At 38.9% G+C, this 115,124-nt stretch overlaps 9 protein-coding genes and 1 long non-coding RNA gene across 15 annotated transcripts; 5 read left to right on the forward strand and 5 right to left on the reverse strand.

The window, feature by feature from the left end:
* Positions 1-1,364: 1,364 nt before the first annotated feature.
* Positions 1,365-30,773, reverse strand: cemip2 (cell migration inducing hyaluronidase 2). Its single transcript, XM_014976358.2, has 24 exons — positions 30,424-30,773; positions 24,989-25,341; positions 24,752-24,892; positions 24,099-24,666; positions 20,085-20,254; positions 18,400-18,591; positions 17,418-17,587; positions 15,583-15,795; positions 13,866-14,071; positions 13,029-13,098; positions 11,985-12,113; positions 11,260-11,348; positions 9,409-9,540; positions 8,603-8,638; positions 8,262-8,417; positions 7,291-7,468; positions 5,927-6,142; positions 5,645-5,856; positions 4,711-4,893; positions 4,264-4,483; positions 4,077-4,178; positions 3,832-3,977; positions 3,628-3,734; positions 1,365-3,017 (listed from the first exon to the last, which is right to left on the reverse strand). Exons 2-24 carry the CDS (start codon positions 25,320-25,322, stop codon positions 2,818-2,820), a joined length of 4,170 nt encoding a protein of 1,389 aa, XP_014831844.1. The 5' UTR covers positions 25,323-25,341; positions 30,424-30,773; the 3' UTR covers positions 1,365-2,817.
* A 1,458-nt stretch (positions 30,774-32,231) lies between these two features.
* On the reverse strand, positions 32,232-48,141 carry abhd17b (abhydrolase domain containing 17B, depalmitoylase). Its single transcript, XM_015003803.2, has 4 exons — positions 47,358-48,141; positions 44,601-45,068; positions 34,981-35,160; positions 32,232-34,581 (listed from the first exon to the last, which is right to left on the reverse strand). Exons 2-4 carry the CDS (start codon positions 45,065-45,067, stop codon positions 34,362-34,364), a joined length of 867 nt encoding a protein of 288 aa, XP_014859289.1. The 5' UTR covers position 45,068; positions 47,358-48,141; the 3' UTR covers positions 32,232-34,361.
* Positions 48,142-49,498: 1,357 nt separating this feature from the next.
* On the forward strand, positions 49,499-52,307 carry cunh9orf85 (chromosome unknown C9orf85 homolog). Its single transcript, XM_015003777.2, has 4 exons — positions 49,499-49,810; positions 50,409-50,515; positions 51,055-51,168; positions 51,573-52,307. Exons 1-4 carry the CDS (start codon positions 49,709-49,711, stop codon positions 51,793-51,795), a joined length of 546 nt encoding a protein of 181 aa, XP_014859263.2. The 5' UTR covers positions 49,499-49,708; the 3' UTR covers positions 51,796-52,307.
* A 3,192-nt stretch (positions 52,308-55,499) lies between these two features.
* On the forward strand, positions 55,500-64,414 carry gda (guanine deaminase). Its single transcript, XM_015003810.2, has 14 exons — positions 55,500-55,705; positions 56,929-57,017; positions 57,214-57,385; positions 57,839-57,926; positions 60,384-60,489; positions 61,601-61,628; positions 61,722-61,829; positions 61,964-62,071; positions 62,165-62,262; positions 62,480-62,547; positions 62,727-62,873; positions 62,985-63,103; positions 63,202-63,229; positions 63,324-64,414. Exons 1-14 carry the CDS (start codon positions 55,577-55,579, stop codon positions 63,389-63,391), a joined length of 1,356 nt encoding a protein of 451 aa, XP_014859296.2. The 5' UTR covers positions 55,500-55,576; the 3' UTR covers positions 63,392-64,414.
* Positions 64,415-66,299: 1,885 nt separating this feature from the next.
* Positions 66,300-71,745, forward strand: LOC106927912 (uncharacterized). 2 transcript variants are annotated; one of them, XM_015003811.2, is made up of 5 exons: positions 66,300-66,512; positions 67,887-68,183; positions 68,633-68,799; positions 69,198-70,306; positions 70,983-71,745. In XM_015003811.2, exons 2-5 carry the CDS (start codon positions 67,934-67,936, stop codon positions 71,374-71,376), a joined length of 1,920 nt encoding a protein of 639 aa, XP_014859297.2. In that variant the 5' UTR covers positions 66,300-66,512; positions 67,887-67,933; the 3' UTR covers positions 71,377-71,745. The 2 variants fall into 2 exon arrangements, with proteins under 2 accessions (XP_014859297.2, XP_087865092.1); XM_088008966.1 differs by lacking the exon at positions 66,300-66,512 and adding an exon at positions 66,529-66,633.
* Positions 71,746-73,402: 1,657 nt separating this feature from the next.
* Positions 73,403-79,997, forward strand: entpd4 (ectonucleoside triphosphate diphosphohydrolase 4). 5 transcript variants are annotated; one of them, XM_015003806.2, is made up of 13 exons: positions 73,403-73,562; positions 74,163-74,273; positions 74,906-75,103; positions 75,191-75,396; positions 75,576-75,726; positions 75,838-75,941; positions 76,050-76,109; positions 76,208-76,362; positions 77,263-77,429; positions 77,542-77,866; positions 78,115-78,200; positions 78,286-78,447; positions 78,852-79,997. In XM_015003806.2, the coding sequence occupies exons 2-13, from the start codon at positions 74,266-74,268 to the stop codon at positions 79,084-79,086; spliced, it is 1,857 nt and encodes a 618-aa protein (XP_014859292.2). In that variant the 5' UTR covers positions 73,403-73,562; positions 74,163-74,265; the 3' UTR covers positions 79,087-79,997. The 5 variants fall into 5 exon arrangements, with proteins under 5 accessions (XP_014859292.2, XP_014859293.2, XP_014859291.2 ...); XM_015003807.2 differs by lacking the exon at positions 73,403-73,562 and adding an exon at positions 73,616-73,713; XM_015003805.2 differs by lacking the exon at positions 73,403-73,562 and adding an exon at positions 73,617-73,833.
* On the reverse strand, positions 75,775-82,640 carry LOC148157714 (uncharacterized). Its single transcript, XR_015764283.1, has 3 exons — positions 82,502-82,640; positions 78,818-79,224; positions 75,775-75,926 (listed from the first exon to the last, which is right to left on the reverse strand). It is a non-coding gene; the product is annotated as an uncharacterized LOC148157714 (long non-coding RNA).
* A 5-nt stretch (positions 82,641-82,645) lies between these two features.
* slc25a37 (solute carrier family 25 member 37) lies at positions 82,646-92,735 on the forward strand. The gene is made up of 4 exons (XM_015003809.2): positions 82,646-82,846; positions 87,653-87,881; positions 88,272-88,328; positions 89,144-92,735. Exons 1-4 carry the CDS (start codon positions 82,646-82,648, stop codon positions 89,671-89,673), a joined length of 1,017 nt encoding a protein of 338 aa, XP_014859295.1. The 3' UTR covers positions 89,674-92,735.
* An 8,881-nt stretch (positions 92,736-101,616) lies between these two features.
* Positions 101,617-102,731, reverse strand: nkx3-1 (NK3 homeobox 1). The gene is made up of 2 exons (XM_015011797.2): positions 102,445-102,731; positions 101,617-102,219 (listed from the first exon to the last, which is right to left on the reverse strand). Exons 1-2 carry the CDS (start codon positions 102,635-102,637, stop codon positions 101,822-101,824), a joined length of 591 nt encoding a protein of 196 aa, XP_014867283.1. The 5' UTR covers positions 102,638-102,731; the 3' UTR covers positions 101,617-101,821.
* A 6,854-nt stretch (positions 102,732-109,585) lies between these two features.
* Positions 109,586-112,387, reverse strand: nkx2.7 (NK2 transcription factor related 7). Its single transcript, XM_088008500.1, is given in 3 exon segments — positions 109,586-109,754; positions 109,756-110,228; positions 111,925-112,387. Coding segments are annotated over 3 exon segments (783 nt in total). The 5' UTR covers positions 112,187-112,387; the 3' UTR covers positions 109,586-109,706.
* Between the last annotated feature and the right edge of the window lie 2,737 nt (positions 112,388-115,124).

Genomic DNA, 115,124 nt, shown 5'->3' on the forward strand with positions numbered 1-115,124 from the left:
ATAAATCATTTAGCAACCATGTAAAGTATAAGATTCTCTTTGTAGTCAAGTATTTTGATGAATAATGAGATTGTGAGATTAGACAAATCTCATATTTGGATATTTTATTTTCTGGAGATGCCATCTTTTGTGCAAATACGATTGATCGTGGTTCAAATCTCTATTTGGGGTTGTCAGACTAAATAACTGAGCGACCCCTGAATTCAGTGCTGATGCTGTAGACAAATCTAAAGTAGAGTTAGATTGTATAAAGATATCTATGACACAGCTGCAAACCTACCAAGATATTTCTGTGTAGCTTGACAACAGCATGTAGCTGAAACATTTTTTTTTCCGCTCACATTAAAACCTCGACTTTTTTTTTTTTTTTTTTAGTGCTGGTGACTTAAATTTTCTGCAGTTCTTCAGAACCAGGCACCCATTCACTTTTTGCTCCCAATTTCTTTTGTTTTACATTGGAGTTGTGCACACTACTTCCCTCTTCTGCTACTCTTCTGACCCACATTAAACTATTTCACAAACATTTCAGTCTGCAGATGTACAAAATTAAGGTGCACCATCATAGGCTAACCCTTGCCTTAAGATATTTCTTGCATCTTGCACACAATACAGACAAAAACAAATGATTACACAATTCTTTTATTTTGTAAAATCTGACTAGCTTACAGAAATGCTAGCTCTGTTTGCATTGTTCTCTTCTGTGAGTGCAATGATTCTGATGGCTTGTTAGTTACTTCATGTTAATATGAAGGATTACCGGGTATCATGCGTTTGTTTTTACCATCAGGTGTTTTTCCAAGGCTGAATGTCCTCCAAAACTTTATAAAGACAGGCTGATTACGGGATGTTCCATTTGAAATCCGCTGCCTTGGGGTGTTAGTTTGCCACACCATTTTAAATAAATAGCAGAAGGCAATCCAAACAATTTAATTACGCCACAGTTGCAGCAATAGATTTGGATTAGATTGCTTGTAATTTTGCCATGGTGATTGAACTCCCGTTAATGGAGGTTTGTCTAGTCGGAGGAGCTTCCAGTGTAAAGTCTGGAAAAGAATCTCCTGCATCAAGGCTGTCCAAGTTTGAGCCTCAAGTGATTAAAACTCTACAGTCATGGGCCTGATTCCTTATTTTAGTTTGGATATAAATTCAGTTGAGTTTTTTTTTTTTTTTTTTTTTTAATTGCTGCTCTGATATTTGAGTTATGAAGCATTGAGCTCAACAGGGACGACTCAGTTTTGCAGGGCATCAAAACGCAGGAACATGACTTCTTTCGACTGTAAAAATACCAAAAGTATTACAGTGTGGAATGGCAGAGGAAAGTAACCAGCAACTCCCTTAGCAGATAATGGTAACCAAAACACACGTTACAAAAAATTGCAAATGTTTATTCAACTGAATGAATTTTATAACAAAAGCAGATGATTTTTTTTTTTATGTCAAAATATTTTTTTTAAACTTACAATAACTCATCCAGAGACAAAAAGCAAAAGGACAGCCAATACAACACTGACTATAAATTCTACAGTACAAGTACATAATCATATTTACAGTTTCTTTACTTAAGAAAGAATGAAAATATCTGGTTTGTGCACCTTAAAAGTATCAGCTGAACAAAAGCTGAGTAATAGAAATATCTCCCATTTTTCTGCTCTTTAACAGTACAGTGGTTAAAAGGCAACAAGGTTATTGTTGTACTACTCACAATCAGTCATGAACAAATACTTCTCGACGCTCAGTGGGGGAGCCCTGCTCACATCCATACACACGATAAAGAACACATCGTCCTAAAGTACAACTGTATATAACTCTCAGCAGGTACAAGATTTGTATGCATTTTCTGCTCACTACAACTGCACAGTATGGCGCACATTTTAATTAAATGTCACCATCCTGGTAATAATGCACAAAAAAAAGGTAATGAATGAGGCAGACAACAGGTAACACATTCAGTTATGTTCAGAAAACAATGAAGAAAAGTAATCTCTTTTTGTGCTGCAAATAAGGCAAAGTCCTTCAGAGATCATAATTGAGAAAAGATAAATAAAAAAATGAAAGACGCTCCAGTAAATCCACGTAGGAATCCAAACAAAGGTGCTCAAAATCTAAAGTCTTTCAGCTGCACAACGATCAGAAGAGGTTTTCCAGTTAAGGTTCAGGTAGAAACACAGCCTGATTCATTCTTGCTGCACATTATTGAGTTGCTTTGAACTAATAAATGCAAATAGAGTCGTTATTTTCCATGGTTTTCTTTATGCTAGGATCACTAACCCGCTGACTCTGATTTCCTACACTACAGGTTCTAACCTGGCCCAACATTGTAACTCTCAGACATTTAATTTCCGTTTTAATTAAAGTCAAATTTACGGTACAACCCAATTTATTTTTAGATTTTGCTTTCGGCCTGTGTACCTAATCCATTATGTTGTTTGTGTTCTGTTTTCATTTACTTCCTGCCAATATCGTTTTCATTAGCTTTCAATATAATTATTGGCAATAATTGACTCATTTCTGTTTACTGTGGTACAAGATAACCAAGAGAGTTACTTAATTAAAGCTTTGATAGATTTATAAAGCAAAAGTGCATTGACTTTTAAAAAGGCCCTAAGGGAGGCCAACACAAACACACATCCAAGTATACATCACTAAAAAAAATATTTACCCCATTCATATTATCACTCCTTTTTCCCACTCAATATAGGTAAACATACTTGCCACTGTTAATAAATTAAGAGTTCAGCAGTTCACATTCAGCAACTGGCTGTGTTTGTGTGCAAGAATTTTTCGTTTTGGCTTGGTAAGTTGTACGGTTCACATTGGTTATTGCTGCCCTGTGGCTTTTTTGAGAAGCTCCAGGTCTTTGCGTTTTTGAGTTGCAGGCGGCACACACCCATAAGTCTCCAAACCCAAGGGTAAGTAGCGCTCCAGAAGCCCCAACACGCTGCCGTCCTGCCCAGTTTGTAGTGAAATCCATGGAGGAGGCGAAGAAGCTCCCAGGAATCCCCACATTGCCAAACTTTCTGTTGCGAGAGGCAACAATAAAAGATTAGCTGGTGACCAGAATCAGACTGTATTCCCTCAACAGACGGTCGTAAGCTCAAAATCTCAACTTTAATGTCATGCTAAAAATAACATTCGTTGAAGTAGACACTGTATCAGTGTGTGTTTAAAATCAACACTCACTGATACTAATCAAGAACATGCTCATTTACATAGTATACACCTTCGCCTTCTCTCCAGTCTTAGTGCTATACAACCATTTTCTTTTCCTTACTCTTGGGAAACAGTGTGGGGAGAAATTTTGCTGTCTCACTTGATTTTTATTGTTTAAATATTTAAATATGTCAATTGTAACTGTCCTAGTTTCTTCATTTCCTTTTGTTCAATCTAATTTTACTTGATCTGTGAGCTAGAAATGTTCCAGATTTAGTTCACAAATCCGGTCACCTTACCCTGGTTGGCTTTAGGGTAAAACCCACCGAGACTGCTGTTTTGGTATTGCTCACTATGCTAACATCGCTAATTGCTAAAACAAGATGTCATGGATCATTTAAGACACCAACTCTGTGGCTTTAACGTTAGTAAAACCAGACATCACACATCTGCAGAAAGCACTGCTTGTACTTTTACCTTTACTATGCAGGTCAGCAGCTTTGGCAAAGCCAAAAGAGACCAGATGTGGAGCCAGGTCAACCAGACCTTCAGGCTGACCTCGTGTTGCCATCAGTACTATTGACCTGGAGACAAACAGGTATGTGCATTACGCAACATTCTGCACAGTTTTGAGGAGCAAATTGTCAACTCTTTTTTTTATTTTTTTTTACACAATCTCACCGCTTTGGGATTCCTGTCTTTAGATACTGTTTCATCTTGTTGTCCACCTTCATGAATGAGGCTTTCTTGGTAATTTTTCCAGAACAGCCATCCACCGAGACCAGGAAAAATCCAGACTGAGTAAAAGGTATGATGACCTCATTCACCTGAAGGGCAAAAGAAAACATTTACAACAGGCAAAACTTCAAATTTGTAATATATAGATAGAAAGGTTTTAATGTGCTTTAGTAGTGCTGGAAGCTCACAGTGACAAAGGTGGCGTTATCTCCCTTTTTTTCTTCTTCGCTGCTTAACGACTTCACTTGTGTGTGAAGGTAAGGCATCCACGGCTCACTGGAAAACACAATCTGAAACAACAACGCGACACATGATCAACAGTTCTCGCTCGAGCTTAATGTTAATGTCTTAATGTTGAAATAAAATGCAACAAACCTCCTTTGCGCCACAGTCTTTGCAAGGCGTCGTGCTTGGAGCGGGCAGAGGCACCACTGCCGATGGCGCCTTTGAGTACTTGGGGTAGGCTTTAGATGTACAGTTGCAGGTCTGTTTGGACGATGTAGTGGCTGTGATTTTTACTCTTTCACAGCCTTTTGTTGAACAGTAGCTGTGGCCGTCCCGTCCATGTCGGGCTTGGAGGTAGAGCCACAGCAAGCTGGGAATGATTGGACAAGCGCAGCAGGAAAGAAACAGTTCAATAAGCTTTTAGAAATGTGGACCATCAGAGACGGGTACAATGAAAACTGATGTGGCGGACTGTCAGAAAGTTGACCTTTATAGGTGAACATCTGTCAGTATTAACCAAATGTCAACAAATCTCCTGACCTCTTCATCAGTTTATAATATTGCAATATCATAAATGTCATATTTGGAGTTCCTCACCCAGCAGGTTGGTCAAAGAAGTACTTCCTGTCTGTTGGCTTCGCCTCCAGCTGGGCCAGCGAAGACACGGGGCCGTAATCAGTCATGTCTACAAATGTAAGTTTTTGTCTGTCGTTGATGTCGCTCATGATCTGAAACGTGGTGTCTGGTGGGTAACAGAGTCCAACCAGAATCCGGTCTTCTCTGAAAAAAACCCACAAAAAAAAAAAACAAAAAAAAAAAAAAACAGAGATAATGCACACTTTAAAACTAGATCATTTAATTTTACTGTTGTACTTTACCAATTGTACAATGTAGAAACGCATAATATGTCGTCACTAACATCAATACTGGCCAATATTAAAAACCAGTATTTATTTCCAATTTATCTGATTCCAGAGGTGGGGTGGAGGAGATGGGTCATTTGGTATTTGTTTGGTCATGTGACAGTGATTGAGATGCAGCACAGGATAACATGAATATGCTTGGATCTAAACATTTCCCCGGCTGTAAGTTTCTGTGTTGTCCCGGAAGGTGAAGCGTCATCCCACACTCAAATCTTTTGCAGCCTCCAGCAGGTTTTCCTCTAGTGTTGCCATGTGTTTGGCTCCATTATTGTGCCATTGATTCTTTGCTGCTTGTCTTGTGAATGTAGCTCAGGTGTAAGGCTATCACAAATGCAGGGCGGCGTTTTGGTCTTTTTTATTTTACAAATGTTTTTTTTTTTTTTTTTTTTAAACTATGTATTATTTTCCCTCCACTTCCTAGTTCTGTGCTTTTTGGTTTTGGTCTATTACAAACAAATCCTACCCAAAACTACAGTGACATTTTAGGTTGCAATGTGCCAAAATGTGAAAAAGTTCAAGAGTGTGAACACTTTTGCCATCCGCTGTATTTACATGTGACATTATAGATACGTAACAACTATCAAAATTAGCTAATTGCATCTACTCACTTATCAAAATTGATGAGTGAGAGGACAACCTCTCTGGGCGCAGGTCCGTTCCAGTGCAGAGTGTAGCTCTTGCCAATCATCAGGATCGGCTGATACTGCTGAGACGACGCCCCCTGGCTGTTAATCCCCCTCAGCACCAGAGGTGCGTCAGGGTATTCATCTCTGTTGATGGACAGACTCAAGCTAGAGGCTCCCGATGTTTGAATGTACACCTAAAGGAAGAAAAGGTTACAACCCGGAAGAAACAAAGGGAAGGACAGACCTACCCAGGCTCTGCACTACCTGAGAGTAGCGTCCGCTGCAGATCACTCCATTCCAACGGGATATTTTCACACAGTCGGGATGCTGGATTAGGTAATTATCTGCTCGGCCGACGTAGGCGTCTTTATAACCCGTGACTGACCCGTCCACGTCATGAAAGATTGAGTTTTTGTCCCCATCGTGGTCATTTTCCTCAAACCACTGTCCAGGACGGCCAAAGAACGCTCGAAGAGCTACCTGAGGGTATAATTAGTGAGGAGTGATGTGAATGCTATGCTACTGCACACATTTTCACTTCAAATCAGCTTTCCATCCTTATAAAGAATGTCCCAGAGTTTTATTCCTGATTTCGTTTCACATCAATTTTAAATAGATATAAATCTCGGTTTAATTGCTCTATTTCATACCATTTCTAATCACACTGAAAATATCTCACACACATGTCTTTGAGGATGAAATAATATCTAATTTGTATATTGGTAAAGTTTTCCAAGAGATAAAGTGAAATCCAACAAGGATACTCAAAGATTTCCTAATGCACTATACAATGCAGCCAGAAGAGGGCATCAATCTTTTACAAATGCTTTTTTTCCCCCTGAGACAAATTAGAGAACAGATAGACGAGGTAGATCCCAATCCATTTCTGCAATAACACAGATGTTTTCAAATTAGGATGCTTCAGGGGACTGGAGGGACGGGCAAGAACAACAAGGACAAATCTCATTCTGATCTATTATGAAGTGGAACAAACCTATTTATCTTAATATCTTCCTTCCTTTCGTGTTATTTTCATTTTGAGTAAAACAAAATGTACAAACAAACAAAAATAATAATAATACTATAAGGAAGAACTCAAAAGGAGTTCTTCCAGCAGAGTCACAAGAATCCATTCTCTCATAATTAAAGTCCTGAATAGCAGCACTACTGCATGATCCCAGTTACCTTTAACGTGCAGTCAGACCTGAATATTTTACATTTTTGAAGTTGAATAAAAATAGATGCATGATTTTTATAATGTCTTCCAAAAAACAGGGGTGAAAAGTATACCATGAATTCAAGCTTCTCTACTCTGACACCCCTAAATGAATTCCAGCATAGCACAAATTTCAGTCTTCAGACGAGCAAAGTATGTAAAGATGAGCCAATTTGTAAACCTCACAATTACGAACTTCTTTGTGTGGATCTTTCACACAAAAACCCAATGAAAATACCTGGTCTGTGGTTGCCACATGACAAAATTTGTCAATGTTTAGAGGAATTTTTGCAAAGCATCTTTTGGCAGTTCATGTCAGAAAATATAATAAAAGAACATGAACCATGTTCAGCTTGTAAACCAAGTTGAAAGATTGTCTCATACAAAACTAATTTAAAAGATATTTGCTCACAGTGGGGTGGAAGCTGAGCTGGGACAGGTTGTTTCGTGGGGTCAGTTGCCACGTGTTCTTCAAGTTAAAGCCCACCGCACTGGTGTAACGCTCCGGTGTGGGGATGAACGCTCGAAACGTGCTCTGTGTGAGACGCACTGGACCGTCGTAGATCTGGAAACCTCGGATTGGGAACGTCCTGAAATTGACATCAACATGGAAAAAAAAAAAACACAAACCAATGAAAAGAATAGAAGTAGTCTTACAGGGTTTCAGCAAGTTTCAGTAAGTCAAAATTAAGACTATTTTACTTAAATTGAAGTGCAGAATAAATGGCATACACTGACAATAGTTAATAATTCCTCTTCTTCTTAGTGACATCTCTCACACCGGAAAAAGATTTCCAGTGTATTCTGGATGCTTAGAAAACTGCTCCAGTTGTTTCCGCTGATTACAAACTAACGTTTTTGGAAAAAAAAAAAGTGATTTAATTCCATAGACCTTGTTTATGATGCTCCTTCTTTGTAAAGACGGCAAATAATAGAAACAGAAAACAATGACATTATGTTCTCAAAAGACAAAATAAGGCTCAAGGGTTTTCAAATACGTGTGCAACAGCAGGTTAAGTCTATAGACATTTCTGCAACGCAAAACAATCTGTGCTTATAAACAAACCGTGTTGCATAAACTCCACTGATCTGGAAAGCATCTCTGAATATGATTTGATCACCAACAAAATAATGCCTTTAAGATTCTGTATTACTGTTCCTAAGGTCTAAATGTCACCACCACATTTTTTCATAAACTGCCAAAAATACCATGAGGGAAAAGAGTCAAACAGAACTTTCTTTCACAGGTTCATCCACAGGGAAACGTGGCTGTGGCACCCTCGTGATCTTGAGTCAATCTCACCACCTCCTGCCTGCACACTGGCTATGAATGAGTTCTCTCCTCCTCCGTAATTCATTGAATCACCATTTTCTTGACCTTACTTGTTTCTTGGCAGTGTCCGCGACTCTCCGTCAATCCCTCCAATACCCCAGTATTTATTCTGCCCTCCATTGGTTCCTCTGTTCCGGCTCTCCCCAACAAACAGAGACTGTGTCACCTCCTGGCTGGAGCCTTCGTCCTTAGGGTAGCTGCCATCACTGCAGAGATTATGCATTATTATGTGATGCACCTAAAAATGCTTGATAATTCATGTTTTGAGCACAAGAAAACTTAAGAAAAAAGTGGTGTTTGGAAAGTTGATTTAACACCAGGAGAAACAGGATAAAAATGAGTGAAATGACGTGTACAGCTAAGAAAACAAGGAATGACGCACAGAACACACCTGGCAAAAGAGAGACCCACTCCGTTGTCTGCAAAGCTGTAAGACACAATGTCGAAAAATCATACAGTTATTTTAAAATCCTGAGGCAGTTTGATGATCTGACAATGTAAAATAAGTGAAAACAGCAAAATGAAGGGGAACTCTCATTTTTCATTGCAATGTTATTGGGCAGTAATAACATTGCAATGAAAAAAAAAAAAAAAAAAAAGGCCATTTATCCCCCAAAAAGCCTCCCAGCAGTTCAGTCACTGAAAAATCTGAGTTTTATTCCTCTTTACAGAACGGATCAAATTGAAAAATCACCACTTTTTCACTTTGAAAGGCTCAACAAACAGCATGTTGTTTGATGCAGCTTGTTTGGAGTTTAGAGAAAATCAGATAAAAGTTAGGGACAAATGCTTTGATGCATAACACTGATTCTTTCATTTTCCACTGGACTAAAAAAAAAAAGGAACCAGCAGCACATTTCTACATTTTATAGCGCGTGTTTATTTTTTCTGATATTTTAATAGTTGAACTGAAATAAAGTTTACAAAAAACGAGCTTGCACATGCTGATGTCATCGGCGGGTCAGATTTTAAAGGAAGCCGGAAAAAGGTGGACCTGTGCGTCTCCAACAGAAATTTGCACAAAATCCGATGTTAAGAACATGTGTAGTCTTAAAAATTATAACCAAATTAAATAATCTAAATAAACAAATATAATTCGACATGTAACACTATTCTTTTGCTCTTCGTAGGAAACCTCCGGCCCTTAGTTTATCTGATGGGCATGCTTGTCTGACAAAAACAATCAGATTGTCTCACCCAGAGTTCTGGATGATGATGTCTCCGCCTCGTATCCACGCTCCTAAGTCGTTGTTCTTGAAGGAAATGAGAGTATCGATGACCGCTGCCACACGAGGTTGACTGGGGTCAGCATTCTGGTGGGGTCGGAATCTGACGGAGAGAAAAGAAAAAATAAATAACTACCATTATTGCACCTCTTTTTTTCCCCCACCAATTACCTTTTCAAATCCAGGCAGACAGATTTTCATTATTCAACAATCAAAAAAACAAAAAAACAAAAAAAACATGTTTTTTGTTGAAAACTGATCTCAACATTCAACTGATTTCTGCATACTTCGGCTGTGTGGAGCAGCCAGCAGTCTCGGTGGACACATAAGATTTTTCTCCCGTCGAGCTGGGGGCCGTATTTGGATAGGTAGCAGAGTGGAAACTCAGTCTGTAAAGCCTTGTTTTCTCTGTCAACACAAACTTGACAGGCATCCCACTAAAATGTATCAACACACTATAAAGTCGAACACCATCTTTCTCAGTCAACGGCCGTCTGCAAGAACATCTCCGCCGGGCAACTATCAATAACTTTTTTCATAAGCATTAATTAGCTGTGGCGCAAAACAAATATATTAGTAAACCTCAAATTCCTTCATGTTTACACAGTGTTATTATACATCACGATGTATGTGATAACAAACCGCTGACCATTCAACAGTGTGAGGCCATGAGTTATGTTTATACATAGAATACTTTGAAAATGTGACTAATTAATCAAGAATTAAAAAAAAAATCAATGTTGCCATGTTGGTACTATGAGTATTAAGTATGCAAAACAAAAAAAGAAAAGTGGAGATGTAATGAAAACTGTCTTGGTGATCAGAATCTGAATTAGCTACTCCGGCCTCAATTGGTGAGAGGTCGGTCAGAAACTTAAAATTACCGCAATTTTCTCATCAGTGAACGCAACACCAAACCGCACCACCAACAATAGTCTTCACTTTCTGTGGTTGTTACTCATACCATTTTAGCATCAGTGTTTAAAAATGAGATCATAGGAAACAGGCATGCAAAGTCTTTTTTCTTTTTTAAAAAAGGGGCAATGTATTTTCGACATGTTGCAACACATTTGAGATTTATTCAGGGCTCAAATGGGAGTTAGACTTTCAACAAGTAACAGGAAGGCTGCACAGGGTACAACACTGAACTCCCCATGCGTCATGCTGAATGTGGATATGTTAGCCTTTCAGAAATCTCAAGGTTAAGGATGGATCTACCTTTTCCACATGGGATATACACAAACAGACCATTATCTTTGTAATGCTGGCCACAGTAACATGGCTAAGCATTAATATAAGACTGCAATATACACTGCTCAAAAAAATAAAGGGAACACTCAAATAACACATCCTAGATCTGAATGAATGAAATATTCTCATTGAATACTTTGTTCTGTACAAAGTTGAATGTGCTGACAACAAAATCACACAAAAATCATCAATGGAAATCAAATTTATTAACCAATGGAGGCCTGGATTTGGAGCCACACACAAAATTAAAGTGAAATGTTCCCTTTATTTTTTTGAGCAGTATATGTTTTCTGTTTAACATCAACATCTCAATACACACAGAGCGCAACATCACCTGTGCTCTTGATTTAAGCAAAATCTATTGCTGATAATTTATTTATTCTCTTATTGGAATTGCATACAACTGGTATCGGCAGGTCAAAGCTTCACCAAAACCAGAGATTTAAAATCTCACACATAATTCTTAATCTGTGCACATTTAAAAAAAATATCTTAATGAATGAATTCTAGATAACAAACGCAAAGACTACACAGCGTGTCATCAAAAATTATCTCGCCAACACATACGCACCTTGCGTTGTTGTCTAAACAGAGGTATTCCCGGGGATCAGCAATGCTGGCGTTGGTAGTCTTCACTCCTTTATCGATGAACAGTCCTGCCTAAGAAGATCATAGTATGATTTGTTTCCCCAAAAAAACTAAGGTTATATATGAAGAATTACCTTGAACAGTCTGCATATAGTGCATCAGTGAAAGAGGTGAAAATGGGGGAAAAAAGAACTAGACAGAATCTGACAGGAAATGAAAATGAAAGAAAATTTTCAAATTAAAATAATTCATTATCTCCATGAAAAGCATTTAGAAAGGTTTACATGTTTAAAATGTGATTTAAAAGGTAAATATGTCATGTATGGCAAATGTAGTATATCATTGGGTGTCTTGTGCATATGGAAACTTGTGCTGTGAGCTGAAATAAGTGAGGTTTGGTCTTTAACCGCAGGGCTCCTTCCTCTGTTGGAGGCTGCTGCAGTCAGACTGGATAAAGAGCTCACAGTTCACCTGCCCGACTTCTGTCATCACACAACAGAGCACCATTGTAGCACCCCTCACATGCCTGTCTGTGTCCATGTGTGTTTCCATGCATACATTTAGCCAAGAATCAAGTAGTCATGCAAGGAATTGTGTTTGTTCAATATAAAGATGGATTTCTTTTTTCTTTTCTCTATGAAACACAGAAGCAGAAACGAAAGGATCTGGAGACTTAAGAGTTAGTAGAATAAGGAATAGCAAGGATACCTTAAAGTTGGAGTGCACACGGTTGTTGTAAAAGATTCCAAGAGGAGTAAGCTCTGCCTTGGTCTCTGGTACCAGCCCATGAGAGTCTCCGGTGGAAGAGCTGTGGAACACAAACCATATTCCAGCATCCTGGGACAGGAAGGAAGAACAGAGAAATAGGTGATAGACACATTTACACTGCAACAGAGGAATTGTTCTATAGGAAAATATACAGACTGTATGAGATACTTGGAGCAGCACAGGACATGATACTCTAGTTTCTTGTTAGCCCCAGCAAGGAAAGATACATTTAAGGGTTAAAGTCCATCCATCCATTTTCTTCCGCTTCATCCGGGGTCGGGTCGCGGAGGTAGCAGCTTAAGAAGGGAGGTCCAGACTTCCCTCTCCCCAGCCACTTGTTCCATGTCCTCTGGGGGAATCCCGAGGCGTTCCCAGGCCAACCGAGAGACACAGTCCCTACAGCGTGTCCTGGGTCTTCCCCGGGGCCTCCTCCTGCCCGGAACACCTCACCAGGGAGGCGTCCAGGAGGTATTCTGACCAGATGCCTGAGCTACCTCAACTGGCTCCTCTCGACATGAAGGAGCAGCGGCTCTACTCTGAGTCCCTCCCGGATGACTAAGCTTTTCACCCTATCTCTAAGGGAGAGCCCAGACACCCCACGGAGAAAACCGATTTCGGCCGCTTGTATCCGTGATTAAAGGGTTAAAGTTTGCTGTCAACCAAATGCTGAAATGAAATTTATGATCCCCTTTTTATACTTTCACATATGAGATGTCTTACAAAGTTAATCCTTTCCTCTATAAGTATTAAGTCCTGTTTTATTGATGGATCACCCAGTTATGAGCAACAAAATCTTTCATTTTACGTCATATTAAAGTTCAGGAACAACAAAGCCAATGGACTGGCTTGTAATGAACATAATTTAATAGATCTTTAAAGGGGTTCACTTTTGGTGTCTCATGTTCTCCTTTTCCCGGAGCTTTTTATTTATTTCTGAGAGATTCGTTTAAAGCTTCCTTCTCAAGTTAAATCTCTTATTGCTACCTGAGAGCCAGCAGCTGCATTGCTGATGAGGTTGTTGTTGGGGTTGGCGATCCAGAATGTTGAGACTGCCCTGAAAAGCAAACAATGCACACACACACACACACACACACACACACACACAGCAGCACAGTTATACACACATGGCAATATTAAAAAGACAGCACAGACTCTAATCTCTGTACGTAAGCTTGTGAGTTACAAAGAATCCTGCAGTCTTCTCTAATTCTCTCAATAATCCAATATCAATCATGCATAGATCGACTCTGCCAAGACTCACAACACCCAGGCACAGATTCTTGGAGGCAGGCCTTTCTATTTCCACACAGAAGGACTTTTCAGGTTCCCGTTATGACATAAAACTTCCCACAAAGACAGGAGGTTATTGTTGCTTTCATAAAATCATCCCACTAGTATCCGTCTTTCCAAGCTAGCACTAAATATATCCCTGTCTACTTTCTCTCTAAAAGGACTACACCTCCCTGAAATTATAGTTCCTGGTTTTAATAACAAGCATGACTTGACTAAAACAACTACTTATAATAAAAATGCTTCGTAAAAGTATTCACGTCTCACTATACTGCCACAAACTTCGCTATGTTTTATAGGGAGCTTATGTAAGCCAACACAAAATAGTCAATTGTTGTGAAGTGGAGAAGAAAAAATCTCAATGCTAGTATAAATTTGGTTTTAACTCCAATAAGAGTCAGACTATTTGTGTTCAGAATTTACCCAGTTTGTGAATGAAATGCAACGAAACAACAAAGTAATCTGTGTTCAGAACCTCAATGTTTTAGTCTACATCTTTAAAGAGTAGCACACAAAATAACAATCTCTTACTTGCACTCTGTACTTGGTGAGGGAGTGTAGCCCTTGTAAACTCTGTCCCTGATGCTGGTGCACAGAGTGTCGTTGCGGTCTGTTGGCAGCAGAGTCCCAGGCTGAGTCAAGAGGCCAAGGTTGTGGTATAAAGTGTTTCGCTGTTCAATCCCATCCTCCAGGAAAAAACAATGGCCCAGCGTGTCATACCCTACGGTGTCCTTCACCTAGGCCAGACGACAAGAACAAAATCAATTAGTGGCCCAAAGATCACAAAACAACTGCAGCAGAGTGCTCATCAGAGAAAGGACATAAATAAAGGTCAAGGACTCAATTACAAAGCTGCTTTTCACTAAAACATGGAACCAAGCTTGATAAACAGAAAGGCAAGGGCAACATCTGTTCGTCTGCTGTTAACGCCCACATAAGAAGGTACAGCGAGGTGAACAAGTGCTAAGCTGTGCCTGTGGGCATAAATTCCCCAAATTTCTGAACAAACTGCTCCTGTAGTTGAAGCAAATTGGAAAGAAAATTGCTACACAGAAAGCTACTTAAAGATTTTCAAGGAAGGGAAACAGGGCAAAAAAAAGAGAAATAAAATCCAGCAAATTTGATCCAAGATTTAAAACTAATTTCTTCTACAAGTCAGAATGCTTCAATTGTGCCTCCTCAAGAAAACTAATCATGGAGCAAAATACAGAAAACAATACAAGCCAGCAGACAATAACAATTTTAAAATGCACAAATGTGCTGGTTTGAACATGAGTTGGCCTTTGAAACAACATTCTGTCTAGTATAAAATTACAGTGCTTTGCAAAGATGTTTACACCCCTTACACCCTGTTTTTACATTTTATTACAACCACAAACATCAATGTATTTAACTGGGATTATATGTTACGTGTTTTTCTCAGGATATTATACAAGTAAAGGCTGAAATATATGGCCTACGTTTTAATTCAGCCATTGATGCAGACACTTTTGGAGCCACTGTTTACTCTCATTCAAGTCTTCTGGGTGTGTTACTACCAGCTTTTCACATCTAGAAACCAATATTTTTGCCCTTTCTTCAGTGAAAAATGGCTCAGGCTCAGTCTTGCCAAAGATTCTCATTTAGGTTTGGACTTTGAGCCCTTCAAACATGTGGATAAGCTTTGACATAAACGATTACCTTATAGTTCTGCTGATATGCTAAGGTCGGATGTTCTGCTAGATGATGAGCCACAGTCTGCAACACCTTAAAAAGATTTTCGTCCAGGATTGACCTGAATTTAGACCCCACCATTTATCCATGAACTTTGACCAGCTTCCCTGTCACCCATGAAGAAAAGCAACACCACAGCATGATACTGCCATGAACATGCTTCATAGTCGGGATGCTCAAGACTAAATTACACATTGGCGAACCCTATTTACTTGTGAGGTGACTTATTGGGTGGTTGCAGTGAATTCTATGTGGTAATACCGGAGTAAAATGAGTACAAATGAATTAAATTGTTTAGCATTTTCCTTCTGCTTCACAATTTTGGGCTACTTTGTTTTGGTCCATCACATAAAAACCCCCCAAAAAATACACTGACCTTGTGGCCGTAAGGGGGTAATGTAGAAAGTTTCAACAGCTATCTCTTCAGTTACCAACAAGCCTTTAAATTATTAACTAATTACTTGTATTTCTGCATCTCATTTTGATGCATTCATACAACCATAAACATATTGCGCTAAACAATTATTTTACTAACCAGCAGCCCATTGGTACTATGGATGGTGAGGCAGCGGGAGAAGGAGTGGTGGATGGAAAGTCCATCCACGTATGTTGGATCCTTGTAGCCCCCCCTTTGGTCCACGTCCCCACACATGTGAAAGTGAAGCGGGTAGCTGCCCATTACTGCTTGCTGGCCCATGTTCTTTAACTCCACGTGGGACAGATGCACTGATGAGAAGTTACGGAGGATCTGGGTTGGTGGAAAAGGAAAGCACAAGACAGGCTGAAGAGAAGGTCAAGCAACAAAGACACAATTTTGAAATTTTGCATTGATTCGTCATCCTCAGCAGATATTTGTATTAGGCTCACTGGGAAATCTTTCATGGATATAGAAAAGAGTCTGGTTCTTATTAAGAAAGTATTGGGGCCTTCCTTCCTTCCTTCCTTATTTAAAGGAAGGACTGGCTCCAATACACACATCCCTTATTGACCAGCTGCATTGCCCGCTCTATTAGACTTACACAAACACACAACCATAAAAATGTAGCTTCAAGCCAGGGCAAGACCAATACATACAGCATACACAGACATGCAAGCATACAAGACCATAAAGAATACCGCAGAGATTAACTGTGCATCTGGGTGTTGCAACAATGGGGAATGTAAATCTCTTAAGAATAGATTAGGAACGCATAGATACATTTTGTAATTCAAGAAATTAAATACAAATTTGGACTTACATTTGTTTGGATTTCTTTAAATATAATGTGTGCTGCAGGACTGATAACATCTCTTGCAACACATGGCCATATTAAGCCACATCAGTTTATGCAACCAAGTTTTCTGAGAGCTTATCAAGTTTTGATGTTTGCTTAATTTGATTTACCCATTTTACTCTTGTTTTCAGCTGGGATTTTTGTGCTAATGATTGTGTGGGAACAGCTGTTTTGTTGCTGTAAACGCTGTATTTTATTCTACCGTACAACTGACCATTCAAACTGTGAAGGCTTGGAGATGCTTTCTGGTTATCATGACAATTCTTCGTTCATTTTCACAAAAGGAACCAGGTTTAGCATCAGATAGAATTTTCTAGACCGGTTCTCCTCCCATTCAGAAGCACCACCTCTCTGACTTTGAAGTTAACTCAGAATTGCAGCACTGACAGGATGTCTTTGAAGCAAATGAGGAACAGAGGTTTGTACATCATTTTTAACCTGGTTCCTTTAAAGCTGACTGGCTAATTTTATTGTTATTCTATGGTTGTAATGGAGAGGTCTTGTAATCAATCCCAGCCCACTGGTTTTGTTGTACTTAGCAATTTTGGCTAAAACACATCTATATTTAGATGTCTACTAAACATAATGCTCCATTTACAAGTCTCCTGAACTTTTACTTTTGGACTAACTGCACACCGATTTTGGCCTACTTATAGAGGAATAATTGTCATTGTTGAGAGGCATTTTCAAGTAAAAAGAAAAAAAAGCTCAATACAAAGTCTGAGAAATGCCATAATGTATTCATGAAAGGTTTCTTAACCTAAATTACACTGATGTCATATGCAAGTTAGTACCGGACTGTCTGCAGTGTTTAGATTTTAAATACTCTGTTTTCAGAAGGTGACATATGGCAGATCAGATATGTTATAAAATGTAGAATAAGATGAAAACTTGCACAAAGAATCTGATATGTACTAGCTAAACCAAAGATGTAAACATCTCTATTCATTTTGAAGATTTACAGTGGCAGAATCCAAACACCATTTAACGTCTCGGCATAAACAGACTCTTACAGAGGAGGCAAAGTTCTGTCACAACAATAAATGTTTACGACAATACAAACACAGGATTCTGCTATGAAATTACAAACACAGACCTTGATGTGGCCACCAAAGGTGTCACGGTTAAAGAACTGGCACAGGTTGTCCCCATAGCAAGAGTTTTCCATTTCCCCGTAGATGAGAATGTTTCTAGAGAGCAGAGCCACTTCGGCCCGCATGTCGACTCCATCGATGATCTCACCCACATGGTTGTACCGAGGCTTCCCTAAACAGCATAGAAAAGGGTCACAATTGTATTTGCAAATCACAATTTGGCACCTAGTGCTTGTCAAAATCCCCAAAAATGACGGGGTAATAAAAAGGCAACAGCTTCTACACCTCATTCTGTCAGTGACAGGAAGTTTGATTTGCTAATCTTACTACCCGCCCTCAAACCAAAATCCCTAAGTAATAAAATAGACATGAAACGACAGCTTTTTAAAAACCAGAACGTGTATATAACTTAAAAAAACAGCTGTAGATCATCATGCTTAGCAGGTGTAACACTTGCTCAGCCTGTCCTCCAAGGAACCATATAACCCTAGGCATATAATATACACCCTTCCTCTCCAGAAATGGCGTGGATGTTTATTGACCAGAGAGGAATGACATAAGGAGGCATGGCTGATAGAGGGCTTAGCTGTGATGAACAGCAGAGAATGTAGGAATGCATGAACTGAAAGGAAATGTGTCCAGATTTCCAAAATCCCTGCAGTCATCATGAGATAAAAGTTTCCAGTAAAACGTAAGCTGATAATCTCTTTTCAACTTCTAAAAACCTTACATCAACCCAACGGCTGGAAAAGAAATTAGATTCTATTGTACTTGGTGATTACCAGAGTGACATGTAATAATCTCATTTAAAGGAATTTACTGAAGAGCACGAGCTTCTCAGTGGCACCTATTTTGACTCTAAACCATTCCTGAGCTTTTTTTCTACCATTTTATCATAAAATATACATGTTTAGCACAAAAACGCTGAACTGTAAGTGAAGTTTCACTCATGTTTGCAGAAAATAGTGCTGGCTGTCGTCTCACCTTGTATCCTGACCTGCCTTCTGGTGCACTGGGGGCAGGGTAACAGGGTGAACTCTTCAGCCTGGTGCATGGAGTAGTCTGTACTGGCAACCACTATGTTGTCGCCTGGTTTCCAGGTTGGCTGGACTTCATCTTGGAGGTTTAAGACCACCTGGTCTGCAGAGTCTACCAGGAACCCCATAATAGGGTAGCCTGTTGGGTATGAGACAGAAAGCACAAGTCATTATTAGAGCTGCAAAAATATGCTAAATTGTAATAGTCGTATCAATGTGTAAAAAAATAGCAATTTGAAAGGGACTCTGAATGCAATACTTTGGAGGCAATTTTAGTTCAGTAACTAAGTATTCACACTTTGGATGGCATCAATGCATTTAGTTTGGTCGGCAGACTTGCGTTGGCCTGTAAAAACAAATTTTCTGATGTAGATTTTAGATGGTAAAATTCGCATAATAAGAAGCATAGGGGAAGTTATCACAAGTTTTAAAAATATCACTGTGGTTAAATATAAAAAAAACAGTCACTGTGTGGACTATAGGAGCCATTTCACATGAGAAAACACTAACTACTTAAACAATTTAATGTAAAAGTCTATTTAGACTTGAGACCAGATAAGAGATTTCATCCAATCTCACTGAGTTTAAGATATTTTGCCTAAAAAGAAAAGGTTAACAGCTTGGGGGAAAAAAGGATACATTCAATGTGTTTTCACTGTGATTAAGATTATAATAGTATACTATAAATGTAAAAATGTCCACTATAAAACAAAATGGCAGATGTGTTGAAGAGAAAGAACAGCACAATAATGGAAAGTCAAAAAGAAAACAGAAAACAGGACATGAACTGATTTGGCTATTGGATTTGTAAAATTGGAACCAATCAGACTCGTTCCTTGATGCTGAGTGGAGTTGCTCTGTGTTCAGTTAGTAAAGCATTAAGAAAGAAACCAAACCACAGTTTTAAGATGTTTTAGTCTCTTGAAAGTTGTGCTAGTGCTGCAAAAAAAAAAAAAAGAAAAAAAAAAAGAAAGTTAATGTTACACATTCACAGTCTAATTTTCCTCGATCTAGAGTTTGGCACACAAACTCTAGATCGAGACATATTCCAAATATATCTGGAATATATTTGGAAACATAATCCAAAATCTAGCACAGACAGCTGAGATAGTTTTAATGTTGCGAAAGGTATTTTTCAGTTGAGCCCAAAGGATCTTTGGTTCAAAGAGTATTAGTTCACATAGCAGTTTTCTCAGACAGAAACCCTGGGAGGTTGTTGGAAAATACATGAATCAAGGTTCTCATCAAATCATTTTCACTACTTTTTAAGTTTTTTTTACCTTCATAGCACAACAAGACTTTAGAACATATAGTAAAAAAAAATGTTTAAAAATCAAAGCTGAGAGGATCTGGACAATCTAAATATCCTCATCTGTATTAGGAATTTTTCTCTGACATACGATACAGTAAGAGGAAGCAAAAATAACGTCAGAGGGAGAAAAAAATCACATTCCAGAGACTAGAGTTTCCATAACAACTGCGGTTAAATTACCATTACTCAAATCTTGGCATCTGAATTATTCAGCATTCACTGAGATATTGTGGAGCAATCTATATAGAAATAGTTTCCACAATCGGATACATCTGCAGAAAGAGAGAAACTTGACAATAGGCCTATTATTATATTCTCACCATTCTTCCACTCGCTGTAGGCCGACACAGAGAAATCCACTCCTTCCACAGTGGTGAAATTGCGAGTTGCAAGAGCTCTTCCACCTGTGTTGAGGTTCTCGTGTTCCTTCACGTCCTCTGAGCATGACTCGTTGCCTCCTCCGACCACAGAAACCAAGGCCCACGCCTGCCTGAAAAAAGAAGACGTACCAGAGAATGACGGTGTTTCATATTTCCACTGAAAAACAATGATGATGATGCGGCACTTTGTTTAAATCCCCAAACTGAAAAACTACTGCATAAGCAAACCCAGCGAATACATAAAACAGGAGCAAAACCAGCAGGCGGACTGCCTCACTAAATCACCTCCTGTGGAAATTTCACACTTGACCTCGAGCAACATGGATGCTGCACCCCTTTACTTCAACAGACCTGATTTCAAAATAAAATCATGCTTTTATGTGTGCTTCATAGCCTTCCTGTGGCAATCTCTGTTGCTTGTGAGAATTTTTCTACCATATTTTTCTTTCCACTCAGTTTTTCTTTGATATGTTTGGATACAGCACTCTACACATGAATCTTCTTGAGCAAGGATGTGTAATGATCTCATGACTTATTGTCAAGCAAAAATCATGTGTTAATGATTGTCTGCTGGAGAGCTGTGGAGTCAACAGTCTACCCCTAGATTTTGTGAATAATGTATATTATATAATTGTGGGGAAATTATTCCAAGCCAAAATCATCAAATTTAATCAGAACATTAAACAAATATACAACTTGATGCAATGGTTAAAAAAAAAAAATTAACAGCTGAAGCATCGCTAAGAAGCACCAGAATGAGAAGACAGACTCAAATTCAGAGAAATTATTACGTGTCTGACTGTCGTGTCTGACTGTCATTTGCAAAAAGGAATCTGAATGATGATGATGAGTCACAGAATGATGTAAATTTCTTCCATTGAGACATAAAAATCCCGATACTTCAAAAAGATTAGTTTCACACTGCACAAATCAACGATAATTAGATGATTCTGCTCAAGTTAGATCACAACAATGGATCTTACAAGTTGAAAATGAAACTCAAAGCATTTGAGTGGATGAGATTTAGGCTGTGAATATTAACGAGTACTGGGTGTACTTCTGAAAGCATATGATCTAAATCAAACTTCAGCTGCCGATTAAAGACCATTATTATGAACATTTTAGAGCTTCATCATAACACACATTGACCAAACCCTACGTAAACATTGCATGCTAAGTCCATGTCATAAAACTTTTCTAATCATTCATTAGGACAAAAAGACAGTTGATATCAGCAGACTGGTTGCAGTGAACAATCTTACATCTTACAGTAGGCTCAACATTTCATTCTCCAAATGCAACCTGATGAACCCAAAATTCACCAGATACAAACTGTAGGTCAAATTAAAATGCTCTTTAAAAGGGAAAATATATATTCTTAAATGAATCAACATTTTTGTAAGAAATTGAGAGATTCACTACCAAATTAAGGACTTCCAGACACTAAATATATCCTCTGTATTTTTTTTTTTTCATCATCACACCCTTATTCCCAACACTAGCTTGATGTCAACAACTGCATTGTTTGCATGGATCATATAATGTGCAGAGACAGAGGTGAATTCACAACAGACCAACATAAACACCTCTTTATCCATGTGTGAGTGTGCTACTCCTAGACAAAGACTGAACAGAGGTCAACTGAGACAGGAAGGCCAGTCGACGCACATTAAACCAACCAGGGAGAATTCCAATGGATTTGGGAAAGGCGACTATGCTTTCGTCATGAACATGATGTCCAAGTCAAGAGTTTGGATACACCCTGCCCTTTCAAAATGAATGCGTTTGTGTGTACACAAATGTATGAGGTGATAAGGTGTTCAAGCTATGAAATGCTGTGGCACTAAAGAGTTTAAAGGTTTACAGAAAGCTCCACCTCATTTGGTTCTTCCAACAACAATATCTGCAGTTTTTTCAACAAACATAAACTGAACCTTTGATATGCAACTGAAAAAAAGGAACACACACACGCGCACACACACACACACACACACACACACACACACACACACACACACACACACACAATGTCTCAGTTTAAAATTAAAACAAGAAACTTCATAAAATAACCTGAAAAAACACAGGTGTACTGTTTACTATTGGCAAATCCAAAAGCAAGCTGTACTGGAAGAAAAGAAGAAAAAAAAAAACTACAGTGGCATGGAAAAGTATTTGCTTCTCTTACAGATGTCTTGTGCTTTTGTGTCACACTTAAATGTTTCAGATCAAACTAATGTTAAAATGTAAAAAATAGCTTAAACTGAACCCCCAAAAATTTATTTATTTATTAAGGGAAAGAGCTTGGATTAATATAATTTTTAAAAATCAAGTTCAATTTTCTTAGTCATAACCTGGCCTGATTACGGTCATATCTGTAGAATCAAGACATTTCTTTACTAGAACCTGTCTTTCAACATGAAGTAAGCTAAAAGATCTCACAATGCCGGTGAGCCAAAGAAATAAAAAGAAAAAGCTGCTTCGATCTGTCAGTCTTGAAAGTCTGACAAAACTTATCCTCAAGTAGAAATAACACAGACATGTAATGAATGTGTGAATTGTCTTACATCCTCCTTAAAACCAACAAAGCAATCAAGAAATGAAGGCTTTAAAGTGGCCTAGTCAAAGTGTGGAATTGAATCTCATTGAGATGCTGTGACACAACCTTAAATAGGTTGCTAATCATCAAAATGCCTCCATCGTATCTGAATTAAAGACAATTCCAGAATTGTCTTTAATTCAATTTTGGAGTCTCTCCAAGTAGAGAAACTCCAAAATTGCCATAATGGAGTTATTTTGATCAACCCTGAGAACAGAGGATTGAAATTCCTTCACTGTGATGAAAAAGACTCGGTATTATTACAATAGTTATCATAAACATTGTTACCATGGGTGATTCAACCAGTGATTAAGTTTAGGGAGTAATCGCTTATTTCACATAGGGCCAGGTTGGTATGGGTAGTTTTTTTTCCCACTTCATAAACAGCATTTTATATTTATTGATAGAACATGTTTGTTTCTAATGATCTTAAAAATGTAGATGTAGAAAAAAAAAAAAACTGAAGAAACGTGTTAGAGAGTATATACATTATCAGAGCTCTATATGGAAAAACTAAACTACTGCTAGTAAATAAGCACCTCTAAGAATAAACATGATTATGTGACTCATGTAAACTACTCTAAAGTGGGAGTGGGTTTAAGGGGAATATGGTCAGAAACCGCAATGCTCTGGCACTCACCTCCAAATGGGAAATGTGACACTGAAGGCATCTGAGGACCTCAGCGCGTCCAAAAGCAAATCACACAGTTATGGGAAACGGTGACCTTGTACATACTTGGACCTGAGTGATAGTAACAAGATATCTGCCACTGAAAGCTAATTTAAAACCCATCAACTCCTACTGACAGAACTACAGACAATGCACATTTCTCTTTCTGTTCTTCTGAGATAATAACCATATGGAACACAGAATCCCCTGAATTGCCAGATTTTGTGCAAATGCTCCAACCTCTGACCTGAACCCTCTTATCCTGTGTGCGCTTCCTTTTTCTGGCGCAGTGCGATACAGCGAGAAGGCACAGGAAACAGGAAGACAAGTAACTGGGAAAGATTCAAGTGAACACGTTAAATGCAATGGTACATGAAAGGGGGGCATCATTTTTTCCACTGAGGATATGCGTGGAACAAAATGTTGGTCCTCTACGTAGAGAGGGTTCAAAAGTGGAAGTGTTTACTTTAGCTGTCAAAAAAACAAAAAAAAACAATCACTTTCTTTATCAGGCCCAGGAGACTGAGAGTAAACAAGACACTCCTAAAGACGTTTCCCCTCCACACTCATTGGGGAAGCAGAGGTCTTTGTGAGACACTTGCCAAACATAATTTCAAAAAGCTTAAAAGCCAATATGGCTCCCACAGGAGGAATCCAGACATGAACCGTGCTGGTAATGTGTTGTTACCTGTATTTAAGATCGTCAGCAAATTGGCTGCCAAGCACCTCTTTAAAGGCTTTCTTGGTTTCTTCCAGCAACCCCTTGACCGCAGAGTCCCCGACAGCCAGCGCGACTATGCGACCCGCCGGCAGGGAGCGGAGCAGCTGAGTGAGTTTCCGACTGTCGTTCCGAGAGTTGTGGGTGTCAAAGCGCTCGGCGTAGATCAAAGCAGATGTGTCCTGGTCGAACACCCGGAAGTTGATCCCTCGGCTGAAGTTTTTCTGGAAGGCATAGCCTCCGGTGGAAAGCCCGGACGAGGGGATGCTTCGGGTCAGCAGAGACCAGGAAACACGTTCTGTGCCATGCAGCTCTAGAGTTCCGCCGCCCATGACACCGATGAACTTGCGGCCCATGACAGGGATTTCGGGAACAGCTTTGCTGTCCGAGCGACCCAAGAGGGCGATTGTGGCACGGGACCGGTAGCGGCATTTAGGTGAACCAATATGAAGGGCACCGCCATCTTCTATGAGGATGTAATGTGTTCTCAATGTTATGTTTCTGGTTCCATCTGCATTGTCAGCAAACACTACACGACCTGTGAGAAATCAAATGAAATGCGTCTTATAAATGAAATTGCTTGCTGAAGAATGCAAAACATTACGCAAACATCACAGTCTCACCTCCTGATTGGATGGTAAGCGAACGAAAGGTGGCGGAAGATTCCAGTCTATACAAATCCCCCCTACGGATAAGAATATCCTTGTTTGGTTGGTGACCTGGATTCCACTTGCTCAGGGATAAGTGGTGGTCTGGACAGTTTTCTATGAGTACAATCGATCACAAACATTAGAAACCCAAACAGTAGGAATTTGACAAATTTTGAGAAGACCCCAAAAAAGAAAACATGCAATACTAACCATCTAATTTGTCTCCACTCGCAAGACTGAGGGCAAGTATAAGTGTAAAAACGAAAGCCCCCAGCGAGAGTCCGCAAAAGATAAGAGTGTTTTTCCTTTGCCATACGTTCAGAGAAGGACCTCTGCGCTGACTTTCCACCGACAGGCTGGGCGTAGTTCGTTGCTCCAGTCGCAGGCCATGTGGCTTCAACGGCGGAGGTGGTGGAGCTTTGGCAGGTGGAGGCGAGCGGACTGGAGCCACCCGACCGGGAATGTAACCTGGACACCTTTGATGGTTGCTGTGAGATGGAGCCACAAATGTGGGGATGCGGCCTGGGCAATCACTCGTCGGCATGGTATTCCTATCCGCTTATCTGAGGACGGAAACAAAAAAAGAACAAGGAAGATGAATAGAGTGAGGAAAAATATATTTCCTGATTTCAGGTCTACTTATGACATTCAACTTTCAACTGATAGAAAAAGTATAAACAATTAAGTGGACTGAAATCTTTTGAAAGGAATTATTTTTGAAAAAACAAGTGTTAGTCATATAGACAATTCATAATTCTTACACTCAGGTTAGAGATAAAAAGTTGTTAAAAAAAATCAGACAATAAAATGGAGGAATAAACAGAGTTGAAAAAGAGAAGGTCAAAGTAGAGGTAAACACAAGAAGAACAGACATTAGAAGTGAGTAGGAAAACAGTAGGAGGTAAAGGACCCTGGGGGTGTGAGTTAAGGGCTAGGACAATCAGAGAATCCCCCACTAACCACCAAGTTTGAGGGCTAAAGGTTAATATCCTTGGACTTGATTTTTAAAACACAAGGTAATTTGTCACATCAGCGGCAAACTTCTTCTTGGATGATTTGTCTAGAGCGGGATGACACTGGCTGCTCTTGTCAGCATTAATGGATCACAACATAACAGAGCATTCCAAACACCAAAACACAGCCAAACAGATGGCACCAATTACTGCGGGGAAGAGGGAGAGCGCTTCAGCTGGAGCTCGACTGTTTAGCATAAATGGAGAACACAACGCCAAGAAACTGAGGCCACGGATAGGTACACATCTTTATCATCATCATCATCTTAAAATAATGTCCTAAGGAATTTAATTCCTCGGAAATAGTCTAACTCCCATTCCAAAACTTTGCGCAAATATTTTTTGAAGAGTGGGAGAGCCCCTCATTCGTTCCCAGGGACGAGGCGGGACAGCCTTATTAGTGTGCAAACGGACTTTTGCCAGATTATGAGACATGCAAACATAAAGAGGTCAAGTGGGCAGAAGCAAACACTTAGCATACTCTGGATATAAAAATATGTACACACACCCCAATTGAAATGTCAAGATCTTGCGGTTTGAAAACAAAAAAAAAAAAAGAAGATAAATATTTTGCTGAACTTTCTCCACCTTTAAGGTCATCTGTAAACCTCAAATGAAAAACAATCAGAGATCTTTCAAGAGGAAAAAGAAACAAAAAATCTAAAACATACTGGTCCCATAAGTGTGCATCTCAAGGAGATGTGGATGTGTTCAGAAATAATAATCACATTCAAACCCATGTTAAGCATATCAATACACATAGGCTCTCATTTAACGTGTGTCATTAATCTTGAATAAACTTTCAATGTTCTTCCAGGCTTATCCTGACATTTTCTTAGTCAAAAATTATGATCCCTCAGAGATTCTAAAAGATCTAAACATGCAAATGCATTTTAAAGGCATGAGATAGAAAAGATTTACAATCAGATAAAGAAAACTTAGCGCAATCATGACATTACAAAGAACTGGACAAGGTCCAGACAAAAAACTGGTCAGTGAGTGCACCAAGAGCCCTGCAAATCATAGTAACTGAGCTGCAAGAAATGTATGCAAGTAGCGTTCTTGTACTACATGTGATAAGAATCTCATGTTCTGGGAGTATCCGCTTGGGGTAAGGTAGCTAGAAGAAAGCCTATTACGAATAATAACGTACAAGGGTTACAAAATTTCATAAAAAGTCTTCCAAATACACATCTTATGATGATAAACGCAAAACTGAACATCTTTGGGACATTTCAAAAGGTAATATGTGGTCTAACTAAATAAAAAGCATATCTACTTCATGCTTTGTAAACTTGTTTACATACAGATGTAACTAGGTGCTTAGTCAGGACGCATGCAGAAATTGCCCAGTCGATGTTGCAACAGAACCTTCAGACTTCTGCTTCAAAGCTGAGGGTGAAATGCATCTTTCACAATGACCTAAAGGCCCAACACCAAATCAACAAAAGAGTGGTTTTGCAAGTAAAAGGTTATGGTTTCAGCCAGAAAAACCTAACCAGACTCCAAACCAGAATCAGATTGAAAAAAATCATTGGTGTGATCTGAAGAAGGCTGTGCAAAGAAGATGCCCTGGCAAAATCACAGTTCAAGTGGTTTTATTTTATTTTATTTTTTAAAGAAAAGTGGATGAAAGTTGTCAAGTTCCTTTTAGAATCTATGCTCTTAGCTCACTTTTATTCTTACATTTAAAAAATAATAGTTTAATATTGGTAAGATGTTACTTTTCCACTCTACTCGGAGTGCAAAAATATGCACTCTTTCACTAAACACTACAACCACTTTCCTTCTTTTCCTATATACACTTATACCGAGACTAGCAATCTAAAGCCCAGCCTAACTGTGAATAAACAAAGTCGTCTGTGCGTCAAGAAGCTTCTAATTAGTATGTGTTAAGTATACAACAGATTATATTTTCTCGGGAAGGAAAATCAGAAGTAATGTTATCAACTGTTCAGTCACTAGTTGCAGTTTACCCTTGAAAGAAGACAAAATATTTGTGTTTCTTCCTGTTTGACAACCTCTTTATCAAACCTGATACACACAAATACGTTGTAAAGAAATTTGTATCTTACAACTTGATGAGTAGGACAGTCAAAGATAAATGTAGATGTGAATATATGAGGGAGATTTGACTCATTACACATTCACAGGTGCAGACGCTCACACTAGAAAACAATAACCTTGTCCAAAATGCAAAAAGTCACAGAGTGATAGAAGCACAGATGAGCGAGAGAGAGGAAAGAAGAAAATGGGCATTTATCGCAACTGATACCACAATCACAATATTTATCAACACAGCATTGCAAGATTTTCTAATATCGGAGTCCTAAAAGGGAGCAGGAAAGTTCTCTCTACTGACAATCGAAAACTGCCTCAATGAAATCTAGAAAGGCTGCATCGCGCTGACCAATTAGCACACACAAACAAACAAACAACAACAACAAAAAAAAGCCATTGTCTTGATGAGTAAATTAGTCATTGTTTTGCTCAAGAGCAACAAACAAACCTCTTCAAGTCCTCAACAAAGCAGTTCACAATAAGGGGCAAGTAAGACAATAGCCCTGTGATTTATGCAAGCCACGAAATAAACCAGGCGCAACACTCTCTGGCTTATCTACGTCAACATTCCCCTTGCAACACGTATAAAACATTTATTGTACATATCAAGAACCATCCATCTTACGTACAGCGGGGCCGTCAGAGGCAGAAGTACAATGATGGCATTATGTTTTGGATGTACACTCTCTCCAGCCTGAGGATCCCATTATAATGTGTATTTTCTTCCCACTAACGAATTTACATGGACTGTAAAACACATCTGGGTAAGGAAATATGGATAATCACTGCAAGACTTAAAAAAAAAAAATAGAAATAAAAAAAATAAACAAATAAAAAATACAAACTTTCCTTTTAGGTACTTGGTAGGATGGCATCACATGAGGTACAAAAGTCAATTTGATCGTCTGGCATTGGTGAAAACTAGGGTTGCACAAAATCAAGAGGCCACGGCAGATGAAAGATAATATCCTACCAGATACTGGATCCATTCATTTGCAGTTGTGAAATTTGCTCACATTGGCATTGTGACTTGATTTGTTGTACAGCAGATTTCTACGTAGATTGCGAAACATTTGAGATTTTAAGGTTTTAAGCATTGTGTTTAACCCAGAGTTCAACTTCTAGAGTTACAATTGTCTTCAAAACTTTAATTGCTTCAAATACTATTGTTTGAATTTTTCCCCAATCTACCGGTAATTGGTGTTAATACATTTTGATTTCATTTAATCCTTTTCCACTTCCATTTACTACCCACAAACATGCCATTTAGTACCCATGTACTTTAACTATTGCAAATCATTTTAGTCAGGTTTGTAAGTCTACTAGTTTCATGACAGTGTCTTGTGAAAGTATTCACACCCTTGGCATTTATTTGTGTGTGTGTTTTGCTACCTCACAGCATGGAAGATACGTTATTTAAATTTAGGGGTTGAATCATTTCATTAACAGAACACGCCTACAACTTTTAAACATTTCATTTGTGAAGCAAACAACACACCCAGCATGCTTGGATAATCGTCCCGTTGGAAGGTGAACCTTCGTCCCAGTTTTAAAGCACTGACCAAATGAAACAGGTTTTGCTCACAAACATCCCTTTCAGACCAGTTCACCAGCCCTTGCTGCTGAAAAACATCACCATAGCATAATGCTGCCACCACCTTATGGGTATTGTGTTCTTGATTCAAGCTGTGCATCTTTAAAAAAAAAAACATTAAATTGTCAATTTTCAAAGCATTGGAGAGGGGTGAACTGAACATTTCTGAAATCTATGCACAGCTTTCACATGCACCTCGTTTTTGCTGAAACCAGAAGACAAGCAACAACATTAGATAATAATAATAATAATAATGTGAATAAATATGAAAATCAGCATAAAAATACCCTAGAAGTCGTGTTTAATGCATCAGATCAGCTGCCTCTTGTGATCTCGCCATAAACACATTAATCAGAGGTTTGCACAGCTCCGGGCGAAATCAGCTCACCGCTAATATTTATCTGATTTAAAAGCTACTGAATATCAAGATGTGAGGGTGGGGGTCACTGAGAGTAAAAGACGGACGGACAAAAGCATTCCTCAGCTGTAAAAGTCTCTCTCTGGATGTCTACTCGTGACATACCTAGAACCATGTGTTTCCTCACCGTAACTGGGTCTGCGCTGTCACCGCTCTTTAATATCTTCAGAGCGGCTCTGGTCCACGTTGAGACATGAGATGTGTTTTATTGATGGGGTCAGTTCCTTCTATGAATGGGGAGTCACAACTTATATGATTGTTTTTGGCTAACGTGACACTTCCCGCAATAAAATAGGCAGCTGGGCGATATAGGGGTAAAACCGAGAGCTTTGCTAACTGATGCATCACAAAAGAGGAACTGTTTTAAAAAAAATAAATAAAAAAAACCTATGAGGCAAAGGGGATTTTTATTGCCAAAAATTACTAGCAGCAACGAGTGTGGGACACGTAGCAACACGCCGTTTAGTTGTCACCTCTTGGTGAAGTTTGAGAGCTGTTAGGAAGTACCACTCCCCTGAGAAAAAAAATAACAAAAACAACCGTGAACTGAAAGGCTCACCTGGTGAATCCTCTTCCACCCCCAATGGTTGACGGACGGACACAGACACAATGTAGACGGCCGTGTGGACGGTTGAGGTCTACCGCTGGTGGTGAGGCTGTCCTGCTCCTTCACCGCTCTGTCCATTCGCTCTCAGGCGAACCGATGTAAGAAGCAAAACACCCCGTCCTGATAAGAAGAGTGAAAAACTTATCTGCCAAGGAAGTTTACTGGGTTTTACTTCCCTCTATATATGTGCTTTTTCCACATGTTTTTTTCTTCTTCTGCTGATAGGCTGTCTTTCGTCCGTCGGTCAGCCTCCAACACCACCAAGAGAGAGCAGGCGCGGCTTGGAGAGAAAGGAAGTTGTGGTGCGTTTAAGGGCTATCGGAAAAAACTACACACAATAGGAAGAACGTGGTTTATGGACTTAAGTGCTGTATTAAAACGTCAATTTTATGGTTACTCCTGTCAGATATTTTCAAACCTCTCTTTTTCCTCCATCCATTGTATTTTTTTATATATATATCTGCTTTAACTAAATGAACGGGTGGACTGGAGCATGCCGTGGATGAGAGGTCAGTGTGGATGTTTGGATGGTTTCCCATTCCATCACAGGACCAGCTCACACAGACACACAGAGTTAAGCATGCACTGCTGAACTCACAAAACTAAAGTGGCGATAGTTTTAAATAACAAAGACCCCTCATGAGTTACATACTGGGGGAGAACATGCAAACTGGCCTAGCTCAAGTTCAAACCTGAACCTTGTCTTATGTGGGCAGTCGACTGAAGGCAGCAGTAGCAGTGTGCATAAAAATACACAAAAGTCATTATTTCCCATAAAATAATTATAATATTACAATACTGTCATCTACAGTTTAAAACTGTTGCCCAAAAAATACTTGTATGCAAGTCAATGGGTCGATAAGGACAGAAAATCAGGGACCGTACAGATGCTTTCTATCCAATCTGACTGGAGTATTTTTGTAAGGAGAAGCAGGTACAATTTTAAGTCCTAGATGTTCAAACCTCACAGAAACGCCTCCCAAAATACTAACAGCCTTAATCTGAGTGAAAGGAAGTCCAGCAAAGTATTTCCTCAGGGTCTGAACAGAGATAAACTGCACACTTTTCTGATTTCTATCTGGAAATGATTTTCTAAACCATCTTTCATTTTCCTTCTACTTCACAGTCAAAGCACTACCTGTTATTTCATACATAAAATCACCACAAAAATACACATTCACTGTGATTTGTTCTGCATTACAGTTATAAGTTGGTGATCTGCAAAACAGTGAATGCCCTTCACTTGAGTCAATGTCAACAAAAACACTATTTTTAGCCAGAGGGGATCAGGAACCTACTTTGTTCCAAAGCAAAAAATATATATATATATTTACACAATAAAGCTTTTGATAATGTTATCTTGTGCAGAGATTTCTTTCCTGCTTCCTACCTGAAGAATGTTGATTTCCCTTTTCCTTGACTTCCAAAGAAAACATGGGTTTCCAAGGAGTTATTTAAAGAATTTGTGTCCAGTGAGTGAGATTAGTGCAACATCGCCACCTGCTGGTCCTCAGGAGGGACAAAAGGTACTTCACAACCTAAAACAGTCATACTGTAGAGTACCTTTGAAAACTTTCACACATCAAATTAACATTTTGAAATATTTTAGTTCCTAGAGGAACTGGGTCGAAACCAAACTCACTTCATACCAAATGAACAGCGTTTGATTTGTGGCCCTTTATAATTAAGGAAAAAAAAAAAAAAAAAAAAAAAAAAGTAAACAGATTCTGATATAATAAAATAAGTCACAAATAAGATCATTATTCCACATACAATTTTATTTGCTCTATCCATTATCAGAATTACTATATTAATGTTAATACATAGTTTCTTTGCATTGAAATATCCTATACAAACTAAATCAAATCAGATTACACCCATCAGAGTGGCGAGTACAAAAGGCTGCCCGAGTGACGGCCTTGGCATATCGAGGGTTTTAAAAGAAAGACAAAGTCCAACCAAACAATTTTGTGGAAAAAAAAAAAAGAAAAACTGTAAATATACGTTCTGAGCATATTACAGTGAACAAAAATAAGCAAAAAAATTGTTTATAGATCAAAATAAAAATACAATAGAAAAAACACATGAGCATGTAAAAAAAGGAGGTCCCCAATCCTGGCGTGGATCTTGGTCAATCTGACAAACAGCTAGTTGTTTCTGCTCTTTTAGCAGGCAGCCGGTCAGACCTGAAGGTTTTACAGTAGCACCGATTGGCTTATTGTTAACTGCAAAAAAAAAAAAAATAATTAAAGTGTCCAAAGACTTAAAATAACCAGAAGGAAAAATAAATTTCTTTTGCAATTGAATGCTTGCATGCCAAAAAAGACAAAAAAAAAAAAAGGTAAACGCTGTCCATGGCACGCAGCAGCACTTTGACATTTTCATTTTAAGAGTTTGATGGCAAGACGGGAGCTCTATTTTGGCTCTCGCAGAAGAGCAAAAACAAAAACAAAAAAAAAACGATTTCAGAAATATTATGGTGAAGAAAGATAAAATTGACACAAACATTTTGGCCATGACCGAGTCCCTGGATGCAGAGCTAATCACTTTGAAATAGCTTATTGTCTCAGTACGGTGGAGACTCGAGAACCATGCGTGGAGTAAAAATTGTCCAGTGTAAATATGCTGGAGGAAGAAGATAATACTTCGACCCCAAATAACCCATTGTAGTATTTTTAGCCACTTCCTGAAACTGAAAAACATACAAAGACTAGCAGTGATCATAATTCATCCTGAACAGCAATAGTGGTCGACTAGAAATGACAGCAGCTGTCACAGTAGTTTTCGTTTCTGTGTGTATTAGGAAAAAAAAAAAGGTACAATAATCTAACCCAGTTACATAAAGTAGACATATCATTATTATTTGCCGTTTTCGACACATTAAAACCCAGAGGCAGAACTTGCACACAACTGGGATTCATAGTCGTTTTTTTCTATATACTGGTGAATCATTATTACCAAAAGTTCAGATTTTTGTCCACAGATGTGCCCAGCATGATCTGAAAACTATGATGTCCAGCAGTGTGAGGATGGGTGTCTTAAATCAACAATACTTCAAATCAAACTCCTTTCAAGTGGCTGGAAAGAACCCACTCTCAGGCCCTCTCACTGCTGATCACCGTCTTTACTTAAAGGATTTATAATCAAGCTGTACCATTTACATTTGACAGAGACACGGAGATGACGGCAAGTTGCACTCTTCGTTATTTACACAGGGTTCTGAAACGTCTTAAAACATTTGGCAAAACTGGCACAGATGGGTGAAGTGTTAGTTTGTCTAGTTCAACTCTTAAGTGACAATATGTGCAAATCCGACATGTTCTGTAAAGATAAAAGTAAAAAATAAAACACAAAAGGGAGTCCTCAGAGGAGATGGAACCAATATTCAGACGCAGTGACTAGGATAATATGGAGTTCAGTCGATTTAGACTAATTAGTCTGTAGAAAGGCCATTTCCTGGAATGCAAGTCTCCATTAAGAACCACAAACCTTCTCTTGTAAGGCAGGAACAGAATATGACACTTAATTACTTTGTAATTACTGTATTAACTCCAATATTGTCCTTCCACATGTCTTCTTCGCCCTCCTATCACAGTCGCAAACTGCAGTGTCCAACATAAGCAGATCTAAAAGCAAAAAAAAAAAAAAAAGAAAAAAAAAAAGGATTTTTGTGGAGGTGAGGTTTCTAGTGGGGGGGGGGATCAGGGTAATCCTGTGGAAAGCCAAATGAGGGGAGCGAGGGGGGAGAGCGTCTCGACTAAGTGAAGAGAGTCGCCACCGAGTCAGTTGAAGACAGACACCGATTCTCCGTTTAATAATTCAGAAACGATAAAGTCAGGCCGTCTGTAAAACTGCAGCTTCCTTTCCTGCTTCTCTTACTTCAAGCGGCTCTATAAGTTGACCAGCTCGTGTGCAACAAACTGTTTGAGCCTCTCCAGGTACTGTCCGTAGAGCTCTATGTCATTGTGTCCGGCGCCCTCCACCCAGAGGGGCTCCACTGGGTGCTGGCAGCGTTCGTACAGCGCCAGCCCGTGGGAGAAGTCGATGACCTCGTCCTCGGTACCGTGGATCAAGAGGACTGGCGACGTCACCTTGGAAATCTTGTCGATGCTGCGAGACAAAAACCCCAAAGAGAAACAAGTGACAACAAATTGGAGAAGATAATTAAAAATTGCTTCACAATGAAACAGAAAAAGAGGACAATGTCAGTACTGCAGATTTCAGCGCATTTTATTGGGACTTTATGTAATGCAATCCTAAAGTTTGTGATTGCAATTCGAAAAGGGATACAAATATGTTTGCACTGCATTTCACCAACTACCCAGCAGGTGGCGCAGTTGACAATATTTTCTACCCACTCTTGAGCTAATCAGATGAAAATTATTTCAGTCCATTGTCTTTATAGGCATTTTTATCTGTTAAAAGGACAGATGGCATGCGTCAACGGTAAAAATGCCACAGTCAGCCTTGTTTACACACGAATGCCATCTGTCGTCGGGCTGCACTCACTTTGGAAAGGCGTCAAAACAGTAGGTCTTCTTGGTGTCAGGGAAAGCCACTCTCATGCCAGAGGTGAGCGGGGAGTGGAGGATGACTGCGGCACTCTCGTAGCGAGAGGCGAGGTCCACCGAGGGCACCGTGCCAATGCTCTGCCCGTAGATGATCACAGTCTCGGGACGGATGCCGTACCTTTAAACACAACACAACTGAATGTAAGCCGTCCTGTGTGTGCGACACAACGGGGATATGCACAGTGCAAGTTTACCAACATAAGCGGATAATATTTGAAGACATTGGGCATGCGTCCGGTGAGGCCATTAGTCAATTATATAAAAAAAACAACAACTGATAAACACTTGTGTGGAATCTTTTTGCGACTGCCAGTATTTCGCTGCCATGCTTTTACTGCATTTTAATACATTTTTTTTCTGCTTGATTGCTCCCACTTTCTTCTGATAATTTTGTTTATCGTTTTTCATCCCTCAAGAGTGTTTTAATTGATTTGAGTTTATTCTCCACCCCCCAAGGTTTCTTCTTTTTATGCATTGCATTTTTTTTATTATTATGATTTATGCTTTTTTTTTTTGTCATTGCAGCGCTCCGGTCAAGACCCATTACAACTGGCGTGCATTTCAGAAAAATCTGAATGGACATTCTTTTAAAACCAAGACACAGTTGCGTGATGCAGCGCTGCTTCTACACCATCCCTGCAGTCTTGTGACTAAGCACAAAGAAAAAAAAAAGAAAGAAAGAGAGAGACAGAGAGAAATAGAAAAGAGGAAAGACACTGATCCTAGTTTGAGGGCAAGGGATAAATTGGGAGGGTGGAAAAATGTCAAAAAGAGAGAGAGAGAAGACATTCCACAGCTGATTATGTCTAACGTGACCCACTGTAGCAAGCAGTCAGCTGACGGGCTGGAACCTACTTTGGGAACACTGCATCACTGTCTCTATTGCTGCGCGGCTGAATAACGCAAAGTAAACAGTTGAACAGAGCCAGGACAAACCTCAGCTCCGCTCTGTTATTAAACACCGGGCCTCTAACATTACAGGCTCCACACTACAGCCTCCACTGACACGCGACCGTAATTCATAATGTTGGGCAACATGGAACGGCGAGGACAGATGACATGTTGAGCTACTGTAACGGATTACTGTCTTCGCCTTAAAAAGAAACAAACGGCAATAACGTTTGTCTGCCACTGGCGAGCGCAAACAGCTGAAGTTCAGAGTCTCAATTAAGATAAAAGTATGGTAACTCAGAGAGTCGGTGTGGACAGCAGACAATCATTAGCGTGAATATATGAACTGTTTACAGTTTGTGTCAGGTGCTCATCGGGGTATAAATAGTGGTGACAATACTGGCACGGCATTGGGGAGAGTGACTGCAGAGTGAAGGCCGGGTTAGCTCACGTCACTCTAAATGTCGTTTCATAGCTGATAGAATATTTATTAGACTGTATATAAATTACGCCGTCCTTTACGGTTAATAACTTGTTAAATAAAAAATCCACCGTAGAAAGAGAGCAGTGCAAACGAATCATTAAAATCCCTAAATTAATAACACTCATGCGTCTTTATAGATGGACTGTAGGCCTCTTTATTAGCGTAGGGTTGAAGTATAACCTTACAAGGCAGCCTTGATCTTCACATATTAAAACTATAAACACGTCAATATAACACAAATCTTACAACCATGTGACATTTATGCAATATCAATAAAGTGGCTAAATTAAAACCGCCAGTCGTGTAAAAGAGGACGGAGGACAAGGGACGGCTGTTCCCGGGTGCTGTGTGTTGACACCTTCATCTTTAAAAGACCGATGTCATTATCTGGAGCAGGCCCGAGTGTCTCACTCGACGACAGCAACACAAACCCCCTGAACATTGAACCTCCCCTTTAAGCGATCTGCCGTCGTGTTTTGTGTTCAAACAGTCAGGGAGCTCCACACGAGGACCATAATAACAGACGTGCTTGTGCGTAGTCCGCAATTTACTCTGTCGCACTTCAGCCGAAATAGATCTCCGCAGGCCGAAGTCAGCCACGCTTCCTGGTTTTACAACCCTCCTCCCCGAACCGTCATCGATTCAGTCTCCAGACACAAATCCAATCTTTTATGCATCCCATCCTCCCCTCATCCCACTCTCCTCTCTAGATCGCGCTGCCTCTCGACTGCCCACCTCGTGAGCCACTCGAGAGCAAAACTCCCAAGCAGCACTACATGACTAATACACACTGCAAGAGTCTTGAACATATGCAGCACTTTTTTTTTTTTTTTAACACATTACAACACCATCTGTGATGCAGCAGGGGGATTCTCCGTGGAAATGCTTGATGAACCAAAAACCTTTCAACACGAGAGGGTTGGTTTTCCGTTCTTGTTTGTGGCCATTTGTACTTCTAAGCGGCTATCAGGTGGACAACAAGTTAAGACTCAAAGTACAAAATGATGAGCCAATAGCATTTTATTACACCATGTTGCGTCCAGTCAGGTGAGACGTTGAACTCCACCCTAGAGATTGGTGCAGGCGTCATCTCACTCATGACTGCATTCTTTCGGGTCAGAAACACTCCTATAAATATTAGGTTGCCACCCTGCAAATGCAAGACCTGGAAATTCCTCCACAGTGTTTTTTTTTTTTTGTTCTTTTTGGAAGGGCTGAAAAGATGGATAGCATTTCCATTAGGATCGATAGACCCATTGACCAGGAAGCCAGTTTTCCTCGTTTGTTTTCACAAACCTCAGTAGAGAGGGAAGGCTCGGTCTGAAAGCTCACTGCAAATCTGTTGCCAGGCTACTGCTCGATATTAGACAAGCAGGATTGACTGCTGCTCTGCCTCCTCCACAGAGGGGGAAGAAAATGCTACACAGAGCCATTTAGAGTTTGGAAAGGACACGCTCAGAGAATCGAACATGGTGGGAAAAACCATCTGAAGTTTCCAAATGATCTTCTAAATAAAACAAACGACAATAATAAAAAAAAAAAGACTAAAACCAAGCCGTGGGTTGAACAACGCAAGTAAGAACAAAGTTTTGCCAACCTCGTTTTTCCCCTTGGCCTGTCAGTGTGACAAAGCCGACCTGCTGACTCACACGGTGAGGACATCACCTGCTCAGGTGAAGGGAGTGCCTCGTCCTCTGCGGTGGAACGCCTCCGGCTCTGCTAAACTGATGAAGGCGTCATCAAAGTGACAGGTGGTTGTTTCCGTCATGTGACGAGAGTTTTGACATGCTTGAATGGGCTGCTTTCATTTCGCTCGACACCCGTGAGGGATACAGGCAAGATGTGCGGCCAGGCGGGAAAAGCTTTGATGGAATGGACATAATCTAAAAGGTTTTTTTTTGTGACATTGTGGTCAGCTCAGTAAAAAACATTTCCCTCTGCAAATTTTATTACAAATATGTTCCACAACTCGGCATTTAAAAAAAAACAAAAAAAAAACAATGAAGTTATCAACGTGGTAAAGGACCATTTCTCTGCATTTTCAGCTTTTGGACCAAAATGTACAGATTAATTATCTTTTTTCTCTGTCATCTGTGATGACTTAATTTTGGTGAAAAGGCTCCAATAAATAAGTGTCCATGCTTTTTTTAGTGTCCAAGTCTAAACCGATTAAGAACTACAAATTCAGTTTCGGATTTTTTTTATTTTTTTTTTAATCCCTCACGCCCCTCAATAACTGAAAAGCGAAACATTGAGTCAGGCAAAAAATTTTGAACATTGTAAATTTAACTTGGAGGATCCCAACTAAAAATAAGTCAATGTTGTGTAATGTTTATATTCCAGAAATTTTGGTTTTTATCTTTCAAATAATGGAAGAAGGAAACACATCTGGCGAGTCACATTTTTCATACTTTTTTCAGACATGAAAAATTCCAAACTTGTCCAGACTTCACGACTATTTAAGCTCCCTGGATCTTGTTGACTCGTAGTTAAATGGTTGGCTTGGATCCTTTTTCTACTGCAGAGGAAATCACTTTAGAAACCTTTTCAAACAAATAAAGAAAGACAGAAAAATGACTAACTAAATTAGGTCTGCTTTACCTATTGAACTTAGAAGATGGGCAGTACATAGAAATACCACCTCATTACAAAAGCAGAAGTACTGTGTGAAAAAGGTCATGAATAGCTATTCAAATACTTTCCATTCTGTTATTAGCAACGGAAAAAAAATGTTACTGAAATAAAATAAGCTGCAAAGATGCAATGGAAAAAGATCCGTATTACCGCATGTTTTCCAATTGCTATGAAACTTATCAGGATTCAGTCGTTTAAGACCCAAAAGTTCCTCTACAACTGAGAGAACACCAGCTGTTCTTTGATGCTTATAAACACAAAGGGGTGTTTCCACCAGACCGGTTCGATTGCCAAACCGGTGCTTACATAGTTCTGTTTTCAATACCCGGCCGCAAGTGCCAGGGGGGCTAGAAGAGGCGATGCTTTCATCACTAGCTAACGTTGGGCTCAAGAAGACAAAAAAACGAAAAAAAATTGAAAAAGAAAAATGTGAGCACTTGAAATCCCTGAGTTGGCATCGCTTTTGATCTACCCAGTTATTTTGAGACCTGGCCCATTATAGGGTTTAAATGAGCGAATAGAGCTTAAACAATATTGATCTTTTGCTTCTGCTGTTTACCCATTTTTGCCAGCGCTGCCGCTGCTGGCCAGAGATCAACTAGTCGGGACTGAGAAATTCTCACAATCATCCGTTTACAGGGAAGGTGGGATGGATGAATTCACTGGACAGGCTGTTTATCGTGATGTGGTTGCAGCGACCACCAGCCCAGGTCAAGGAAGCGCCGCAATGGAAAATCCCTAAATGAATAACAGAGTACGCACAATTGTGGGACATATATATATATATATATATATATATATATATATATCTATAGAGAGAGAGAGCGAGAGCAAGAGCGAGAGCGAGAGAGAGAACAGCTAACAACCAAAGAGAGAAATAATGGCACAGACTAGGTAGTAAAACAGAGAGAGATAGTTGCTGAGTGACAGAGGCCACAAAGTTTACATAGACATCATTTGGTTACCTGCTCTGTTGGATCGTTTGGGGGAAAGAAAAAAAAAAGAAAAAAAGATGCAGTGTTAATGCGAAGTGGTCTGAACATGAGCAGTCCAAGTACAAATAATTTACATAATGTCAGACTGGAAACGTTTTCTCTGCAACTGTAAATGCAAAGAGAAAAACACAAAAGATAATGTGGTTCTGGTGAGGAAAAAAAAAAAAAGTAGGCTGCTTTGAAAGAGTGATGCAGATGAAAAGGTTCTGCATCGGCTCAGCACAAAGATGAGGAGCAACTCCTGAACACTGAAATCTGAATTATCTCTTTTGTAGTAGAGCTATGCACTCCTGTCATGTAAACCCTATTTAGGTCACCCTTACCACAAGAAGCCTAGGGCATCGCATTCCACTGCAAAAACCAACCATGGGACTACAAGGCATGGGGCATGCACAATGCACTCCGGCTGTAGCTTCTTGAGTAACAGCCTATATCCCTGTTCCATGGGGCAACATTTGATAAAAAAGAAGGAAGTGTTGCTTGATGAGGATAATGACAGTAACAAAGCAGATATGGTGAGTTTTAATTAATTAATTATCCAACCTTGACTGAAGCACTGAACGGTTCACATTAAGATTTTTTGGTTTTTTTGCATAATGGATTTCTTCATTTGTGTGGATCACCAAAGTTTGGACCCCATTTACTCAGATCCGACAGATTTTCCAGACCCGTTTGTGAAAAGCCGCATTTAAGAGAGGGGAAGGCCATCTTTTGAGTCAGCAAAAAGGTGGGCTGAGTGGGGGGAAAAGGGCCACAGAACCAAACCTAACTTTCGCTTCTCTTTCAAGTAGCTGCTTTCATGACAACAAAGCTTTAAAACTCCCATAACTCCCAAAAGGGAGTCGACGTTTAAGCACGATAATCCAAATGACTCAACTTCCATGGAGACAGTGGGTTTGATCACCAGAAAAGCCGGTTCTTCTTCAGCCCATTTGTGAACATGTTTCAGGTTTAACTTGCTTGCTTCTTTATGTACAGCTCTTTATTTGCCGAAGAATAGTCATCTGATTCTGAGACAAAAACGTTTTGGGAAACCTGAGGCAAAAGGCATGAAGCCAGAAAAAACAAGCGGCAGTTGTTTTTTTTTTTGTTTTTTTTCCTGGAATCTCAGACACTACTGTTGAGACATTTGCATCTCTATAGTGAGAAACGTCTGTGCATAATGTTTCAGTGAATCAGTTCTTATTCTTACCTTGAAAAAGGAAGTCGACGTAAGCAGGAGTTCTACAGTGGAAACAAATAATGCTTAAACACTTTGATGCAAACTTGCAGAGTTGATGTTTACGCGTCGCTGCACTGACCCTCCAGGCTAAACTAAGTCTGGTATTCGACAGTTAGAATGAAATACAATAATCCGTCTCGTACGTTAATTCCCACTTCACCCCAACCATAATGCCCTGGACTGGGTTGGGCTCCCCAGAAGGACTGCTAGTGCTTAAAAGGTTAATGATTACGTCAGACAAGGTCCCTTTGGGACTACGAAAACAAGAACACACACACACACACGCACTCTCACCCAGAATCCTCTGCTCTGCATCCTGTTCCGTCAGGTGAGTGGAAGTTTTACCTTCCAATTTAGCAAACGCGTCTCTGCCCTTGCCTCCACAACTTATTAAAAAACATGCATCTGCCCACAGATCTTAGGAATCGTCACAAATATCTTTACCCTTCCCAAAAATAATCATCATTAAACCTTCTAATTTACTTACTACTAGAACAACAAATTAGCAGATTTCCAGCATCGACTGGGATCCAGCGAGCCGTCAGAGCCCAGCCCGTCCACGCAACACTTGTGTTACTGTAATACAGAGACACTCATCACGGATCGGTCCCTTAAACATAAAGCGTGGTCACAATTGCTCTTACAAAGCACAAAAGCAGGAGATGACGAGAGGATTTAAGACAAAAAGCAGACATCCTCAAACACGGACGGAAGGAAGTGAGCGACCTCAGGTTAAACAAACAGATGGATACAGCTTAGGTGAAGAAAAGCCTTATCTGAGAGAAGGAACTGCAACTTAGTGATGCAGCCAGATCTGCCCTCACTGGCGATAAACCACTTGAGGCTGACTGAACCTGAACAGACATTTACAGTGTCAGTAGTATTTTTGTGTCTTAAAAAAAAAAAAAAAAAACACTGTGCAGCAGCAAGTGAGCACTTCAAGTCACCCCGAGCTCACGGCTCTCTCTATGATACATGGTGGCGCCAGCGTCATTCTGTGGGGATGCCGTTCTTCAGTACAGACGAGTAAAATTTGACGGATTAAACTTAGGCAAAATGTTCAATGGAAGCTGCTACAGACATAATTCAAAACACTTTTGAAGCTGTACCTGCAGCAAAAGGCGATTTCGCAAAGTGTTGACTCATCACATAATTTAATAACACGATGAAGTTTGTAGATGTGACAAAGCGTGGGGCGGTTTTGAACACCTTCACAGCACCGTATAGCAGACTGTGACCTTTCTCACCGTTTATATGCATGCGGTTTCCTGTTTATCACAAAGCTTTGGAAACATGCAAAATCTGGCATTTCCATCCAAGACGGGCTAGGTTCCTGTCAGGTTCAAACTAAAACGGCAAGGATATCCAAAAACACTGAAGGAGGAGGTAAAGAAGTGTGCTATGCATCTGAACTCCGTTATGTAGGGTTACGGTTGTATGAACTATGAATCAGGAAAAAACAAGTGGTCTGGTGAGAACCAAGGTCTCGGTACTGTACACCAACGAAAAGATGACAAACTATGCATCATCATCATCATCATCACTAAGAAGCTCACAATGAGCAAAGACACTTTTAACCATTTGGGATAAAATAACTCGCAAGCCTACAGAGACGAAGCCTCGGCAGAACATCCACTTACACCTACGTGCCGCGGAGCAACGCAACATCACAGAAACCACACTCCTCATTAATCGCCCACATGAACATCTTGCCATCACTACCAAACCGTTTGTTGTAGTTTCCACAACAGGATTCGTCAGCACGGTCTGTGTAATCCTTCCTCCACTCAGCTCCTTCGGCACACATCCTGCTCCTCCTCTGTTTGTTTTTTAAAGACATATTTTTCAGGGGAAGATGTCTCCCACAACTTCCTACTTGTGTCATATTAATCCCCCCCCCCCAATCACTTCCTTTTAGCTCCATCCAAGCCATCCCTGTATTTGTATCCTTCCAATGCAAACCTGTCAAAGGCAACATTGACAAACAGCTGCAATTACTATATCTGTTTATATAGCATGTATTCTTGAAAGCTTAGTCAGTGACAAAAGGCTTTCAAACGGCTCAAATATGCCGCTTCATTTTGTGGCATCAAGCCTATTACATATATACATAAAATAATAATAATAAACAAAGATATCAGGAAGAGAATTGTGGAACAGTACAAGCGTCCGATTCACCCTTTTGTACAATTTCCAGAAGCCTGAAAGTCCCTTGTTAATGTGTTCAAACATATATAGTCAAGTAATAAAGGCCATGGAAAAGTGCAGCCATCATTCTGTTCAGGAAGGAGACGGGCTCTGTGTGGCAGAGATGAATGTGTCTGGGTGCTAAAGCTGGTAAAATGGTCATTGTCCACAGTGAAACGAGTTCTGTACCAACATGGGCTGAAAGGTCACCCAGGAAGGAAGAAGCCATTTCCTCAAAAACAACAACAAAAAAATCTGATTTAAGATGGCAAATGCACTTATGAGTTAAGGCCTTTCGGGGGGCAAGTGCTGCAGTGTGATGAGCCTAATATGGAAGAGTATATGCCATGATTGCATTTAGAAGAACGAAAGGAGTGATGCTTCAAAGCCTGAGAACATCATTCCATTCCAACATGGTTAACTGCATTGTGATATCTGTTGGTTTTGTTTTGCAAGAGACTGGTGAATTTAAAAAAAATAAATAAAAATCAATGGCATCATGAGGACGGAACCATATGTGGAAATACTGAAGCAATATCCATAGACATCAACCAGAAAGTTTCAGCTTATGCAAAAATGGCGCTTCCAATTGAACAAAAAAATCCCCAAAACAACAACTTACTGTCAAATTGGGTACAAACTGGTTTAAGTATGAATGGGCCAGAATTACAGAAAAACACAGAGAAATTTGGATATGCAAAATGTTTGATCAAATGTCATACAGGATACCTCTTACCAAATACAGACATAGTGCATGTACACACCTCTGGCTCTGAAGTCTGTTCCTCATTGTTGTTGAATTTAAAAAACAAGAAAAAGTCTCTGTCTCTACACTGTTGGCAAATATCTGGTTTCAGCTGCATCTGTCACTTCCCTTTCCACTCACAGTGTTGATTTAGTTGCAATGCATATTTAATTTAAAAAAAAAAGTTACAACCTAATATGTACATCCATTTATAAAACTGGAGATATGTTGTGGGTGTTCTGCTTTAGCGACAAATTAACAGCATGCTAATATCTTAAAAAAAAAAAAAACACATACATACATACATATATATATATATATATATATATACACACACACACACACACACACACACACATCTGTTTTTAGGATTTCTTCCCCCTTTCATTCGCCTCCTTACCGTGATCGCAGCGCGTGCCATGCAGCATCCACATCTGCATACAGGTTCTTCTCCGAAGGCTTCCCAGAGCTGGCTCCGTAGCCCGAGTAGTCGTAGGAGAAGACGTTACAGTTGATCCTGGAGCCCAGACCGATGTAGAAACTGCTCATTTGGCCCAGGTCCACCGCATTCCCGTGGGAGAACAACAGAGTGTAGCGGGCGTTGGGTGAGCAGCGCACGAACATGCAGGCAATGCGGTTCCCTCTGGAGGTGCGCGTCATGAAACACTCGATGGCGTCCTTCTCTCGCGCCGAGTACTGCCAGTCGGCCCGCTCCGAGAGGTGCAGCGTCCATCTGCCGCCGCTTTCGTCGCACATGAGGCTGTAGGTGGGCTCTGGAGGGAGGAAGGCCAGCTTGGAGGCGATCTTGCTGGGGCACGGTGGGCAGCAGAACAGGCAACATAGCTCACTGAAGGTTAGATGGTTCATCCTTCAAAGTGGGACAGCGAGAGAAACAATGACTAAAACGGATCCAACTGTTTACGTTCACTGCATACTTCAGGAACACACACACATGCAGAAATAGTTATCTTTAAATTGTCAGCTAAAAAGTCAAGGACTATGAATTACTTTAACCTTATGTGGAACAAGCTAGAAACAGATTACATTCTCTTGCTATCAATTAATGTGGTTTAAGAGCTTTAAAAAAACAACAAAACACAAAGTTATTTGAAAGAGGACCAACTTTTCCAAGTTCGGATGCTTGAATGGTTGATTTATTGTTAAAGGAGTGGCGTAAGGAAGAAACAGTTTCCTAAATTGTTATGTAGAATCTGAGTTTAGCAGTAGAGCAAGTGATTTAATTAGCTTTAAGCAAGAAAAGTCGCATTTAAACAAAAATACAATTAGAGATATTAAAAGCCTGCAGCGTTTGGTAATAGCTCCAAGTCTTGTTTCATTTAAGGTTTGAATGGCGTTTTAAGCTTAATGCAAGTAGAAGTACTTAGCCTTCATGTGCAAAAGTTCCATCATGAAATAATAGTAATGTACAATAGATTTTGTGGTCATTGTCCTGAAATGGATGAACGTTGACAAATCTGAATGGTTGAAATAGCAAATGCTCCGCCGGTCATTATATGCCAATGGACTATGGACTAAACATCATGTGAAGTAGGAGCTCAAGATTGGAAAGCAATCGTCACCGCATCATCAGTGTCTGCAAGGTCCCAACTAGAACAAACAGTGTGGATGCAATATCTTTGAAAATATCACATTTCAATTGCTACATTTTCAGATTCTGCATCCTAATAACACATAACTTTAACTACCTGTGCTGAACCCATGTGATGTATATTTTTAGTGGCTAAGAAGACTCTAATACAAACAAGGTATGAGGAAACCGCGATGAAAAAAAAAATAAAAAAAATAAGAGATCCAGAAAAACTGGCAGCGTTTCCCCCAGTGTATTATAAGCCTGGCAGGCCACCAGGCTTTACTTGTGCCCCCACCAGGCTAAGCATTGCTTATTTATGCAAGATTTTTTTTTTTAATGTTTGCATTTTTAAGACTTTGTAGTTAGTGCTCAGGTATTAATCTTCCAATCTTTTAATAACACATAATAATCAAGTGATATTTTCAAATTTCCTGTCGGCTTTAAACATTTTTTAACTCAAAAAGACGGGCCGCTGGATGAATGACTGCCCTGCCATCCAACCACGGGGCTTAGCAGGTTTTCTGGGGGAAACCTTATACATTTAGCAGTAGCGTTGCAGTTACACGTTTCCCTGATATTTTGCACTGCCAACTTAACGTTTGGTAACATCCTGACCACAGGTGAGTCTAATCGAGTTTTTGCTGCTGCTGCAGCAGATTCTTTGTTGGAATAAAGTAAGACATGCCGTAAAGTTAAGAACTATAGCTAAGTTGGGGAAAAAAAAAAAAAAAAAAAAAAAAATATATATATATATATATATATATATATATATATATATATATATATAAAATTTCAGCCAAACACAGACACACAAAATAATAATAAAGAAATCAGTGTGATACAGTTTATTTTCAGTAAGGAGGATCTACTGCCATGTTTCCCAGATCTTTCTCCTTATTTTACACGCTTTGGTGGCCCTGCTGGAAAGAATGAAAGACATGTGACTTTTACTCTGGTAAAAAAAAAAATAAATAAAATAAATAAACGAATGCACTCTAAAAAATGCCTGGCAGCGATGTTATCCATTTAGCTAAACCATTAACCAAAAAAAAAAAAAGAACAGGAAACGCTTAGATTTTCATGCCCAGATGTAGACATTAGTTTGTATGTGGCGCTTTAATCGGAATTTATGATTCTTTCATTCCTCCATGTGTCCGTTTTGATGTTTAAATGCTAACATTGCTTATTTGAAAAGCACATCTGATGTTGAAGCTAATTCAGTTTTAATTGCACCCATGTGCTTTCAACTCTTCTTCTTAATAGCTAGTCTGCTGAAGCTGTTCTTATAAACAACTGGCAGCACAAGAGATGATTTAGACTCTTTGAAGCCACTTGTGATTATAAATGTCCCCTATTAAAACTGCACGATGGTTCTTCAGCATCTTGCTTAAGTGGCTTCCCCAAAGGAGCCCAATCCCAGGAAAAGCCTGTCCGTTTCCCACAGTCCTTCTCCATCCGGGTTGCATCTGGTCAGATTTGTAGGATTGTTTGCTAAACCACAGTAGGAGTGTTTTTTTTTTTTTTTTTTTTTCTTTAAAACGAAGAGATAGACTGTGCCAACGTTACCTGAACCGTGGTGTTTTCTCTTTTTTTCTTCCTTTTTTCTTCCAGGAGACAGCGTCGCCACTGTGTAGTGTTTTATTCACACCACGGAAACTAATTTATCTTCTTTTCGACGCCAGCAGATTGTCGGGGCTATGCCCGGCCGCAGATTATCCTCGGTTTTATCTCCTATCAGTTATCAATGTCACGTTGAGTGTAGATACCCCTCACAGGTCCGGAAGCGAGGCGCTTCGTCCTCCGGGTCCAAACAGCCTTTTTCTTTTTTCTGTTGTTGTTTCTTTCTTTCTTCCGCCTCGCTTTTCTCTCAGCATACGGTCTAGAATTACAACAAGGCTGCTTCATTCACGCTGTCCAAGTAGACAAACCTCAGCGAGGACATTGGTAAAAAATTAAATAAAATAAAATAAAAAAAAAAAAGCAAAACAAAACACAAAGGGTCTGAAAATCCGGAAAACAAATCGGAAACGATTCGCGACAGAGTTCACAGCTGTATCACTTGGCTCCGAAACATCTCTGCTTTCGTTCTGGTTATCACTTCGCTTGCTAAGAGGGCGAGGCGTCGGGACGGCAGCTGCGAGGACCAATGGCGAGGAGTTTGCTAAAGCCAGGCCACCATTTGTGGACTGTTTGAGGAAATGTTGGGCAGGTCCGACACGACGCCGCAGTGTGGCAACATAGACGGAGAGGAGGTAGACGAACGCTCGCGTTAACACCGCCGCCATATTGTGAGAGGCACCGGCAAACGATTCTCAAAAAGCATCTTTTGCTCAAAAGATACTTCTTCAATAGGGGTGAGACACTTACTAAGGTGTTTTAGGTGTTTCAGAACACCTGAAGCAGCTTTGTTGCAGTTTTTCTGAAAACAAATGTGTCTGTTTTCAGAACTGAAAACAGGGCAGGTTATACATAACATTGTGAATAGTACGCGCACCCAACAAGACTTGTGTGATTAATAAAAGATGGTAAATGTCAGTACAAATTGGCCAATGATGAATTGCAAAAGTGGGTTAAACCCTCAGAACAGCCTTAACTATCTATGTCAAAGAGGTTTCAGAAACATTGGTCAGAGATTGTTGCTCCATATTGATATGACAACATAATGCAGTTGATGTGCATCCATGTCGCAATCCCTTCAGTTCCTTCACATGACCAAGCTACACTATTGGATTGAAATCTGTTGACTGTGATGCCACTGGAGTACAGATAACAGTCATGTTCAAAACATGTAAGTATTGACCGATCACTGATCTTCCAAATTAATCTATCTTCCTAAGATAGATTAATAATATTAATTGATCTTCCTAAATGAATAAAATTGGGTCCAATTTATTGGTGCACCCCTAATTTCAGGTAGATTGTTGCAATGTTCAGTTGGTCTTCTTTATAATCCCCCAGTGAGGAAATTCAGAGAGCAGCAAAGTGATGGGAAAGATGATGCATGTAGGTTAATACAAACGTAAAAAAAATATGTAACCAGAAAGTAAGAATGAAAAACTGTCCTTAAGGGAAAATTTTAAATTGTTTATTTTATGAAGAAGCACATTTGATGTTGATCTTTATTCAGTTTTAATTGCACCCAGGTGCTTTCAACGGAGCTGTTCTTATAAACAACTGGCGACCAAGAGATGATTTAGACACTTTGAAGCCACTAATACTTATTGAAAATAACATATCAGACTTTTTTTTAAGTTAATGTAAGTTTTTAGTGGTGAGCTAGTTAAGTACTTTAAGTACTTTTATTCACATTGTTTCAATAAACACCATTATTAGTTCTCTAAAATTAATATTAGTGTATGAAAAAATGTGTCACCATAACCAGTAAAATAAAATTAAAAATTAAAAATAAAAAAAAAAACTATCCCAAAGATAGTGTTTTTTAGTGGCAGGCTTGCCACTTACAACATGGCGCCCGCTCTGACGTATTTTTATTTCTCTAGGCTGTGGGACACAGTGTCCGTGTCTACTCTTCTACATCTATGTGCGACAGTGTGACAATGTTATTGACGTTTAGTTCAGCCAATCAGAAATTACTATTGGAACAAAAAGCTCAATCTGCATCCACCGGGGCTTTCACTATGCAACTATGTTGCAACCTAACAGGTGACGTCATTGAAAAACGCTTCCTATTACGCCAAAGTTTAAATAATAAATAAAGGTGACATTATATACTAGTGCAGCAAAACCATAGGCTACACTGTTTATCTTAATATCTTTAATTAAAATGGTCAGTGTTTTGACCCCAAAACGTTTTGTGACGTACTCCTTACTGCTTCCGGGTTAAGCCTCTCCTCCGCTGGCATGCTTGTTGGATTTTTCAACCAAAACCAACGTCGTTTAGCTAAAGAGAAAATAAAATGAGCTCTCAGAAAGGAAACGTATCTCGCTCACGAGCTCAGAAGCATCAAAACAGCACTGCCTTCAAAAACGACAAGTACGGAGCGACTGCACAAGTGAAGGTACGTCAGTAGCCTTCTTTCAACATTTGGTTACTTTCATTGCTTGATATCTTGAAAAGAAAGAAACCATATCATGTCTTCCTAAATTGCAATTCAGTTACCTTATTTATTTTATTGAAGAAAGAGTGGAAAAAGTGGCTCTAATTGGTAAAGATCCGTTTGAATGTAAATTAAGCTCATCTATCTAGAACCTAACCCTTAGCATTACGCTACCATCACCATGCTTGGCAGTTGGTCCAGTTTTTTAAATCTAATAACTCCAACAAACACTGGTTCTTCTTTAGCTTCTGGTTTATGATAGGCATAGACTTCTGTGGTGAACCAATTTTATTTCCTGTTAGTGTGTCAGTTTGGATTAGATGGTACTTCCAAGAGGAAAATAAACACACACCACAACTAGTTTTGGAAGGGATGCAGAAGCACCGAAGCCCAGGACTATCATAAACCAGAAACCAACAAAGGACCACAGTAATTGTGCATTAATTTCACCCCAAAACAGAATGAGTTGTTAGAATACATCTATTTAGATTAGCACTGTGCATTACTATATCTCATTCTAATATCCCCACATTGTCTCGTTTATGATTTTGAACTACAGAAGGCGAATTCAAAGATCCATGATGGACTCTGTCAACACTGTAAGGGTGTTCTTGAGTGGAAAGTCAAGTACAACAAATACAAGCCACTAACACAACCCAAAAAGTGGTGAGTACGTACGTTTAGGCCCCTCGTTGATTTCTCAAAATGGTTTAAATAATTGAAAGGATTGTTTTGTCTGACAATTATAATAGTAGAAATCTGGACTCACCCACAGTTAGTAAAGATGTGGTAAAAATTATTATTTCACATAAAATTTTGTTTGGATAGCGGTCCGGACTGTTGAGATGTTGAGCTGATCTGCCTTTTCTGAAGTAAAATGTTGAAGCCCATTATCTGCTGGAAGGACCAATAAGCATGGATGTCAATGATCAATAACATTTTTCCTTTTCTATTCATAAATTCAATTTCTAAATTGGGACTTGTTTTTTTTTTAAAGCGTGCTGATTCCACATTGTTAACAAAAGGTTTTCTGTCTAAATGTGGCCTGTCACAAAAACAGCAACACAAGACTTCAGGGACCCAACAGGCACATTTAATACACCGTTGGCACATTTCATTGTCATGTGTGTGCATAAAATCTTTTCCGAAATTAATTTATTACAATCTGTGTTTTTTTTTTCTTTTCTTTTCTTTTTCTTTTACAGTGTCAAGTGCTCTCAAAAGACAGTAAGGGATGCATATCACATTGTTTGTAAGACCTGTTCGCTTCAGCTTGAGATCTGCTGCAAGTGTGGGAAGAAAGAAGACATCATTATTCCGTGAGTGGATAAAATCTTTCTGTGTTTTGATCTGACCTAAATTCTCTTAAAAAAACAAACAAAAAACAGTCTGGTCTGAAGGCAGGAAAGTCCTTTTTTTTTTTTTTTTTTTTACCATTTGCCCTCACGCCAGAGATGCGTGGCAACATGTGTAAGGCTGCCATCTTCTGGACGATAAGACACATTAACGCTGATTGTGAGAAAAATGACTGAATCAACCTGGCTCATAATTGTATATATCTTCAGCTTCATTTCAATTGCTACAAAAATATTTTTTGTTCTAAAACTTAGGAATTGTTTTTTTTTTTTCCAGATTTAAAATAAATAAATAAATTCCCAGTCCTCATTTTCTGCTGCAAATGAGCGAAACAAAGAGATTAATTTCTGTTTCTGCCCCTGTTTAGGGTGAACTCACACTTAGACAAGAAGGAAGAAGAAGACGAAGAGAAAATGAAAGGACAAAGTCGAGGGAAAGAAGAAGATTTTGACTCTGATGACGATGATGATGATGATGATGATTTTGACAACCTTGAGGATGAACAAGATGATTTGGACTCGAAACAGAAAAATTCACCAAAAAAATCAGAAATTTTTCCAGACGTTTCTTTGCTAAATGTTAAAGATTAATGTTTTTGTTTTTATGTTTTTCAAAATTTAGACTGACTGAGGTTTTTGTTATTGCCTCTAAGAAGCTGAAATGAAAGAAAGAAGCTGGTTGTTGCAGGAAAACAACTTGAAATCTACATTAATCTCAGTATTTCCTTTTTTATTAAAACATTGTTTAATTTTACTTAAATTTTCAAATACCAATGAAATGGCAAAATCCTATACGTTGAAAGACCCTGTTTTGTTTTGTAGTTTGAAAATTTTTAATTTTTTCATAATTTATAATGATATCTTTCAACTTTCTGGCCACAGGATTTTTTTTAGCAACCAGTTTTCTATTAAAACATTATAATCCAAAGCTAAAACTTCTTTTTTTTCAGTAATTCTTTCCTACATTCATCAAACAGAACCTTCATATCATATAACCTGTTTATTGCCATATCACTTTCCTAGAAATTAATACACAATGGTGAAGCTAAAGAATGTGATGCATAGTCTCCAGCTTTTTTTCGAAATAAAAAGTGTGAAAAGTGCGGTGTGTTGTCATTTCCCTTTACGAGGACACCCAAGATCAAATCAAGTTCGACCAGCTTGTTAATGGAGCAAATTGCCAAGATATTTAGGTATGGTCACTATTTTGTTCCAAATAAACAACAGAGTCACAAGAAATGTGTTGAGAAACAAGGATTGACTCCCAAAGCTTTGAGAAGAAACAAATCGGAAACTACAAGGAATATATGCCGCCATATTTAAGACCTGGAACCTTACATAGAGCCCAGAAGTGCAAAGTGTACTGGAAAAAGTCTGCATCTCTCTAATGTTTTATCAACATTTTGGACTGAGTTGGAGCATTGCATTTGTTCAGTCATGAAATTAATCTTTAAAAGTACATCTTGCCTGTTGATGGCGTGGATAGCAGTTTCATCGGGGACAGGACAGCTGGTCAGAGTTATATGGCTGGAAGAAAGGCTGTTGTAGGCTGCAAAGGACTTGACATTTGGGAAAAAGTTAACTTTCCAAAAATAAACTTCCAAAACCCTAACAATGGAACGGCTTTGATCATATCCATATTCGTGAGTGAGAATGGGACCAGTCAAAGCCCAGACCTAAATTCAATTGAGAATCTGTGGCGAAATGTCAAACAGGATGTTCAGAGATGCTCTAAATCGGACTGAGCTTGAGCTACTTTGTAAAGAAAAATGGGGAAAATTGTCAGTGTCTGGATGTGGGACTCTGACGGAAACATACTCTGACAGATCTGAATCTGTAATCGCAGCAACGCATTGAAAGGATTTGCGCTGGAGGCCTGATTACAAATGGAAAATCGTCTTTTTTTTTATGTGTCAAATTTTTTTCAACCCCACAAATTATGTGCGACTTTGTGCCGGTGAGACACATGTGGTTTCATCAGATTATACTAAGGTTTGTCATTGTAATGTGACAAAATACACAAAAACTAATATGAATAGCAAGGCTCTGTAGTTTGTGTTAACAGCTGAGGTAGTCCAATTCAAATATCTTTTTTTTGTTGCATGATTCACAAACTGTTGTCAGGGAGATCTTCATCAACATCCCTTCTCTGCTTCTTGTTTTTTGGGTCTCATCCAGGCACACAATGTACAATTGCAACAGACTGAACACACTTACTGGAATCCATGGACTAACATTACAGTAATTGTAATTGTTCTTACAGTCTATCATATTTTGACACGCAGTGCACTTAGACATTGTTCATGGATGCTTCCATTTCCAAAAATAAACACATGTTCTCATACGTCATGTGGGCTCGGTAAATTAAAAAGCTATTTCCTCACCAGGGAGCAACACTGAGACGAACATCCGCATTAGTCATGGATCTCATTTTACTTACAGCCTGATGTCCTCACATGGTTCTCTGACACACTCATGACTGAAATCTTGATCTTGCTGAAGATGACTAAGAAGGAAAAGTTTACTGGGGAACTTCCATGTGACAAATACTACCCCAACTTTAAGCCTGAAGTTTAGAGAACAAGATCCAGTACTGAGCAATTTTAGTCTATGATTAAGGCTAAGATATCATTCTCAGAGACATTGTGCTGTAGTGCAGCTTAACAGTTTAAGCTTCTTTGTCATGAAACTCCACCAAATATGGTTAAATAACACTGCAAAAAATGAGAGGAACGTATAATCTACTAGTGAGATACAACGAAATATCTGCAAGTGCAGTATTGTAGTAATGAATGTCCTCTTCTGGCGATAGACTAAACATATAATGTAAATCAAAAATGTCAATGTCTGGCGTTTTTGCCAGACACTGACATTTGTGACATTTGTGATGTAAAAAATAACATGATCAATAATTTCAAGTCTCTTTCGTGTAATTTGACATTGTTCATGCGCGAATAAACTTAAAAACAAATATGTTTGAAGGAAAAGTTTGATAAAAAAGCAGCAACCACTTACCTGTGTAAGTGTGCGCACTATTAAGCCAACACTTGGCTTAAAGCAGCCTTTGTTTAAATTTCAGCATTCAGTCTTCTAGAAAAGGATTCCATCTCTATGAATTGCAAAAGTTATCAATCAGACCGTGAAGACCTCGCCCATCTTCAGGTGACTCCATAGATTTTATGTTGAATATGGTTCTGGAGTCTGGATTGTGGTTTAAGCCATTTCAAAACTTTAATTTCCCTCAGCAGTTTTTAAGCTTGCCCTTTCTTTCATTTTGGAGAAAACATCCAGTTTTTGTAATATCACTGAAGTCCCATATTTTCTCCACTTATTGACTGTTTTCAGTGTATTGCTGTAAGTAAATAATGCTGTGGATTTTTTCCCCCCCATATCCTTCTGCTGACTGATACCTTTGTATAATTAGATCTTTTTTGAGGCTCTTTGCTAGCAGTGGCTTTAGTTAAAGGTTGCAAATGTGAAAATGCCAGACAAATTTAACTATGCACTTTAATTTTGTAGTACAATGATTAATATTTTATGATGTTTAATTAATGCTAGATCAAGATTTTAATTTTTTTTATTGATTGTCCACCGACAGCAAGTTGTTCTTTAAAATGAAGTAATGTGTCATCCGGTTTATCTTCCTGTTGCTTCATTTTTAGATTACTGCTGATTGCCACTTCTGTTGGTAACTTTACTGGCATATCTGTCAATGAGGGTGTCACAGGAAAGTTACATCATTTCTGTTTTTCAGTTAAAAGCATGAAATGTATTTGTTGTATTGATTCATTCCTGACAGATGGTAACATTTCAAGCATTTAGTTTGTTGATAAATATGGTCCACAGGTACATGAAACCCAAATATTCTGTTTCTCAGAAAAGTAGTAGTACATAATCGACAATGATTGTTTGTAGAGAGTATTGAAAAATATGCGCTGTGTAGCATATCCACTGAATATTTGGCTTTTTTTTTTTTTGCAGGGACTGCAATGTTTTATCAACATGTTGATCAAACTAAAATATTACTTTACACCTAAATCTGTCATAATTTGGGGCTGAACTATGCAAGTTACTTTTCCCCCAACTTGCAAAAACGGAAATTGGCACGTCCACGCTTATGAAACTCGCTGATCACTGTAACTTATGATAAACAACGAATTCATGCTGCCACGCACGCACACACGCACCCACACCCACACAGGCTTCCACGCTGCTTCTGATTGGCTGCGGATAGTCTCTGCGGTCAGGTGAATAAGAACGCCTCCTCGGGGGTGGGTTGCCTATATAACTCGATTTTTTTTTTTTTTTTTTTTTGCGGCAGGCAGCCTTCGTCTCGGCTCTGTTTGCACATTTACGCTGCTCTGGTGGAAACATGAAAACTTCTAAGAAGTCTGTCACCGACATTCGGTTCGTTTGCAGGGGAACATTTGTCCACTCGACCGCTGAGGAGGCGCTGCAGATCCTGGAGGATGCGCTTCTTGGAGTGGACTCAAAGGGAAAGGTTTTGTAACTTTTGATACATCTTGGAATCATATTTATTACGTTTACTGTTAAAAAATGCATTTGATTTAAAGCTTGAGCAAAATATAAAATACACACTGTTAGAGAAACATAGCCTTGCTCTTCAGAACTGGGGTTAAACAATCTTGTCATGTAAAAATCGCCAAGATGAACTCTTGACATGTCCTCTCGATATACCGGGTACAATGAGAGCTCTAAAATAACTAGATAATATGTGTAGTAATTGGTTTGTTACTGGCTGATTTTCAAGATCTGCCCAAAACAGGAATTTATTAATTGTTGAAAAGTGTTGTAATAAATCTTCCACTGACGCAAAAATAGAATAGAATAGAATAGAATAGAATAGATTAGAATAGAATAGACTTAAAGGGAATTTAGGCGTACCAGAAGCAAAGTGCACAAACAAGTTGGAGCATGAAGATTCACATTTAGATTTGACAACAGAAAGTAAAACAATAACAAAAGAGACAACTGAACTGTAAGTGAGATCTGCTGAAACAAACAGCCTGCTCCTGTTCTGCCAGAAGTGATTACTTCCACTGTAATTTTGATTATTAATTAAAACCAACGTAAAAATATGGAGCAAATGTGTTAAACTCTAGGCCTGGGAGCCAAATCCGGCCCACCACGATTATTTATTTTGGCCCTTTAGACTCTAGAGGACCGCATAAAGAAAACCTTTATTAATAGTTGTGCTCTTAAGCAATATACCACCAAACAATTCAAAGCAGTTTTTATCTGTATATTGCCAAATTACACCAACATGAAAAGATGTTCAATATTATTTAATTTTTAAAAGTACTCATTGAATGTAGGGACATCTTTTTCTTAATATTTTAACAGTTTGTTAATGGGTAGTTTTATCAGTGTATTCCGTCACAACCAGTTCTCGTGGCTGAATGTTTATGTATGTCCATGTATGTGTACAAGTCTCTTTAAATGGACAACTCTGCCTATTAGCTTTTAGTTCTTTGTTTGTCTTGATGGACATGTTCAAGGCTTAGAAATATATATTATATATATATATATATATATATATATATATATATATATATATATATATATATATATATATATATGTATTCGCATTAGCTTTACTGAAGCTAATGCGAATACATTAGCTTCAGTATGAAGCTGCATGAACTGCTTTAAAATGATTGTGTCATTCTCTTAACTCTCGCCTGATTCATATTTTTCCATCAGATTGCGTTCATTGGGGAAGGTACAGACTTACAGAGACTGTCTGAGAGCTTTGGATTTAGCTCATCTGCAGTGACACAGCTGGGACAACAGTGAGTAAAAGTGTGAATCACTCATGATGCAGAACTATTCAGGGCAGTTGCTCCATAGATGAAAATTTAAATAAATGTAGCAATAAAGAGAAATTATTAATTTTGCATAGACACCAGATGTTTTTTTTTGTTTTGTTTTTTTTTTTGCATGAGGGACACATTTTTACAGCTTGCTCATATTTTGCATATCTTGCAGTGAGTTCTTTATGCCTGGAATGATAGACACGCACATCCATGCACCCCAGTACAGCTACACAGGCACAGCCCTGGATATGCCTCTCCTGCAGTGGCTCAACACGTACACCTTTCCTGTGGAGTCACGCTTTCAGGACTTAGACTTTGCGAAGAAGGTCTACACCCAAGTAGTGGTGAGTTGGCATGCACATTTAGGCATTTTTGTCAGAACCTCCTTCGTGAATAAAAGACATTCAATGACATTTGTGGCAATTGAACAATCTATTTCACATGTCCAAACTTGAGGTGGTTTACGAGGTGGGTCATATGACTCACTACCCAGAGCATCATTCTGCTGGATGGTGGCGAAGCTCCTTAGCTAAAACCATATGTAATAATTAATACATAAAAGTTTCCCAGATGTAGTTTGACATATTCATATTCATTGTTTACAAATGCGAAGCTTTACTCTATGCATGAAAACAAGACAGGAGCTAACCCATGCAAGAACCACTACTGAGTCAGTTGCATAGGTTGCTAAATGTTTTTGTGTTTGTTTGTGAGGACAGGTTAGCGGTTTTCATAAGAGAAATTTTTTTACTGCACAGTAATAATGTTATTATATAACTCTTGGATTTTCTTCTTAGAAAAGGACTTTAAGAAACGGAACAACCACTGCGTGTTACTTTGCCACCATACACACTGATGCGTCTCTTCTGCTTGGTCAGATTGCAAGTAAGGTGTAAAACACACACCCACGCACGCACGCACGCACGCACGCACGCACGCACGCACACATTTGAATGCAAAGCTATGTTTTAGAAACAACTCATCTGTTTTAGTGGGGTTTTTTTATGCAACTGGTGGTATGTTGTTCTCATGAACAAGAGCAGCAGATAGTACGAAAAACAAGAATAAAATATAGCTGTTAAACTGCACACACTTGACGTCAGTTTTAAAGTGAACCTGAAGCTTTTTAAGGTCTGATAACATTTTTACTTAAAGTGGTGAGGGAGGGGCAAGCCACAAAAATATCATTTGTCCTCCGAACTTTCTTATTAGACATCTGATGTGTCTCAGAGATCCGTCTCTCGCTACATAACATATCTCAGCTAACTTCCTATGCAGAGCAACTTAAAAAAAAAATTGTGGTCAGATACTACAAGTCTATGCTTCTTTCTGCTACGTGCACTATTCATATTTATTATTGAGTGGATGAAATAAAAAAAATAAAATGACATGAAATGAAAGGAATGTGATCATCACCTGCTTCTCTGGTTGTAAAGGTCACATCGCATTTTCACTTTCATTTGACGTATTTATTCTCCATCTGAGGTGTCTTCGACAGCAGAAAAGTCTTTCACCTTTATGCCTTGTTCTTATCGTCTCATCTCACTGCATTGCACAACGATGGGCATATTCTGCAAATGTACGGCAGGCAGCCTTAAGCTGTCGTTTTATATAAGCGGGGTCATTGAACCTTCAACTTTGTACTTTTCGGGCCCAACTGTATGTGAAAAACTGTCAGACGTCAGCACATGTCTTTGGCTGGGCAATCAGTTAAATTCAGTTTCCGTTTAATTAGATTGCCTCAGTGTTGAGTTAAAACGACACCATCTTGAAAGTATACTGTAATATATCTACTGTATGTATCTGTTCTACTCTGGTTAGAGATTAAGTTTCTGGTTAGATATTAAGTTTCCATAGATGTTTAAACAAGCATTCCATGTTTTTGCATGTGTCTATCCCACTGTTTCATAATAAGAGACACACAGATGTAATAGACAAGGATCGATTAAGCCCCACTTTGCGTCCCAGATCCAGGATTTTGTTTTCACCCTTGGTACAAGGTCAAAAATTATTGCCCTCCCTCTGTTTCTATTTTTTCTTATGCAGTCCAGAAAACAGGGACTTCTAACCAGCTACAGATAGATAGACTTTATTTACCCAGTTGCGAGGCTGTGATAGTAGTATACTACTCTAGTAAGAAGTATCTTGAGAAGTGTGGCTTGTTTTGATTAGAATTAATTTGTTGTGATCCCTCCTCGATGACTTATGGATGAACATGTTGAACAAGTTTGGACAGTTGGCTCATCATCCATTACAGGATTGTTGTTATTTGAAACACAGTTGCCAAGAAATAGTCTTAAGTGCTTATTTGCTTTTAACAAGTAAACACTGATATTAAAGTACTTAAAATGAGACTCCTTCCCAGTTCATCTTGTTCTGCAGTTAGCTTACTCATGTACGTCTCCACATCTCATAAATAAAATGACCAGCAGGGAATAAACTAGTTCTTATTACTGGAGAAACAGAAATTCGAAATATCCACTTTAAGCCTAATCTTTCAGCATAATAATAATAATACAAATGTGTAGTATACAAGTTTCTATAATAGCCAAATTATTATAGAAATAAATCTGTTATTGTCTTTCCACTCATACCATATGACACTAATTAGGAAAAGCTTTGAACGGCTGCAGATTGGAGTAAGCTTTTAATTTTACCGACGTTTCATCTGACTGAAAATGATATAAAATCATATTCAGTAAATTAGAATATGCACTTTTGGAAAATACCAACCGGTATTACACTGGTAGGTAAAAAGAAAACAACCCTTTATTAAGCCTACATGTCCTTAATTGGTCTTATAAAACATTGTATTCTTAATTAGCATTTTTTCATAAGTTGTATAGGCGCATAAAAAAAAAATCCTCAACAGAAATACAAGCGTTAAGACATCAGTCTGTGTATAAATAATCCTATATACTGTAACATGTTTCACTTTGTGAACTGAGTTGCTGAAATGCATGAACTTTCAACAATATTTTAATTCATTGACTTTAATAATATTGATTGTAATATTACTTGGTGTGACCCATAGAGAATCTAAATATTAGGGTTATGGCAAGGAGGCCTTTTAATCTTAAAGACTTGAAGCTCATCAAAATACAAAATATAAAATAAAAGTGAACATAAAAAGAATTTAACTGCTGCAAGGACATACAAGTCTTTTTGTTTTGTTTATGTAAATAATCTTTAACCTCTTTTCCTATCAGAAATAAATATCTTGGCTAAATGAAAGTAACTTACCATCTAAATCTTGCAGGAGTATGAACAATTTTGATCACAAAGTACTACAATCACTGCTGTTTATTACAACGTAATGTATTGTTCCTATTGCATTTGCAGATGACTTTGGCCAGCGTGCCTTAGTAGGGAAAGTGTGTATGGACAGAAACGACAGTGTGAAGCATTACAAAGAATCCTCTGAAGAGTCTCAAGAAGAGACCTATCGGTGAGTGTGCTGATCTGGACCTGGGAAGCAGCATGTACACTTTTCAAATTTTATTTTAATTTGCTTAGATTTATTTTGTGTAGGTAAACAGTTTCAAACACACTCCAGATGTATTTCAGTGAGAAATGCTTTATCTTTAGGCTACCACTTTTTTTGATGCGATACATGACGCAACTGAAAAACAAAGAGCTGGCTAGTTTGAGAGGGGAAAAAAACCCAAACCATTAAACATCCAGCTTTACAACTGGTTTAGGATTTTTATCCTGAAAATGCCTTTCACCAAGTCGATGTGTCTATCGGGACACAGAGTCAAGCTTTCATTTGACTGTATCCAAAATGTGTTACTTATCAAAACACTGGCAGATTTTGATATGAGCCATATAGGCAGTTGCCCAGGGCAGCATTAGGGCTGAGGTTTGGGGGAAACATACAGTGGATTTTTAAGAACCAGCACTGTATTCGCATCATAGCCAAACCAATTATTTAGGAAGGAAGCAACACTTTCTATCGAAAACACCAAATTACTATTATTTATTGGAAATCAGCTTTTTTTCTGAATCCATGTTGGCATGCTGGCTTCAAATCACTGCTCACTGTTTCTATGTACCTGCATGTGTTTTCTATTCAGTACTGATGTGTGTGTGTTTGCGTAGTTGTTTGCACCTTGTGTCTCTGTTTTGTCCTGTGATGGCAGCAGACAGAATCAAGATTTCTAAAGTGGAGAAATTCCCTGAGGGAGCCACTTTAGTTATAGCAGATTAATTCAACAAAGCGGTTTATAATCTTTAATGAGTTGCTCCTCTCCTAATCTGGAACATTTTAAACCTTGATGCTTCAGACTGTCTTTGCAACAACGAGGCACATCTTACGGAAGTGGGCATTAACTTCTACACCTTTCTTTACTGTTTAACGTCAACAACACTTTATTTTACAAAGAAAGTGCATCCTATTCTGATTCAGAGGCAGATTGTATTTTTCATAACAACTGTGTTAGCCAAACAGTTTTTGTCTCACACTTATCTCGACGTAGCTACACAATGAACTGTGAACAAGATGTGTTGCACCTATTTATTTGATTATGCATGATTTTTCTTTTCTTTTCTCTCAAAAGGTTCATCAAAGAACTACTGAACAAAAAGGTAGGATCCTGTGAAAGAGTCGTAACGAAACCGGTCAGCGCTGTTGTCTGACTTTACTGTTTTTGTGCTTGGGTTGGTTGGTGGTCCTAACAGTACCCCCTGGTGAAGCCAGTGATCACTCCACGTTTTGCACCGTCCTGCACAGAGGCCTTGCTTGCCAAGCTGGGAGAAATGGCTAAGAATAACAAGCTGCATATTCAAGTGAGTTAACAGTGGCAACCTGATCACAGATGATTTCTACTGCAGAACCTAAAGGGATTGTTTATTTATTTATTTATTTATTTATTTATTTATTTATTTATTTATTTATTTATTTATTTATTTATTTATTTCAGAGTCACATCAGTGAAAATCTTGAGGAGGTGGAGTGGGTGAAGGAGCTGTTCCCCAATTCGGAGTCTTACACAGACATCTATCACAAATGCAACCTTCTCACAGACAAGGTAAGAGCCCAGTCCCGTTTACGTTTTATCAAACTTTTGGTAAAACGTGAATGCTTGCATAAAATCAGACAAACTGTTCCTGATGCCTTGCAGACTATTATGGCCCATGGCTGCCACCTCAGTGATGAAGAGTTGGTTCTGTTCAGGAAAACAGGAGCTGCTTTGTCCCACTGTCCCAATTCAAACATCTCGTAAGTTTTTACTCAGAACCGAGATAAGGTCAGACATTTGTACAGATTTTATCTTAAAATTAGGACAGTAAGACATGCAATATTATTGTTTAATCATTGAAGCTGAATAAACTGATTCCAAAATAGACAGATGGTGGTAAAAAAAAAAAAGGCCAACGAGACGGTCCACACAAAAAAGAAGTTATTATTACAGTTGGTGATCTCTCTGTTTAACCAGCTTGTGCAGCGGAGTGCTAAACGTGCGCAACGTCCTGAATCACAAGGTGAAGCTGGGGCTGGGTACAGGTGAGTGAAAATGCTCGACAACAATATAAAGTCTGAGCAGGTATTGCAGGTCAACTCAGTGTCAAAAGAGGGAACGTTTTAGAGTTTCTTTGATGTCCATCAAAAGTTAAATGAAGTTGCCTTGTCCAAGATACATATCAGTGGTTGCCTTTCAACCTCCTCTGTTTGTCCTCCATCAGACGTGGCAGGAGGCTATTCACCTTCCATCCTCGATGCTGTGCGAAGAGCCCTGGACTCGTCCAAAGTCCTCACCATCCAGGACCCAGAACACAAAACACTGAGCTTTGAGGAGGTCTTCAGACTGGCCACACTGGGAGGGAGTCAAGGTGAGATCCAAACACAAATAGCTATTTGGCAACAGTTGTATCTATAGATATATAGACTCTCTACATTGACTTGTATGGTGACAATCAAACTGTTGTTTTTTCTGTTCGCAGCGTTGTCCCTGGATGAGCGAACAGGAAACTTTCAGGTGGGAAAGGACTTTGATGCCTTGAGAGTTAACGTGGCTGCTCCAGGTGGACCCATCGACCTAATCCAAAACGAGAAACCACAGGTAATGTGGGAGATGTCCGCGTATGTTGACACATAAAGTGCTCAAAAGCAAAAACGCCATCTAAAGTATAACAACAATCTGTAATCGTTGGCTTTCAGATTCTTTTGGAGAAGTTCTTGAATTTGGGTGAGCTTCCGCTTCTTTATGTATCTTGTCATTTCTCTTTGTTTCAGTCTCAGTTCTCATATGCGTCTCTCTTCCCTAACATGCCCTTTGGCAGGTGATGATCGAAACATTGTGGAGGTGTTTGTAGCTGGGAAGAAGGTGGTGCCTTTCAGTGAGCCATGAACAGACAGGACTTCTTCCTTCCTCACATCGGTGTGAAAGAAACAAACACACACTGTGGCTGCTTCAGCTATGTTTTTGCACAAAAGTAAATTAATGAGAGTAAAGGGATATTTTTTAATATGTATATTTTAGGACAGAGTATGTGATTTGCTTCATCTTTCTTTAGCCTGTATGCTGGACTTTTGATTGGGAAGCAAGGGATATATTAAACAGCAGGAAGTTTGTGCAGATAACTGGCTAATAATTAGCCAGTGTGTTTTCTATGTTTGGCATTTTTGCACCTTCGCCATGCAGCAAATAACTCTCACCAGAACAAAAAAACAAAAAAGCCGACCTTATTGCCTTACAGCTTAATTTATTTTGCCATACCATATTAGAGGAAGTGATAACATAGAACTTGCTGCTTTTTATGGTGCAAGAACTGCGGCAGTTTGATGAAGCCATTTTCATGGACTTCCTGTAGAAAACGTTTTTGTGTGTCGAAGGCTAAATTGTGCTCTAATGGACACTCCAGCTAATTCAATCATTCAAGCATTTAAAGCTGCAGAGGTGCAGGGATTGTGTTTTTAATGTGTCCTTGATACTTCTCTTTTGATTTTGTTGTGTTAAAGTGAAAATAGAAATGTTTTCAAGCACTCTTTTCTAAGATGTTCAAGAATTCAAATCGTCCTCGTGGCCTTATCACATAACTGTTTGTGATTTTCTTTTTATCCTAAATCTAATCAAAAATTTTGAAAAAATGTTTGGTGTGAAGATGTTTGATTCAAGGGAATGTACTCCTAAAGGATTCTTTTCTTTTGTTTTGTATTTTGTAATATTTTTACACGCACTTTTTTAATTATTAGGGAATTAGACTATGTGCACTTTTCTTTTCAACAGTATTTAAGTCAAGTTTGCTTTTTATTGAAGAAGTTGCTAATTTAATATTCACGCAAGACACAGTCTGAATCATTTTACAGGAGAAGGTCACACTTTTTGATCTGTTACACAGGATAAAATATAAATAAAGGAAGTCACAGAGGCTGTTTTGGTTGTATTTTTATGTTGACTGGCCGTTGTGGTCTATTACAATCAGAACAGAAACTTTGCTGTGTGTCTGCACTGTCTGATACACATGGAGAGGATTCTGTTATGAATGAACCTGTGGACTGAACCTATCATTGGTTTTACTAATAATGCAAATCTAATCCACAATGTATTCAATAATAATAATAATGCAAAAAAAAGAAAAAAAAAAAAAAAAACGGGGGGAAAGATGTAATACAAGCCCAGCTACTAGAGGGCAACAAATGTTGTCCGGTTCAATACTGCTCCACGCTGGTTTAAACCTGTAGTTCAGATTGTTTGAATTGGTGTCCTGTGAGATAATAGTAGTCATTACCTTACTTGCAGAAGACAGATGTTTTATCAAAGAAAAAAAAAAAACAGGATATTTATCTTATTAGAGGAAGGTTAGCTTCACTAAACTAAGTAATTTTCAGTCACGGTCAAACTTAGAAATGTCATGCCGGTGTGAGCCAGTGCTTTGGGAGCTAATGGTAATCTTCTTTCCCACTTGAATAGTATGAGAATATTTGGAGCAGGTTGCTTTTAAACTTCAACATTTCCCTTTGTAACTTCAAATGGATAGATTGAACTTCCTCATTATTTTTTTCTGAGAAAATAAGAGAATTTATTACAAGAAGTTCATTTTCCTGGACTTAGTGGGGACAGCTAATCCATGAGAGAATAATGCATTTGAAAAAAAAAAAAAAACTATAAATATTTAGTTAGGCTGACTTAAATATTTGCCTAAATGAGCAATAAATCATTCTGGCGTCTAGTTAAAGGTGTGTCCCTTCCACGTCGATATATAATTGTTCCCATGTGAATAGCCTATTGTGCCGCTTGTTCCTGTCTTCTAAATAAAATTGGCCTATGTTTCTATTTATATTGTGATACAAAAAAAATCATACAAAAGCGGATGAATGGCTTTTGTGGCTTATGTCTAAAAATAAAGCAGTCTGATTTTTGCCTATTTGTTGCAGATTCTCATTTCTCAGTTTCTCTTTTCAATCAGATTTTTTAATAATCTCAATGACTTAATGACATTTACACATAGCTGATCATGAGACAGCTATTTGTACTGATGCAAGTCAGTCAGGAACTGAGACCTAGTTTTATCTGCTTTCAGGAGCTGTGCTTTGCAAAGGTAAGCAGTTACAGTCGAATGCCGCTCATAAAAATATATTATTAATACTTATTAAGTCGTTTATGTCTTCAAGAAAGAGCAGTCTTGTTTGCACAATACTTTTATGTTGTCAATGAGGAACAGAAAGTTTTAGGAAGTCTTTCAGGAAGTGTGACTTGTTTAATTATATGGGTAGGGTTGAGATCTAGTCGCCAAAGGTTTTTCTAGGCCACTAGAAAAATAATTTTCAAATCCATGGGTCCTATTCCTTGCCCTGCCAGAAAGATATGATTAATGATGTGAAATCAGTTAGCAACCACCAAGTCAAACAAACATCCTGTGGATGGATAACATTTTTTATTCCACAATGCACTGAACATCAGAACTAATATTTTCACACGTGAGTTGTTCTAATTGTGTGTGGTCATTTCCAGCAACTACAATGTTTTCCTTTAGATGCATGATATGATGATAAATCTTTATTTATAGATTTCTGTGTTTTTCTTTTTTTATTTCACTTAGTAAAAGAGGTACAAGAAGTAAACGCCTGCTTTATGTATATTCAATGGTCGCAGTTCTCGAGTAGCAGTGATGTTTTTCCTCTGTTGTTTGTGCTTTCTCTCATGTTTACGATGTTTAAATCGACGTTATTCACAATTTAGACGGCGAAGTGCCAACTTGTCATAAATTTAATGACTTATTTTGAATGTAGTTGAAAATACCTGCGACCTTTGAACGTATCAGATACCACAGTGGGGACTTTAAACCCTGCGTAATGTCTTACAGGCTTGAATTAGGCTACTGTGAGTCACAGACTGATCCTCGGCGAAAGTTTTAACAGATTTAATGTTTATGTGGAATGTAGAGCTAACACCATAAATAGTGTTTGAGAGACTGCAGTGTTTTATTTGGATCCACCTGGAGGGAGAGATCCCGCGAGACTAAACTCAGGTAAATGTTGCTCAAATGCCACACCGGTAATCAGGAAGTGACTTTAAAAATGCTTGTATGGTCTCCGTTCTCTCCTCCATTCTTCACTTTTCCAGATTTCAAGCACTGTTAGATCTGGAAGGTATGTGTCCTTTGACTTTGACACATCTTTTGACCTTTTTCTCTCCGCCCCTCATTACCCGGGCTAAAACATTATTAAAGGCGATCATTGATTATTAATGTTTATGTTTGTATTTAGTTATGGTTTTGATAACCTTATTTGATTTTTTTTGTTTCTTTAGTGTTTAAGGCAGAATAATACTTTTGCATATTTTAGTTTCAGTTCCATTTTATCCGTGGTGTGATTTTAACATTAATTATTTTTTGACGCACTGAAAATACTAACTCATATTAGTAAATAAAGTATGATTTTATGCATAAGGATTTCACAAAAGTTTTTAAAAATCGCTCCGAAGATGGAAACCGCTCAGATTTGTGTGCATTTGGGTCAGTGACGTCCCAAGAGGCAAAATAATCAAAATGATCAGTTGCTGATTGGAAATTATGGATGGATGACGTGAAGTGATTACTGAAGATCTGTTACTTAAATGTATCAGTTTCAGCCTGCCTCTTCACAAAGCATTTTCTTGTTAATTGTTGCGTTTTGTAGAATAAATGAATTTATTCCATAAGTGTGTTATTTTTTTTCACCCATAACGAATATTGTAGACACATTTAAAGGATGACTTTGACTAAAATTCAAATCGAATTCAAAAATAACTTTTCAATTCCAAAGGGAAATCAAGTTTTTTTTACTCATTAATTCAAATTCTTCATAAAGTTATTCTAGATAGCGTTGGGAAAGATCTCTTGTAGCAGTCTGTATTACTGTGAATTTGAAGAAGCCTCTGACTGAAGGCACTCTATTTTCCCAAGTCAGTCTCATGAAGAGGATGGACACAACAGTTGTCCATCATTTCCTTGATTTTATGAAGAATACTTCTTTGCGTCATTATCTTCAGAGGTTCGAAACACACAAACATAAGACGAAATGGGTAAAATGGAAATCAGTATGCTCAAAAGAACTCTGATCAGTTGTCTTATGTGATGTCAGATGTGAGTGGAAATGTAGCTTTTTATATTGATTGAATAACTACTTACTGGAAAACAACAAATCAAATAGAAAAACTGTGTATGACATTTTATTTCGTAGGTGGCCAAATATTTTTAAAAAGAAACGGATTGATTTAGATAGAAGTCCAACTGGTGGCTTTAAAACTAGTTAGTTACAATAATGAAGCAATTTGTATGAAAAAAAAAATCTGTTTAGAAAAACTAAACACTGTTCCATGTTTATCATGTTTTCTCATGCTAAAAAACTTTGTTCATGTGCAGAAGCATTCAGCATCCCCTGCAGCTCGGACGCTAGCTGAAAGCCCATCATGCCTCTGTTTCGGGCTTTGGATGAACAGGCAGAGGCAAAGGCTCGGCCCAGGCGGAGGGGTCTGAGGAACACCAAGGGCTCTAGAAGCTGCTGGAGGACGCGGGACGATGATCCGGTCCTTTCTCTGACGCGCCTCTGCCTGTTGAGCCTCGCTGACAACATGAAGGACCTGTGGGTGAAAGACTATGCTGACAACTATCTTGATCATTATTCATTCAGATACATCATGGGGCCTTTCAACCTGCTACGTGAGTTTGTGTGTGTGTGTGTCAGTGTTAATTGGTTACAGACCAAATAATACAAAATAAAAATGTGTAATGCTTCTGTTGTTCTAGCACAGCATACCACAGTAAGGTGGAATGCTATGCAGTCAATCACCTTATCACCAATATCCATTTTTCAAAGCAAAGCAGAATCACAAACTGAAAAATGTGCAAGAAAAACATTATTATTTGCCTTATCACAATTGCTTTAATAAGCTTAACAATCTCATATGTAAGCTAGCTTATGCTAGTAGCTTTTTTCTTGACTTATCAACAAACGCATATCTCATATCACTGGGATGTTCTCTTTTCTTTCCTATTGCAAACAAATGGTCAGAGAAATGGCACCAAAGAAGTACTGTAGATATTTTCTATGTCTCTGATTGAAAGTAATTTACTATAACAGCATGGACCTATTATGTCTGTAATCACAGCTGGTGAACTGGTGGAGGAGTTGACGTGGCTGCTGTCCAGTAGAAAGCAGCTGTCTCGGGCAGCGCTCCACCTCCTGCTGGTCCCCCACCTCCAGGGTCTGTCTCTAGAGAGGTGTCCTGGCTTGGTGAACCCGGCATTATGCGCTCACATTGCTGCCCGTTGCCAGGTAAGATCCGATAATTTTATTTTATCCAAATTCTATCTGCTTCTTTTTACATAACATACTAATCTTTACACCTAAAAATGTGGACTTGGTTTATTTCAATGATAAACATCAAGTATATTTTCCATATTTGTAAGCTGATATGTTGTTTGAAAAGGTAGTTAAGTTTTAATTAGGTTTAAATTTAAGGTAATTAAGCTTCACTAAGGAAGATATGACATAGAACAACACAGGAGATCCTGCCATCAGCATCTATAATGACTTTCTGATCAAACTCTAATTGTCAGATTCTTCGGCGTTCCCTTTGTCTGGATTAATTTGAAAAGGAAACGGGATTGCATGAATGCATACTGTTCCATTAGATATTCCTTTAAAAGAAATGGGTTTTGCTTTTCTCTCAGGGTCTGCGGAGCCTGGACCTATCTGGAGCACAGCAGCTCCCTCCAAAGGCCCTCTGTGAGACCATGTCCAGTCTACCTGCTCTGCGGTCACTGTCCTTAGCCGGCATGCCTTGTGACAGGAGTGTGATCCAAACGGTTGCCCGCCACTGCCGTTTGCTGCAGCACCTCGACGTGTCCCGCTGTCACCTCCTCTCCCCGGCTGCTCTGCTTGCTCTCGGCGGTGTGGTTTCGAGTTCGTCCTCGGCCTCCTCTTCTTCAACCTCGTCTCCTCTCCCGCTCAGCAGCCTGTTGGCTCTGGATATTGGGTTTGGGGAACAGGAAGGAGACTCTACCGTGGCAGCAGCCTATCTCCTTCTCTCTCTGCCTTGCTTGAAAAGACTGGCCTTGGAGGGCCTCGGACCGGCCTGCCGTCTCATCGAGCAGAGGGAGTTCAGCCAGGCAGATGAATTTGCTGACAGGGAAGGTGTTTCCAGCCTGCACCAGGTGTGGAGGGAAAGGATGCTCGGGCAGAGCTCGGAACGTTGGATGATGATGAGAGGGGAAGAATCTACTGATAATGGAGAGGTGGAGAGCCCATTATTGGAGGAGGATGGGTGTGACGCTGAAGAAGATTTAATCAAAAACTTGTGGCCTTTTTGCTTACAAATCCAAACAGAGGATAGGATGAAGAATTTGTCCCAGTCAGGCCTGATCCTGCAGCTCAAAGACGTTAAAGGCGTAACCTGTGAGTCTCTGGGGAGTTTAGGAAATTTGTGTCCGGGTTTAAACTCTTTATCCATGAACATAGGCAAACAGGGGCCCCTATTAACCGCTGATCTCCAGACGTGGTCAGGCCAGCTGCGGAGTCTTTCATTTATCTACTCCGGTCCAGTGGCAGATCTTCTTCCTGCCTTGCAAGTCGCAGGTTGCTCACTGATCTCTCTGACGTTGGAGGGGGTGAAAACCAGAGCCGACACCCCACTACTGGAGCTCATCAGAGTCTGTCCCAGACTCAGAGACCTCCTTGTCTCTGCCGAGCCTCCTGCTACACCACAGTACGAAACCATTGACAATCAGCTGGATGATCAAGATCTCCCAAAGCTGCCAAATCTCCGCTCTCTCAAGATCAGGTAACTTCCAACATTGAATCCCTCCTCTCAATTTGTGCCTGTTTCTAACCACACCAAATACAGTCATGACAAAGCTCCAATACACCTTACAGCCAGACACAGAAACTATGTGTTGATGACATAATGGAAAACATAGAAAGATAGAAATATCTTAGCTATATATATTTTTGTTTTCTTGGAGTGGTCACCAAGTGTAATGCTGTTCTCAAATGTTGTTCAAGCAAAACAAACCAAAAAAAAAAAAAAAAAAAAGCATTTAGATAGGCTGTCAACAAATTGTCTTTGTGATTTGGGTCTGGAGTGTGACTGGGCCATTTTAACTGTGCTTTCATCTAAAAATTACACTTTCGTTCTGACTGAATGTTTAAGGCCAGTGTCCTGATGGAAGGCGAACCTTTTTTTGTGGCTTCTAGTTTATCTTTTAAGAGTACCTCATGTATCTTTGCAATACAGTAGCTAGCAGGACTTCTTGTGGCAATCGTACAAGAATGACAAAAGCACCCATGAGGAAATGTTGATGAAGTCATTGCAGTACTTTGGTTCAGATATTTTGATTGTACGCAGCAGTACAATTTCAGCCTCATACTAACGGATTGAAAAATTGATTAGAACTACCAAGGCAATCAATAATACTAATTATTTTCTTCTGCTGCTCTTGTCTCTCAAATCTCTGAAGTTTCTCCTATGAGCACAACCAAATGAAGCCCCTGATGTCCTGGATGTCCCTAAAGGAAGTGATCAGGTGTCTCCTGATTGGCTCTCCTTTACTCGAGAATCTCTCTTTGATCTCCTTGCCGTGCCCTTTGAACTGCATCATACAGGACACACTGCATAGTGTGAATCCGGACGTGAATCCCGATGCAGATTCCTCTGGCTTGCCGCCACTGCCACTTGGAAGGATCGAGCATATTGACCTGCTGCGAACAGATGTGCAGATGAGCACTGTGAAGAGCTTGATGCAGCTGAGCAAGAGGCTCAAGTACGTGGATGTAAGTTACTGCTGGCGGATCAGTCAGCGCGAGTGGCTAGACTGCAAGAAGTTCAGACAGGTCGAAGTTGTCTGGGTGTAATAAAAAGAGGGGAGGATTCTAACACTAAGGCGCGTCTTGAAGGTGGGCGGGCAGTATTTTTTTTTTTTTATTATTTGAATAAATCGAAATACACATTTACATGTTAAATTGTATATTTATCATAGTCTCTTTGGAAAATGTATGTTTGTTTTTTGTAACAGACTGATCTTTTTAATTCACTATTATGGAAAGCTGTATTTTAAAAACCAATTTATATTAACTTTATAGTCTGAATGCAATTGTGACGTGACTGAAAAACAAACATTGTTTTTGAGAAAAGTGTTTGAGAAATCATGTGGAAATCACCATATGTTTGTCTTTTTATGAAACTATGACAATAAATTCACATTGAAGTGAATGCAACAATAATTCCTTTTTTGTGTTTCATGTATATTTTTAGTTGTATTTTAATTTTTATCAATAAAAACAACATTCCAGGCGTCAATGGCTGCAGTACATTGCAGTAGCAAACAACTGTAACACTATGACTTATTTAGAGGCAGAAACCCAGAAGGTCAAATGGGCATAAATGAAACTCTAATGAGGTACAGCACTCCATGTTTCTGTTACACTAATCCAATTACAGGTTTAATGAAAACTGGAGATGTGGAGCAAGTAAAATACTTGACCCCCACCCAATTTTCCTGTCTTAATATCACCTTTGGGGAAGAAAATCAAGCCTAATCTTTGGCTCATTAGAGTTTGATCTAATCCAAATCCAAGTAAAAATCTGCTTTTTACGTGACAAGTAATGTGTTAGCACATCTCCCAGTCAATCCCTGACACTGATCTAAGTCATTTAACAATTGGAATTTGGTAACATGGTGTTAGAGTTTTATATTATGTATATGTATGAAAACTTGATAGCTTCAGCAGTACAATAAAATAACACTTTATATTTCCAAGTCAAAATGCGCTTAACTCTGCGCTACTACAGCATCTGTTTTTCTTGACTAAATTATTTTCACCCAGAAGGACTTCCAGTATGGCAGTGGCTTGTTTCTAAACATATATATGATTCAATACATACATATATCCTGATAACATTTTTTTAAGCAAGACAATTTATTGAAGTGAAATGCTAACACAAGCATGTTTACTCTCTGTTTTGATATGACTTGTTAGTAAATAGACATCTAGTATGTTTGAATACAATTTTTGTTAATTATGTGCTTCCAAAGCATACAGAAAAATATATTCACAGCTTTGTAAACTTAGTGCTAACTTTAGATGTCGTGAAATGTAATGACTAGTGTTCCAACTGATTTCTATGCAGTTTCCTTACATTGACATCTGTCTGAATGAAGCAGATCACGGGGCAAAATCTGACAAGGGCTGAATATCTCTACATCCACCCCTCCATCCATCCACCATCACCCGCGTATCTGAGATCAGGCTGCAAGTACTCTTCCCAGTGCTCTTCTCTGAGGGATCCAAAGCCACTTCTAGGCAAGAAGGGATAGAATTCCTCCATCGTGTTCTGGTATTCCACCACCAGGATGAAATTAAGGCACATTTGTTCTCCTGGATGGGAAGTTCACAATTGTTTGTAGCATCTTTTCTGACATCCAATAGTAAATATGCATGTATGTTCTTAATAAACATTTTACATTTAGTCACAATGTGCTTCTCTATATAACTGCCTTTTTATACTTTATTTTTTAATAGTGTTTTGGCTTTCCCACTTTGTATGTTAGATGATCCCGCCAGCCCATTTTGAAACAAAATGTAATGTTAGATATGCCAATCTGTGTCTTTTACACAAAATAATAATAACAAAAACTTAAAAAAATGCAAGGCAACACAACCAACATGATAATCAAAAGAGTTTGTACTTTTTAACTTTATCTGTCATCATTTTAACAAATACGTTTAATTATGAAATATATTGAAAAAAACTTAGGCTTACGTGTCCAAAGACACACAACTGAACAATAATAGGAATTTTCTCACATGATTTAAGTTCTGAAAATGTGATTATAAAACTCGGAACAGTTTGTACCTGCAAGGTTTCCGTATTTCTTGTTCGACACAAGCCCAGTTCACAGCTAGGAATGTGTGCTTGTTTTTTTTTTCTCAAATTGAGCGGACCTCAATTTGCAAAACACGTCTCAACTAGAGACTGTGAAAGAAAAGAAAACATACTGATTATAGAGTTATGAAATAGAGTATATGCAGTATTTGAGGTAAGCTAAAATATCCCTATTTGCTGTTTTTGATCGAAACAGCTTATATCTTAACTGAGCTCAACCGAACGACGGTGTACGCGGACATTAAAACCAAGGACACCCTTTACACGTTACACGTCACTTAGAGAAGCGGTGCCGCTCGTTTAATGTAAGTTAGCCAGCGGGGAGCATCTGGATCATGTTTCCTGGAAAATACGGTGGTCTTTGTGAGTGTCTATGGCTCTAATACAATCCATTGACATATAACATCATTGCCATTAACGTTACGGTCAGTTAAATTGTTAATTTTCGGCGTTTCTCCTTGTTCTTTCCCCCTATCATACTGTAACCTACGAGACTGTATATTACAAACGCCTGCGTTATCTAACATTAACAACTACTTACTTGAGATTTAAATGTGTTTCCTTTCTTCTCCTTCCCATTACGAGCTTTTATTTTTCCTCCAATAGCTGAAAACTATACAGTTACGCCTACTTATCCCTTTAAATCCAGAAAATGCTGATCAGTTTCATGTGTTTATGGGCCCTTCACCAGGTGGAAGTCCTGTACAGTTGTTGGTGAAGGCTTTAAAGTTTTTCCTTCTGCTCTTACTTGAAGGCCACAATGATGGATGAACCAGAGATTATGGAGCAGTGGAGTCGGACAAATCTGCTTCCCAGAGAAGACTGATGAATAATAAATCCAAAGGACTATCTGCACCATGGGAAGGTAATTGAATGATTGGCCTCTGTTTAGCTGTTACTAAAGAGCTGCACACTATTCATATCCCTTGGTTTTTCTCACATTTTGTCATGTTACAATGACATTAAATACATGTGTTACTATGATACCCCAAGTTAAAATCCAGTACAACCACTTGCTTTCAGAGGTTTTTTAATCAATATCTATATATATGCATATACAGTCAAAGCTATATTGAAAATGATTAGATCAAAGGTGCTCAAATGTAAATCTTAAAGGGTTTTAAATATTTTTTTTAATGAGTCACAGATCCATTTATTATAGTCCAATCTGTGTGAGCAGTTCTTTTGTGAGGATGAATGTTCAGAGATTGGATGTGCAGAGAGTTCCCAAAAGAGACTGAGCTGTAGTTGCAGCAATAGGTGGTTCTACAAAGTATTGATTTCTAGGACCTTAATAGAAATGGACTTTGCTTTTCAGATTTTATTTCTAAAACATATTGAAAACCATGTTCCCATTTTCCCTGTGCATCTCTATTATAAGCTGCTCAAAATCCCAATCAGATGCACAGACGTCTCTGGTTGTCAAGTGGGAAAATGAGCACAATTAAATTTTCAATACAGCATTGAGGCTCTTATATTCTTATATTCTGTGAACAGGATCGGCTTTTCGTGCCTTTTCCCAGCGTCATGGCACTTCAGCCTGTCATCCCAGGTTCTTCCTCGGCTTCTGACTCCTTCCTTCCGACAACTTCTCTTCATCGGCCTGGTGCTCTGCCTCATAGGACTGCTCTACCTGCTGCTCGTTGCTGTGAATACACACACCAGCTGGACCGGAGAAGAAAACCCTTTCCACCGGTACTCTAAAACTAGGAGCTGGTACTCTGGTGTGGGTCTCCTAGAGCTGGTATCGAGTTAATCTTAGATATTTGTCACTCATAAAAGGCACCTGGCGAGAGTTACTGACTTGGATGCGACGGATACAAGCAATCCCAACCTGAACTACGGCCTGGTGGTGGACTGTGGCAGCAGTGGCTCCAGGGTGTTTGTGTACTGCTGGCCCCGGCACAACGGTAATCCCCGCGAACTGCTGGACATACGGCAAATGCGAGATCAACACCGCAAGCCAGTAGTCATGAAGATCAAGCCTGGTAAGAAGCTTTTTGATCAACTTAAAGAAGAAAATGCAAGCGTATTTCGCAACTTACTTTACTAATGTATTATAAAAGTACTGTACAGAAAACGGTTTTATTGCATAGTACAAGTGAATATTATGTTTTTGCATGCCTGAAGTAAAAATGTTCTTCTTCTTCATGTACTTTTCGTAAAGGCATAGCTGAATTGGCTAAAACACCTGAGAAGGCCAGTGACTACATAGATCCACTTCTAAGCTTTGCAGCTCAACACATCCCCAAGCATAAACACCAGGAAACTCCTCTGTACATTCTGTGCACAGCGGGAATGAGAATCCTACCAGAGAGGTAAAAAAATGGGACTGTTGGAAATGTTAGTGTGACAGAAAAAAAAGATTATTTTTTTACGTTTTAATTTTTTATTTTTTTTATTTTGTATGCGTTTGGTTTTTTTCTCAGTCAACAAGAAGCCATTCTGGAAGATCTACGCACAGATATCCCAGTTCACTTCAACTTCCTCTTCTCTGATTCCCACGTGGAGGTGATTTCTGGAAAACAAGAAGGTGAATTTAGAAACTGTAGAGCGATATTTCATTTCAACATCATTGTAGCTTTAAATGTACTCAGGCATTTACACAATAACTTAGTATTTAATATGCTTTGTGCTTCAGGTGTCTATGCATGGATTGGAATAAACTTTGTCCTTGGGAGGTTTAACCATGTGGACAATGGTGAGAAGTTACTCAATTGTACCACTTCAGAGTGACCTAATTTGATTAAGTCTTTTAATTGTGTGACATCCCTTCTCTCTGCCTGTCAATTTTCCCAGATGGAGAAGCTGTGGTGGAGGTAAATGTTCCCGGCACCGATCATCAGGAAGCGCTGATGAGGAAAAGGACAGCGGGTGTCCTGGACATGGGTGGTGTCTCCACACAGATTGCATACGAAGTGCCCAAAACTGTAAGCTTTGCTTCTCCACAACAGGTTATTATCTCCAACCAATTCTGTTCTCGTTCCGTCTTTGGCGTTTTGTGGCTTATGCTTTCTTTTTCTCCCTTGCTCCCTTTCCAATCTCTGTTACTCCTTGGTTAACACCTCTCTGAGCCATTTTGTCCTGTGGAGCTGATCTGCTCTCCATCCGTCACTGTTGAAAGCATATTGTAAGGTTGATGCATGACCTTCCCAATGTGGCTGTAATATTGAGAACATTAACTTATGTTTGGATACTTTTGATTTATAAGTGTTAGATTAAAAACTGTATAGAACTTTATCTTTACAGTGGCTTTATCTTTAAAGTATTCATTGTACTCGGATATTTTTCATATTTTGTTACTGGAGTGGAAGCCAGATGATACATGATTTTTATAATATTGCACATATAAAACGACCTTAAAGATAGACATAAGAACAGATTATTAAACAAGGTTTGAGCAGTTTTTTTTTATACATCTGTTTAAAATCATTAGTCGGTTTGTTGTTTTTAAAGATATTTGTTTTTTTATTATTGGGTATTGTGTATTGTTTGTTGATGTTCTTACAAACCTCATCTGTACTTTTTCTAATGAAGATTCATTTTCACATAGGTTGAATATTTATTCATTTGCAATTGACTTTTAAAGCCAACTGGTGGCCCTTGATTTTATTTAGGTGTATCAGAGTCGCGGGGGTTGAATACAAATGCCAACCTCATGTTTCAGATGTTATTTGTGAGATATTTTGAAAATCATGTATCATTTTGCTTTCGCTTTGTAATTATGCACAACTTTGTGTTAATCTATCACTTAAAATCCCAATAAAATCCTGAAGTTCTTGGTTGCAAGACGCCAAAATACAGAAAAGTTAAAGAGGCGTTACATATCATGCTCACTTGTTCGTCTTCCACAGGAGGAAGTGGCCAAAAACCTACTTGCAGAATTCAACCTGGGATGTGACGCTCACGTCACCGATCACGTCTATCGTGTTTACGTGTCCACCTTTCTGGGTTTCGGTGGAAACGCCGCACGCCAAAGATACGAGGAGAATCTAATCAGAAACGCTGCAGCTCGAAACAAGTGAGACGCACAGTTTGTCGCTCGATTCTGCTTTCAGCCTCCCTGAATTGTTTTTGAGTGTTCGTTGCTGAGAGCTACGAGCTTGAACTCCTTGGTTTATTGACCTTTCCAGACTCTTGGGTGAGCACGTTGGCGAAACAGCAGAGTCGCCCCTGCTGGACCCTTGCCTCCCCACCGACCTGCTGGATGAGATCGGACCGTCTACACAGAGGCTCCACCTTAGGGGGACGGGAGACTTCGACGAGTGCAGGCGGATTCTCCAGCCGTTCCTCAACAGAACCAATGACACCCAAACGTCCCTGAGCGGCATCTACCAGCCAGCGATTGACTACAGCAACAGCCAGTTTTATGGCTTTTCAGAGTTCTATTACTGTATGGAGGACGTGCTGCGAATGGGCGGGGATTATAATGCTTCTAAATATGCCCGAGCCGCCAAGGTAAACGCTGTAGGAAAACTTATCTATAGTCTCTAAAAGGTTGTATCTATTTTTGCCCATGCTGTATCGATTTAATCCTGAAACAGAAATAGGTCAAGAAAGATTAAAACTGCATTTTAAGTTGGAGAAGGTCTTCATGTCTTTTATAGAATAGTTTATAATTAAACTAATCAATAATTTGTGTATTTAAATAGTGTTGCAATGCTCTTCTCCCTCTATTGTGCTTTTTTTTTTTTTCCCATTCACAGGGCTACTGCGCCACCCAGTGGAAGACACTGAAGGAACGCTTCGATTCTGGTCTTTATGCGTCACATGCAGATTTTCACCGGCTCAAGTAAGTCGCACACAGATTTATCAGATCGAGGCAGCCTGTCAGTGATATAAACATATGACTGTTGTTTTTATTCAAATGTCTGCAGGTACCAGTGTTTTAAATCAGCGTGGATGTATGAAGTTTTGCACACGGGTTTTTCCTTCCCAACCAATTACAAAAACCTGAAGACAGCCCTGCTGGTCTACGACAAGGAGGTCCAGTGGACTCTTGGAGCTATTCTTTATAGAACGCGGTTTCTCCCTTTGAGGTAAGATAGAATGTCTTTCACAATTGTGCTTCTCTTAGTTTGGATTCTTATCGCTCTGATGTAATTTTATCTCCTGAAGTTCAGTCTGGTTCAGCCAGTTTTTCACTCAATCTAGTCTGTCGCAAGAACGATTCCTGCTTTACACATGTGAGAAGAGGAACCATTATTCTTTGGAATTGGCTGCTAACGGGGATATATTTAAAAAGATATAAAGAGAAATATGAATGTTTGAAGCTTGGAAATGAGACTAATTTTCAGAAAGCTGCGACTTGTTGCTTGAATAATGACGAATTAAAGAGCTAATGAGAGGCCATTAGGACAGAATGAGAGGCCTGTAAAGACTTGTTTTATTATCTCGTTCCAAACTCACCTGGCAGTGCCGCTCTTGTTTTCTTTTCCTTCAGGGACATCCCACAGGAGAGTCTGAAAGGAGCGCACTCTCACTGGCGACACAGCTTCTCCTTCGTCAACAACCACTACTTGTTCCCGGCTTGTTTCTTTATCGTGTTGCTCTCCATTATACTGTACTTGCTGAGGCTCCGCCGGATCCATCGCCGAGTGGCGCAGCGCTACACTCCCTCCTCTGTGCCGTGGTTGGAAGAGGGCCTCGCCTCGCCCTCTCTCCCAATCAACCTCTGAACGTTGGGCAGCACGAACAGGTTTAGAACTTTCCGAAGTTGGACTCCACTCCTGTCGGACTGTCCGATTTTTTTTTTTCTTTTTTTTTTTTTTCTTTTTTTCTCGGTGATCTGCTCGCGTTTCTTCCAAGCTGTTGAGCTGGAATTATAAATTTGGACAAATGAGGAACATTTTTCACATGTCTTTGGATGAGAGAGACTATATTGGTTTTAATATTATTTCACCTGCAGCTGCCTTCAGGTGTTTTTATTTTTTAAGTAATAAACACAAAATGGTACTTGGCTTTGTAGTTGATTCACAGCCTAATAGATAGACTGTACTTTGGCTTCCACCACACTGGATGAATATATCAGATGTGTAAGTTTTTTATGTTTATTGCCTTTTTCATGTGCATTTTTTTGTACTTTTATTTAATTTCATTTTGTTTTATCTTACTTTTTCTTCCCCCGCCCCCATTTCTCATTGTTGTCAAATAGAAAAAGCACTCTCTACAGAAACCTTACATGCAATATGATTTCTCCATTGCATTGGAAGCACTTTGCACTGCAGTTAATCTGCATGGCCTAGATGAAGCAACTCTTTGGGTGTATTTATCCCTAAACTTTTCTGCATATTTATGTTAGAAGATATGAAGCCTTTCACAGCTGTAATAGTGCAATACATGTCTCATCACTGCTGGGGTAAGCTTTGCAAACCCGTCCGCCATCCCAACGAGAGAATCAGTCCCCCTGCTGGAACTGTTGCTCGACTCTTTGGTGGGTGTTGTTACTTTAATCGGGGCTTCATTTTCAGAAGCCAGGTATATCACTGCTGTGAGGAAATCTGTAAATCGGAGCGTGTGTTATTTAAATAAAAAATGGTCTACTCGAGTGTTTGCACAGGCGAATGTGAATAATAAAAGTTTTATGAGATACCTGCCTGCTGATCTCATGAGAAGGAAAACGGAATGATTTGTGTATCTATACAGTGGAAACCAGACATTTGCATGCACTATTTTAACTCCTAACATTTATGTCTCGCTGGCTGACATTAAAGCAGACTACTGTCGTTTAAGGTTTCAGGTCAGTATCATAATTATTTCTCCTTGCTAAATACAGGAATAATGAACTTTTTGAGATAAAAAAAAAACTTTCTTCACATTCTGAAGTCTACATATTTCCTTTGAAACTGTGTAGTGACATGTGGACTTAGTGTTAGACAGAATATATCTTGGTTTTAAACAGGTATAGTACTAGAAATGCAACAGTTTGTTAGCTTTTTTTTTCTCATACTGTTCATAAAGTTTAAAGTTTTTTCACTGAGATGTCAGACAAAATCCAAGAAGGGCTAAAGTATCCAGTGGCTGTTTCAAGTATAGAAGCACTGCACTGCCCCTCCCCCACGTACTGCTGCTACTTGTTTCTCCTGGACTCTTCACATTACAACTGAAATTAACATATGCTATTTTATCAGCAATTTAAATAATTACACTTTAATCTTTAGTTTAAAAGTCATATTTTTTTTTTTGTTAAAATGTTTTTTTTTAATTAAGGTCATACTGAGTGTCTATTACTGCTTATGTGACTAGTGACTAAAACAACAGGATAAGTAAATATTTTCTTCAGAATATCAGACATTGTGTTTTGAAGGACGGCTTTAATGATGGCATTGAGAAGTAAATAAATATGAGACTAATTACGTCTACAGAAAAATCTGAAAAACTAAACTTACTAGACTCAAGAGTGTCAAGCAGCATAAGATGTGTAACTTGAGAGTTTGTGAACGTAAATGTGCTATGTGAAACTACACGGAAGTGTCTCTTTCAGGCATGCAGATAAACATATGCAAATAAGCTTTATCAACAACACCCCTTGTGACTCTGCAGTGTGTTTTGTGGTAAGAGCTTCAGTTATTGTTGTCTAAAACTTCTTAATTGCTTCAATAGAATTGAAAAATCTTTCCTACCCGTCACTGTAAATTATATAAATGCGACCTTTGATAGAACTTTTTTACACTAAGGTTCTTTTCGTCTTTTTCTTATTGAATTTTATTCCCTAACCTTGATTCAGATGTCCGGTTTGTGATGTTGAGAATTCCTCCGTGGGGATTAATAAAGTATTTCTGAATTTCTAATCAAATCAATTCTCAAGTCAAATATTTTGGACAATCGACAACTTACAAACTTGAAGAAGCACATGTGTGCTCATGCCCAGTGGATCTTCAATCTTCTCAAAACAAACAGGAAGGTTTTATTTCCCAGGACAACATATGCAGCTAAAATATAGCAAAATATTAAAAAAAGCGAAATACTTCTCATTCAAAAGCTGGAACTAAAGCATAAATGTGGCGTTTCTTTTTGATAAGACTTTGTTTTCCACTTCAGGCTGTTTCATGTGACTGTCCACATGATTTGCCGCAGTAATGATGTTTGCAGATCCATTTGATTGGACTGAGGAGGCTTTCGGGTGAGGGGGTTTGGAAAAACTTCACTTTCATTGTTTCCTTCCAAAAGCTTGCATTTTGGGATATAATATAATATAATATAATATAATATAATATAATATAATATAATATAATATATTGAAGTCCCTATTTAAACCATCCTAGCAGCCCAAACATAAAAAGTCTTCTTAATTTTCCTCACTCTCCAGAGTGTTGCATGGGTGAAACTATATGTGCTCTGCAGATTTCTTCTGTTCTGTTTTGCTTTTTTGTCTGTTTCTGGAAAAAAAGAAACAGACAAAAATTTATGAATGTATCATATCCTTGAATGATACATTGTGAGTTGTCCAAAGAGAACTTGGTTGCTACTTATATGGGTCTATGTTGATTTGAAGAGCATTTTTTTCTCTTTATAATTTAAATCACTTTATATTTAATTATCCTTATTTGATACAAAAAATGTTTCATAATCTGAAAAAAGTCGCTCCCCCCGCCCAAAAAAAAAAATCTAAAAGAAGGCAAATACTTTTTCAAAGCACTCTCTGTAGTCTATACAAACACAAACTCTCCTTAATTTTCCCAGACATATCTTGACTTATAAACATCATGTCTTAATACGACTGTTATTCTTAGTTTTTAGTTTTGTTGTCAGTTTTCCGCAGCGTCCTAAATAGTCTATCTGTAGATTTCAGTTAGCCATGGTTTGTCAGAAGTAACCTCCCCTTTCAAGATAGGGCATTTTGAAGAAAAGATTTCTCCATATTATTTAACAAGTGTTATCCGGCAGTGAGACCACACCTGCTTATCTACCGGACCAGAACTGGGCAATGTTCGCGGTTTTGTCAAAGTCATTCAAAACTTGGGAGGCTCAAGTTGTTTCACCGGCTGAGCTTTGAAGTGGAACAGGAATTCAACACAGAAACTTGTCATTGGTCGCTCAGAAAAAGAGCCCGCCTATTATCTCACTATGTGGGATTTGATTGGTTCACATTACCGTCAGCCACGCCTCTAGCGACGTCCTACGGGCGCTGTTGGAACTCCTGTAAGTAGTGGTGATGTTGTGGTTATCCATGCCGCGGACACATTCTCCGATCGTTCTCTTGTACGGAAGGCCACCTGTTGCGACAGCTCCCCACGCATGGAGTTAAGCTCGGACCGTGCGGTGGCAAGGCTGGAGATGTCGCAGATCCAGAACGAAGACGGGGAGCCTTTTAATGAAGTCAGCGACGGGGACTACGAGAGCTTGCCGCCTCATGTCTCCGTGACGACCCACATGACAGCCGGAGCCGTGGCAGGCGTACTGGAGCACACGGTGATGTACCCCGTGGACTCTGTCAAGGTAACGCCGTCTCAGAGGCTGCTCGGTTGTTTCTGTTCTCTCCCCGGCGGCTCAAACACTAACCAGCCGGAAAGGAGACGCCAAGTACGGGGAGGATGTGCTAACAGGCGTTAGCCTGTGAAGTCTTCGGACTGCCCATCCTTAGTTAGCCTCGGTGTTAGCTCATCCAATTACGGCAGCCTTGTCGCTTCAAATAGACTGACCGAACAAGTTAAACTGGTCAGCAAAGTAAATCAGAGTAAAAACAAAATGTTTCCCTTCAACTGAAGAAGTTTTGCTCTTTTTTTTTTTTTTTTGCTTTGCTACTTAATAACTTTGCTAACCAAACAAGCTTACTCAAAGACAACTTTAACATTAAAAAGAGGACATTCACCAAGTTTATATCTAAACTATCTCGCAATTCAACTATAGTATTAAAATGAGATGTAATAATAGTCATACGATTGTGAATCTACTCAAATAAATAATGTTAACTATATTTTTCTATGACATTATTCAGGCTAGGTGAAGGTCAAGGTTTTGTTCGGTTAGGATAGATGTCAAAATGTCCTTTGAATGAAAGACTCTAACCACAACTCTGTTACTCCCATTATTAAAGCGTTAATAGTACCTTATTACATTGCATCTTTGACTGTGTACTTTCATAAATTACAAACTTGTAGCCACTAGATTCATTGACTGATATTCAAACTTTAATCTTATCTCAATTAGGCTGTGAGCTTTACTTAAGGAGTGCAGGATTAGAGGACCAAACCATCTAAATCTTCTTGTGATCACTTCACTTAGAGAATTAGGTTCATCCTTATTATCGTAGCTCACAGACACAGTAAGTAACTCTACAAACCAGATTCAGGATAGTATTAAAACACTCTCCAAACATGAGCAAAGCTGGGGAAATCTGTGAACAATAATGAATAAATGTAAACAGTAATGAGGGATTACTTGATGTTGACATTAAACAAGAATGTGCTGTACGTTTAAAACCTATCAAATATATTTTTTTTACTAAAACGTGGTATATTTATCTATCCATTCCATAATATGTTAATTTCTTAGAAATGTATAAATTATATAAAGTCATGTCAATCATATGTAACTCTTCTATAAATGTAGGTCTTTAGACATTTAAAAAAAAAAAAGTTGTTAATCAAGCACAAGAAGACATTTGAATACATCAGTACTTCTGTTTTTATTGCTTAAAAGACAAAAAAACCAAGCACTAATTAATCAGCCCCAGACTGAAATCAGCCAGCTTTCCATTGATCAACTCTAAACTGGTGATCAGCAGGTTAAATAAATTAAAAAATCAGTTGTTGTTGTTTTTACCGTTCATGTAAATGAATCAAAACTAAATTCTCCCACAATTTTTGGCCTGTAAACAATGTGTACTTTAATACTGGCTTTAAAGTAGACACTGTACTTTAGGCTGTGAAGTACTTTAAAGTGCACATTGTACTTTAAAGCCAGCATTTAGTATTTTTGTATTTAGTAAAACTTGTATGCATAAATTAGCATGGCTTTGTTCATTCTCTGTTGGCTTCAAAATTGCAACTCTTATCAAAGATGTTGGACCTAAAAAAATAATAATTGAAAATATATAAAATTTCATGAACAAATAGTTTATGATTTAAATCATGTAGAGGAATATTACTTTTTCTATATTTTTATGAAATAGTTGTATAACTTACTAGTTGTGTAAATCCAAACTGGTAAATATATAAGCAGTAGTACATGAGTGGTATAAAAATATTTATTAAGTGACTGAATGAAGCCAAGGTTGGGAAGATCTGGGTTTTTTGGGGGGGGCTTTTTAACCAGTAATCCATTTAGTGAGTGAATGTTTAGTAATTAAAGCGCACATTTAAAAATGGAATGAAATGACTATGTTGTTTGAAGCTTGTTTAAAAATTGGCTAAAGACAGGTAAATTTGCAAACTGCTTTTGTGAACTTTGCTCCTGCAATCCCCACTTTCCTTCTGCTCAGCCTTTGTTCGCTAACAACGTGGCGTAGTTTCTGACAAGTTTGGTTATGTCGTCTACTTTAACTGGAACACATCCACTTAACTTGTATCCCACTGGCATATGTGTAAGTAGTCCGATGAGAAGCCCTCATTGCCCAATGCTCTGGTGTCATTTCCTCTTGAGGTTTCCAAGTTTTCACAAGCACCTTAAAGACGCAGCTGGTCACTCAGTTAAATCTGGGAGGTTTTTGGAGTTACCCAAGTTTTACCAAGTCTCATCTAATCTAAACTCATGACAGGAAGAGTCATTTCCATCCTGTCGTGATAAATTACTAGACAACTTCCAAGAAATTGAAGTACTTTTTCTTTTAAAGAATTACATTTAGAGGAAGTATTGACTTTATGTCTATAGGTTAAGCATGATGCCTCTCTGGTGCCTTTATTTGTTAGTTCCCCTCAGTCCTAACTGTTTACTTTGAGTTTGATTCCTAGTCAAACTCGAGCAGCTCGAGGAATCAGGGAGTAGCCTGTTTTAATGTGAGGAGGGGCATCTTATCAGTCTTGTGCAAGTTAGGAATCAGCCTCATGCAGGAAAGGGTGGGTATCTCTAATTGCTTCTTTGTGCTATTGATTAGTAAACAGCCATATTACCAGAACTGACGAAGCTGAAAGGATAACGCACAATCAGTCGGATTAGTTGGGACCGTTTCCCTTTTATGGTTAAATGTCAACACTGGTGCTGCTTGTTTAGTTCCTTCAACTGATTGTAACAGAGATGTCGAAATAATGTAGGCAGTGTTGAATGTCGCCTGAAAATTAAACGGCTAAAAGTTGAATTAGTAATTAGTTTTGTTTTAAAATATTTGCCAAAAAGTACACGGTGATCTTTTTTTTTTTGTTTGTTTTTAAGAATTACTCCTGAGGTTTACTCCCTATTAGTTTTCATTCCTAAATCAGCCCTTTCTCAACTAGTTCTTGATGGATTCTCAAAGCATTATTCAGATCTTGTACTAACAGGGGTTCAGACTTTATTACTCTTCAAACATAATAATCAAAAATCAAATCTGAACTTCAGTTGAAACTGTGAGTTCCTTAAGCACGGAGCTCTGCAGAGCATAGAGTCACACAGTGGCTGCTGCGGACTGCCAGCAAGCTGACTGAAAGTTTTTCCTCATACTTGCAGAAAAGACCGGTTTTAGACAATATTTACGGTCATTCAACACATGGAGAGTCGAGCTGTGGAAACCAAAGGATTTCCTCCCGTCACTATTGCTAAGGTGAAGCTAATTTAAAGCTACAGTTGGCAAGCTCCAAGCCACATCTCTGTCAGTCAGCTGACCCAGCCTGGCTACCTGATCAAACCAATTACAACACTCTTACTCTTTACTCTGGAAAGAACACAGCGGCAGAAAGGTGTAAGCACTGAAACAATTACTACATTTGGCAGATTTTTTATTCTGTTTTTATGCCTGAGGCTGTTTTACCTTTTCCAAAAGTAACAAAGCTTATACACATAACATTGTTATAACTCTAACAATCGATATGTTAAATTCTTGTAGCTGTGCTTGGAATAATTGTGTTTAAATAAAAGAAATAAGATCACGTTTTTCCTTTATTTTCTCTCTCTTTTTTTTAATATAAATACCACACAATTATTATTTTTTTCACAGTGAGACTCCTATATATCCTGCATCACAGCTTGAGTTATTGTTCAGTTTATGAAACATTTTGGGTTTGAAGTGAGTGATGATCGAGCTGCGGTTCTGGGTTTGACTTATTATTTTGTGGCTAACAAAATAAAGATATGACAGATCAAAAGCTGTGCCTTTAGTTATGTGTATTTAATGCAGAATAATGAAGTTCAGATTTGAAAAGTATAAATGTTGTTGTTTTTAAAAGAGCTAATTAGATATGGGTCCAGTGCTACAGAGAAACAGTGAAACATCCCTTTACTGATGAATAGGGACCAGCTGTGTGGTTTGGTGAATTTTGGAACATTAAAAACAACAAAAAAACACCAGATTGAAAAGAAAAAGTTCTTAAATGCACAGACTTAATACAAACTTAAGCTTGAAAAGCATACAGTTCTGTTGTTTTGGTGTTTTTCCACATTAAAATTTGTACCCATTTTTTTTTTTTAAATAAAATACATTTGGAATTAGCCTCTAAGTTTCGTGCTTTTGTTGTGGTGCCTTTAAGGCTGACATGAATGGATGCTAAACAGAATATCTACATCAAACACGCATTTCAGCTATTTCAACTAGTCTAATCTTCCTCTGGTCTTATTTCTCCTCACATTATGAGATAAGAGTCCACACAAGAGTCCCTTGTCAGGGACATCCCTCATTTGCAGTCCCAAAACCTCAACCAATCTCTCAGATTGCCAGGTGATGTGTGGCCGAGTTTCCAAAAGTCTTCATTCGGAGGAAATGTAATTGATATTTTATTGTCGACCCAAGAGGAAGGAAGCTCAGTGGAACATGCTGACAAAGACAAACTCGGCCAATCTCCTGAGCCGGCCCCGAATCTCCCTGCAAATAAAAACATGCTTTGTGCTGTCCTGATAACTGTGGAGTTAAATAAAGAGCTGCCACACAGCCTCCCGATCCAGAACCTCGCTAACGCCAAGAGCACGTTCAGTCAGAGCAACTAGAGCGCGCTGCACTTGATTTAAAAACAAATAAATAAATAATAAATCATTATTCAGGTTCTTTAACATCTTAAAAACCATACATTCAGTCACGCAATAAAACAAGGCAATCAACTAAATACTGTAGCAAAATCTTAACCTAAGAAAATGTTGTAATACTAGAAGAATTTATATGAAATGATTTTATTTTCACAGACACGGATGCAGAGCCTGCAGCCGGACCCCAACGCACAATACAAGAGCGTGTATGAAGCCCTGAAACGGATCATCAAGACGGAGGGGATCTTCAGACCGCTGAGGGGCCTCAACATCACCATGATGGGAGCAGGGCCCGCGCACGCGCTCTACTTCGCCTGCTACGAGCGCGTCAAGCACTCTCTGAGTCACATCATTCAGAGCGGAGGCAACAGCCACATAGCCAACGGTACGAGCGTCCGTGTCCCCACACACACACACACACGCACACGCACACACACGCACACACACACACACTCTTTTCCCCAGCGTCACACCAGCTGCTGCACGCCGTAGACAAAGCAAACCATCCAGGAAGAGGGCAGTTCTTCTCATCAATACATAGTTTACAATAGCCGGGGTCAAACGTGCGACGCAGCCGTGAGAAATCCCATGGCGGATCTGTCATTTTGAATCCGTTCTGTTGATCAGAGGGGAACAGGCTGTTATGTTATCTGGAGCCTGGAGCTTGTGTAAATTTCTGCCTCGTGTTTTTAGGAATTAATTTTTTTTTGTCACTGAAATAACTCGAGCAGAGTCACAGCTTCAGAGTCAACGAGGTTTGCTGATGTTTCAACAGGCGTGGCAGGGAGTGTGGCCACAGTTCTGCACGATGCCATCATGAACCCAGCTGAAGGTAAGGAAACGTCGACGCTTCGATGTCGCATTCAATACAGTGATAAACGGGCGGTTAAGAAGGACCACGGGTGCTCCAACCACAGAGCATTAGTTAATTAGTTATATGCATGCCATGAGGGGGCATGGTGACTCTGGAAGAGCTGCAAACACTAAACAGCTCAGGTGGGGAAATCTGCTAACAGGATATATTAGTCAATCACGCCACAAATGTGGAGTGTATGAAAGAGGCATAAACCATTTATAATTCTACTTTTTACTTCCCCCTAAAAATTTACTTTGTAAAAAAATAACATTGAAAATATAGTGATGAATATGAGGAGTACACTTTTAGAAGAAAGATTTGTCCAGTATTTTAGTGGTAAGCACACATGGGATTACCTCTTGGGAGTTTCCTTTTTCTTTTCTTTTTTTTTTCAGTATCGTTTTTCTTTTTGACTTGTGTATGGAAAGTTGAACAATGATAGGCAAAAATGTGTGAAATTTAACAATATTTAGAGGAAGGAAGGAATTTCCTTTAAATTCAACTCGATTCATAATAAATGTAGTCTCAAGGCACTTTAAAAAATCAAATCAGTTCAATCACAGATACATTTCAATTGATCCCAGCCTTTGAATAAATTAGTTATTCAAAGAAGATTAAAAAGTTTATGCCTAAGGAAACCCAGTAGATTGCATTGTTTCTATTGTTTTGCTCCTTGCAGCTTTCACTCCTCCTGGACTTTACAGCAGTTAAATTGGTTACATCGATTGGTTACTCTCCCCTTTACTGCCTAACATAAACTGTAACACTAACATAACTTTGCTGCCTTCCAGTGGTAAAGCAGAGGATGCAGATGTACAACTCTCCCTACCGAGGACTTTGGGACTGTGTTCGGACAGTGACGCACGCCGAAGGCGTCGGAGCCTTCTACCGCAGCTACAGCACCCAGCTGACCATGAACATCCCCTTCCAGGCGGTTCACTTCATCACCTACGAACTGATGCAGGAGCAGCTGAACCCTCACAGGCATTACAACCCGAGCAGCCACATAGTGTCGGGGGCGGCGGCGGGGGCGGTTTCGGCCGCCGTGACCACTCCGCTGGACGTTTGCAAAACGCTGCTCAACACGCAGGAGAACGTGGCGCTGAGCTCCGTGAACATCAGCGGCCACCTGTCGGGAATGGCCAACGCTTTCAGGACGGTGTACAGACTGGGAGGTCTGGCAGCCTTCTTCAAAGGCGTCCAAGCTCGGGTCATATACCAGATGCCCTCTACTGCCATCGCCTGGTCGGTGTACGAGTTCTTCAAGTACTTCCTGACGAAGCAGAAGCTAGAACAAGAGGCGGCATCCGGGCAGCTGTGATGTTCGCCTCTCCGTGACTCATGAAACACTTCCAAGCCCAAAGGACGTGAGAGTCGGCGAGGAGGAAAACGGCACCAAGTCACCAGGTGGCAGTGTGGCGCTTTGATTCCACTCGTCATTGTCATCTCATTACCTGGGTTTGTGTTTTTTTTATTGTTTTTGTTTTGTTTTTTAGCTACAGCGATAGCTGCACAACCACTCTATGCAAAAAAAAAAGAAAAAAAAAAGAAAAAAAAAGAGGATTTATGTCAAATAGACAAATAGTGTCATATTTAACTTGCACCGTTTCGCTCCACTACCAAGTCAGTCGCAGCTCAGTTCCCTGGTGTCTCCATGTGGTGAGCACATGATGAAGTTGTGTGAAACTATGTTTATTTGTCTGAAATATTGGAACTTTTTATTTATTTGGTTAGCTTCCTCTAGCTCGGAGTTTATAGCTGCGGAGGAAAGCGCAGTGCTGTTTGTTTTGATATGTGTTCATGAAAACTTTCTTTTCGACATTCTTTAATCCCAACACTCTGCGGAAGAGACAGCGACGTTGTATAAGTGTCTAACTAATATCAAACACTGCTCCACCCATTTTTTTTTTCTTGTACTCTTACATAGGAATACTTGATTTGTTCTAGGCCCAAGATGCATTTAAACACGCACACGTCTTCCTCTGTTTCAAGGTTATGTGGGCCACAGCAAACCGATTACAGGTGGATCTCGGTAAAGCAGAATATTGTAACAGAAATGGATTTTATTTCAGGAATGCAATTCAACATTTAAATCTCATGTTTTATAGATTATTTACAGGCAAGGTGATATGTCGGACTGATTTCATTTGCTCATTTTGATGCTTTACGGCATGCAGCTAACGGAAAACCCAAAACAAAATTCTGCAGGAAATTCAAATTTTACATAAAAGCAATAAAAAGCATTACTAACACAGCAATGTCAGTCAAAGAGAAGTATGTCCATGTAGTGTACAGTGCATGCAGACAGCGCTCGGTAGGAGCTCCTTACTGCATCGGTGCAGCGTTGCGTGAAGGTGTTTCTGCTGAAGTGTTGAAGTAGCCCGGGTTACATTCCTGGCCTCAGCTCATCTGCATCGTTGGCTCTTTGAGGCCAGGTGTGGGCAGATGCCAAGACCTGCTGGATTATGTAATCTGGATTTATTGGCTCCAGGTCCACAACTAGTCAATCGCCTCTAAAATGTATGAATGGATTTAGCGTCACAATCCTCTTAAGACTGCACTATCCCTGCTGCTTGGGCACTCCCACATTTTTTCTTTCTACTTATCTTTCCGTTAACGTGCTAGGATAAAACGCTCCGTGAATAGCCAAATGTATTTGACAATTTTTTTTTTTTTTTATGGATTCCCCTCCTTGTGCCAGTTTCAGGACAACTGTGAACTCAGCAGTCTTTCTCCATGGTTTTGTGGGCCGTAGCTTCTTCACACAATAACAGTTTTGCATTAAAGTCATTTGATTTTTTTTACTGTTATGGAACAGTAAAAAAACTTTCTGATTTGCTGAATGTTAGGTTTTCCTTAGCTGCAAGCCTAAATCACTTAAATTAATTAAATTAGGTTTTTAAAACTGCTTTGTGTAAAATAACAAAAAAAAAGAAGTCATATTTGACGATCAAATTAGCTGAGATCTACCTGCATTTGCCCTGTAAAAGCTTAATGCCGCATCGCTCCTGAGTCACGCACAACAGAATCTTAGCCGTTACAGAACATCGGCAGCTTGTTTGTATGAAATCAGAGGATATATTTATATACAGAAATCGTCTATTCCTGAGAAACCTCTTTGGATCAGATCCGACTGTTGCTTTGGAAGACGGCAGCAGTGATTGGCTTTTGTGAGACTTGTTTTGTCATGGCAACCTTAAAGGCTTTAGACTGTCTGAATCATCCAAAAATATTTCGTATGTTCTCCTTATGCAGATTATGTGATTAAAATGTAAGCTTGTAAATGAAGTTTTTAAACTAAGCAATACTGCTGCACTGGCTGATCCTCGTGGGGTCAGTAAAAAAGAAACAACAAAAAAAAAAAAAACGTATCCGATCAAATCGTTTTATTTTCTCCCATCCTGTTGAAGTTACTCATTTCCTGTGTGCTCTATGCTTTTTTTCCCAGCCTGTTTTCTATTTTTTGATTCAGCTTTCAGGATATTTAGCCAGATTGATGTAATTCACAGAGCGCTGTGATTTGTTTATGATTACCAAAAGGTTTTCTTTTCTTTTTTTTTTCTTTTTTGTTCTGAAGACGTTTGTCAGATTCCAGTGTTCTCACAAACTCCACGAATCGCTTGTGTGTTCGGACAGACATAACCAAACCAAAGATGTGTGTCGCTTTTAATCTGCTGTGAACACTCATTCCATCTCTGCTGTTTAACCTCGATATAGTGTTACGTTAGTAAGGAAAACTTGAATTTATTTTTTACAGCTTCTGTTTTATAGATTGAGATTTTCTACAAGTTTCACTTTTCTCAAAGTGTTTTTTTTATGTTTTTAGTTTGTTTTTAGTTTGCCTCAGACGATCAGATTTCAAACCAAGTTTTTTAGCTACTTGTCTTAACATGGTTGAGCTGGCTTAGAGTATGTAACCTTCTCGTGTTGCTTTCAGTGCAATATGACTTCACAGAAACGCAATAGATTTTGTTACCTACAGCATAAGTGCAAGTTTATATTTTTGATTATATTTGTTTTATTGTAGTAAAATCAGACCATATCTCAGATCACTGACGAAACATTTCTCCTGTTGTATCAAAATACATTTGCATTTGAAATGCATGCACTCATCGCTCAGAGTGACGAGAAATGTTTTGAGACGATGATCACTGCTAAATTAAGAGGAAACGTTTGTATTCTATGGAGGGAAGAGTTTCACGATGTAAGTATGTTTATAGTATTTATGTAGAGCTGAGTAAAGTGGGAGATGGTCTGACTTTTGCCGAGTTCCATCTCCGGATCTGGAAGGCCTGGAGTTTTGACAATGCAAACAAAACATGATTGTGAAAATGCTGCTACAGTTTGTAACACTGGAGCTGAAATAAACACGGAGATGAGGAATGCTGGCTGGCTGTGTTTTCATTACAATCTTGTTTTGATAAACTGCCTTAAATTTCAGAAACATGTATTACATGTCATTAGTGGTTTCATTTGCGTATGTATTCAAGTGTAGCTTTATGCTTTATTCAGTGTTTGGGGATTGCTTACCTGTGTCAGTCTGTTGCACCATTTGCCTTAAGGCAAACTGGCTTCTAATTCCTTTTGCTCATTTTATAAATATAATAAATAATCCTGGAGTCACTTGACTTGATTGGGTTTCTGTTACTTTTCTGCACTTCCATGTAAATCATTTGCCATGTAGATATGTTATTCTCACTAAAATGGTGATTGATCTTGTTATGTGGAGCACTGTTGTACTGTCAATTATAGCTCTATATCTAAACATAAGTATTATTAGGAGAAGAAAGGAAATTTCAGTTAGCCTGAACTGTCCAGCAGTAACAGTTTAGCTCCAGTAGAGGGCAGTATAGCGCCATGCAGAGCTTCCTGTGCAACACCTAAAAGGCAAGAAATGCAGACCTGCTGTGCCCTGTCCCTTTTTGGATTATCTTCTTCAAGTTGGGGGTGAATTGGCAGCGCTTTTTGAGAGCAAACGTTTAGGCAGCCCTTAAGTTACTGTTATGGAAGATTCAAGGTTTCCTCAAACATGCATGAAAGAACCACAGCAACACTCCAAATGGTTTAGATGAGGGAATTACATCATAACATTACATAATGCTAAAAAAAAAAAATCAGTTTTACTCCATTTTAAAACCATGACACATAGCATTTTAATCATAGCATAATTTTTTATTTTCTTATATATTGCCATTTCTGACTAAAGAGTTCATTTTGATATTTCAAATTTTAGAATATTTGAGCACACCTTAGAATGCTGCTTAGTTGTTATTCTAAAATATTCCTCAGAGAGAATTAAATAAGAAATATTGACAGTTCTAGTAGAAAAAGAGTCGAGTCTATGCACACGTTTAAGCTTAGAACTGCACTGTTGCAGTCTGTCTTACTGCATTGTGTACACAATAGTATTGTGAAAGAGTCACAATCCAATATAGAAATGATTTGTTGAAATACAGTTTATAAGTGTGATAAATGAAATGAAATCATTATAGATTTATTATATAAATAATTAAATGCATCAATAATTTGTCAAGATATGCTGAAGCAGAGAACTCTGAAACAATGAAATGAAACAACCACTCAAAAACACCTAATGCTTTTGAAAAAATGGAAAAAAATGTGATACACTGTGTATTTCCAGTGTTATTTTTCTCACAATTTTAAATATTTACATATTGAGCTAATGATTTATAGAATTATGTCATTTTTAACCCTCTCTTTACGTTTGTTATAAAGAAATATGACATTGTTTCATCTTAGCATTACAGCCTTTACAACAAGGAAAGCAGCAACCAGAACAGAGTTCACACTATGAAATGATTTGTTTTTGCCAGGTCCCAGTCCATCTGCTGTTTTGTGAGGTAATTTTAAAGCATTTTTTTTTTCAGACTCAACTTAGCAAGAATCTCGTGTGGCAAAACAGACACGGCACTGCTTTTGCTCACAGCTGTACCAGTGACTGCTTTTTGAGAATGAGCCAGTTTAAAGCTGCATCATGTGACTTTTATTAAAAAAAAAAAAAACATTTCTCTACATATTTGTGGAAACAGCCACTATGTCATGACAGTTTCATAACATAGTGTCACGAGTTTCACTGTGACTATCTGAAAGAGTTTTAGCACTGCCAGTCATGCCTGCATGTGTAGGATATCAATCTTTTCACAGATTATCTATCTCATAACACACTGTCACGACATGGTGACAGTTTTAACAAATATTAAAAAAAATACATTGCACGTTTAACTGTAGCTGCTATGACATCCATGTCAGCAGTTCCATAGGTGTACGATTAGCTTGGAAGAACGTTGGAAGGCCACAGAACGTGTTATGAGAAAAGCAAACGTAGAACATGAGTAACATGTCCTCACAACAATGTTTGACATCTACATCACCATGGTGCATTGAAGCTCTCATGTATAAATCACTGACTTATGTGTAGGAAAATGAGACTTTCAGCTGCTTCCATTCACCATTTGTTACAGAACTGCTTTACTTCTGGCTGAAATGTTCTGATGACAAAGATGTTAGTTGTAGATAAAGGGGAATGCTGACACCAGCCTTAGTGATGGTCAGAGTTGTATACTGACACGAATCACATCAGAAACTACAATTCCCAGTACTACCTGGATTTGAACTGAATTGATTTATTTATTTATTTTAACAAGTGGTCATCCCACCCATATAGGGAATTAAATTATGGCTTTCAATAGACTCCTTTCAAATTGCTGGTCAGGAACTGGTCCCCAAACTCTGATGCCTCAGAGGATATGCATGTGATTTTTTGTTAATAAGGAAATCAATCTTATCTTAAAACACTTCTAAACCTTGACCAGGAGAGTGTGGAGGCAGCTGTCAAATAGAAACGATAAGTACTAACCAGAAATACCTGCATTTCCTTCAGTGTCACTGAAGGAAATGCAGGTATCACCAATGATACTTGGTGGCCAACAAATGCAAAATGCCATTTGTTGGCCACCAAGTATCCCGCGCTGTTGTTTTTGCTTGACATACAATAACTAAAACGTATTGACCTCAAAAAGGATTCAAGAGTCCTTTTGCCAGGGTTATGACTTTATGACTTTTTAAAAAAAAATTTTTTTTTACCATTTCATTACATTATGTTCTATTCAAAGTGTTGTCATGATAAAAAAAATAAATAAAAAGCTAAGACTTTATACTTTCAAAGAGATGACGACAGTGTGGAGCTTTACTCCACAGCAACATGTCTATGGACACGTACGCTGATTCTATAAACCTGAAGTGTTTAGCTTTCGCCCTCGTCCAGGAGTCGGTTGTTTATCTGAAGCGCACAATAAATGCCCCTCTCATCCACATCCTCCATCTTGCGATGCTTCTCTCTAATCTCTTTAATCTGCAGTAAACTTTCCTACCACTTTATAACATTATCTGAAAGATAAGAAGAAACATGACTTTTCTCTCGTGGCCTGCATGTCTTAGAGCATGTTTCTCTCAATGCCTGCAACAGCGCAATCGGCATCAGCCATCAGGAGAGCTAGATGCGCCGTGGTGTATCTGCTGATGGGAGAAGAAAGGCAGCTGCTCTGCTGGGTGAGCAACATGAGGGATCCAGTTACAATATCTGAGGAAGTTTTGTTGAGAGCTCCCATGGGGAGATGGAGGCCGCGTTAAACCTCCTTATCGTCCCCAACAAATTTACGAGACAGTCACGGCATATTGGAGCACAGACAAAGACTGTCTTTGTGGTCAGGGTTACTTTTCTGCTCATCTGCAGGAGAGATCTGCTTGTTTGTTAAAGCATCATTGACCACCTTGAAGTGAACTTCAGTGCAGTGTGTGCACAGAGCACATCAGACCACCAAAATAGCACAGTGAGCAAGGCATGACTCACTTTTAAGATGAAGATTGATCCTCTTCAGAAATACTTCCAGAAGTTACATCACATCATTCCTTCAAACCACAAAATTGTACATTCATACCAGCTACTGATTTCTTTTCTCATACCGCATAAGTTTGCTACATTTTTGATAGATATGTATCTTTTTTTTTACTAACAAAAACTGCTTTGCTTAAAAAGTTCAGTGACATCACGAGGATCGAGGACCTTTTGGAGTTTACTGTTCTAGTCCTGCTAGGGCTGTTCAGCAGATGTGAGTCACATCTGCATGAACAGGCTTCATAATTTGGTGGGGATTTCCAGAATTGTTGTCGTTTCATATTCTGCTGATCTAACAAGAGAGGAACCCGAAACGTATGCTTTGGGTTCCTTACTTTTTGGTTCATGCAAATAAATTATGTTATTTATTTGTTTATTTGTTTGTTTGTTCATTTAATAAGATCTCCAATCACATTTCTGCAGACAACATTTGACTTTACTGGTTCTTCAAGATTCCCGAGTTCTCCCAACTGTCTGAAATACCTGAGCGGCTAAAATTATGGAATTAAATTTTGCTGTAGAGCCAAATTCAAAGAATGTCGCTGCTGCTTCCAATCACCAATGACGTCAAAGTCTCTTAAAAATAACTTGTTCAAAACTTTCTATATCATTTTAGAAAGATCTTCAAACTTTTAAAATCAGTTTTCCTGATTTAAAATGATTTTGAATCAGGAACTTGAGATTATTTGTACAAGTATTTCCCTTTTTGACTTCATCCAGACTATTGTAACCCGTTTTTTTTTTTTTATGTGTATCAACACAAAACTATCCCTGACTTTCACTTTCTGGTTCATGCATAATCAACCCCCCTTGCTCTATTAATGAATTACTGAAACCTCATACAACAACCAGAACCTTTTGGTACCCAAACCAAGCTCTACTCAAATTATATACAATACTTTTTAAATAACATCTATATATGAAACATATATAAGCCTGTCGCGATAAACTCTAAATCAATTAATCGCACGATAAATTAAACCTATCGACCTCATTTTAATTATCGGCTTTGTCGTCTCTTCCTGCCTTTTTTTCTTTCTGTTGATGACACTCAATGAAAAAGACTCAACTCCGGTGCTCTGCACTGACCCTCCCTTCCTATTTCCTTAGTGTAATGCCCAGCGCACACTAAAAGAGTTGTCGACCCATTTTCAAAACCTGAGAGATCACACATTAGCCGACAGAAATCCTAGGTATAACGGTTCGATCGGGTTCGATCTTGCCGTGTGGTGTCCAGCCACATGGGCACAAAATAATGGCTAACTGGAGTAATTTTAAAATTAGTCCAGTTAACTAATTTTAAAACCAGGCATTAATCAATGCTTTACTAGAATCTACCTCCAATGCATGTGGCTAGAGTCAGCATAAAATCCTGACTGAATGAAAATCATTATAACCTATTTATGTCACGCTAACGAAGAACAGCTGAAAAATTACCGGGTTTATCAACTGCGTAGCAATTTGGCTCCAACTCATCCCCTTGTCATTTCTATATTCTTTGCACGAAATGTTGAATAAATATTAATGTTGTTTCCACATATCATCTCCGATGTCCGCTGGACTTCGGGTTGGCCGTGTCAGCTGTTTGGGATTCCCCTCGTTATTTCCGTTAAAGCGCGGAGGTGAATCCGCGCTTTCTGATTGGCTACCTGTCACATTCAGCGTTAAGCTCCCAGTCGGGGAAAACCCTGATTTAGATCGGAGCGGCCACGACGATCTAAATCACAAGACAGGATGATCGGTTATGAAATCACCAGCGACAATCTTAGATCGGCCAACGATCCAAGATTATCGTAAGGGGAAAATAGGGGCAAAAAATCGTGTAGTATGAACTATTGCATTAGGTAGTCGGATGTGCCCATCTTCTCTATTTAAGTCTAGTGATTACTGAAGGGCAATATAGTACACATACTTCATAATCTGCACTCTTTTGGTTGAATGCAGTATTTATTTCCACTTTGGCTTTATGTTGTTTAGTTTTTATTAAAGTATGTTTTTTGTTAATGGAGACTGAGTCCATTTTATTTTTGTTTTTGGTTATTTTGTTTATTTAGTTTATCAGTTCCAGTGTTATGTGTTCTTTTGAAAATAAAGTGTATCTATCTATGGCAGGAAATTGCATGTATTATTAGTCATTTCCATTAAATCAGTGTCAAAAGGTCTTGAAACAATATTATCGTTTATCACAATAATTTTTTAGATAATTAATCCCTCAGCAAAATTTGTTATCGTGACAGGCCTAAACATATATATATATAGTATATATAACATAGTATGTTTTTTTATACATACTGTTAGAGATCTCTTTAAATATATATGTTTGGAGAATATCTTCAGCTGCTTTTTAAATGAGTCAAGAGTCTTGACTCAAGACTCTTATTCAACGTAATAACAACAGAAACTTGTTGCATATATATATATATATATATATATATATATATATATATATATATATATATATATATATATATATATATATATATATATATATATATATATATATATATATATATATATATCTACATCTATTTCATGTATGTCTTCTTGTATCCTTCAGTCAATTTTTATTGTCATTGTCAATTTTGACGCTCTCTTTTGGAAACACCTTCTAAATTTGATCTGCGAAACTCCAATATGATTGACTTTAACCTATTTACCCACTTACTCTCATTTGCTTGCTCAGTAAATCCTGTAAATCCAGACGGCCCACAGACAGCTTCAGAGTCACCTCTCCCCTCCGCCCCCTCCAAGAAGACTGAAAATGAACGATAAAGACAACCTGGTGTTTTTGCAAGTATGCTCTGTTTGGGATTCAATGTACCATCTCCCTTTTGAGGAAATGCAGGTATTACAAAATGGTGAGTGCAATAATAGCCGTGCTGCTCACCTCCAACTTCAACCTTCCATGAGCTCCTTTATCTGATGAGCCAGCTCCTATAGAGCCCTAGAGACGCTGAGATGCAGCCGGATTTTCAGTGTCGTCAAAACAGATGCAATCTGCCCTCTTCATGTCAAATTACCTGTTTACTCTGAGGGCTTAGGGAAGAGCTCAGTCACAGCCTCTCTTGATACCAGCTCACTTCAGTTAGAGAAAATTAATAAACTTTTTAGAAGTCATGTTAATGTTAGCAGAATGTCTCAATTTTCTTAATGTCCTGAAGGTTTCACAACTTCATGGATGTACCTCCTCTGTATAGATGTTATTTTATTACGTTAACCCTGCATACTGAACCAAATCACATATGAGCCTCATACATTTAGTTCTAAAGCAAATACTTCTGAGTTAGACACGATAGTCAGATTTGTGACAATGACGGCTCACTCTTTATCAGCTCCATCTACCCTATGCTCGCACTATAGTTATCGCCAACTTGCCCTTCCTAAATATTTAAAGCTTAACAATCTTGCATGCCATCTTTTAACGCCAGAACTAAGTCACCACTGTTTTCCACTATAAATTAATTTCCAAAACCTACAGATTTTCAGCTTTATTTTTATTCTTTACAAATAATTCATCAGTATTTCAAGTAAACAAGTGGATTTCTTCATGGGATGCAAATAGCAGTAACAGATAGAAATTAAACACTTCCTCATATTTGATAAAACGGCTGTTGTTGTGATCTTAAAGATTTTAGAGATATCCTGTGTTTGCATATTTGTTAAGCAGTGAAAGGTTTGGATCCAATCTGTTGCACTCTGCCACGTAGTTTTGATGGTTATTTATTTTATTTTCTAGGTTTCTCCTTAGTTTTTGATGCTTTGAATCAACAAAACGTCAGTCTATCTTTAATGTATTTTACTCAAACAACAATAACACAACTTCTCAGAGTGGCTGAAACATCAGTCACTCCTTAAGAAAAAAACTCTTTCCAAATGGCTTGTTTTGATGGTGTTATTAACTGAGACTACAATAAACTTTTTCCCGTTTTCTTCACATTTCATGCAACATGCTGCACACATCTTCCGAAAAACACTCCACCATGGCATACGCTTTGCTTTAGTAAAGGTATAAACCCCTTGATTTCTTTTTTTGCAAAAAGAAATCATTGTATTTCACATAAGGCATCTAGCCCCTCTGACTAGGGTTACTTGAGTAGTAGCATTCCAACAGATCCAGGTTTTCATCTCTCGCCCATTTTTCATCAAGGTGCTCTGGTTCCCCAGCACCTGATGCAGACCTTGTTTGGCCGGGCGACGTCTGAGCCAGCATGTCGTGCTTATCAATGTCTCTCATGGTATGAGGTAGGCTATATAGCTCCAAGGGTCTTGCCTAAGGCCCCACACTGCATAGCTCAATTTCACTGTCGTAACTTTTTGCCCCAGCCTGGATTTGAGCCTGGGTCTCCCAGGTGGAAGACTGGTGACATACCCATTGAGCTATACAGTCAGCCACATATGTATAGAAAGAGAGAGAGAGAGAGATTTTATTTATATATATGTGTGCGTGTTCTAAATGTTCAAAGTAATTTAAGACAGGAGTCAAGGAAATTGTAATATTCCTATGAAGATCATTCCCCCCAAAACCAAACAGTAGATGTGCAACCTAAGTTTTCTTAACACAAACATTTAACTTGTTTTCACTCTCCATATTGCACACAGAAGGTATCATCAAAAAAACAAAACAAAACAAAAAAAAAACAGGTTCTGCAACTATTTTATCTGTGCACTTTCCTATCTTTTGCAGAATACCATGCCCATCAGAGTACTGACACACAGAACGACTGACATGCTTCATACCACGCTGCCACAGTGCGACATTATCACCTGGGTGTGTGTGACAACAGGGTGTGGCATCAGTTTAAACTGAACCCAACCTTAATTTCTGAGTCTAATCTTCATTCTTCAGATTACCGCGTGTTTTGTGTCAGTTCATGTTTTTGTTTCTAGAAGTCATGTTGATGTCTCTTCTGACTTCCTCAGCAATGTACGTTTCTTTTTTTTTTCCAGTGGTTTTTCTCAACTGGCACAATGTCATCTGCAGGAAACTGAGATGCTGTTTATCTTCATGTAATCTGATCAGGGTTGTCCAGGATCAGCTCTCATTCCTCAATTTCAACAGATAACATCTCACACTGCACAAAGTTTAACTTCACATAGATTATCTAAACGAATCAGCAAAAATCCTCAAGAGTTGTCACACAAGAGCAATTTTTTTTTTTTTTTTTTTTAGCTAACCGTATTATTTTCACCGGCTCCTTTGAGAGAAATTCACAATTTGCAGCTTAATTATTATTAAGTATCTAATACGAGTGTTTTAGAAAACAGAAGAGAATATGATGTTGTCTAAACTTTTTGTGAATTACACAAAGTTCTTTTTTTCTTTGCAAAGAGCTTTCAAGAAAAATGAGCTTCAGCAAAAAATATAATTTATTATAATGAAATAATCACCAATACCAAACAGTTTGATTCAGGTCCATGCAACACATTGCTTGAATCTTTGGACAACATTCTTATATGAAAAGAGAAGCATCCAGGCAGTTCAAAGTGTATTAATTAAAAGAGAAGAAACTTCAAGTCCCTTAGCATTGGCTAATTATCATCCGTTGTGACTTTTCTACCACAACATGGGCCCCCAGGCTCCACTGTAGTCCCACAGGTAGGGTCTGTACTGGTAGGCCTTGCAGAAGGAGGTTAATAGTGATGCTCTGACCAAATCCTCTCTGAAGCCCAGTCCATCCGCTTTGTACGCATCCTTGCAGAGCTCTGCAGTCTGCTGCTTTCGCTTGGTTTTGTACCGCCTGTTCTGAAACCAGATCTTGACCTGGGTCTCGGTCAGTCTTAAGGTGCTGGCCAGGTGGGCCCTCTCTGGGGCTGATAGGTATTTCTGGTGGCTGAATTTTTTCTCCAGTTCAAGCACTTGAAGGTGCGTGAAGGCCGCTCTGGACCGCTTCTGTTTTCCTGCGGAGGAGAAGTTCGACTCTGAGGAGCTGGGATGGGACGTGTCTGGAGACTCTGTGGAGGACAGAGCAGACATGTGAATAGGTCTGCTGTTCAGTTTGTTAGGTTCATGAGCACTATGAATTACGCAGACTGCACAAATTGAAGCAATCTATTTTTTTAACTCAATATTGCTACCATCCCCTAAATCCCAGAAAAGATGTTGAATAAGCTGGCCAACATCTTGTGCAAAACCGTTGACAGATTCCTTCCAGTTATGTCAGGCATGCCGGTGCTCACCTGTGTGCATTCCAAAGGCGGATTCCTCAGGATAAAGGTGTGTTGACAACTTTTCAGACTCTTCTCTCCAGTCGGAACATTTTTCCCTCCTTGGCGAGCTGCATTTGCCGTCCACTCTCTTGCAGTCCTTACTGGACAGGATGTCCTCAATGAGGAACGACGTCACAGGTTTGATCGTACCAGACATTTCCATCCAGTAATCTCCAGAAATCGGAGACCTGTCAGCACCAGAAGACCGAGGCTTTGCTAAAGCAGCGTGTGTGTCCTCACACTCTGGAGGCTTGAATTTATATGCAGGGAAGAGGCGGGTTCAGCCAGACTGAAGTGAAAGAAGGGTGGGGTCAAGCTGACGATCATTTTGTCGACTTTTGTGGAAAAACGTTGCTGGAATTTCAGAGATTAAAACTATTATCATTCCTCAAAATCATTGTTGCAATTGTTTAGTTATAATGTTTTGATGATTTAGTATTAATTTCTAGTGTGAAACACCGAAAGTAAAAACTTTTTTTTTTTGTATTTTGTTGGAATTTTTGGAGTGCTTACTTGGCATGACTTTATAAAGATAGAAGAACAAAACAATCAGGAAACAGATCTCCCACAACACACGAACACAGCACACACTTGATTTTGGGGTTAAAATGTATTAACAAAAATATTGTCAAGTGAATTTCTTGCTGTTGCAGCGAAATCAGATAAACAAAACAAATATTTATTTTTAGAAACTTTCAGCTTGGATATATTGGATATGTGCATGAATGTACACACGGACATGCACTTTTAAAATAATATCTTTCTATTCTTTACTCTGAACTACATCTAAAAATTTAAAATAAAATAAATAAATAGAAAGCAAAACACTAAAAATACTGTGTGAAGATTTTCTGTGATTTTTCTTATGAGGAACTTGCAAGAAAAACACGTACGACCATTTCTTGGTTCCAGTTTTCTGAAACATTATTAACAAGACGAGGCGAAGAGCATATTTAACAGTTATGTCATAATTTGAAAAAACTGTTTTTATTTGCAATTTGTGGTTAAACAAAAATATGTTTGCCCTGTTTAAGTGCATCTACTGAAACTGTTTAATATTAACCACAAAATTTAATGTATTTTATTAAGATTTTCTGTGATATACTAACCCATGCTGTGTGTAATTGGGAGGCAGAAAGATCTGTTCCTGTCAAAAATATTTTACAAGTAAAAATCTGAAAAGTGTGGGGGGCCAATTAACCCAACACTCTATAGAACTTGTCTCTACCAGCTTTAGAAACCCAAATTCAGTCCAGTCTTCTTTTCAATGTAGCTCACGCTCGGTCAGTTTGCATGTAAAGAGTCTGTGAACATTATTTTCTGATTCCCTGATTCTCACATTTAGGAAGCTGAACCTCTACCCCACTCTCAAGTCTTCTGCAACATAATTTTTTATCAAAGGACTTCCCTGCATTTTACCTGTTCCTGCTGAAGAAAAGCATTTCCCTCAGCATGATGCTGCCAGCCCCATGTTCACAGTGAACATGGAGTAGTGATGTGCAGTGTTAGTTTTCCCACCACTCGTGGCGTTTTGCATGTTTGATGAAAAGTAAAGTTCTGTTCTCATCCAGCCAGAGCTCCACCTGTTTTCTGTGCCCTGTTTGTGACAAACCACAAACTGTTTTCGTCCTGCATCTCTTTCATAGTAACCAGAGGTTTCTGAGTCTTCATGACGCTGTTTCTTCACTGATGTTCCCTAACAACCCTCTGACGGCTACCACCGTTGAATTTACATTGAGATTAAACTACAAGAAACTACACAACGTGAGCTTTTTTTGTGTTGGTCTGTCAATCAAACATTGATATGTTTTTTTTTCTTGTTTTGCGGGAATGAATGAAAAATCTCAAGGAGTACGAATATTTTTTTGCGAGGTGTTGCACAGCTACATATTTTAAAGAAAATTGGACAAACTTTTCCAGGTTTGTAGCTTTCCTGGGGTGAAAGCATGAAAGATAAAACCTTGTGCTCCAGACGCACATACTCTCTTAAGTATTTGGTGCCACAGCAGTTAAATGGATTTACGTCTTAATCCCCACCAACCCGTCAGCTCGAGGATCCCAGTGGCCTCAGGGAGACACCACCGTCTGCAGCACACGGGCAGAGTGGGAAGGGTCGGGGTCAGAGTGGGTGGTCAAGCCTCCCGGAGCACTAATGAGTTGGACACATTGAGGCCGGCTCCTGAATGGATGCGCTCATTGTTTCTAGATGTTTATTTGTTGTTTTCTGCGGTGCGGAGTGACATCTCTGCGGCGGCCGAGGTGTTTACTGGAGGTGTCCGTGTTGCTCTGGGATTTAATGCTTCATTAGTCGATCTGCGATTTTGGGTATGATAAACACGACCCCGTTGCCACCTTATGGGCCTGCTGACTCCGTTCACGCCGCCAGCCGTAGTCTGACACTGACAAGGCCCTGCATCGTCCCTGCTTCGTTAAAATGAAACCATCATGGTTAGTCATGCAGTTTACATGTTGCTGGCAGTCACACGTATTTAAATGCTGCTTATGGGGATTCGCAGGAAAAGCATATCTGCTCAGCTTCCTCTTTAACCTATTGTCTTGTCAACACAGTGTTAAGATCCTCTGTGTGATACTCTTTACCCTGACCTTGTCTACAGCTGTCTCAGGTATGTTGGACGGTAAAGAGATCCTTTATCCTATTGTCTAGACAGCATATCTGTTTTGTTTTCTCCAATCCTCCGGGTTTATTTCGGGGTGGTATTTTCTGTAAAAAAAAAAAAAAAAAAAAACTTTTTCACTTTGGCAGAAGCGTAAATTTTGCTTAGATGTATCTAAACAGGAGGTGACTTCTGGACAACATCCCAAACGTGGTTGGTTTTTCTCTGAACCTTCTTCGCTTGTCTGAAGAGGAAACCTCATGCACTCTGACACAAGCATAGAGTCAGCGCACGTGTCATTCTAGAGGGGGATTACATTTGGAACAGCTCTTTTGAGCGAGCACACCGATGCAGTCATCTGCCCTTATTCTGTGACAATACGGGAGGAAGATGATCCTTACTCTGATTCTCTAACAATCCCCATGATTGCTGTCTTTTTAAGCTAGCAACCTTTCCTTCGTCAGGCATTGTGTTTTAAGCATTCACCTCGCAGATATAGCTGCACATCAGACGTGACGTCGCAGAGCTTCCGACCTTTTAGCCCAGGAAGGCATTTGTCTTCCACAGTTTAAGCTTTGTGGTGACAATGTTTTCTTTGAGCTGCTGCATGTCGCTGTGCCATCAGTCTTCTGCCGCTTCCCCTGTTATTTCACGGTCTGTGATGACAGGCAGAGATTGTTGTGACTTAACAGTACATTTGTCAGACTCCTGCGCTGTTGTCGGCTCGACAACAGTTTTCGTCATGTGTCTTGCAACTTCATGCAAAACTAGTACGGTCTCTTTAAATGAGTTTTGTGTCATCAGATTTATGAAAGGCCAGTATGTGGTACATGGTCTATAGTAAGTAAGTAATAAGTAAGTAGAGTTTATTCATAAGGTGCTAAAATCACAAAGCACAGTACGATTAAAAGTAACCTTAAACTATACAAAGCATGAATCAAACACAAGAAACACAATAAAATCATGACATAAAAACCTGGGAAAATAAAAGTGCTTTTAGTTGCTATTTTAAAAACCTCCACAGTCAGCAAAAAAGAGCTGCAAACTGTCCCACAGCCTTGGGGCCACTGGGTAAAATGCTCCTTGGGTTTTTAGCCATGTACGTGGAACAACCAAAGAGCGTCGGTGTTTGAGAACGAAGGCCACGAGCAGCAGAGTGTTTAGTTAAAATCTGACAAAGATCATCAGACCTGACCATTTAAAGCTCTGTACTTCAGCACAAGAACTTTTAAAGAGGTACAGGTTGTAAAAGGTTTATGTTTCTGCTTCAGAGTCTCCCAGGTCCATAAATGTGATTTTTTTACCCATGTAGGTAAGATTCAAACTTTTTTTTATTTATTTATTTTTATTTAAAATCTCATACATTATTTTGTTCAGTTTAAGTGAACTGACTTTGAACGCAGTGGTAAGCCTATTTATTCAATCTATCATACATTCTGAGCAAGATGTTTCGGACAATTCTTTCTTCACAGATTTCATGTTTTACTCATCTTCAGCTATTTAGAGATGATGTGATGTTTAATTTACTAAATGTACTGGTGTTTGACAGAATCTTTAATTCCGACAGCTACAAACATTTGCATTTGTTGGAAAAGAACAAAGCCATGACATTTACAGGCTATTTAACACCCTCAGGTTATAAATTAGGGATGGAATTGGACACAAGCCCAAGATCAATCTTAATAATTTTTGGAACGTTTAAAATATTTTCTTTCTTTCTTTCTTTCTTTCTTTCTTTCTTTCTTTCTTTCTTTCTTTCTTTCTTTCTTTCTTTCTTTCTTTCTTTCTTTCTTTCTTTCTTTCTTTCTTTCTTTCTTTCTTTCTTTCTTTCTTTCTTTCTTTCTTTCTTTCTTTCTTTCTTCCTTTTTTCTTTGAAGGTTTAACATTAAACCAGATATGAACAAATGCCAGCTTCACCCTGCATGGACTTAAAAGTCCCACTAGTATGAAGGGATGGAAGAGAAGGTACTCTCCCACTAGAGGGAGCCTCAAATCTCCAGCAGTAATCTAAAGCGCCACAATATATCAACATGTTAGAGACAATTAACTGCTAGTTACTTCTCATTCAGCTCGTAAGAAATCTACCATTTCTTTGGTTAAATGATCTAGATGCAGCACAGCTATTTGATTTGTAAATCCTCTCAGATGCAATCATAGACAACAGCTTATCTGACCAGCATGAATACTGTTATAAAAACAGAGCAACACAGCATGAAGCTGATGGAACAGCATGACTTAATTCTAGTTCACCAAACCACAATAGCTCTTTCACTGATGTCCAAACCCGCGTCATCACTCGCTTAAATGAACCCTCATCTCCACAACGTAATCAAGCCCCTTCCATTTTTGTCTTAAAAAGCAGTTCGGCCGTGTTTACATATCCAGCTTTCTAACTACAATAAAAGATAACGCTTTTTTTTTTTTTGTTCTACAGATACCAACTTTGGGAAGTTGTTACAGCCGTTCTGTTCGTTGTCTGTGACAAATTGTAATCTGATCAGTTTGTGACTGTACTTTTTTTTTTCTATTAAGTTATTCAAAATATGCCCTTAGCAACAGGGACAATCACAAGTCCTTTCACAATGTAATCATGTGGAATACATGAAGTATCAAAAGAAAAACTGCTCAGCTGCTAAAAATGTTTAGTACCAGCTACAGTCAGACTTTCAAAGTAGAAGAAGAGCTGGTCTCAGTTGTTCTCAGTTTATATGATTGCACATTTATGGTGTTAGACTTTTTAATAATGCTGATTTATTTACTGAGTGATTTTATTATATTATTATGCCATCTGTTTTTATGTGGGTGATAACAATGGCGATTAATGACATGAAACTTCTACTTGACTGAAATGTCAACCTTTGAAATGCAGCATGTCACTTGATGAAACACATACAACTTCAATGACGCCTTGCTTTAATCAGGGTTTGTTATTCATTGTTAATGCCTGCCACCACATTGCACACTAATGCTATATTTCCACGTCCAGTTGACTGCATAAGTATTGTGTAAGACTTGATCAGTGCCCAAATGACCAAAAATAAATAAATAAATAAATCTTACCTTAGACTCATATAAAACATGTCAGCCGAAGCTAATATTTTTTAAAGGTAATCTTTTATATTAAAGTGAATATCAACGGATGACCTTGTTCTTTCAGTCCTCCAGTGTCTCGACCACCATCTAGCCAGGACATCTGAGGGTCCACTGGTACTGTCACCAGTGGACCACCACATGTCCCAGTGGATACCGGACTACCTCCCGGGTTGCTCACAGTAAGTGAATACACAGGACTATACTTTTTACAAGCTACCTTCTCCATTCACCCTCCAGGCTTCCACCTTCAGAAGTTCTCTGGTGTTACTGCCATAGCTGACCTCAAATGCACTGACATGTAGCTTGCATAGAGTAGCCAGTGCTATTTTAATGACTGTACAGTGTTTTCTAAAATTTGCTCTTTCTTCTGTTTATTTTTATTTTTGCATGATTCTGCATCCCTTAAAGTCTGCCAATTTGTTGCGGATACGCCTGAATTTCCTCACTGAAAGACTATAAAGGTTATTTCTATTCTATTCTATTCTATTCTATTCTATTCTATTCTATTCTATTCTATTATACAAAACCCTTTTGTTTATGCGTTTCAGTTGAGTGTTTTATTTGTTGTTCATTTCCTTGTTCTGTCTTTTATTCTGACCTACCAGGAAACAACTGTTCCAACATTTGTTTTAAGAATTTCTCTCATTTGCCGAAACGAGACACACACCCCAAATCTACATATCCAATCAGCACCCACACACCCCTCCCACTCAGACATTGTTATCTGATGATCAGTCCGTCTCCTCTCTGTCTACAGCTTCATTCTTATCTCTGCAGCTGAGATACAGCTTCAGCTTATGCGGAAGTGCTACCTTTCTTTAAATCTCAGCCATTCAAAGTTACATCAAAACACACTTTTTTTTTTTTTTTTTACTGAGAAACCTAAACTATTTCCACCCCGTTCAAATAACCTGAAAAGAAACACGCAGGCTACAACGACTGTGGAACATCTCCCCCCACGAATCGACGGCTCATGATTGAGTGACAGATCCAATTCTCGGCCTCTCTTCTTGAAAGTTTGAAAAAGTTTAAGAGCCACTCAGTCTGAGGCATTGTTTACCAAGCAGAGCCGCGAGACAAGACAGGCTCTCTGGCCTTATCAGCGACTCTGCACTCTGTGGGTTTGTGAATGGGACAATAATGAGCTCGGTTTGATAAAGCAGCTCTGTCAGGTCGGATGTCACTTCGTCTTCGTCCATTAGCTCTTCGATGGTTGCCTTTGATAAAACCGTGAAGCTCGTCTAAAACGCCTTCTGATACCCCAAGCGGTAAGTTTGGTTGGCGCATGCGTAATGAGTTCAATAAAAATTAAATCCATGGCCTATTTACCCGCTTATCCACGCAGAGTCGCATCCCGGGAGTACGACTAGAGGTGGAGGGAACAATAAAATAAACAAACGTAATCTATTTTTATTTTTCATTTATTAAAAATGCCATTTAAACGATATAGAAATAAAATAACTATATATGAACTTGAGGTAGCTACAATTGCGGAAAACAGTGATAATAGTGAGCAAGTGTATGTCACCAGCCTCTAACACCCTGTAAAGAAGCCGGAAGCTGGTGGAGCAGAGTCAGCTGAATCCGACAGCTGGCTGCTGCAGCTGGACACGCTGTGGTACCTGCAGCCGTACAGGTCGCTGTTTCCGCTGCCAAACGCCGGGCTGTAGTGTCCCAGAGTTACGTTGTAAGGCCCCGAATGGTAGGGACCTGCGCCGCAGAGCTTCCCGTCCCGCACCAGCACCGGCACCGCTATCCGCCTCTGTGCGGGTGGGAACCCGGCCAGCTCTAGGGACCTGTCCTGCGTCTGACGCTTGCACTTGTACCGCCGGTTCTGAAACCAGATTTTGACCTGGGTGGAGGTGAGTTTGAGCGTCTCGGCCAGGTGCTCTCTCTCCGGGGCGGACAGGTAGCGCTGCTGCCTGAAGCGCCTCTCCAGCTCCGACACCTGGGACTGAGAGAAGAGGACCCGGGGCTTCCGGCGCAGCCTGCTTCTGCTCTTAGCGCCACTGTCGCAGTCGGGTGAAGAGCCGGGGCCGCACTTTTCTGCAGAGAGGAAGAAAAAGGCAGCAAAATTTAAATCACTTTGTACATAATTAGAATGATCCAAGGAAATAAGGATTATTGTTTCCTTGGGTTATTAAGGAAACACACACACACACACACACACACACACACACACACACACACACACACACATATATATATATATATATATATATATATATATATATATATATATGTATATATATATATATATATATATATATATATATATATATATATATATATATATATATATATATATATATATATATATATATATATATATATATATATATATATATATATATGCTAAGTTTCATGTTTGAGGTAGTTGTTGATGATGAACTACATTATTTCTTTAGTTGTCAGAAATCAAAATTTACCGGCCACTGTGTTAAATTTATTATTGTCTCAATTGCCTTTTATGCCTTAGACATAAAACCGACAAAGTTTGAATGGGACCTCAAGCAGAATCTTCTTGTTAGGATCATCATCATCATCATCATCATCATCATCATCATCATCATCATCATCATCTCATCATCATCACTTTCAATACAGATTTGGTGGAATCTGGGCGAGTGTGCCAGATCTAGGGAATCCTTTCTAATCTTAATCACATAAAACCTGCAGAACAGTGTGGGTCCTGAGGACTAGGACTCAAAACCAGTACCTTAAGAGGTATTTCAAATACTTTTAAACAACCTGGGCTTTTTAAACTTGCAGCTAGTTGCCTGTGTGTAGCATGTTTTAGCTGTATGGAAACAGCTTTACCAGCCACCCTGATATGGTATAGCTTGAATTATTGCAGTACTGTTTACTGCCTCAACCAAAAACCATTTGTTTCCCTTTTAACATTGGAGAATAAGGTAGATAATTTCATGAAACAAACCCTGAAGGTGTGGACTGTCGTGATAAGAAGGAGCCCGCCCAACAAAGTTTATCCTCTGCATCCACGAACTGTGTGTCCACTAATGAATACAGTTGTCAAACTGTATTCTTGATGAATACCTGTATTTTGTATTAATCGTTCTGAGATTGGTGGTATTAAATAAATTGAAAGAAAAATGATTCTTGATTCAGAAATTTTAAATCCAGCCATCGTCATGTTTGTAATGACCTGTTGATTGTGCATGTATTGTTTTATTTGTTTCTGCTTTGTTTAGGTTAATACAATTTAAGTGGACTTTTATTGGTTTTTGTGGCTAGTGTCAATATGAGGATAAAATTGGATCATTATACTCAGATCAGTTTGCGCAAATACAACAGAAAACTTTATTTTAAGAGTCAGTGATTACATTTTAATAGTTTCTTAAATAAGTTCACATGTTTAAATCTGGACTTGTACAAGCAAAAAGAGAGAGAGAGAAAAAAAACAGTTCAAAACTACAGTGGTCAGGATTTAAAGCTTAAGTTCAATTAGTTATTAAATTGTTCCTTTTGTATAAAAAGAAACATTAACAGATCAGTTTATTCCTGTTTTTGGCCACAATTTGTTGTTAAGGCTGATAAATAAGTAACTAATCTACTTTAAACTTTTGGATAAAATTGCTCCAGGCATATTATTGCTTACAAAATTGAAATTAATTTTTATTGAAATAAAATAATATAATACAATATGAAACAGTGTGGATATACTGATATATGCATTTTTAAAAAAAATCTATATTATGAGTAACAATCATGATGAATTCACCTTTTTCATCCATCTCCTCCTCTGCTGCTGATCTGTGAACGTCGATCTTCTCTTGCATCCCATAAACGCAGCGCTCAGTCTGAGCGTCATAAAACCCGTCGCTTTTGGAGGCAGCGCGCATGAGCTGATGTTGATGCATCGGAACAACTTGGTCCATCATCTGAAGATCATTTTCATGCTCGTTCTGGTGGTAGTCCAACTTCAAAATGTCCTTAACAGAGAACGGGGTGGAGGTCGATGAACTGGGATGCATCCTCGTCATTTGCTGCGGCCGTTTGAAACTTATTATTATTATTATTATTATTACGCACGGCGTCCTGGAGCCACTCCTCAAGGCGCCGCCGGGCGAAACTCTTCACTAACTGATAAGTGAGGGGCCTCGGAGGATTTAAACCGGCCAAGGGTCCTGCTAATGAACAAGTGAGATGGGTATCAGTCCGGCTCAGACCAACACCCGGGGAGACTGCGCGCACACTTCTGCGGCTCCCCCATCTTCTCACCTTACAGGAACACCTATCATCATATCCGCCCTTCTGTCAATGTGGTGGTGTAATCAAGAAGCCCAATTAAGATGTAGGAGGCGCTGAAGTAATGTGTGGCCATCTACAAGAATAAAAGTTATATCAAAATTGTCTTTATTTCTCTGAAAGATTAACAGATTAAGGTATTTTTTTTTAAAGTTTTTGTTGTTAAATTATTAATTTCAAACAACAAACAAAACCAGCTAACAATAGAATGAAATACAAGTCAATACAATGCAGTAAGAAAATAATAAAAAAGGAAAGTTATGTAAAATAAAACAAAATGAAATGAAACAGAATTAAACACAGAAGGTGATTGTTGATTCTGTCTAAAACTTCTCTTTTCGGTGCGTTACTTCGACCACTCAGCCACCGCTGCAGGTCCAAAGGGGGTTGAGTGATCCCCGGGTGATGTCGCACAGCTTTACCGCCGACATTGTTTTCCAGCCATGTTATTAGCGTTCTCAGGCCACAACAAACAGTAACATTACACCTGATGTTGTGGAAGTGGGGCGACAGCGGCGCCAACCAGCAATGCTTGACTGAGGCTGAGAGACGCGCGTCCACAGAGACAAGTCAACACGCACAGACAGCGGCCGGGCCCCGTCCCGCTGCAGGAGAGCCGCAGAGCCCCCTGCATTGGCGCGGATGTTTTCTTCAAAGGGACAAGCAGACGAAGGAAAAGGCGCGACGTTTTCAAAAGTTGCTACGGAGAAGTTTAAGAATGAACGCCTGTATTTAAAACAGTGTGGTCTAAGAAGTAGTAAAAACATTGCGCTTTACAAATAAAGGCAACTTAAAACGAGATGTCTGTCATAAAGAGCCGACTTTGTAAGAGAGAGCAGAGCACGACATAAGTCATTTTAAAAAGTACCCTCAAAAAAATGGATGCACCTGAGAACTAATCTAAACACATTTGCATCTCATGAATTTATTGAGGAAGTCTTTGAGAGACAGAAGAGAGACATTAATCATAACGATAAGCAAAACTCTTCCATATCATATATCAGTAGATCTAACAGCTGGAATGTATTCTGGGTTTGTGGTGATGATTGGCTGCTTTACAGTAAATAACTTGATCATACTTTTCTTAGCCCTGGGAATATTTTTCTCTTTACTGTCACATTTTGGTTTAAACCTGGAAAGAAAATGTCTTGCTTTGCGTTTGTGCTTTTTTTCATGCTAATATGTCGCCATAAGTAGTAAAACACAAATAAGACTTCAGGATCAAAATTTCAGTTCACTTTGGGGCAACGTCAAAGGAAAGCAGGCTTAACTTTCAGCCTGTTGGATAAAAGTAATTAGTGGTATATATTTTTAAGATCACAGAGGGACCTGAGAATTTATTAAAGTACAATTTTGTTGTCTCAGATAGAGTCACTATCTGAGACAGAATTCATTTTAAGCAGTCATTTATTATAAAGATATCTAATAAATTTGCTTGGAATCCCCTCACATACTGATAGTATTAAAAAAAAACATCCAGCATATGTCTGTCCATTTGGAACATCTGCTTTGAGATTAATTATGAAACAGTTTTTTAAGTGAATGACCCAAAGGTCTTCCACAGCAAACTATCGGCTTGTATCTGTGTGTGTATGTGTGTGTGTGTGTGTGTGTGTGTGTGTGGGCTGGAGGAATCTGTGCAGAGATTTGACAACCACAGATGAGAAACAAACACTTAGACACAGCTGTACTGCAAACTTGCGGTGCTGAAGATCAAGGTTTTGCTTTATGATAAATAGATGCTTCCTGACTGTTTACTTTTATCAAACAAGTGGATTTGAACTGTGACTACTCCTACTAATCAGCGTGGGTGAACACATTGTTCCCATTTTGTGTTGCGACTTTTTATGCACTCAGTCAGTGAGCAACCTGTATTTTATAGTTTACAAAAATCGGAGATGTGGACAAGATAAGTAATGGCCAAAATGTGAATACAGCAACACCTAAAGAACTTTGTTGTCAGTGGTGGATATTCTGCTGGGTTGTTATGTATGAAATGTTTAGTGGATACAGATCTGCAGCATCCTTTCTGTGTCTCATGCATCTTTGAATTGATCTGTTTAAGTTTCTTTTTTATGTCATTATTTCCATTTGTGTCTCAGTATTTTTTTGTACTTGAGATGTTGCAATTCATTTTACAATGGCTCATAGTTGCAGGCTCTCACACACTTACACAGTAACAACGAAAAGAAAAACATTCATATACACAAACACTATCAGCCCTTATTTAGGTCAAATTAAAATGAAATAGTTAAAATGAAATTTTCTATTGCAACTGTGTTTGTTTCATTTAACAAATTACTAAAACCAACACGGTGTTTAAATTTAGAGCTTACTTTACTTTCTTTAGCAGCTCTGTGCAGAAGGATCCTCAGAAGCATGTCCTAGCATTTAGTGTTTTCTCAGTAATTTCACAGTTTCATACGCACAATAGTCATGCCGAGCACAGAATTCTGAGACAATGCAGAACATCATTTCCTGATTGGCCCAGCTATTTGTATTGTCTAAATCCAATGATATGACATATAAATCAAGTTGCTTTGCTGTTGGAACATTAAGTGATGTTTTCATAAGTCACCACAGGATTTGATGACATGTTTTCTAGATTTTGAGAATTTGTCTATTCTTGACTGGAGCTTTAAATTAGCTGCAGCTGGATTATTTCTCTGACTC

The sequence above is a fragment of the Poecilia mexicana genome, unplaced genomic scaffold (assembly GCF_051168715.1).
Source record: "Poecilia mexicana isolate PSO_F unplaced genomic scaffold, ASM5116871v1 scaffold_9, whole genome shotgun sequence".
Taxonomy (NCBI): Eukaryota; Metazoa; Chordata; class Actinopteri; order Cyprinodontiformes; family Poeciliidae; genus Poecilia; species Poecilia mexicana.

Excerpts from the sequence above, each read along its gene's own strand:
- cemip2 (XM_014976358.2), bottom strand. The coding sequence starts at position 25,322 with ATGCCGACGAGTGATTGCCCAGGCCGCATCCCCACATTTGTGGCTCCA. Across the intron at positions 15,796-17,417 it reads CCTTTGGTGGCCACATCAAG|ATCCTCCGTAACTTCTCATC; the intron begins GTCTGTGTTTGT and ends CCACCAACCCAG. Across the intron at positions 7,469-8,261 it reads CGGACACTGCCAAGAAACAA|GACGTTCCCAATCCGAGGTT; the intron begins GTAAGGTCAAGA and ends TGTCAATTTCAG.
- abhd17b (XM_015003803.2), bottom strand. The coding sequence starts at position 45,067 with ATGAACCATCTAACCTTCAGTGAGCTATGTTGCCTGTTCTGCTGCCCA. Across the intron at positions 35,161-44,600 it reads TGGCACGCGCTGCGATCACG|GTACGGCATCCGTCCCGAGA; the intron begins GTAAGGAGGCGA and ends TTGTGTTTAAAG. Across the intron at positions 34,582-34,980 it reads TGTTTTGACGCCTTTCCAAA|CATCGACAAGATTTCCAAGG; the intron begins GTGAGTGCAGCC and ends TTTGTCTCGCAG.
- cunh9orf85 (XM_015003777.2), top strand. The coding sequence starts at position 49,709 with ATGAGCTCTCAGAAAGGAAACGTATCTCGCTCACGAGCTCAGAAGCAT. Across the intron at positions 50,516-51,054 it reads CTAACACAACCCAAAAAGTG|TGTCAAGTGCTCTCAAAAGA; the intron begins GTGAGTACGTAC and ends TTTCTTTTACAG. Across the intron at positions 51,169-51,572 it reads AAAGAAGACATCATTATTCC|GGTGAACTCACACTTAGACA; the intron begins GTGAGTGGATAA and ends GCCCCTGTTTAG.
- gda (XM_015003810.2), top strand. The coding sequence starts at position 55,577 with ATGAAAACTTCTAAGAAGTCTGTCACCGACATTCGGTTCGTTTGCAGG. Across the intron at positions 62,072-62,164 it reads GCAACCTTCTCACAGACAAG|ACTATTATGGCCCATGGCTG; the intron begins GTAAGAGCCCAG and ends GATGCCTTGCAG. Across the intron at positions 62,263-62,479 it reads TGTCCCAATTCAAACATCTC|CTTGTGCAGCGGAGTGCTAA; the intron begins GTAAGTTTTTAC and ends CTGTTTAACCAG.
- LOC106927912 (XM_015003811.2), top strand. The coding sequence starts at position 67,934 with ATGCCTCTGTTTCGGGCTTTGGATGAACAGGCAGAGGCAAAGGCTCGG. Across the intron at positions 68,184-68,632 it reads GGGGCCTTTCAACCTGCTAC|CTGGTGAACTGGTGGAGGAG; the intron begins GTGAGTTTGTGT and ends CTGTAATCACAG. Across the intron at positions 68,800-69,197 it reads ACATTGCTGCCCGTTGCCAG|GGTCTGCGGAGCCTGGACCT; the intron begins GTAAGATCCGAT and ends CTTTTCTCTCAG.
- entpd4 (XM_015003806.2), top strand. Across the intron at positions 75,397-75,575 it reads AGTCATGAAGATCAAGCCTG|GCATAGCTGAATTGGCTAAA; the intron begins GTAAGAAGCTTT and ends CTTTTCGTAAAG. Across the intron at positions 78,448-78,851 it reads ACGCGGTTTCTCCCTTTGAG|GGACATCCCACAGGAGAGTC; the intron begins GTAAGATAGAAT and ends CTTTTCCTTCAG.
- slc25a37 (XM_015003809.2), top strand. The coding sequence starts at position 82,646 with ATGGAGTTAAGCTCGGACCGTGCGGTGGCAAGGCTGGAGATGTCGCAG. Across the intron at positions 87,882-88,271 it reads CAACAGCCACATAGCCAACG|GCGTGGCAGGGAGTGTGGCC; the intron begins GTACGAGCGTCC and ends ATGTTTCAACAG. Across the intron at positions 88,329-89,143 it reads CATCATGAACCCAGCTGAAG|TGGTAAAGCAGAGGATGCAG; the intron begins GTAAGGAAACGT and ends GCTGCCTTCCAG.
- nkx3-1 (XM_015011797.2), bottom strand. The coding sequence starts at position 102,637 with ATGGAAATGTCTGGTACGATCAAACCTGTGACGTCGTTCCTCATTGAG. Across the intron at positions 102,220-102,444 it reads CGCCTTTGGAATGCACACAG|AGTCTCCAGACACGTCCCAT; the intron begins GTGAGCACCGGC and ends TGTCCTCCACAG.